This window comes from Pinus tabuliformis, chromosome 1_1, assembly GCF_031772625.1.
Source record: "Pinus tabuliformis cultivar Carrire ecotype Pingquan chromosome 1_1, CPIR1, whole genome shotgun sequence".
NCBI classification, from domain to species: Eukaryota; Viridiplantae; Streptophyta; class Pinopsida; order Pinales; family Pinaceae; genus Pinus; species Pinus tabuliformis.
The window spans coordinates 867,900,939-868,045,117 of record NC_142297.1 but is presented as its reverse complement, the minus strand read 5'-3'; the positions used below and the strand labels follow the sequence as shown (position 1 = coordinate 868,045,117).

Genomic DNA, 144,179 nt, shown 5'->3' with positions numbered 1-144,179 from the left:
TAGCTAAGATACTAGTACGTAGGCGCCGACCTACAATCTTCTCTCCTCCAGGTACCACGTTTCATACATTTTCATACTGGATACTCCTGAAGCACAACACATAATCTGAAAGGCCACGTTTCATCCAATTTTCATACTGGACCCATAAATATCATTGAAGCACATAATCAATCAATCTTTTGAATCACCCAATCACCAGATCAATACATATACAAGGATAATATGTGAGTTAGCAACCAGATCTAGTCCATCAGATCACATAAAGATAAGTCATTAAGAACTTGATCCATTCAACCATCAATACTGAAGCTAAACATAATCATGTTGTTATCAGAACTCAATACCAGTAACCAGGCATCAATTATGCACCCAGAACCCTGCAGAATAGTCAAAGGCAGTTAAAAAAAATTTCAAGCAGGGTCCACAACTTCACCAATAGACATCTGCGAGCATCCGTGCCTGTGCTGCTTTCTGATATGTGGGTATACGCACCTGCACAGTCTTCTTATCTGTGGGTATCCGCACCTGCGCACTCTTCTACTCTGCGGGTATCCGCACCTGCACCGTGTCACACCTGCGGTCCTGCGGCTACATCCGCACCTGCGCACTCTTCTGCTCTGCGGGTATCCGCACCTGCACCATGTCGCTCCTGCGGCTAGATCCTCACCTGAACACTCTTCTTCTCTACGGGTATCCGCACCTGCACTTCGTCGCACCTGCGGTCCTGCAGGTATAGATAGTTTTTCAGTCTTCAAACATACCCCAGACTATCAGATCTACAGATCTGATCATGTGCCATGGAGATCTCGACCCATTCAGATCTAGCTATCACTCACCAACCGATCACAAGTATTTCAGATCTAGCTCACCTTAATATATTCAACCCATGAGTGTACAGCCAAATGATCTCCTTTCCTTTTTATAGCCTTAGGCCTTTCACAATACCACGGACCAAAAACCATAACAATTCAATACCATGGACCCAATACTTGGGATCAACACTTTTGGATGCAATACCACGGACCAAAACCATAGGATCCCAAACTATCGGACTAATACCATGAACCAATCATGAAAGTGCGTGATCTTTTCTCTACATGAAAGAAACTTTTCTCTCCATGAAAGTGCGTGAAATTTTCTCTACATGAAAGAAAGTTTTCTCTGCATGAAAGTGCGTGAACTTTTCTCTACATGAAAGAAACTTTTCTCTGCATGAAAGTGCATGAACTTTTCACCATATGAAAGAAACTTTTCTCTGCATGAAAGTGCGTGAACTTGAAAATAACTTTGCTGCACTATAATTTATCATCTGTGTGATTTGCCATCAAGGACAACACTTGTCTCATAATGCCAACATCCATGATTTTATTATTATTGAGAATGTCAGGTCACACATTCAAATCCCAAGTACGAAGTCTGGAGCTATGTGAATTGAATTTTTTTTCGTTACACAAGTCTAAGGATTTATTTTGCCAAATACTATGTCAATTGTTTAGAGAGGATTTTTTTTTCAAAATTCAAAATTTTATAATTTTAAATTAATGTGTTAAGGATTTTTTAAAACGTTAAAGCATTTGCAGATATATGAGGCGGTGATATAGTTACTAGTTTCTCTTAAATTTCATGTTTGGTTTTTGATTAAATATTTATGATATTTAATAAGTCTTGCCATTACTTTGGGTTCGTAAGGGTCCATATCACACTAACCAAATATCAGTTAGAAGATGACATATTTAATTCCAAATAAAGGAATTTATACTTCCACTTTTGGCATGCACTATAGAAGTCGTCGTGACGAAGGCTACCATGTTATTAACCATTTCATTTCATTACAAAAAGGGACAATTGGCTCATGGGCCTTTCACATGTGGTATTTATTTTATACATAATTTAAAAACGAGTTTTTTCAAATAATTTCTAATTTTCTGTAATTGATTTTTTTTTAATTGAATGTTTAAAAATAAAAAATAAAAAATGTTAATATATAATATTTTTATTTAATGCAACGTTGTGTATTAATTTATTTACAATAAATATAAATTTATAAAGCATTCAATTAGATACGTAATAAATATAAATTTATAACCTATTCAATTAGATATTTGATAAATATAAATCTATAACATATTCAACTAAATAAGTTTATAATAACATGTTAAATATAAATCTATAACATGAATTTAAAGGTAGGAGGCGGTCACTCCTCCTTCCAGAATGCTCTTGCTAGTAGGTATGTTGTAATGGCTACAACCACCCTCCAAAATTTTTCCTTCGCTTCGTTTTGGAGCCTCCCTACCAACCTTTCACAACAACATGTCTTGCTTCATCAAGTACACAAGCTTCAGCAATTTTCTTGTAGAATGATAGCCTATCCATCATAACATGTTGCATTCCCCTCATAGTTTGTTCTTCCAGACTTGGTCCAGTTGCAAGCTAAGTAGCTCCCTCAAGAAATTGCACAATTCTGGAGGGAAACCAACCTTCCCTCCAGAAATTGCACAATTTTGTCTGGCAGCCTACTGGGCTCCAGAATTATGCAAATCTACCAGTCAAGCTTCAATGAGAAAATTGTGCAATTCTTCCCAGCAGGGCTTCTCAGCCTAGGAATTGTGCAATCCTGGGAAACAGTGAGCTTCTCTAACCAGAAATTGCGCAAATATCCTGGGCAGTCAGCGCAACTCCCTCCCAAAAATGCGCATTTTCTCACAGCAGTTGATCATACTCTTACATATGCAGTTGAGTTGACCGGTTCCCTTCGGGACCGAGCAAAATTGATTTGCATGCATGGGATTCTCCTCCCAAGGAAACACGCAAAAGCATCCCTTGATTCAAGGATCTATTTTTAGCAACTGCATGTTACATGGAAGGATCATCTCAAAAACCTCCCGCTAAGTGTCGCTTATCCTAGATTTGTGGCATGCGCGTCACAACCTTGATCTTATAAAAACTCATCAACTGGACATTGCAGAGCTCATTCCTCTAATCAACCTTGTAGCTCTGGCATCCCACGTTGCATCTAGGAGTAGTTGACACATTCAGATTAGTTGTTTTTGGGTAGGCTCGATGTTCATGACTTGCATTGTGTTTCTGTCGCTTTTTGTGTTTCTCTTTGTGTGTGTTGTATGCTTGATTTCAGCGAGTGCTTGTTGTCATTTACATTCATATTAGCATGTACTAGCACCATTTCATTTTTCGTTTGCATCTCACTGTTATCGCATGCGTGGAACTGTTTTGCATGGAGGGTCGTCGTTGCGGCGACACGCTTCACACACTTGCATGCTTTCCCATTTCTTGAATCTTGTACTTGTTGTTTGCGTGAATGATCATTCACTCTTGTTTGTAGTCATCTCCTCATGCATTCACACTTCTCATATTTATAGTTTCCCAACAGCTAGACTGCTTTGGCCCGGACCGTGCATTGCCTAGCTAGCTCTGCACATTTTCGAATGTGAAGGCTCTGCCTTCCCTCTAGAAATTGCGCAAATGTAGCCAGGCACTGCCCTACAGGCTTGCATTGCGTAATTCTTGGAGGCAATGTCTTGTTGGCCCCAGAAACTGCACAATGCATTCTGCTGGTTGCATATCACTGCTGACTGAAATTGGGCATTGCGCAATTTCAGTCCTTAGTAGGCTAAGCTGGAATGTGCATTACATAGTTCCAGAAGCCAATCAGCCTCCAAACAACCCGGACTATGCCTTACATAGTTTTGGCAATCAGTCTCCCGACCTCCCGGTGGAAATTGTGCAACCTTCATGATCAATCACATAGGTATGTTGCAAGTCAGTTCTCAAGTTCGTTTTGGTTTATGAATGATAGATTTCTTTCCATGAGTGTTTCCATGTCTCCAGGTATCACAGGTGTTCATCTGTCTCTCAGCAACATAGGTACAATGGATTCTAGGAGAGTAGTGTAGAAAACACCGTTCATAGCACAAGAGGAAGGCAACATCAACAGTAGCTGAAGGCAACATACCGGATGCAACGAACGCAAGAGGAAGGTTGTTGACAACACAAAGGCAGAAAAAAGTTGCAAGCTCAAGCAGATCCTCTTGTGATGAAAGGAACTTTGGAGACTTGGGCTATGAGGTGACAAAGCAACATGAAGATTGCGCGAAGGCAGAGAACGGAACAAAGAAGAAGTTGCATGTGTTGAAGCAACAACTCAAGAAAGAACAGGAGTTGCATAGATGAGAGAATGAGTTGCAACAGGAATAGGTATAGCAGGGGGTGCAACATGCACTCACGGATGAAACTATGCCCGTACAAGTTATAGATCCATCCTAAAAGCTGGCACAGAGCAAACAAGGTGAGCAGTGTTGTTGATCGCATGCAAGGGAATGTAGCAACATGCATGTCATTGTGCGCATGCATGCGATCCCACCCATTTGGTACACTCACCGAGGTGAAGACAAGAAGAAATTCCGACTAGAGCTAAACATGTACCTCAACAAGTTGATGTGCATGGCCACCAGCACATGCTTGGAGAGCAGCGTAGACACTATGCATCAACATGTTGTTAATCTGGTCACACTAGGATGACCATGCGCATGCTATCGGATGATTTGGATAGAGGAGCCATATTAGTGCACCTAGATGCAACGAAGGCAAGAGTTCGCTTCAGCAAGATGTCACCATTGAGCACGCAGACACCATCACAAGCAACCAAGCTTGGCATCAACTCATCACTTTCGACCATCACACACATGTCAAATATTTGGTCTCACCACAACGGTCTGAGTGTCAGTGATGTCTTGCATGGCTTCCTCAAGCCATTTTGTCTCACATAAGCACATGTGCATTGTATTGTAACGTCTTGTCAAGTGGAAGTTCTGATGGAGGAGCATTCAGCTCAACAATTTCATTGTATTCTAGTTAAATTATGGGGTCTTGTGTTTTAAGGGAGTTGGTTTCCAAAAGAATCAAATTAATGTAATTATTAAGGTTTTGAGTGATTTTAATGAGAGATATTTAGAATAGGGATTAACTAAGTATTGTGAGGCATATTTGTAAATGTTCTCAAATGTTGGAGAACATGAAAGAATTAGGATAGTTGAGAGATTGAGAGATTTTGAAATATTGTAAATCCTAGATTAGGTACTAGTTTCATGATTTTGTGGAACTAGAGAGGATTCTTAGGGATTAGTTGAGTCAAAAGTGGACATAGAGGAGTCAAAAGTGGACTTAGAGGAGTCAAAAGTGAACTAGAACCTTTTTTATAAATGTAAGCCTAAAAGGCATAGAGAGAGTTAGTTACTCAGAGTTAGTTCGGGGTTAGCTGTCTAGGAGTTAGAGAGTCAGTTAGTTAGTAGGGTTGATTGTAAGCCTACGGGCAGGAAAGGAAAAGGCCACTGATAGTGAAGATCATACCAGAAAGGAATCTTTTTGTAATTATTTGTCTATTAATACAGATAACTCGATTTCTGAGTTTATATGGTGTGAATGGAGTAATTGAATGAATTGTGTGTGGATTTTAGTAATTCTGCGTAACATAGGTTTGCAGGTGTGTGGAACCAGAGACGAAGTGCAAAGAGGAGAAAATCCTTAATGGTTACAGCGAATGTAGAGCTGTAAGGTTTCTTAAAACCTAAGGATTTACGAAGGAAGCGTAAAGGTGTGAAGAAATGAAGAACGGAGCTGAAGATCGAGATCAGAACAAGTGTAGACCAGAAGGTGAGAACAAATACATAGGAAGAAAGCCGAATGAATGGGCTATTACATAGTAGGAAACAATCTTTCTCTATTTCGCTATCTTTCGATATTTCGCTATCTTCTATTCCATGATCACTTCTATTCTATTCTATTGTTTTCTCTTCTCTTAACTACTTAGAGCCTCGCTCTATTTATATAATCCCATGGTCCGCGGACCATGGGTAGATCTCTAAAGCTGACATTACATTAAAAGATTGAGGGCGTACAACCCTATGACTCATTTACAAATTCGTGCTCCGCGCCCACAAAATGCAGTATTTATATCATATTTACACTTTTTAGCCAAAATCTGGGCTTTAAGCCCCAAAAATCTCCTTGGGTGATCCAGCGCCCAATAGGCCCCCAACACAAACATCGTGACTCACCCTCGAGTCACTCTGTCAATGCAGAGATCTTCACGCAAAGACCTCCCAACTCTGTCAGGACTATTGCAAGATTAGCAGTGCACTGAGTAGCTGTCTGCTGCACTCCCTAGACGCGTTATTCAAAGACCGTTGTAGCTAAACTACTTCCCTAAACCTGTTTATAGTCCCACGCCTCCTTTCAGCTGCCTGGAGCACTAAGATTGTGCTTCTGTCGGCTAGTCAGATAACTGGACCACCAGTGTATGGCTTCAACCGAATGCCATTCACTTTTCTTAGGAAAGGTTCTCCATTTAACTTTACCAACTGCACTGTGCCTCCGTCTGTGACCTCCTTAATAACATACAGTCCTAGCCAATGCATTTTGAGCTTTTCTAGGAATTTATCAAACTTACTATTATACAGTAACACCAAATCGTTCACCTTGAAGGTGTGCAACTTAATATGTCGATCATGTCAAGCCTTTTCGTGTTTCTTTTGTACCTGTTGGTGAAAGCCAGCCAAAAATTGTTCTTCCTCAAGTTGATCCAACTACGCGAGCCTCTCCTCTAGGGCTCCACGGTCCGTCATACCTGTGAGCGCTGCTATGCGTAGACTAGGCACGATGTATTCCATTGGCATTATAGCTTCCACACCATAGACAAGCCTAAAAGGCGTTTGTCTTGTCAGCTTCTTGCATGTCGTCCGATAAGCCCATAATACCGCAGGTACGCGCAGGTCCCAATCACTTCATTGCACGTTGCATACTTTGGTCACCGTAGTCTCCAGTACTTTGTTAAATGCTTCTACTATCCCGTTAGCATGTGGGTCATACAGTGTGCTTTTTTGATGATGCACCTGAAATTCTTCCGTCAATGCGTTGATCATCTCATTCAGGAAATGCGAACCATGATCGCTCATCAAGATCTTCGGACATCTGAATCTTGTCAAGATGTGTTCAAATAGAAACTTTTCGGTCGTCGCGGCCGTGCAATATTTTACCAGTTGTGCTTCTACCCAACAAGTCAGGTTTTAGCCTCCTATACCAATAGGTTTCATTTTTCATGATTGGCAGGGGAAATTCCAAATATGTTCTACTTTGATGATGCAAAGATCCCATATTTCTGTGGAAGAACATGTCTGTACATAGTTTGGATAGTGTCCTACTTCTGTATGGGTGATCCAACAGCCTAATCTGGATCATGCCATGTTTAAATTGATGTTGTAGAATAGAGAAAGAGAATCTGTCCAAACTGTCTAATCTTGGCAGATTAGTAGATTAGGTAGAGAATGAAGGTTCCCAACTGCTTAATCTGGGACCTTGGAAGTGATAAGGGTAGTTGTAGATAGAAACTCAAAAGGAAAAGAAAAGAAAAAGAAAAAGAGCAATTGAGGGTTTGCAAGTCTAAGTGCACCCTCCCTGAAGTAACAAAAAATGCTAGGTACTAAGCTGGGTAGGTAGCCAGAAGTTGCAGAAGCCTGATTCTATTCAGTTTTGGCCTTGATCAAGAAGGCACATATTAGCACTTGCAGAGGTATCCATGCAGCAGTTTGATGATAAAATATGGAAGCATGTCTAACTTCCCCTGTTTTCCCCAGAGATTCTCTTTCTAACATCCCCTTGAGGACTTTAGGATCTCCCTAAATAGTCCTCCTTGCATTTCTCCTTTGAAAAATTCATGACAAATTGTGACCTTCTTCTCTAAAAAGAAGCCACATTTCTTGTGTAAAATCATTCCTCACCCTCATCTGCTTCTAAATCTAAGTTTACTCCTTAAACTTAGCTCTCTGTTTCTCTTCCACATCTCAAAATTCATATTAACTTCTAAACTTACTATATAGCTCCCTAAGTTCTCCCATTCCCTATTATTATAGCATTATTGTGCAAAAAAATCCCAGAAATATATATATTTCCCCCCCTTGGGCAATCTAGCCATATATCCCAAAGTTTGGAAATGTGAGAAAGTCGGAGTCCCATGGAATATCTGTTCATACTTTATTTTTGGGAATTAAATCAACACCTGGTTGATTGAATAACCCTAAGCGCACCTTATAAATGGATATATTGTTTACCATTTATCCCCGAAAACCTCAAAAAACCCACAATTTCATTTATCCAAAGTTTTTTCCCGGCGCAATTTTCCAGAAATAATAATTGTTTATTAGACGGGCTCCACCGTATCGCTCTGCCATCTCCTCGCCCGTCATCCGTCGGATCTGGGCCCTCCCATCTGACGGTCCTCGGCGATTTCGGACCACCCCCGATCACCGTCCTTTAGCGCCCGAAAAGTGTCGGAGGATGACGTAGGGCCTGTGGTGCGTGTCAATTTCTCGTTGTATCGGGCGGCCTCCGACACAAACCGGGCCCGTACCAAAAGCGGTCCAATAATACCGCTTACCGCTCTCCCTTTCCGCTCCACACCATTGCCGCATCAGCATTACGTCAGCTTCCATTCCGCCATTGTTCCAACCTGTCCGCCACATCGCTCGTCCACGTCAACCCAATCACCAGTTGACACGTCATCCCGCCGTACTCGACCCCACCAATGACGTCATGCTGACGTCATCCATAAAAAAGGCGCCAAAAACCAATTTTTCCATATTATCGCGCAAAAGTCATGGTTTTTTGTATTTTTCATATATTTGAGCACTGTGTAACTTGCATGCATTTACGTCGTTCTTCCGCCAACCTCAAGAAATTCATCCCCGAGCTGCTGCCGCCGAGGATTCGCACTTATCAGCAACCCCCAAGCCGCGGAAAAATAAGGTATTTACCATTACCTCTGCGCACATGATTTTCAATCACCTACTATTAAAAGCTCAAATAACCACCAGATTCCCCTGCAACTGTAAATGTAAACCAAGGTCATTCAAAGGGCAATTCCTGGTCCTCAATCCATCCAATTCCTGCACTCATTGTTGTCTCGCTAAACTCAGACTCCATAGCGAGCGTTTCTCGCCTTGCTGAAGAACCACAGCTACACAATTTTACCTCTCTGAGCAGCATTTTACCTATGTTTCACCCATATTAGCCCTTTTCTCTCTGCAAATTACCTTAGCCATTGAAATTCACTGCTCTGTGTTACCTTTATTCAAAAGTCAAGTACAATTCAACTCCAAGTAACAACTAAGCCATGGAGACCCCTGTAGCCTTGAACATTACTCCCCTGAGTGCCCCACAGAGGAACCTGGACTGGCTGGCCCTTGCTGACAGGGATCATCAAATTAAAGAGACAGTTGAGATAACTACCAAATATCACATACACACTGTTTGTGAGCTGAGGGATAAATACATGAGTGGTGCTGATGACATAGGTATCTGGGAGTCTAATTTGCCATTTATTACCTGCCTCAAGTCAATGTGTTCCCAGACCTCATCCATCAGTGTTGTGAACACTATGAACCTTCTCAAAGAGCAGTCTTGAGTTCATCTGGGAATATTTTATTCCACATCACTCCACAATCCATAAATCAGATGTTGAACTTTAAACCAACCAAACCTCTGGTCCCCCTTTCTATGAATTTTCTGCTCCAAGAAGCTGCCAAGTTGCCCAGCTCAGAGGTCACAAAGATTGGCCAGTTGTTCATGAAGCCAGAATATCAGCCCCGACAACCTTCTCCTTATCTACATGTCTGGTTCAATGATACAGGGAGACTGCTAGTGGACATGATATCCTGCATTTTGGGATTCAATACCAGTGTGTTTGTAGATGATACAACCTTGGTGATGTTATCCATGTTCACTCCAGGGCAGCCTCCTGCCCCCTAGTATGATTATGCCACATTCATTGCTGACAAGATTCATGAGCAATTCATGAATTTGGAGAGGGAAAGGGTATTCAAGTACACCTCCTATATATATCACTTAATGTTATACTTTCAGCCTGATAGTTTCCCTGTCTCCTTGAGAAAGTTGGATGCAAAAGGAAACAGGAGGTCAGTGGTATTTTGGTCATCATTTTGTCACCATATCTCTTGCTCCCCATACAGCTATTGTGAGTTCATTGATCTGTTCATCTATCCGGCATTGTCTCTGCTATAGAGTTCTCCTCCTCCTAGACTCATCGATGATATGCAGAAGATCCTCCAGCTTTCAAAGAATTATAGCATTGGAGATTGGTACTTCTACCAAGACCACACAGTAATTAGAATATATGGCTGTGAGCTAGCCCCTTACAGACTGCCAAAGTATGTCCCCATGAGACTTTTTGCATTAGAGTATTTCCGGCAATTTGGAAATGCAGACATGATTCACTTTCATAGCAGAAATAAGAAAGCACAGCTCAAAATCAAACACCAACTAGGCCCATTCATTTTCAACAAAAGAGAAGAAGCATGGCAAGAAGCAGATAAAATTCTAAAGAGCTTCCAGCTGCAAACAAGCTTCCTTTGGTCACCCTATGACCCCAATCATTTTATAAGTCTTAGAAGAGTCAGATACAGACTTGCCAGCTATGACCATGTCAGAATCCCACACATTGAAAAATATGCAAATCAGTTAGAATGGAAGGAGGGCACCCTAGTGGAAGCATGTTCTAGGGAAGAAATGGCACAAAAAGAAATGAAGCAGTTAGAAAAATCAGTTGACTTAGAATTTTTTGGACAAGTTTGCTCCCCAGTACTCAAGCATCTTGGAGTAACTTCTTCCTCTTCTACTACTCCCCAGCAATCTGCCCAAGCCTCTACTCAAGCAGCAACTACAGCTAAAGGAAAAGAGATGCAACAAGAGGAGCCACTCTCTAACATAGAGCAGCAAGCAGAATGGCAAGAAGAGATGGCTGAGGCACCTTCAAATACAGAGCAGCAAACTCAGGAAAAAGTCCCTCCTAGGCAGGAGGTAACAGTGGAAACCTCGGTGCTACAAACTCCAGCTAATGAGGAAAGAACAAGGAAGAGAGATAGGCAGGAGGAAACTCCTCTCACCACTTCAACAGATCAACAAGGTGAGAAAAGACAAAGGCTGAATCCCTTTTCTGAGGAGGAGATGCCTGAAAGGCCCACTGGTACCATGCTCCCTCCCAACATTGAAACATCAGCCAGTTCCTTTCAGCAGGAACAAGAAATACAGCATGGAGGAGAAGTTAGTTCATCAGGGCAGCAGACAAGGTCTGAGTCTAGCATCAAGAAGCAGTTTATAGAGATAAAAGCAAGAAATGAGCCAATTAGAATCCAACTCTATAACCAGCTGCTCAAGATGGCGCCAACCAATCAAGAAAGGCTTATGTCGGCCTATGATATTCAAGAGGGAAGAATGACTCTTAGTCATTTTAGGCCTACCATGCTGCAGCCTCAGTCAGCTGCCGACTATATTAGGACCAACCTAGAGGTCTTTGCCAAGGACATCCATCCTATGGATCAGATAGAACTGCACAAACAAACAGGGGAGATGGTTTATGCCACATTGGCTGATAAGACTCTATTGGCACATAGGTTTAAAAACTCCCTGAATAACACTACTGCTCAATTGGAGCTAGAGAAAGCTTCCTCTCAAGCCAAGGATAACAGAATCAAGTCCTTGGAAGAAATCATCATAGAACTGGGCCATGATCCAAATGACCCTAAGGGAGTGCAAGCATTAATGAAGAAGAAAGATGAGGACATAGCAGCTTTGAAGAAGCTGGTTAAGCTACCACCAACCCTTCACCCTCAGACTGAAGATGTTGCCCAGCAAAGAAAAGATCAAGATGTGACGGCTATGCTGGTGGCTTTGCACAAAAGGCTAGTGGAAACAGAGGGTGCCTTGGAGGTGGCCCTAAAGCAAAAGGAAGGAGAACAGGTGTCTGAGCCACCTCAGCATGTTATAAATCTTGAGGATACTCCTCAAGTAATAATTCCTCCCCCAGAAAGGACATCAGAAGCAGGCCCTTCAGCACCAGCACCAGATGTGGCAGCACCAGAGCAGGCACCCAGCCTTGACATGCAGAATATGAGGAAGGAACTGGAGGCTCTTGAGGCACAGATGGCAGAACTAAAGGTAGCAAAAGAAAAATTGGCTACACTAGAAGAGAAATATGATAAATCAAAGCAGAATGTGGTTGAGAGGACAAGAGAAATAAGAACCCTGGAAAAGAAGATAAAGGAGCTGGAAAATGAATTAACCATGAACAAAACTATAGCTGATGTAAAGAAAATTCTATGGGCTAAAATTGGCCAATCTATTACAGACCAATGTAGTCCATTGAAACAGTTCATGAACAAATGAATCTTCTGGGCAGAGCTCAAGATGAAAATCAAAGAGCCAAGGCATCTTTAGGGAGCATGCCTGAAATAGCCAACAGAATGATAAATGTCCTTAACAATCGGACTGGCCTTCAGCTAGCAGGAATGGGCATTAGAGACAGGACTGATACTATTATGCTGATAAAAAGGGTGCTTACCCTGAGAATTTATGTCCAGTCATTGGAGAGAAAGTGTCAGGAAATACAAGCAGAAGTGAATGAATTTATTGCAAAAATCACAGTTCTACATAACAGGGGCCTCCCCAGTTTGGTGACCAGTGCAGGAAGATTGTTATCACATGAACATTATGCCAAAAGGGTCAACAGCTTTGCAACAAATCAAATAACAGCATCTGCAAGCGCTCCAGAGGAAGCAGGGCCCCCATCTGGGCAGGATCTTTACGATAAGCTGGAAAATCTATTTTTTATTGAGCATGAGATCAGGCACCTTTTTGCAGTTACTCACAATTATTACAAATACACTGAAGCTGATGAAATTCTAATCAAATGCAGAGGCACAAATTTCCCACTGAAGAATGGTGGAGGAGTATGATAGAAACTTTACTGTGATAAATTAATTTTGGCCTAAAGTCAGCATTTCCAAATGACTCATGTATCAAATCTACTTAAAGCAACAGCGGAAGACAGCTAGATAAAAAAGGCAGTGTCTAGGTACAGCTGGATAATGCAATTAATGTGTCCAACGCAACAACATCATGACAAGGCAGCATAAATGCAAGAATTCTCAAAATCAATGCAAAGGTGCTCAGCCGTCCCAGGACGCTCCAAAAGTCAAAGATCTCTAACAGGAATGACTAGCTGTAATCAATCTTCTTTAATAGCAATAACTATTGTATCCACTATTTTTTAGAGTTGGTAGAGAAAGTTATGAATTAATGACTCATTTTCAGATATTTTGTAAAGACAATTTTGTATATATACGCCCCGCTTAGCTTATTTGGGGGTTGTTGTTTATTTGTTCTGAAGAACTCGACTGTATATTCTGAGAAGTATAATACAAGAAGTTGCTGGTTTCCTCAACTTGGCTATGCTTGGACGTGTTGTGATGGGATTGTTGGTTGTTGCAGAACTCTCGTGTTTTCTGATGATACAATAAGTGTTTTCCTAACTGTCTCTATGTTTTATATGTTTACATAACTCATCTATGATGTATGTTTTCTTAGTAGGAAGGAAAATGAATAGTTCAGGATTTGTCCAGTAAGACACCCTAAACTCAATCATTCCTGCTAACTATGTTTTTTTCAAGATTAGCTGTAAATGTGGAATTCTTAAATGCTCCTGTTTACTCTAATTTTATGGTAAATTCTATTCGAGAATTCTCTTTTGCTCTTGAATAAGATTTAGCCTTTTATGTTCTGTATCACCAAGAAAGAAATCTTTGTTGCCTTTCATGGTGTGATTCTATACTATTTCTTCTCAAATCAAAGGTTTGTATCATGGATACCTATCTGGCTCTGCAGTAACACTCTTTTTATCACAGACACTAAGTAATAATCAGTCATGGACTCCATTTTCCCAATGGAATAAACCCTCTTTGATCATTGCAAACCCTTCTTCAGACAACAGATGACAACCAAAATTCAAACAAAACCTTATACTTCATAACTAGCCTAAAATCCTAAAAACAAAGCTAAATCAAAAGAGAGAGCCCTCTCTGATTGCAAGTAGGCTAGAACCTGTAATCCAAAGTTGGTTTGTGGTTACCTCGGCCGTATTCCCTTGGGAGTCCAAGGGAACAACCTGAGTGTTAACATCAGGTACTCTGTTACAGTGATAATATATCTCGCACCCCTCTTTCCTTGAGGTTTGATTGGTCCTACAAAGTCAATTGCCCACTTTTCAAAGGGTTACAACGTCATTTGCAGATTCAAAGGCATCTCGTCCCTCCATGATGGTTTACCTGTTCTTTGACATACATCACAAGCCTTTCAATGTGCTTTTGAATCCTGATGAAGGGTCGGCCACCACAACCCTGCGCGGAGAATATTCTGTGTGGTCGCTCTCCTTGCATAATGTCCTCTCGCAGTGCCCCCATGAGCGTCCACGAGGAGGTTTCTTCGTTCAAACTCAGGTACATACCTTTGCAGTATCTCATCATTCCCCATCTTATATAAGTGCCCCGCAATGACAGATAAATCTGTCGCATGCACCACTATTTCCTTCTTCTGCTGGACAGAGTATCCTTTCAACGCAGTTCTAGTCGTGAGAAAGTGAATTATATCTTCAAAATGTTCATATGCTATGTGCACAGCAAAGAGCTGCATGTCAGGTAATCCTTCCTCCAGACTCATAGTTTCATCGCTTGTCTCAATGCGCGATAGGTGATCTGGTCCCGCGTTCAATCGTCCAGGTTTCACAATAACTTCAAAGTCATATTCTTGGAACAATGATAGCCATATGCATATGCACCTCCCCATCATAGGCTTATTGACCAAGTACTTCAGCGGGAAATGATCTGTATACATATTAAAGTGACCTCCTAGCAAGTAGTGTCGATACTTCTGGAGTGCATAGACAATCTATGACTCAAAAAAGTGATAGGGTGATCCAGGCCCTCTCCACCATCCTGTGATCCTGTGTTAGTATCGCTCCCAGCGCTATACACGATGCATCAACATGGACATGAAACTCTTTGTTCCAATTTGGGAAGACAAGAATCGGTGCAATGACCATCTTTTCCTTCAATATATCCAGGTTTTTCTTGCAGTCATCATTCCAGCAGAATGTAACATCCTTCTTCAACAATTTCTCCATCGGCGTGGTGATTTGGGCATAACTTTTGATAAACTTTCTGTAGTACCCTGTATGTCCCAGAGTAGAGCGCAGCTATTGCACACTTCATGGCGCTTCCAAATTCAAAATCACCGTAATCTTCGCGGGATCTACCATTAGTCCCTATCTGCAAACCACATGTCCCAATAGGTTCCCAAAAGGAACAAGAAACACACACTTCTTGAGGTTAAGCGCGATTTGGTATCTTCGGCAGGTATCCAGCATCAAACATAAGCTCGCTACATGGCGCTTAACCAACACCAATATAGTCCAATCATCAAAATAAACCTCCAAGAAATTATGAATATATTCCTTGAATGCTGCAACAATCACACGCGAAAAGATGGTCGGCACGTTCTTCAACACAAACAGCATGACAGTGTATTGAAAGCAACCCCACTCAGTCACGAAGGTTTTCTTGCTCCTATCCTCAGACGCGATTTTGATTCGGTGGTACCCTGAGAACCCATCAATGAAAGAATATGCTTCCTACCCACCGACATTGTCCAACACCTCATTTATGAATGGAGTTGGGAATGGATCATGCACACAAGCATCATTAAATTTTTTGAGATCCACGCATATTCTTATCTCGTCCTTCTACTTCTTTTCCTACACCACCATTGGACTTACCCAATTGGATTCTTCCACCGGCTCAATGATTCTTGCTACGAGCATTTTGTCTAGTTCTACGTGGACCTTCTCCTTGTATTTTGGATTTAAGCAGTAAGGCCTCTGCTTAACTAGCTTCGCGTCGGGCTTTAACATGATCTTCATCATTCCTAAATCCCTGATGATTCCCTTTAACTCCGTAAACTTCATTAGGAATAAGTCCTAGTACTCACAGAGTAACTCAGCGACCTTATCCACCATCGCGTCGTCCCAGTAGTCGCCGAGATTTGTAAACTTAGGTTCGGCCTCCGTACCAATGTTCACCTGCTTCGTTTTTACCGGCGTGGTTATGTCAGGGTTCACAATCTGTGGTCCTTGAACCTCGCAATGGCCTTCTGTTTCTGGAATGTTAATATTCCTCGGATCCTCATTCTCCTCTTTAGCAATTACATTATAACATCCTAGTGCGCAACTCAGCTGAGTAGCCCATTCAAGTTGACTCAGGTCTAAAGGCTCCTGCAATATCCTAAATATGGCTGCTCTTATCACTTTTAATGCTTCATCAATATTGTCCCCCCATCCATCCTCAAAACTGAAGGTCATCATGAACCCTTCGCGCAGGATATCCCATTCACCTGTCCCATGGCAGAGCTCCGTCTCTATATACCAACTCATGGGTATAACATCTAGGGTATGACAGAACAGGTGCACCCACTCAAGTTATGGTTTTTCTCCATAGACCTTCGTCCACTTGGCTAGGTGTGCGCGCGGATCATCCTGTCCATCATACTTTTCAGTTAGTCGCATCTTAGGCTTCCCAAACTGTTTGCGCATCATTCTCCTGCATTTGCACCAGTCCTCAAAGCTCCCTTTGTGCATACCCAACCATCTCGCAGGCGTAGTGCGCAGTACCTAGTCCAAGGCCTGGAAGCGTTGCTTTTCTTGCACTTTTCTTTCAAATATATCCAAGAAGGTATTTACCTCACTTAACCCATCATAAGTAGGCAGGTCCCTTACTTCTGTCAATACACAGCATAGCGACCTTGTCATCATATTAAAATTAAGTGTAGTCACCTCATGTAACCGGTTCTGCCATCGCTCCATCTCCTCATCCAAATATGAAGTACAGGAGCTCTCGTGCTCCCATGTAAGCCATCCATCCGTAGTGGGATTCACCAAGTCCTAGTTTCACACTGTTATCTTATAGATGTAGTCCAAATCATCATGGCTTTCATAGTCACGCATTGGCTCTGTATAGTGTGATCCTTTAGCAGGGTCCAGAGGTATAACTACATGTAGTGACTTCTTCTCAAAAATCATCTTGTGCTTCTTTAGATTAATCACCCCATTCATGTCAGTGGCCCAATCAATTCCTAAGAGCGTGGGATAGGGATTATTGTCATCAACAATCTCTATCACTTTAAAGTCTGCTAGCGAACTCGCTCCCTCAATATCCACAGTGAGTCCCTGCAATTGACCCATAGGTATTATCTTCTACTAGTTCGCCATTCACAGCTGAATAGGAGACCATTGTAGCATAGGTCTCCCCATTCGCTCCCATGTCTGCTTCGGCAGAACATTCGCATCCAACCCTAAATCTAGTATTACTTGGTCCATTTCATATTCTCCAATTTGCGTGGTCAACCTCATTTCTCTTCTCGTCCTTGTATTATGCTTTCCAATCTTCCAGACTACACGTGGTTCTCCTGGCGCGATCCCAGCACATCTGTTAATGAGTTCATGTAATACTTTTATAGCTTTACTGTCACGTAATAACTTCATGCATGTTTCCAAGAACGTCGTGATCATAGATGGGTCCATCTCTAGCTCTGGTTTATCCTTGCTTCCTGAAGTGGAGGCTTTAGCGAAGCTCTTCTTAGCTTCCATGAAGGTTTCCCGAGTGCGCTCCAAATCAAACTTCGCTTCTTTCGCCGAAGCTTTGCAAACCCAAGTACTATCTTCTAGTTGTTTGCCTTTATCATCTCCCATCGCAATTCCACTTCGGAGCACAATGTTCACATTTGGATCTTCCTCGCACAACTCAAACCTCATCATTTACAGGTTTTGAGTAGGGGGAGGCAGTAGCACTCCTTTGTCACATATCCTAGCTATCAGCATAGGACAATATTCCGTCTCATGATCAAACAAGGTGCAATATAAACATGACGGTCGTGTCAGATTCGTACAATCACGGGCATAATATCCTGGCCCTCTGCAATTGTAGAAAATCAACTGACCACGACCTCTTCTAGGTCCTCCTCCACCTCACCCTCGTTCGCGCCACTCCTACATTCTGGTCTAGGGGCCGTGATTCGGCCTGAACTCTGTAGGTGGGAGTTTTATCCATCATCAACTCATAGCTCCTACAAGTGCGCTCATCATATCCCACTAACCTACAAAAGTTACAGAACAATTGCTACAAATTTTGTGTATACATTTATAACAAATGACAGTTGTCTATAGCGTGTTTTCCACCTATTTGAAAATCGCACACCACAAAGCAGGCGCTGCACTAGGTCCTACTTGCACTTATAGTCTTAGCCACATTGGTCCTCCTCCTGGAAGGTAATTTGTGAAAACTGGGCAGTGGTCCTTATCATGACCCTGACCCTTGCATTTTACGCACCACACCTCTTTGCACACTTCTGATCGAGTTGTCCTGTCATGTTTCAGACTCTGCATCTCAAGGCATAAGTTTGTCAACTACGTGTGGATTTGCTAAACTCCCAAGTTAGGATCCTACATCGGGGTCTCATGCAGCCTCATCATGATCTCTAAGGCCTCTGCCTGAGTTGTTAACTTCTGCTGCGATAGCACACTCCTTAAATGTGGCATTAATGATGCTACAAACCATTCGCGATGTTTTCTATCCATCATATCCATATTACCTTCACGAATCATACACTTCAACCTCTGATCCAACTCCCAAGGAGTCTCACCTGGTAGCATCATGATTTCTTTGAATCCAATGATCAACTGTGCTTCAAACTTCAGCCTGTTAAATTCTCTGTTTAGCGCTACTTGGATATCCACGATTCCTGCATTTGGATTATCATTGGAGTGCTTAATATACCAGGTCAGTGCGTTGTCCTGCATGGTGCTAACCAGTGTCACTTTCTTTATATTGTCATCTGTAACTCCCTGCGCTTCCCATACGGCTCTTACCACGAACCAAAATTGGTCTGGATCCTCATTTCCCAATCCCTTGAACACAGACAACTTTATCGTTCTTGCTATATTGACGGGTGAAGATGGAGGTGAAGGCGGTGATGTTGGTGGTGGTGTAGGTGGGGGTGGTATTCACATAATTCTTTGCCTTATTAGATGGATCGCACTTCGTGGTGAGACCTTCGTGAGTTCTTCCTCATCCCCTCACGGAGGTGAAATCAAGGGGCTAGTTTCTGGTCACTTATTTCCTTCATTCCTATACATTTTTCCACTTCGCGTAGCCTCGAACATCAAGGTAATTGCATAACCCTCTTTTCACACAATAACATTTTAATCCAAGTATTCAGGGACTTTACGTACTTACCTCGCAGTCCCTTGAGAAAGCATCACTCTGCCTCGCTGTAGCTCACTGAAGTGTCAACCGCGAACTCAGTAATGAATCCTCCTATAATTTGATTGAGCGAGTGATCAACGCCGCACACAATCGTATCCTCTGATGCTTCCAACCTTCGCACTAACTTTGGGGTCCACACAATAGGATTATCGAGTTTCCACCTTCCTTGGTTATCTGCTAGCTTCATGATCCACTCGTACAGCTCAGTAGGAAAAGATGCGAAGAATATTTCATGGATCTCTATGTACAAGTAGCAGTCTAACCACTCTTCTTTTATCAGTCATGGGTTCCGGTTCTCTTAAGCCGCGAACTCGTAAATCCTCCTGTCCAACCAACCTTCAATTTCCTTCTTAGTTGGATTCCAATGATACGACATCAAACATCTCTATGCAGATTCCAATCCTGGAAACATAACCATTTGTTGGCTTGAAGGGGCTTGACCCAGGTTCAGAGTTAATTAGTCAAACAAATTCCTACACTTCTAGCCCTTTTGGCATCAGCCCGTGGTGCACGGACTAAAGTCTCACCCGAAGCAGTATGGGGGGATGTTGGAACCAAGTTTCCACACCCTGGAGATGTCTGAGGGGTTGATTTAGTCTAACTGTGCCTGCCTTCGTGCAGGTCACTTCGCGCACTATCTTAACCTACGAGACCTTCGCGATCTGTTAGGATCACCTTTTGCGTAGCCCTAACCAGGGGCTAAGATGATTTCGCACTGTTAGGGCAGTGATCTGTGCTATTTCCCCAAGTTACACCGCGTATCTTAATTATATTATTACAATTGTCAGTTAATTTCACGTAAACAGATACCTTATCTCACCTTTACTTAATCAACATAGTTATATATGTTCGCGCACCATATAGACAACAGAAATGCAATTTATACCCAATATATTCGATACAAGAAATAGGAAATAAATACACCGAATTTTTGTAAAACTTCTCTTTATTAATGCTTCAACAGTTATAGACTCGACTCACCCTACGCACTCAGCTGCAGGGGTCCGCGCACTCAGCTGTGGACTACTAGGCCTCTATGCACTTAGTTGCAAAGCCTTCTCCTACTCTACAACCCAAAGACTTGACTCTACACTTATATCTTCCACTATCTTCTATTCCATGATCACTTAAATTCTATTCTATTGTCTTCTCTTCTCTCAACTACTTAGAGCCTTGCTCTATTTATACAATCCCATGGTCCGCAGACCATGGGTAGATCTCTAAAGCCGACATTACATTACAAAATTGAGGGTGGACAACCCTGTGACTCATTTACAACTTCACACTCCGCGCCCACAAAATGCAGAGTCTTTATATCGGATTTACACTTTTTAGCCAAAATCTGGGCTTTAAGCCCCCAAAACTTTCCTTGGGGGATCCTGCGCCCAACACAAGGTAACTACTTCTGATACCTTTACTAGTAGGCCTGGGGCATAATTACCCTAGACTATTTTCGAAAGGCCCTTGATTTTTACTTCCTTGTATTTTGGTGTCTAGTCCTAATCACTCGGAGCGGAAATACTTGAAAGTTGTTTGATTGCTTGTACCTTTAGGGACTTTTTAGAGAGTGCTCTTTGCTCCTAGTTGGCCTAGCTTTACAATTTTTTGAGTCTTTAAGTATATCTCTTTAAAATAATTCAAAGTGGTTAATCAACAACTTGTCGGTCCAGGAGACTTCATGGGCTATCACCCATGAGTCCTGAGCCTTCTCCTTAAAGGCGTAGGAGAAATCCTACTAGTGGTTTTCAACTGGTGGCAACAGGCACATCAAAGATTGATCCTCTGGTTGGAGTTATTAATCCACAAGATAGACTTGGTACAAGTAGAGAGTTAGAGAGGAACACTCCAATTCTTTCTCAAGTCCTCTTCACTTCGAAAGACAATATTGAGGTTGAAGAGCTTTCTGAGTCTATTGCGGCTCCTAATTCTCCTCTTCCTCTTGATTATCCAGACGTTTTATTATACGTCAGGACTCCAACCAATAGGCCTTCAAGCCCAAGTCTATATCGATCTTTTCCTTCAATGACCATTGTTGGAAGCATGGCATCCACAATAAGTGCTACGAGTATGAAAACTCTTATATTCGTACAAGGAGGAACTATTTCCATACCTTCTATTACTTGTAGCACTACTATATTTGGTTCTACTTCCATTCCATCTTCGAGTGGAAGTTCTCAAGCTGTTGCCTCTGGCATTAGCTTTTTCCCTTTTGGAATAGAGACTAGCACAATTCCTTTGGTTCCTTTAAGTATTCAATCAGTTGCCTCCACATCCATGGCAAGTGGATCAACTTCTTTTCAGGGTTTCCCGTTTAGGGGTGGTCATATACCACATTCCAATCCAACTTTGGGATCGATGCCTTTTTCCTCTACGGGTCAAAGTTATAATCCATTTCAAAGTTGGACAACCCCTCCGGTTAGTGGGTTAGGAGCCGGGAATCATTTTTATTTTGGTCAACAAGGGAATATGTCGTATTTTTATTTCAGTTCTTTCTAGAACTTTTCTCTATATGCTAATGCATGGAACCCTTATCAAGGGCTCTCTACTCCTTTTAACACTTCTCTAGGGGCAAACTTTAACAGTTACGGAGGTTTTTTGATAGGATTTGGTCAAAATCTAGGTTTTTCTAGACCACAAGGGGCTCCTTATGGTTCAGTTGGGTCTACAAGTTAGTTCAGGTAACCTGGTGCCTTCACAAATATATGCCATTCTTTTCAGAATGTTGGGAGTTTCGCCCACACCGGCTGGAATCTTCAGGGTCCGCCATAACTCCATTTTTGGCAATGTTCAACTTGTCAGATCTCTCTAAATTGAGTAATGATTCGATTAGGTATAACCCAGTTTGGCCTCCAGTCCCAACCAGACTTCCCTCAGATATACCAAAATTCAAGGGGAAGACCGGTGAAGATCTAGGTGACCACGTAACCACTTTCCACTTATGGTGTTCGTCCAACTCCCTGATAGACAATTCAATCAGGTTGAGATTATTTCAACATACCCTAACTGGAAATGCGGCTAAGTGGTACATAGAATTTCCAGGGGGCACCTTCACTTCTTTTGTCAATTTGGTCACTATCTTTTTTAACCATTTTCAATTGCCTATCCGATATGATGTTGGAACTGAGCTTCTGGCTAATTTCCAACAAGATCAGGCAATTCACATTTTGGAACATATCCAGGAATGGAGCAGAAGGAAGAGTCTCATTAAAGCTGATATTCCACAAGAATTCCTTCTTGAATGGTTTCTTAAATCATTACAGCCTGAGATCTCTAAGGACGTGTCCCTCTCCGGTGTTTTCACCAAAGAGCAAGCTATTTTCAGAGCCCAACAGTTGGAACTTATATATTATCAATCTAGGGTTCTTCAAAAAATTCTACCTGGTGCTCCTAGATCCAAGGTGGATATATCCAAACCGAAGCTGGGTCCCCATGCCGACGGGCTATTCGGATCAATTGATGCCAACACGGCTAACTTGTTGAGTCAATTGCAGTAGTTGTCTTTACAAGTTGCTTCTTCTATGCATGCATCATCGTCTGTATCTACACCTTCCCAACTGAAATCTATAAACGCCATCCAAACTTCTACTCCCAAAGGAAACCAACAATCTGATGGGAAGAAGAAAGGATGAGGTAGGAAAAAGGGCTAGGATGGAAAGGGGGCTAGGGGGTAGGAAAGAGTCCAAGAAAATGGCAAAATTTCCATGCAAGTTATGCAATGGGGATCATTTGACTCATATCTGCCCTAGGATCCAACACGCTCAACACTTGTTAGTTCAGTAGGGGTCCTCTAGCTCCCAGACTGTCCTCACTAACCCTTTTCCCCAAGGGCAGCAATTACTTGCTGACGCAAAATCTAATGTTGTTACCCCCACAGGTAGCAACCAGGAAGGGGATAATTCGTCAAGTGTCTCATGATGAGCTCGCATATCGATGTCGCTACGCGATCGCATGATTACAGTGAATCAGAATCATCTAAGACTAATTTTGTTGCTGATGCCTCAGAGCTACTCCATATTGATAGGCCCTCTGTTGAGTCTATACCTACGATGAAAAAAGGCTTCGCAAATCGCTTGACCTTTAACCCTAATGCTAGGGCAGCCCAGAACTACTCGATTGTAGAAGATCTGGCTCAGAGTCCTTGTGTTATGTCAGTGTTAGAGGTACTCTAGTCATGCCCTGCTCAGAGGAGTGCATTACTCTCGGCAATCGGAGCAGTAGATCTAAAAAATTCTCTTATGCTCACTTTTGATATGTCAAACGTCAAAAAGAGACTCCCCCATCATATGGCTTTCCAAATAAAGTCTACATATCGAAAGACCAACATCTTTTGAACTGTTATCGATGAGGGACCTTCCACATGTGTGATGTCCATGTCATGTTGGAAGGCCATTGGATGGCCTCAAGGATTTCCTTTGCCGACTCTATTGACGACATTTGATGGACATTCTCATAGGCCACACGGGATTATTCCAACCTTTCCCATCTATGTTAGGGGAAAGGTGGTAAATATTGAGGTAGAAATAGTCGATGCAAATATGGATTACAACCTCCTCTTAGGCAGAAATTGGATTTACGAGATGGATGCTATAGTTTCATCATTATTTCGCATCCTTTGTTTTCCTCATGAGGGGGGATTGTAAAAGTTGATCAGATGGACTATTCTCCGGGTGACTCCCATGCATCTTTTGATTCTACTGTTCCATTAGTGGACAATCCCAGGCAACCTGTTGAGAATTTAGGATTTGGGATGTACTCTTATTTAATGGGTATTTTTTTATCTTCCTTCTCCTCTAGCTAGAATAAATGTTATTTCATCCTCCAAGGGGCCTTCTTGAAGAGAGTTCTTTCAAACTCATTATTTTTAGGACCCTTAGCCTTTACCTTCGTCTAACACCACATTAGATGGAGGTCAAGTAGGTGGAATGGCATGTCCTATGTCTACAGAAGAGCTTATCAAACTATTGTTAACTTTGTAGACTCCCATCCTACTCCTTTCTTGCCAGAGGAGTTAGATGGAGATGTGGCTCTGGTCTGGACCCTTTATTCAACTTTGGCTCAGGATTTCTTAGATACAATCTTACCATCTGAGGCAGCAATCCTAGAAAAAATGATAAGTGTTGATAGATCATGTGATGATCTACGTCATCGTTCATATTTCCTCCCTCATTTGCGAGAAATTGAGTCAATTTTTTCCAGTCCTTCTACTAGTGATGTTCATACAATTTTAAACCCTTTGGCCCCAGCACAGTTTTTTGCCGAAGGTAACACATCTATTATCTCACAAACTGTATCGGTGAACATCTCTAGGAATCCTGACATAATTGAAAATGTCTTCATCGGAGCTTACTATTCCCCTGAAGAAATTCAAATTTATACCGATCTCTTCAAAGAGTTTCGTGATGTGTTCACTTGGTCTTATGAGGAAATGCCTGTAATAGATCCATCTATTGTACAACATGAGATCAAGACATATGAAAATGCTAAACCTATTCATCAAAAACTTCGACCGGTTAACCCTAGAAAAGCAGCAGCTATCAAAGCTGAAGTCGAAAAGTTGCTAAAGGTAGGTTTCATATACCTCGTTCCTCTAACTAAGTAGGTCTCTAATCCAGTCCCCGTAGACAAAAAGCAAGGAACGATTCGAGTATGTATTGACTTTAGGGACCTAAATAAGGCTTGTCCAAAAGACAATTACCCCATGCCTTTTATTGTCAAATTATTGATGAATGTGCGGGTAATAAAAATTTTTCGTTCATGGATGGATTCTCTGGTTACAATCAAATTACTATCCATCCAAAAGATTAGCACAAGATAGCCTTTATTTGTCCTTGGGGTACGTTTGCGTAAAAAAATATGCCTTTTGGCCTAAAAAATGTTGGAGCCACTTTTCAGCGAGCCATGTCTTATGATTTTCACGACATCAAGCATGTTATCAAAGCATATCTGGATGATCTAGCTGCTCGTTCTTGAAAGAGAATTTATCATCCTAAGCACCTTCAGTTTATCTTTGAGCAATGTCATTTTTATAAAATCCGGTTGAATCTAAAGAGACAGAGGCTTCTTCTTCATCACAGGCAAAGGAAGTTCTAACAGACAATAATCTGGAAGAAATTTGGGAACAGTTTGCCAAACAATCTGACACTAAAAATATGCGAACTCTTAAAAACACATAGAAGACCTTGTTTAATGTTGAGGATTCAAAGGAAACTATGAACACTGATGATTTGGAGATCATCCCAATATTTCCAGCCTCTAAGGCCATTCTGAAAATAGAGGAGATTCATCCTCTTGATGTATTCTAAACTCTGAAGTTGTTATGCAACCAATTTGTGTGCCATAGTACCAATCTTTTACAACACCTTGTACATACCATAATACTTTGGTGATAATTTATTATCCTTATTAGCTTGCTTGAGGGACATTTGTTTGTATGGTTGTAGCCGTAGAAATACCCAGTCACCAAACTTCTTTCGTTGCGATGTTGATCTTCCTATTGTTTCATTCTATTCTGTGCTAAAGCGAGGTTATCCTTTAAGAGTTAGAGAACTCGTTGTTGATGCTCGATGTGATCTTCCATTGCTTGAACCTTATTGTAGATTGGTTCAATAGAGCGAAATTGTACAAAGTTACACGTGTCACTGTTTCGACCTTTAGACTTGAAATGGATACACCGAAAACTAAAATCCGTCCTCTTTCTGTACCTTTTTACGAAATTTCAATCTAATGCTCAGAGAGAAAGTTATGAAAATTTTCCCTAGGTCACATGTTTGAGATTTAATTTGGGAGTCTGCAAAAACCCTAACTTCCTTGGATCATATCTCTGAAAAATATAGCGAGACAAGATTTGAAATTCATACCCGAGGTTCCTCAAGATTTTGGCTCAAATGGGTTTTAATTTTAGCTTCTGAAACGTCATAGAAAAAAAACTTATAGCGAAAATTCCACGATGACCTATTTGAAGCAACGAAACCCTAAAATCCAAACCTCTGATACCAATTGCTATGGAACCAGTTCACAAAATAGAAGAAAAGATAGAGCAACGACTTCAAATCAGCCTCTTCGAGGGGGAAACCTCATTTATATTACACAAATGAACAATTCTTCGATGATACAAATGACAAGACCTCATTTCTATATATAGGAACATAAGGGATCACAATATAGTCAAAGCCGACAAAACAATAATAATGTAAGGGCACAACCATAACAATAGTGGACTTATATAGGGAACAATAATAACAATATGGGGACAACATGGGCACAACAATAATAATAAGGGGCTACAATGACAATAATAATAAGGGAATACACTAGTATTATAAGGGCGCAACAGAAGCATAAGGCAGTGGTCAGCAAACAAAAGAAATGGAGAAGAAATGAACAAAGCTAGATTTTGGTCCCTGGCAATGCCTCCTTTAAAGTACGATGGAAAGACACCTAAGTCACTCCGGCTGAAGACCTAGGAAGACTATCACAGTATGTAGGAGCTTATGCTAGTGCAACAATTGATAAGGCCTCAGAAGTGCAACAGCTCCTCAAGGAGAAGCATGAGAAAATAAGGCAGCTTGAACAGAGTTTGGAAAGTGAAAAGTAGGGAGTCACTCAGCAATGGCAAGCTCAACTTGCACAATTGCAAACCAATTTTTATGACCTGGAGATTCATTATGAATTTGACATGAAGAGTCGAGATTTCCAAGTATAGGAGTTGCAACACAGAATTGAGCAACTAAAGGTCAATCCAAAAGTAGCATAGTTCAAGAAAGAAACAACAGAGCTAAACAACCTACTTTCTCAAGAGTAGGTTGTATTTTGTCAAAAGTTGGCCATTATCCAAGACCTATGTCAATCGGCTGATTCACTTATAGATTAATTGTCTGATTTGAGAACATATTACAGAGAAGTAGAGGAAAATATTTCCAAATTCATCGATTGGAAGGACAACTCTGAGGATCGATCGGCCAATCTCCCAAAAATAGAAGAATCTCGTAAAGACATTGTCTTTTAGGAATGGGAGATTAAGCTTAAACATGCAGATATGGTGATCTATAGTTCCAGGGACATATCAAATAACATCATCGAATCAATGGGATGGCTCTGCAAGAACTGTCGCAACCCTAAGCTCTGAACTTACCTGCTCCTCCCAGCCGCCGCCGGTCCTCCCTAGAGCGTCCTCTCATGGATTCGTCCGCAGGAGGGGCGGGCTCCTCCCCCCCTCCTTTCAAAGACTCTGCCCCTGTCACAGACAGACCTGCAAATCCTCTGACCTCCACTGAAGATGTACCAGACACAGATCAAGTCACTAGACAGAAGAACGATGACGGAGCTACTACGGTAGTCCGTGACGTAGAAGACAAAGGAGCAGGGGATAATCGCGAGCCATCCACGCCGCTGCAGAAAGCTTCCTCCGCCACTTGTATCCCCAAAGCTACAGAGCGAATAAAAGTAGATCTTCCCAGCCACCGCATCAATAGCGAGATCCAGTACATGCAGGATCATGCGCTCATAGGCAAGTTCCTGGGCTTTTGGCCTACTGAAAAAGCACTGCAGGGATGGATAGCCTCAAAATGGAAGCCTAAAGGACAAGTGACTTTACAGTTAGGACCCAAAGGCTTCTTTACAGCCATATTCCACTGCTTAGAAGACAAATCTCGCATTTTCGAGGGCGGACCGTATTTTTTCAACTCATCGGGCCTCTTCTTAAGGGATTGGAAACCTAGGTTCAATCCAGACAAGGAGGACTTCAGCTGGGCACCAGTCTGGGTGCGAATGTACTCTCTACCTGCGGAGTATTGGAGAGAAGAAACGTTAGCAGATATCGGTAACAAACTAGGGAAATTCATCAAAGTTGCGGAGGAAACCAAAACTCGCAGATACACCTCCTATGCTAGGATATGTGTCCACATGCACCTGACCAAAGCTCTTGCAGACTCGGTAAGTCTCTACCATGATGACTTTGAATGGATCCAACCTTTAGATTATGAGCATATTCCTTTTCGTTGTCGAAAATGCCATGAACATGGCCACCTCTTTCGCGATTGTCCCATGAACTCTCAGAATAAACCCCAAGATAAGGAGGCTAATAAAGACTCAGAGGGTTTCACCAAGGTCCCGAATCGACGACGCCATGCAAAGAAAAATCAGGCCGCCCCTGAGAACCCCCTTAAATCTGATTCTCAGAACAGATTCATATTGCTCTCCTCTCCAGATCTGCCAGCCTCTCTGAGCTCTGCGCCCAAGGATTCTCCCTCCCTCCCCTCTTCTTCGTCTGCTCCCTCTGCCCCCATTTCTTCCCCATTGCCCTTTCCTACAAAAATCATTTCCAGCCCTCTTTCAGATAAAAGTCCTGCTCAACTTGTAAGCTCTTTCCCTTCCTCCTCTGAACATCCTGATCCAGAGTATTTCCTGCAACCCTCAGCAATGGAGCTAGACGCAGCTCTAGCCCTTAGTCTACAGGATTCAGTAGCAGAGGACGATCAAAGTTTACCCACTATTATGGAAGAAGATCCAGAGAAGGTCAGCCTAGATGGTCTTGACATCCTCAAATTAGAAACAGCCTGCAAACAAAAAGAATTCAACTCAATACCTCCATGGCAAATCGATAGGCTTGAAGGAGTTTTAACCAAAGCACAGCGTAATGTTCATCTGGGCATACAAGCAGGAAGTCCATGGGATGGAAAAAAGATTCTCAAAGACACCAAGAAAAGAGGGCGCAAAACTGATCTACAAAGGACAATCATAGTTGGAGAACTACTCATGGAATCGGGCAGATTCCCTAAGTTGACAAAGTTCTACAAACCTAAACCCCATGGTTCCTCATGAAGCTCATATCTTGGAATGTAAGAGGACTCAATAGCCCCTCAAAACATAGAATGTTAAAAAATTTGATACAGCAAGAAAAACCTTCCTTAGTTTTTCTTCAAGAAACAAAAAGCAACAATAATGCTATGGAAAAAATTCGCAATAAAGTATGGGCAGGCAGCTGCTCTGTATCAGTAGACGCATCTGGAGCCTCCGGCGGATTGTCCATCCTTTGGAACCCACAAGTTCTTACTCTGAGTGACTTTCATGCTACTCATCACCTCATTCAAGCTTCATTTCATCTTATAGGAACCAACATTCATGGGCACCTCACAAATGTCTATTTCCCGCAGAACATTCAGCAAAAAATTGATCTTCTGGACACACTTACCATCCTCAATGCCAACAGACAGTGCCCCCTTTGGATCAGTGGTGGGGATTTCAACATTATAAAGACATTGGAGGAGAAGCAGGGAGGCAGAATAAGGCTTGAAAATGATAGCTGCGGATTCAGAGAATTCATTCAAAATAACCAACTCATGGACATTCAAACCTCTAATGGAGTCTTTACATGGACTAACAAGCGCAAAGGCACCCACCATATCGCCTCCAGATTGGATCGGTTTCTTATCTCAGATAACGCCATACACCTGGGAGGGGACTTTCACGCCTCCATATTACCTCAAGGCGGATCAGATCACTGGCCAATTATGTTGCAATGGGCGAGGCCAGGCAACAGAAGCAATCGTCCTTTCAGATATGAAGCCTTCTGGCTCTCTCATCCCAACTTCAAAACTGTAGTAAATAAAGCATGGCACTCATTCAATCCACCTCCAGGAGCTAAAATGTTCCAATTCCAATGGAAATTAAAAAACTTAAAGCAAGTTCTCAAAGTTTGGAACCGCACTCAGTTTGGTAACATATTTGAGAACCGCAAAAGACTGGAACAGCAAATGATGGTACTTCAGCAAACTCTCATCCGGGAAGGCCGAACGGAGGAACAAGCGCAACAAGAGCAGACTCTCTGGAATCAGATCGAAGCCCGCCAGAAGCAAGAGGAAATCCTTTGGAGACAAAAGTCCAGAATCCACTGGCTCAAAGAGGGGGAAAAAACACAAAATTCTTCCACAGAACCACAATCCAAAGAAGAATGAATAATAACATATCATTCATAAATAATCAACAAGGGGATAGGCTGGAAAAGCATGAAGATATGGAGAAAGAATTCAAAGATTACTTTCAGGAAATTCTCAGGGAACCTCATGGCAACAGAGATCAAGCCATTAGGAAAATCACTCAGCACATTCCCAAAATCATCACGGAGGATCACAACAGCAAACTGCTCCAGCCCATATCTATTCAGGAGGTAGAAGAAGCGTTAGGTCAGCTCAAGGACGGCAAAGCTCCAGGCCCGGATGGATTCACTGCCAACTTCTTTCATGAGTTTTGGGAACTTATCAAAACGGAGGTATGGGAATTAGTCGAAGAGTCAAGAACCATGCACTGGCTTCTTCCCTCCCTCAATACTACTTTCATAGCCCTAGTTCCCAAAGGCGATGAACCAAATAAGCCGGATAAATATAGACCGATAGCACTATGCAATGTCATTTACAAGCTCATATCTAAAGTTCTGGAAAACAGGCTCAAACCTCTACTTCCTCTTCTCATCTCTCCGGAGCAGACGGGCTATGTAGAAGGGCGGCAGATCATGGACGGCATCATACTCTCAAATGAAGTTATCCACTCTCTCAAGATTCTGAAAAAACCAGGTATGATTCTTAAGCTAGATCTCTCCAAAGCGTTTGATAAACTTAGCTGGAATTACATTACTCAGATGCTATTAGCTTTTGGCTTCCACCCCACCTGGACCAGATGGATTTCCAGCCTCATCTCCTCTCCTAGCTTCTCTGTTTTGCTCAATGGCGCCCCCTCCACGCCTTTTCGACCCTCCCGTGGAATTCGACAAGGGGATCCCCTCTCTCCCTTTCTTTTTGTCCTTATGGCAGAAGGTTTAAGTCGTCTCCTCTCCTCAGCCATCTCTTCCCATGCTCTTAAAGGTATCTCGCTCCACGGCCTCAACCCTCTGTCCCATCAGCAGTTTGTCGACGATACCATGTTATTTGGTCATCCCTCCTCTCAAGAAGCCAAAGTCTTTAAATCTCTGCTCTCTCTCTTTTCGGAAGCCTCTGGCACCTCCATCAATGCTTCAAAGTCTCAACTCTTCTTTTTCAACACCCCGGTCTCCACTCAAAGGAATATTGCTCGCATTCTGGGGTTTACCATTGCCTCGCTTCCCTCTAAATATCTGGGAGCCCCCTTGATAGACTCCGCCATCAATCACACTTCTTGGAGAACTCTGCTTGATAAGTTGGAATCAAGACTATCATCCTGGACTTTCCGCTCCCTCAATATAGCCGGTCGACTCATTCTGATCAAATCAATCCTCCAGGCTATGCCTCTGTATCTTTTCTCCATTCTTGCAGCTCCAAAATGGGCACTCAAAGCAATACGCAATCTTCAGCGAAATTTTCTGTGGGGCTCCTCTGCGCTTAATCGGAAATGGGCTCTTGTCAACTGGAAAGAAGTTTGCAGCACAAAAACAGAAGGCGGGCTTGGTCTTAGGGATCCCCTGCAAAGTAACAACACTATGGGGGCGCGTATCTGGTGGAACTGGATCTCCAAGCCTCACACTCCCTGGGCAAGGCTTTGGCAAGCCAAATACGCTCCAGGCAGTCAATGGAAGGATCTCATTAGAATCAGCACAACCACTCAAGGCTCACTGATATGGAATGCCGCAAAACTTCATAGCACCTTCATTCAAGAACACAGTTTTTGGGAAATCCATTCGGGCACTACAGCGAGGTTCTGGGAGGACTCATGGCAACAACTTCCAAAACTAGCCACCCTTTTCTACAAGCCACTTTGGCAGGCATATTCGCAACACGCCGATCGAATCCTAGTACAGCAATTCTGGCAGCCTCATACAAGCCATGACTTCAGAATCTGGAAACCAGGCATCACTTGGCAACCTGATTGGCAAGGGGAAACATATACAGATATAGAACAGGAACTAAATCACAGGAAAATCAAATGCTCACACCTAGAGGATAAACTGAGATGGGGTCACACGCCTAAAGGTATGTTCACAACCAAGGAAGCTCACCAGCTTCGCTACTCCGCCTCCCAAACAGATAAAGATCCACTCTGGGATAGGGTTTGGCAACCAGGCATATGGCCTAAGATCTCCATTTTTCTCTGGCTGCTAAGCAAAAGACGCATACTCACCTGGGACAACCTGCAAAAAAGAGGATTCATTGGTCCATCTCGTTGCCCCAACTGCAATATACACCCTGAATCCATCAGGCATCTAATGGAGACATGTCCGCTTGCAACCCAACTATGGGAACGAATTGACCACTGTAACAGGAGATCAGAACATCGACAGGGAGACATCACAGAAACCATTCGCACATGGACAAAGCATCCCTTCAAAAGCCCATTATTGAACACACTGTGGAATCTAACACCGGGCTTCCTCTACTGGATCCTCTGGAAGGAAAGAAACAACCGTATCTTCAATAATAGCAGCAGGACAATTGATGCCTTATGGCTCCTCTTGAAACAAAATCTTCAAGAAACTTTAGCAATTCGTAGCTGGCATGATACGGACATACCAGACACTCCTCAGGAAAGTCTTATCCTGAAAGCCTGGAATCTGGACTTATCCTTTCTTGCCCAGATCAAAGCCCATCCCGTATCTAGTTCTTCCTCGCCCCTCAATTGGTCCCCTCCTGCTTTCAACTCCTTCAAATTAAACTTTGATGGGGCTGCCAAGGGCAATCCCGGACCCACAGGATATGGTGGAATCTTCAGGAACCATCTAGGCGCCGCTCTATTCATCTATCACGGTTCGATCGGCAAAGATACCAATAACGCGGCTGAGATGGAAGGTCTCTGGCAAGGGATCTGTATTGCAGAACAAAAAAACTACTACCCCTTAGAAGTAGAAGGAGACTCTCTTATTCTAATCAATGCAGCGACCAGAATCCAAGCGGGCACCTCTGCAGCTAAGATAGCTACTAGTTGGAGATTACTTAGCAGACTGGAACAACTGGAGGAAAGGCTGAGACATCCACAAAGCATAACCTTCAAGCATGTAAGACGGACAGCCAATCAAGTTGCGGACAGGCTAGCCAATCAAGGCGTAAACCAGCAACTTCCCCAATTTTCAGGTACCCTCGATGAAACAGATGATCAACAGCTTAATCAGGATTGCACTTCCTTGGTGCATCAAGATCACTCACCCCCGGATGCGGGTGATTAAATGTTCGAAGGACATTCGGGCGGTGTTTCATGTGGGCATCTGTCAGCTCGCATACGCCACGAGTAAGTTCACTTGGGAAGGGGAACGGGCCTGCATAACCACATTAATGCGGCCATTATGGTGTTCATCTGTCGTCATTATCGCCGCGTCTTGCTGCTCCTTAAATGCTCATCGCATTCCAGCTCCAATGCATTCCGCCGTCGAGGTTTCACCTGCAGTTCTGGGCGTTTCTCTGCATCCCGTTGCAGGGGTTCACAGCACTGTTAGTGTGCAGAGATTGTATGGTTATTGGGAGGTTCTGCAATTACCCAGCGCACAGCAAGCCAACATGCGGCGCGAAAGAGTCAGGCTACTGAGCAGAAGGGGGGGCTCTGGTGGTCGAGCTGTCTCGCAGCGCTCCTCCGACACTCTGGAACCTGAACGGCGAAGTCCTCCGTCAATGAGGAGTGGCAGAGGAAGGGGTCGCGGTAGATCAGGAGAGGTGGTAAGTGAGCTTGCCGCTCACCAGACAGCGCGGTATCGCTTCCCTTGCTCGTTCGACAACGCCATTTTTATTATTTCTGTCTCTATTGAAAAGCTTGAAGACAACAGCAATTTGGGAGCGGCCCAAGCTGTTGAACCTGAGGAGTAGAGAATTGCAAACCCGGAGGAGTGCCTGCACTCAGTCTCGGAGGATGCTTCGTCACCAATTCTGGCAAACCCCGCTGGCCCAGGTGTGTCCGTGCGTGGCGATCCCACCGGCTCGGTTGCTCCTCATTCGGACTCGGAGGACCTTCTTCGGTACGGGTGTCTGGTTGTTGAGGAGCCCTATACCACAGATGATGACTAGCCTAGCTTATTCTGGTTTTGTTGCTATGTTTTGGCTCCGGTTATTGCAAGTTAATGTGTCGTTTCTACATATATCAGCTGTTTCTGTATGTCTCTGGGCAGGGTCTGTCCATGTTTCTGTCAGTCTCAGGGTGTTGTCTGTCAAAATGTACTGGTCTGGTCACTATGGAAAACTGTAATGTGTCGGAGAACTGCACTAATCTTATGTGTTTTTGTAAAATGCCATCGTCAGGCTGAACTCTCAAGGCCACTGCCTCACTGTAACTTTTTGTATCCATAATAGAATTAGTCTTATTGAGAAAAAAAAAAAACATCATCGAATCAATCAGCGATAACCTATTGCTCGAACTGCCCTGAAGATACCTTGTCCGATGTAAAATTGTTAACAAAGTCTTGCGCAGAATCATCAAAGAAAAAGGTTGAGGGAATAAAGGCACTATCAAAGATTGACTTGGAATGCCATTGGCATTTCCTAGTCAAACCTCATAGTCAATGGTTGATGCTCAGGTGTCTTGCAAATACCACTAGTCATCTTCTTACAACACTCAACAATGCATTATTCACTGCTTGGATGTGCATTGATCCTCATCATCCACCTCAATTGAAGACAATGACAAACATATGCGAGCTTCGATAGCGAATATCAAAGCAGTCCTCTTTCGAGTCATGATCGAAGTTGAACAACAAGAAGTTATTATTATCTTGTATTTTATTTTAAGTGTGGTTTATTTAAACCACCCAATATTTTGTTGAGTTTTTCTATATTTGAGTTTTGATTTCAAACTATAAATCCCCTTCAATGTTATGAAGAAGGGGTTCTAAAATTTTGCAAGAAATTTTTTGGTTTGCACTACTGTAGCTGAAAAGAAGTCTTAATAGAAAGAAAAACCACCTTGATTTTACTTATGAGCAGAGTTAATGTGTATCGGGTATTATTATCTATATACTAATGTTATGTTTGTGAGTTGAATTATAATTTCTTTTCAAGTTTGTCATATATGTTATTGAATACGATTAAACAATGATCACTATTGATGTGTTTTAATCGAAATCTTCTAAGTGTATAGGCAAACAACAATATCTTATATGTGCAGTGAATTATATCAACTAATTTAATTAAATTAGTTATCATTACTTGTTTTATATTCATGAATGATTTGATGATCTACATTGTCATATTATGAGTGAAATCTTTAAGTCATATATATAGAAGATATATTATCTCGGGATCGAGTAAGGTCTTTAATTATATTCATTTATGTTTTACATACATCCATCAACCTTCACATCTATATCTCTTTTATCTGCTTTCATATATATGTTTAAGGGAAACTGGTCCCACCAACCCAATTAGAGTCACCATCTCAAACGGAAAAGGAGCTGCTCCAAGTTCCCGACTGGGTGGTTTTCCCTTATTTTTAGGCCGAGATTTTTAAGCCTTCAAAAGTGCCTCTGATTGAAGCTAACTCGAATGGTTATGTAATGGACCGAGGAACTATTATGTCCAATAATTTAAGTATCCAAGTCCTAGACTATAGGAAGAAGCATAGTTTTTCTGAAGATATTGTTCCCCCATTCTACATGAGTGCCTACGTTATGGAATGTATTTGTTTCACTTCATATTTCTCATCCATGGGATGGAAATGGATTAGTCAAGACCCTTTGCCTATTCACATTTACCATACTATCCTCTGGGAGTCAAAATACCAACCCCATTTTTACAAGATTATCCATAGTGTCGTGCTTCCTATCCACCAATTTGTCTTCAATGAGAAGTGCCCTAGAATCTTTGTTGAAGGCAACAATGACATGCTATCAATTGGAAGATGGTTTGGAGATGAATCATTTACCTATATTCGATTTTTTGGCAGCCTTGCAGACCCTCATGTGTTGCCCCCGTATGTCTTCGATAAGCTCCTAACCCGGGAAATAGCCTATCAAACTATGGGAAATGGATTGTCTAAGGTCATGAGAGAAAGTTTAAAAAAATGTGTCTTAGTTTCCCATTTCATTGTGGAGTCTACTCCTTAGAAAATTTCAAACATGCTACTAAGGATATGGAGGAAATCCAGCTAATGAAATTTCCAACCATTCCAAATCGGCAATATGATCCCAATGATACTGCCAAAAATATTACAACACAGGCAAAGATCAGGCAGTTTACAAACGAGCCTGATAAATTTGACGATTTCTTTAAATCAACCTCAGATTATGCACAAGTTGAAAAAGAAGCAGCAACATGACTCAGTCCTGAGTAATTAGTGCAGTTTCATCAATACAAGGTTAAAAGTATTTCCCACTTGCCCAGTTAATTATTAAAACTAAATCAACAAAGCACGATAGAAGAGAAAAAAATGAGCATAGCTCAAAGTCAAGATGTAGCTCATGTAACTCAAACATCGGCAACTTCTCAATCAAAGACAGAGAAGGTTACAACAAAAGAAAATCTGGATGTGATTTGGGATCAATTTCTTAAAGAAACTAGCCCTAAAAACTACAAACTCCCTCCCAAACAAAGATCACTCAAACTAGTGTAATTACTAAGAAGACCTCGTTCACTGTTGAGGCTTCTAAAGAAATTATGGACACTGATGATGTGGACATGATACCAGTTTTTCCGACCTCTGAGGTCGTTCTCAAGATTGAGGAGATTCCTCCTCTGGATGTATTTATAATCCCAAACACAAAGCAATAATCAGCAGATAGAGAAAGAGGAGAAGGACTGAACAAAGGCAGGCTTTGGTCCTTCGAAATACCTCCTTTCAAGTATTGTGGAAAGATTCCCAAACCACCTCAGGTGAAGATCTTAAGAGACTATCAGAATATGTAGGAGCCTATGCTAATGCAACAATTGACAAAGCCATAGAAGTGCAACAACTCCTAAGGGAGAAAAATGATAGAAGAATGCATCTTGAACAAAATTTAGAAAATGAAAAGAAAGGAATCATTCACCGTGTTGATCTAGATTGTCATTGACGTCAATATGGCAACATTCTAGAATATTAAATAATGATATGAAGCCAAGGAGGAAAGCCATCAGGGAATCCATTGGAAGTCAAGAACAGGAGTCATCAAATAAGAGTTATCGGAAGAGCTATCAGGGCCGCAATGCTCCTCCGATATCATTGTTTTATTCCTTTCGACTCTTACTCTTGGCTTGGCTTTCCTGTGGCTTCCCGTTCCTATGATTTCCGATAGTTACTCTTTGATGGCTTACCCTAAAGAAATATCGCATCCATCATATCGCAAGTTTTAAAGCCTTGTCACATTGAAACCTCCGATTGCGATTTGAGTTGTGGACCCGATTGCTCCATTATAACACGCCCTATTGTAATATTGCATCCATTGTATCAGAGATTTCATATCGCAAGTCTTAAAAGGATTTCACTTTAAAACCATCGATTTTTGCACCATTATAACATTACTTAATATAATATTGCATCTGCGGTATCATAAGTCTCAAAGGAATGACATGGTAAAACCTATTACTGCGATAAAGTTGTGGACCCAAATGATTTTTCAAAAAACTGTTTATTTAATATTGCATCCACTTCGTCGGAAGTAGGGGCATCGACAATGTTATATCAGAACACAGAGCATGTGCACAACTTGTAAAACCTCTGATTTTCATGAAAGTTGTGATTGCAGGATTAAAGGAATGACGTGGCATATGGGACCTCCAATATGGGTATAGCCTCTCGTATGATGTGAATTCCATAAATAATGAGTTTACATTATACTTGATGAATATTAACAAAAGGCCCCTCCGATATAGTTTCTTAATATGCGACCTCATAAGTCGACCTCTCCTCCCAATGAATGTGTCTTTTGGTTATTGGTGAGACACATATAAATACAAGTTAAAGCGCTTCACCTCAAGTAGCTAAATCAGGCATCTATCATAGAGAAGGTGAGACAGTTCACAACTCGTGAACTCGAAGAAACAAAGGAAACCGAAGTTCGAGCAGGAAGCTGAAGGTCCAGCAAAAGGTGAAGGTCGAGCGAAGAAGGACACTGAAGACCGAGCGGGAAAACCAAATCTTTTGACTAGGTTAATCTTGGAAGGCTCGAACCTGAAATGAATATGTAGTGCAGACTGCAACCTGTTACAATGACTACAAAGGACAGGGCTTAGTGAAGAAGACCTTGGGAGCAGTGTAATACAACCAAACATTTCTTGACAAAGTAAAAATATAGGGTTAGAGCCCCTGGGGTTGGTGCCTCAAAATTGAAAGGATTGGTGTTCTTGGAGTTGGTGCTCCTAAATTCAAGGTTGGTGCCTTGATAAGATAGGGTCAAAGCCCTAGAGGTTGGAGCCTCATCAATGTCCAAGTTGGTGCTTGGAAAAATTCATTAAATATTGTATTCAATTCTTTTCTATATATAATAAAATCATTTCTTTGTTTAAAATTGTAAAAAATCTAAACGAGTAATAATAAAAATTGAAAATAAATATTGATTCACCCCCCTCTCAGTGTTTCCAACAATTGGTTTTAGAGTCGGCTTCTTCAGAATCAGCCTAATAACTGGAAGAAGGATTCTTAGTTACAATGAAGAATCAATAAATGGCAGGAAGGCTTCCCTTGTTCGATGGTACAAATTTTGGTTTTTGGAAAAAGAGAATGTCTTACTACTTAATGTCCCTTGGACCTGAAGTTTGGAACTTTGTTTTGAATGGGTACAATTCCCCTCCCACTCCTCCTATTGATCAAGATGAAAGGAAAGCGTACGTTGCAAATGCCAAAGCTCTAAATTCCATTACCAGTGGAATTACTGATTCTGAATTTACGAAAGTCTTGAATTGTGACTCAGCCAAAGAAGTATAGGATAAGTTGGTTAGCTTATATGATGGGGACTCTAAAGTTAAGAAGGCAAAGCTTCAAACTCATAGGAGGTAGTTCAAAAGTCCGAAAATGGATGATAAAGAAGATATTGCATCATACTTCCTCTGAGTAGTTGAATTAGTCAACTCTCTTAAAGGATTGGAAGAAAAGATTGAAGAAAGCATTGTTGTTCAAAAAGTCTTAAGATCTCTCCCAGACAGATTTGACTCCAAAGTAAGTGCTATAGAAGAAATGAAGGACCTAGACACTCTCAAGATGGATGAACTTCATGGAATCCTCATTGTCTATGAGATGAGAAAAGGAATCCCAAGTTCCAAAGATGCAACATTCAAGGCCTCAAAATCAAAAAAGGGGAAAGCATGGAATACCAACAATGATGACTCTGATGTTGAATCTGAATTGGTGCAATTTATATGAGGACTAAAGAAAGGATCCAAGCTAAAAGGTAAGCACCCTCTTATTTGTTTCGAATGTGGAAGAATAGGTCATTATAATGCAAAATGTCCTCATAAGCATGACATTGATGATGAGGAAGATTCAAAAAGGAGGATATACAAAAAGAAAGGATTTACTATGAATAATTTCCTCTCTAAACAAGATGAATCTCATGAGGATGAATATGTGGTCATCAAAAAGAAATCATCCAAATATACCTTTCATCACAAAGGAAGTAATGATGAATTAGATGAAGAAATGACTATGCTGGAAGCAAAGAAGTACTATTTATGGCATTCACTGAAGATGATGAACCAAGACAGGAAAACGAAGTAGATACAAATGAATTACTAATAAGTGCCATTGAAGAAAATGAGAAGTTACGAAAGAAGGTCATCTCTCTTAAAATAGAAAAATAGGAAGCTAAAAGAAGGGAGGACATCATGAACAATCAACTAAAAGAAAAGGAAGTAATATGTGAAAGACGTGAAGCTGAAATACTATCTCTCGAGAAATAATTGGAGCAAATCAAAAGAAGTTGGCAAATTTCTCAAACACTATTACATTCTCAACACTCAGAAATCTCAAATTGACAAGTCCGGGATTGGTTTAAAGGAGAATCATCAAGTACTAAGGATAATGCAAGAAGCTATGCCGACATACTTTCCAGCAATTCAAAAGAAGAAAAATCATCTCATCAAAGGTCCATCTCAAATCCAAAAAATGAAGAAATATTAACTCCAAGAAAGAAGGTTGATTAAAATCATGGTTATTACAACAGGTACCAAACTATCTTTTTTGGGCATTGTTATTATTGTAAAATTTTTGGTCATCAAGCTAAACATTGCATGCCTCGTAAGAATGAAGCACCAAGATTGAAGGATCAAACAAACAAACCATGTGGTCTCAAAGGGCAAGGACAAATCAAGATCCTCAACTCTTTTGATCCTTTGGCCAAATTTGATCCAATTTGCTCATTATGTAATGATAACGGACATAGTGAACATAATTACCCCCTCAAAAGAAGAAAAGTAAAAGATGAAAATCCCAATACAAAAAAATGTGGTCTAGCTCTATGTTCTCACAATGATGAAAATATTTTGTTTGTGGATAGTGGGTGCTCCAGACATATGACAGGTGGAAAAAGGAAGTTTGTCTCATTGAACAAAAAGGAAGGAAATGTATCCTTTCGGAGTGGATATGCCAAAATTGTTGGAAAATGGACTGCTACCCTTATTAATGGAAAAGGAAAGGCTCAAAATGCTTTGCTGGTAGATGGGCTCAAACACAATCTCTTGAGTGTTAGCCAGATCTGTGATCAAGGACATAATGTTGTCTTCAACACTAAAATTTCTGACATAAGGAACTCTTCCTCAGGATAACTTGTGGCAAAAGGAGTTAAAACATCAGATAATGTCTACATTCTAAACAAAATTCAAGAAGATAAATGTTATCTAAGTCAAACAGATGAAAGTTGGTTGTGGCATAAACGACCGGGGCATACAAGTTATGATAACTTGATCAATATCAACAAAATCAATGCAGTAAGTGACATTCCAAATATGTTCAAACCATAACAAGCTATATGTGGCCCATGTCAACATGGAAAACACACTAGAACCAACCACAAGACTAAGGAGTTTTCCACATCAAAACCTCTGGAGATCATTCATGTAGATCTATGTGGGCTAACCAGAACTCCAACACTCAAAGGAGAAAGGTAATTTGCTTTATTCATTGATGACTATATTAGACTAATGTGGGTATATTTCATAAAATATAAATATGAAGCATTTGAATGTTTTAAGAATCTTAAAGCTCTTGTAGAAAATGAAAAGGATTCCAAAATTAAATGTCTTAGAATGGATAAGGGGGGAGAATTCACATCAAAAGAAATTGATGAATTATGTAACGAACATGGAATCAAAAGAGAATTCTATGTTGCTAGAACACCTAAGCAAAATGGGTTTGTTGAAAGGAGAAACTGAACTGTTCAAGAAATGGTAGGAACTATATTACTAGCAGCTGACTTGCAGCCAAAATTTTGGAGGGAAGTAGTCGGGACAATAGTTTATACCCTGAATCGAATTCAACTAAGACCACATAATGAGAAGACTCCTTATGAATTATGGAAAGGAAGCCCTGCTTCAGGATTTTTAGAAGCAAATGCTTCATAAAGATCAATGAGGACTCACCAAGAAAATTTGATTCTCGGGTTGACGAAGGAATATTTCTTGGATATTATACCAGAAGCAAAGCTTACTAGTGCTACAATAATTGACTAGGGAAAATAGTGGAAAGTATTGATATGAAGATTGATGAAGGTACTCCAGTAAAGAAAATTGAAGATCATAAAGTTGACCCTTTCATTGAAGAAAGCGAAGAAGAACCTGGAAAGAAGGAAAAAGATCAAGAAAAACAAAAGGAAAAAAACCATCTCAAACTCCTTCAAAAGTGAAATTCCTCCAAAAACATCACTTGGAAGAGAAAATTATTGGCAATGTAGATGAAGGGATACAAACCGGAAAAGGATTACAAGTACACCAAAGAAAAATGATGTTGCTCTCTTATCTATGATAGAACCAGAAACTTTTACTCAATCAAGTAAGGATCCTCATTGCGTGGAAGCCATGGAAGAAGAAATGTCTCAAATCGAGAAAAATGAGACGTGGGAGCTGGTACCTCATCCAGAGATAAAAATATAATTGGAGCTAAGTGGTGTTCAAAAACAAAATGAATGAAAATGGACAAATCATCAAAAATAAGGCAAGGTTTGTTTGTAAGGGTTATTCACAAATTGAAGGAATTGATTTTGAAGAAACCTTTGCACTAATAGCTCGCATGGAAGCTATAAGGATGTTCATGGCATTTGCTTGCTAAAAAAGATTCAAAGTCTATCAAATGGACGTAAAATAAGCTTTTCTGAATAGGGAACTCAAGGAAGAAGTCTACATGGAGCAACCAGAAGGTTTTGATCTAGCAAAAGGAAAACATGTTGTATGTAAATTGCAAAAGGCATTATACGGGTTGAAACAAGCTCCCAGAGCATGGTACGTAAGATTGGATCACTATCTACAACAATAAAAATTCAAAAAGGGGGTGGCAGGAAGTAAACTCTACTTGAATATGGATAAGGATAAATTACTAATCACTCTTGTCTATGTTGATGATCTGATTTTCGCTAGCAATAATGATGAAATGAGGCATGAGTTTGCTCAAAATACGTCAAAAGAATTCGAAATGTTGATGATTGGTGAGCTATCCTTCTCCCTTGGACTGCAACTATCACAAACCATAATAGGTATGTTCATTTCTCAAACAAAATATCTTAAATACATGCTTAAAAGATATGAAATGGAAGAATGTGCACCTGTGAGCATACCGATGACCACAAGCTGCAAATTAAGCAAACATGATGAATCCCCCCCAGTAGATGCAACTCTTTACAGGTCAATAATTGGAGCTCTCTTATACTTAATTGCTACAAGACCCGACATTATGCAAGCACTAGGAATGGTAGGAAGATTTCAATCAAATCCTAAGCAATCCCATTTGTTGGCTATGAAAAGAATTCTCATATACTTCAAAGGAACTCCTGACTTTGGTCTTTCGTATCCCAAAATCACAAATCTTACAGTGACAACTTATACCGATGATGATTGGGCTAGAAGCGTGGATGATCTTAAAAGCACCAATGGAAATGAATTTTTTATGGGAGATTACCTGGTATCTTGGCTCAACAAAAAACAATCATTTATAACTCTCTCTATAATTGAAGCTGAATATATAGTTGCAACTGATCGTTGTACACAAATACTATGGATGAAGGAGGCTTTGAAGGATGTCAACATAGAAACTAAACAACGAATCACCATCTATTGTGACAACACAAGTGCTATCAGTCTCAGTAAAAATCCAATGATGCACTCAAAGACCAGACATATACCAATCAAATATCATTTTCTACATGAACAAGTGGCTGAACAAAACATCAAGTTGGAATATTTCAATACTAAGGAACATATTGCAAATATTTTCACCAAACCTCTTCCTCGAGAAGCATTTGAACATCTTCGTCAAAAGATGGGGGTTATTGCTCTAACATCACACTAAATCGATTCTTAAGATGTTGCATGACAGGGGGAGCAGTTCAACAGGGCGAGTCCTTGTGCACCCATTTTCCATTGATGTCAAATGGGGAGAGAAGAAGAATATTGCCATCAATGACAAAGGGGCAGATTATTGATCTAGATTGTCATTGATGTCAATATGGAAATATTCTGGAATATTAAATAATGATGTGAAGCCAAGGAGGAAAGCCATGAGGGAATCCATTGGAAGTCAAGAATAGGAGCCATCAAAGCAGAGCTATCGGAAAAGATATCGGAAGCCATCAAAGAGAAGCGATCGGAAATCACAGGAACGAGAAGCCACAGGAAAGGCAAGCCAAGAGTAAGAGTTGAAAGGAAGAAAACATAGATATCGGAGAGCATTGCGGACCCGATCGCTCAAATACAACACACCTCAATAAAATATCACATCCGCTGCGTCACAAGTATTGAAGTCTTGTTACACTGAAATCCCCAATTGCAATATGAGTTGCGGACCCAATGGTCCCATTACAACACGCCCTAAAGAAATATCACATCTTCCATATCACAAGTTTTTAGAGCCTTGTCACGTTGAAACCTCCAATTGGGATTTGAGTTGCAAACCTAATTTCTCCATTATAACACGCCTTATTGTAATATCGCATCCACTGTATCAGAACTTTCATATCGCAAGCCTTAAAGGGATGTCATGTTAAAACTGTCGATTGCGATATGTATTGCGGACCCAACTGCACCATTATAACATGACTTAATATAATATCGCATCTGCAATATCGCAAGTCTCAAAGGAATGACATGGTAAAACCTTTGATTGCGATAAAGTTGTGGACCCGACTGATTTATTAAAAAATAGTTTATTGAATATTGCATCCGTTCCGTCAGAAGTAGGGGCATCGACAATGTTATATCGAAAGACAGAGCATGTGCACAACTTGTAAAACCTTTGATTTTCATGAAAGTTGCGATTGTGGGAATAAAGGAATGACATGGCATATGGGACCTCCAATATGGGTATATTCTCTCTTATGATGTGAATTCCATAAATAACGAGTTTATGTTATAATTGATGAATATTAACAAAAGGCCCCTCCAATATATTTTCTTAATATGCTACCTCATAAGTCGGCCTCTCCTCCTAATGAACGTGTCTTTTGGTTATTGTTGAGACACGTATAAATACAAGTTAAAATGCTTGACTTCAAGTAGCTGAATCGGGTATCTATCATAGAGAAGGTGAGATAGTTCACAACTCGTGAACTTGAAGAAACAGAGGAAGCCAAAGGTCTAATGGGAAAGAAGGAAGTTGAAGGTCCACCAGAAGGCAAAGATCCAGCGAAGAAGGAAGTCGAAGATTGAGCGGGAAAACCAAATCTTTTGACTAGGTTAATTTTGGAAGGCTCAGACTTGAAGTGAATCTATAGTGCAGACCATGACCTGTTACACAAACTACAAAGGATAGGGCTTAGTGAAGAAGACCTTGGGAGAAGTGTAATACAATCAAACATTTCTTGGCAAAGTAAAAATATAGGGTCAGAGCCCTGGGGTTGGTGCCTCGAAATTGAAAGGATTGGTGTCCTTGGAGTGGGTGCTCCTAAATTCAAGGTTGGTGCCTTGATAAGATAGGGTGGAAGCCCTAGAGGTTGGAGCCTCATCAAAGTCCAAGTTGGTACTTGGAAAAATTCATCATATATTGTATTCAATTCTTTTCTATATATAATAAAATCATTTCTTTGTTTAAAATTGTAAAGAATCTAGACTAGTAATAATAATAATTGAAAAGAAATACTGATTCACCCCCCTCTCAGTATTTCAAACACACCAATGGCAAGTTCAACTTGCACAACTGAAAAAACCATTTTCGATGGCATGAAGATTCAATACGAATCTGACATAAATAGTCAAGAAGCCCATATACGGGGGCTAGAGCGCAAAATTGAGCAACGGAAGGTTAATCCTGAGATGACAGAATTCATGAAAGAAGTAGGGGCGCTAAATCTACTCGCTCATTAGCAGGTTCTATTTTGCCAAAAGTTGGCCATTATCGAAGGCATGTGCCAATTGAACCAAGAAGTGTACTTAACTTGGTGTGGGGCCCTCCACCCTTGCCTTGCACACTTGAAGAAATCTCGGCTACAGCAACTTTAGTAAATCAACCAAGCATGAACAACAAGTTGGAATGAAACAAGTTCTTCAAATTAGCGCCCAACTCAAATTATACAACAGTTACATACCAATTCCATTACAAAAGCCATCAAAGTCTTGGCTTTAAATAGAGGTTTAATGAAAAAAACTGATCTATATTATCTCTAACACTCATATCTAGTAATATCCACCTCTCTAAGTCAAACTCATTCAATTCATCCCAAGAAATATGGTCAATCCCATAAAATCTCAAAACTGCCCTATTTCCTAGGGATTTTCTGGTGACTAGTCATGTTTGACCAGCCTTGACCGGGCCTAATAAAGCTTGTTCTGGCCGCACCAAGTGGAGTTAGCTTAGTCCTAGTTCCCAAGCTGTCCATCCATGCATCAAAATCGAGCCAAAGTGTCCTGCAAACATGTCATCCACATACCTATTACGAGAATTTCTGATTCAGTCCAAAATTGCACTTGAAACTCAATTTTCATAAAAACTTCTAGAAATTGCAAAATTAAAATTAAACACCTGAATATGCATAAAATACATCAAAATGAGATGGATGTGATGGAAAATGGATGGAAAATATAAGGATTAAGTAGGTTTCCCTAAGCAAAAATAGACCAAAACTGAGGGCCAACATCTCCCCCTTGCTGATCTTCAAGCATGTCCTCATGCTTGTCTTTGTCTCATTGATCTTCTGCCTCTGTATGCTGACCTCCCTTGCTGTTCTACCGATGGCTCTGTCCCTTGAAGATGAAGATTTCTCTTGAGCTACCTGTAAAAGGATATCTATGCTTTCATGTACTTCTTCTCTTTTCTTATGGATGACTTTCTTTACCAATATATCATTCTAGATGAGCAGCTTCAGACGACAAATAAAACTTGAATTTTGCAATACATTCTGACACAGGATTCATGTCCCTCTCAAATCAACAATTTTACTCAAATGATCCAATATCTAGTTGCCCTTACATCTCCCTAAGTGAAGCAAATTTTTTTTATGTCTAGGCCTTCACTTTCGATTTAGCCACTGTTTTACCCATGCAATATGCAAAATATGGGTCAAAAGAACCATAAAAATATCTCATATAGAAATGAATTTGAGAAAATTGTTCGCATGGAGTCTAATTGGGCTCATTCTGAAGAAAACCCATGTTTTCGTTTTTCAAATTTCATTTTCATTTGCCCAAAAAAACAACGAAAATAGTAGCTTCTCAAAATTGAAATGTATTCCTGAGATTGAATGTTTATTCAATTTGAAATCAATTTTTCGTCAAATGTTTCTCCATCATCCTGCTTACCTCTTTTCTAATGCCCTTGACAAAGAGATGAGACCAATCCTCCAAAAATGTGAAGTTACTGCTTCCGCAAACACAAAGCTTTGATATAAAAAGATTATAAAAACATAATAAACATGTTTTTATTAATCAATTTCTTATATTCTATCCTCTGTTTCATCAATTTTTTTTTTAAAAACTCCTTTGTCTCTGTTTTTGCAGTATCTCTGCTCTTTTCATGCAAACAAAATATCCATCTTTATACACACTTTTGTAAGAAAGAAATTGAACTCTGTTTTGGAAAAGAAACAAAAAAAACGAAATCATATCATAATTCCTCCTTTCGATTTTCGTTTTTCTTAAGATTGTTGAATTGAAGCCATTGTATGTGCACTCGTACCTTATAATCAACGAATTTCTTTTGTCATTGTGAACCCTGTACACTGTTTTCATTGATTATTTCCATTTTGAAATCAAACTGAAATTCCTGTCATACTGTTTGATAAATTGTAGTTGTAAACTTGGCTGCTATACGTTTTACAAAACTACACAAAGCTCCTTATTTCATGCAATCAAAATATATGAACAGACTCTGTTTTAAATTCCCGTGGAAGATTTTTCATGCACCACTGAGTTCATTTCATTTTTTTTAATCTCCAGCTATGTCACCGTTTATTGATTGTGCAATTAAGCCCACTGCATGTGCATTTAAGCTCACTGTATAAACACTTCTTTTTATTAGCAGACTTGGCGATTTCATGGAATATCGAAATCGATTTACCAGATTGTTGTTGAAGTGTCGTGATCCCCTTGATTCGTGGCCCAATTAGCTGCATTTCATATCATTTCTCCCTATTAAACACGCTTATTTGTTGACTGGTGGCATAAAGGAATTTTAAATAAATGACAGACAATTCTGAACAAAGACTTCGGCAATCATGATCCCGACTTTACCTCTGCGATCTTCTTCAAAATAGAAGGAAATCAAATCTAGTCTTATCTGATTTGTTTCCACGAGATTTTGGGCAACCAACGGCGCTATTTACCCACTTATCTCTGCATAGACTCAGCTATTTTTACTTACCTCCTCTGTCAAAACGTTTTTAATGCTTTTAATCCTCTGGCTGCTATTCTCCTGAGCTTTCAAGGGCTGTGATGGAAAAAATTCATGATTCTGAGCTGCAACAATGGTAGAGCTCTTCTTTGCTGAACGTACAGGGCTCATTTCAAAACGTTTTTACCATTGACTGTAGCTGTACAGGGTTTCCGCTGTTGTTTTTTTTTTAAAACGTTTGACTGTTTTCTTATTACCTTTGTTGTGCTCTGACTGGAATGCAACGTGGTTTTTTTCTCTGTGTTTTTTTTTTAAACGTTTTGACCCATTTCCATTGCTTGATCATACTTTTTTTTAAAACGTTTTCATGGTTCTGCAGCACAGATTTCTTTGTTCTGCGTCATTCGTGGTTGCATCCTTCCTGTGGCCACGTTACATAATAGCTGAGAGAGTGTGTTCAGCAACGCACAAAGCTTTTGACCAAAACGTTTTACTTCTCTGTTAATACGCACAAAGTTTTTCTGCTTGTGCAAAACGTTTTGACCATTCACTGTTTGGTTTTTGTCCGCTGACCGGAATGCTGTGCACATATCATTAAGCTTTGTTGCATAGCAAATCACCCTACCTTTGACTGTTTGTTTTTGTTTTGATTTCCACGTTGTTGCATGAATCATGGTACATTTGGCATTACCTACGACGTTTTGAATTCATCATTTAAGTTTGAATTGTATTTCCATAAGTCTGCTATGATAATAACCTTACCCCATCATATTACTATATACTTGCCCCCAAATCGTTTTTGCCATTATAACTCTCACCATCGTATCATATTACCATTTCAATAATATTACTTTTCACGAATTATTTTGTATGTTTTCTCATAATGCGCACATCCCATATGTTTGGTAATATATCTCTTTAATTTTAAAATGACCATTTTGGTCATATTTAAAATTATTTCCCATAATACTAATGTTTTATTTGTGGTGCAGGTTTCAATTTATTAAATCCTCACTTTGATTCTTTTTGCTTAGAGGAAAAAATACTTAGGGTTATGGTTTTTGAAATGAATATGGAAATTATGAAGGGAATGTAGAATTATAAGGGTTATGGAATGAAAAATATGTACATATGTACATTGGATTAGGTGTAGAATATAGGATAATGGGCATAAAAGAATGGATATAGGATGAAGGTAAATGTAAAGAATATAAAATATGCATTCAGGTATTAACTCAATTTTAACAAAGTCTAAAAATTTCTACAAAAATTTGAATTTACAAGAGCAAGAGAACTTACTATACTTGTACTTCCCTGTAGTATTGGATGAATGTTGTTGTTCTTTAACAATATTGGATGAAGTTGTCGTGATCAAATAGCATAGATAGATAGAAACATAGAGCTTATTTATGCTTCATGTTCTAGCATCCTTCATTGATTCTGGTCCATTGCTTGTTGATGTCGTTCAGGTCCCTCTGCAATTGATTCTTAATAACTCAGGTCCCTTCTGTCATGTACATTTTTATGCAATATATACATGTTTTTGCTAACATTTCAGGTCCCTCTGCAATTGATTTCAAAAATATTTCAGGTCCCAACTGCCAACAATACAAGTTTCGTCGTCAATGCAGTTGCATAACTAAGTTTCTTTTTGTGAACCTTCCCCCTTTGCTGATGGGAAGACTTGTCCTCAAGTCTTGTTTATTTTGGAGGATGATTCCTGCAAACTTACACTGAAGAAATGGTAAAACAAAATAGAGAAATCATATTGGCCAAGCAAGTTGGTTTTCCAATATGAATTCGAGTTTGTATTGTGCCACTTCCGTGGATTTTCACAACCAAACTCCTTTATTATTTTTTATCTTTTTCTATATATTTTTTCATTTTCTGAATGGAGGTGGGGTGTAATGGAGTAGGGAAGTATGAAAGCTTATGAAAATAGGTTATATTGAAGTCATGATGTAGTAGTAAGGCTGGACTTCAACATGCTTGGTCATGGAGCTTAACATACAATATGGATGATGAATAATATGAATTCAAATCTTGAACAATGATGATGATCAAATCATGAACAATATGAATTCAATATGAAAGGCTTCTTTGAAGATTGATGTGACTTGACATGGTACTGAACTTGACTGTTTCTTATGATGATTATCTTCATGTATTTTTGTCTTTGATCTCGATCATGTTGTAGAGTTTGTTGGTGTTGTTGGTCAACATCTAAGAGCGAGCTTCAAGAATTTGAGTTTCATTGAATGAACTCAAAATCAGGTGTATCTTCACTTTTCTTTGACTTGAACATTTGTATTCATATTCTGAAATATGAATTTGATTTGGAAAATTACTTCATCCATGGAGTTCACTCTTTCATTCTTCCTATGACTTGCAAAAACATAGCACTTGCCTGCAATACAACATTAGATGATGGAGGAAGAGAGGTGTACAGTCCCTCTTCTTCCAATAAACATGTAAATCATTACAAGCATTGCTTAGAAAACAAGTACAAAGATGATAGACAAACATAATGCATTTATTTACCCCTTTGAGGAATGGTGGCCAGCCTAGACCTCCTAGCGGTATTTTGTTTACAAAATATTTGTTTTATATCGAATTAGAGTGATTCCAAAGCCAAGTTTAAGTGAATTCATATGGCTACCTCTAGTATAAACAGGTTTTCAAAATGGTTTGAAATGATATAGTAAAAATTATAAGGAGTGCCATGTTTGATAGAGCTTCTTGTTAATTTTTAACTAGGCCAACAGTAACTATTTGAAGCGTAACTTCTTTGATAAAGATCAGATCAATGTGATTCAACTTGGATATTAAAGTAGATTCATTTTTGTATTTCCAGTAGAAACAGGTTTTAAAAATTCTTAGGCTTGTTGTTACAAAATTGGTGATGAACAGACCTAGGAGGTAGAGTTTTACTATATTGTTTTGAAGACATGCAGTCACTAAATGTGGGATAACTTTTTCATTTCACCTCCAAATGGGATGATTCAAATTGTGTCTTAAACTAGACTTGAATATATATCTCCCATATAAACAAGGTTTGAAAAGAAGATGATTTTGTATGTCAAATACGCCAATGAACAGTCAAGCCCTAGAATTGTCACCTTGCAAATTTTCGACAAGCAGTTAGTATTTCAAGATTAACTTTTTCATATGATACCTGATTGAAGTGATTCAAATTGATTTGGAAACTAGATTCCAAGGGCTATCTTTCCTATGAATTTCAGATAAAAAAATTTCCATTGGACACTTCAAATATAGGTTGTACTAACTCTGTCCTTAACATGTCACTTGAGACCTAGTTTTGATTTGATCACATTTTTATTTGTGATATAAATTGAGAACTCCAAAATGGATTCCAAAACTAGATTTCAAGAGATATGTAAAAAAACATCATTTCGTAATGATCCTATATGGTTACCCAAAATAGGCTTGTTCTTACTGCATTTTTCCATGTAGTCCTTTCAAATGAATATTGAACAATGATTTGAAGAAATTGTTTAAAACAAATTTATTATGGAAGTCTTATTGCGAATTTATTCTACTTGTTTATTTATTCTATTCTATCCTATTCTATTTTAGAAAAATAATCCATTCTCTCAAGTATAAGAGAATTTCCAGTGCATCCATTTTCGTAACAAGATCATGAGTAAACTCACATCCAAATTTAAAAAATATACTTTAATGAATTTTTGGACATGAAAATTTATTTGATCATAAAGATATGATGAAAAAGAATGTTGAAGAATGGAGTAGTGTTGTAACCTATTATTTAACATCATTTTTTAGATTTTGTCGTTGAAAATGGATTTTGTAGGTTTTTTTTATATTATTATTATTTTTTTATTTTATTTTTTTTTTGGCGGTTTTATGTCGTTGTAGTATAGTGGTGAGTATTCCCGCCTGTCACGCGGGTGACCCGGGTTCGATCCCCGACAACGGCGCCAAAATGTTGGGCTAATTTATTGACTAAATTAACACAAGTATTTAATTATCAATCCGGGTTTTGTTTTGGAAACCTAATTTTAGGATCTCTATTTCTAGGCATAAATAAACATAACTAAGAGAAATGTATACTAGCTAAAAAAAATAGTGTTTTTGTTTATCTTCTATTTGACTATGCTGATAATTACCTCCCCGGCAATGGCGCCAAAATGTTGAGCTAATTTATTGACTAAATTAACACAAGTATTTAATTATCAATCCGGGTTTGTAAAACTTGGAGGCAAATCCACTGTATATGGACATCAGATATAATCAAGTTTAGAAGATAAAATTTGAAGATTTAAAGAAATACATATTACAAATATAAACCTATTTTAACAATTTCTAATTCACTTATGTAATATATGAGGGAAGAGGTTCCTAACTTAGGAGAACCAGGTTGTCCTTCCCTACAATACTACTTTCATGAAGATAAATCTAAGAGCACTAATTAACAATGGTTTATGATGCAGAAGATGTAAAAGAAGAGGCTCCTAACTAAGGAGGTCCAGATTGTCCTCCTTCACAATCCTACTATATCACAATCACCATTGCTTCAAACCAGAAATGAATAAATAACTTTAAATAACAAAAGGAGAATGAAAATCAGTTTTAGTTCAAGATCAAATACAGGGGGAATTTAACTTAAATTCCTGTGTGTTCCTTCATATGTAGATTAGAATTAAACCAATATTCATTCAACAATCATCACACATCTAAATACATTAGAAACAAAAACTAGTCTATGAAAACTATGAAAATTGAACCAAGAAGTGTACTTAGATTGGTTTGGGGGCCCTCCACCCTTGCCTTGCACACTTGAAGAAATATCAGCTACAACAACTTTAGTAAATCAACCAAGCATGAACAACAAATTGGAATGAAACAAGTTCTTCAAATTAGCTCCCAACTCAAATTATACAACAGTTACATACCAATTCCATTACAAAAGCCATCAAAGTCTTGGCTTTAAATAGAGGTTTAATGAAACACACTGATCTATATTATCTCTAACACTCATATCTACTCATATCCACCTATCTAAGTCGAACTCATCCAATTCATCCCAAGAAATATGGTCAATCCCATAAAATCTCAAAACTGCCCTATTTCCTAGGGATTTTCTGGTGACTAGTCATGTTTGACCAGCCTTGACCGGGCCTAATAAAGCTTGTTCTGGCCGAACCAAGTGGAGTTAGCTTAGTCCTAGTTCCCAAGTTGTTCATCCATGCATCAAATTTGAGCCCAAATGTCCTGCAAACATTTCATCCATATAGCTATTACGGGAATTTCTGATTCAGTCCAAAATTGCACTTAAAACTCAATTTTCATAAAAACTTCTAAAAATTGCAAAATTAAAATTAAACACCTAAATATGCATAAAATACATCAAAATGAGATGGATGTGATAGAAAATGGGTGGAAAATATAAGGATTAAGTAGGTTTCCCTAAGCAAAAATAGACCAAAACTGAGGGCCAACAACAAAAAGGGGAATATTTGGGAAATAATGTAGCTTAAATTAGAATTAGAATTAGAATTGTACAAATCTACAGATATTTTTATTGTTGTTGATAATTAGCATTCAGAAAGGATGGTGATGATAATTAACTTCGTTTTATAACTTTATCAAATTGTAAATCAGACGCAATATTATTTTGAATGAAATGCATACCCATATTTGGTATGTGTATTGGAGTTCTAAACAAATCAAAGGTCTTTTGATATCGCACATCACAGATCTAAACAAATCAAAGATCAGGGGTAACACTATATTGACGATCAAAGGTTTAGAGGGGTGGTACATTACCAAAACGTTGATATGCAATTGCTCTGATATGGTTTCATTATATAAGATGTGCATTATATATTTTTTGTGAACTTTGATTGAGGAGTTTTCAAAGTAAAAGTTAAATACTACGACAGTGTGTTATTACTCAAAGGGCGCATTTAACATTGGTTCAATATAAAAGGGTTAAAGTTGGACAACAATATAAGTCCTGGACTCGGGGGCTATTTGTTTCATTTATTCTAATTAATGAATAATACAAAGAAACTTTAAAAATAAGATTAAGTCAAATTAAAATATAAAACAAGACAACATAAGGAAAAAACGAATAACAAACGATTTAAAAGGCAGTTACAAATACATAGCGATCCCCATTATTACTATGATGACAATACAATCAAAATGGGGGTGTTGTATTTTTCACCACAATAGTTTGGAAAGTTTGTTCTTAGTAGCTTTTGAGTCCTTTTGTTGTTTGGGAAAATGGATTCCAAATTTTGTGGCAAGTTACTTCTTGGACAATTGAAAAGAGATTTGCCAGTAAGTGACAACGGATTTGCTTTTTGTTTCTTCCTGTCAAGCATTTTGAAAGTATTTTATTTGAAGTATAGTTGTAAAACCATGCTCATATCAATCAGCGAAATGTGAACTTGTAAAGTTTGTTCTGTTGTTGCAAAACACAAAGGCACACAAAAAATTTTTAGAAAGGGGATTTTTTGGGAATTTTAACCTATTTTTGCAGCAACTATTTGTAAAATAAAGCAACTATTGTGAAATTGAATCAAAAGTATGCTCACTCAAACGAAATCAGAAGGGGCTAAATGGAGCAATGAGACTATAGGTGGTTGTAAAGACTTTGATGCTAGCATGGATTCCTCTTGTTGCCAATGTTTGATGTAAACATTACCTTGCATGTGGGAGTAGGGATTGAAGGAAAATGGTGGAGAGATGCGGAGATCAGAGAAGGTGCGAACTCTAGAGATGGCAGTGAATGTTAAGCCTTGTCAGTTTGTGTTGCCAATGTCCACTGTCGCCTTTGGTAATGTCATCCCTTGCAATTTATGTATTGTCAAACACCATGCCATTCGAAGCGGAAGTTGTTTGCGAGAGCCTCGTGTTATTGGGGGAATTTGAACATAAGATGGGTTCAAGGCATCCCATGACGAGGCTTTGTATTGGAAACTGTCAACAACAACAAATGATGGTAATTGAGGGGGTTTTGATCCAGGTGCATAGAAAATGGAAACTACCTTTCCAAGGGCTCCGTTTACAAGACCTGCTTCAACTTACAAGTTACATGTGAGGAAAACATGTTGTTCATTGCAAATAACAACTTTTACATCCAATTGTTCACCATCTCTATGTGTACCAGTAGGATGGTGTTTCCTTTTCTTTATGTAGCATCATGCAATTGACATGTTCAAATTTTTGAGCATTTGTTTGTTATTCATTGTGACAACTAGGTTGGTTGGATATAGGTGGATTGCATTGTCGAATTCTTGTTTCTCATCGTTTGACAAAAAGGAATTTGTCCTTGACATGAGAAGGTTCCAGTCTTTGATTGTTGGTGTTGCATTTATGAGATTCATGAGCAATTGGCGGAATGCAATTTGAAGAGGGTCGGTCCCCTGTTGATGAAAGATGGTAGATAATGTGACAATCGTGTCAAAGGTGCGCCAAGGGGCATTGCCACGCAATGTCCCGACATACATCAGGATGTCCTTCACAAGAGGTAGTTAGCCAAGATCACCAACAAGTATGATAGACCGATTGCCAAAAGGGACATTCTGATAGGAAGGAAATACCTCCCTTAAACGATCGTCTATGCGTGAAAGAAGTTTAGGCCCAATAAAGCTCATTTCATCAATTAAAATGTATTTGACGTGACAAAGTTTTTCTTGGAGATGCAAAAGTGGTTGGCCCTCAAGAGGATGCATTGACACTAAAGGAATGCGAAGGGAAGAATGGATTGTAAGTGCCTTTCTGTTAAATGTTGCAACACCAGTTGGAGCAAGTAGGAGCAATGGACTTGAATTGGGAGAAGATTCAATAAGAAATGTATTTCTTAGACAATCAATTAAATGAGAATTCCCTGTGCCAACAGTACCTTGGATCAACATTCTAAGTGGAGGAATGGAGGAATTGGTCCTAAAGTGGGTAAGGACAATGGTGAAAGCAACTTGTTGGGTGGGTGATAGTGAGGTGAGCAAGCGGGGAACTGGAGTGGGGCTAGAATGGATTTGGGTGGATGAGCGACTAAAGTCTATAAAACGTATGGTTGTCTCTTGCAAAGGGAGAGATATGGTAGTATGGGCCCAATTGTGGTTAGAGTCAAAATCACGATGTCCAACCATGTCAAGGTAATCAATTTGCATGTTGTTTCCAGGGTGTAGCTAAGAAAAAGGTATTGCCATTCATTAATGTCTACGGATTCATGGGAGTTGAGCACATCATTAGTGGAGGTGTCACCAAAGCTAGTGGAAGGGGGGGTTTCAAGGGCTTTCAAGGGCTCAATGAACATGCCATGGAATATACACATATCTTTTTTGTTCCCAATGTGAAATGATCGCTGCATCAGTGGAGCCAATATCTGATGGGAGTGTGTGGAAAGGAAGTATAGAAAGTGTTTACTCCAGAAGAAATAAGCATAGGATGCATCATTGGTATAACTCTGATATAACTCTAGCGGATTCGCTATTCCATTAAATTATTTTTGATTACTATATCGGGTCCGGAACCAAAATCAACAATCGAAGGATTAAGCCATATCGACGATTCAACATTTGTGGCATTTCAAAAATTTTGACATGATAGTGGATGCGATATTTTTATTGACTTGTGTGTAGTTAGAGGTCCATATCACATATCGACAATCGACGAATTAGAGGGGTGTTTCAAATTTTGCGATATTACGACGTGCCTTTTCTCTCTCTTCCAAATGGATGTGTGGTGCAATATCACTGGTTCCGATAAGGGACGCGTGGTGGACAGAGATTGGTTATGATAAAGCCGCATGGCATATGACATCAACATGGCATGGCAGGACGGTGGACACGTGGCAAGCAATTTCAACATTTTCAAGGCCCCAAGGGGGGCAAAATAGGGTAACACGTGTCACCAATTACAAGGTGCCATGTGGCAGTGAATGTCATAATAGATTGGAGATCGACGTTAAGAGGTTGAGGCATGTTGTTGCATTAAAGTAAAATCTTGGATTGAGATCCTCCAATTAAGGGGCTTTGATATGGGGGTTGGCCCACAGTCACAAAGAAGGAAAGACGTGAGGCTGAGAACCAAGGGAGATTAGTCGATCGCATATCAGTGTTTTGCAACATGTGCCATTTCAAAAGTTCAGATAGAGGGGCTCCAATATTGGGTTGGCGCGCGGTTATTAAGACTCAAAGAGCCTTGGGCTTAAATCATTTAACAAAGGAACACAACACCTGTTGTGATATGCGATATTGTCAAAGCATATTGGTGGTTGGAGGTCCATAACACAGTTCAGAGTTTAGATATTTCGTTATTATTATATAGGACCTATTTTATATGTAACGGAAATTTCTAAAAGAATTCTTACGATGTTATAACTCTGATATAACTCTAGTGGATTCGCTATTCCATCAAATTATTTTTTATTACTATATCAGCTCCAGAACCAAATAAGCAATTAGAGGATTAAGCCATATCGATGATTTAACATATGTGGCATTTCAAAAATTCGACATGATAGTGGATGCGATATTCTAATTGCCCTGCGTGTAGTCAGAGGTCCATATCGAATATCAGCAATTGGAGAATCAGAGGGGTGACAACTTTCAAATTTTGCGATATTGCGAAGTTGCGATATAAAAGTATCGAGAATGTTAAACCACTGGGAAACAATGAAACAAAAAAAACGAAGGATTTTCATTGCAAAACTAGACATGGACGTGCCTTTTCTCTCTCTTCCAAATGAATGTGTGGTGCAATATGATTGGTTTTGATAAGGGACGCGTGGTGGACAAAGATTGGTTTCAATAAAGCCACATGGCATATGACATCGACATGGTGTGGCAGGACGATGGACACGTGGCAGGCAGTTTCGACATTTTCAAGGCCCCAAGGGGGGCAAAACAGGGTGACACGTGTCACCAACTACAAGGTGCCACGTGGCCTTGAATGACATAATAGACTTGAGATCGACTTTCGGAGGTTGAGGCATGCTATTGCATCAAAGTAAAATCTTGGATTGAAATCCTCCAATATGGGGGCTGGCCCACGGTCACAAAGAAGGAAAGACAGGAGGTTGAGAACCAACAATGATCGCAATCGTCGATCGCATATCCACGTTTTGCAACATGTGCCATTTCAAAAGTTCAAATAGAGGGGCTCCGATATTGGGCTGACGCGCAGTTATTAAGACTAAAAGAACCTTGGGCTTAAATCATTTACCAAAGGAAAATAACGCCCGTTGCGATATTTTCAAAGCTACTAGTGTTAAAGTGGCAGGGAGGGCTGATTACAGGTTAACAAAGAAATTATTGGCAAAACCAAAGAAGGACGAGGTATTTTCTCTCTCCTCAGAGGGACATGTGGCAGATAAAGGTTGGTTCCGATAAAGGACAAGTGTTGAAAAGCGATAAGCTACATGGCATAGGGTGAACTTCCTGCAAAACCATTAAAAGAAGGTTTAATTATTATAGCAGCGGCCCCATATGGAAGTGACAAGTGGCAAGGGCCATGTGGTATGGAGAGAAATGCGGCAAGGGCCAAGCACCAAAGAGCTCATCCTATTAGAGATCGACAATCAAAACCCGCGAACATCACACCATTGAAATGGTATATTCCTTGAACGCTGACAAATCTGTTAAAATGTCGTGACGAAGAACCTCACCATAAAAATCCTATCGGCTTAATCACATTTTATGATATAAAATTTTAAAATGATAAAAAACATTATTAAAGATCATTTTATGATAAGAAAATATATTTTTTTTCTCAATCAGTCTACTCCTATTATTTATACAAAAAATGTTACAGCAAGGCAGCTGCCTTGAAAAGTCTTGCCATGAAGTTGGCATTTTACAAAAATATGCTTGACCTCAGTACACAGAAGACCTACAACAGTGTTTTTGACTCCCATAAAACTCAAAATTGAACCACAGCTATCCATCGCTAAACATAAACGAAACATTAACTGATAGAGACCTGAAACATGCATTAACATCGCGACTCAAAAAATAAGGCGAGCTCCTACTTCAGAAACTGCAACGAATGGAGGCACGGGCTGGATCAATCGTCCTCTGAGGTGTATGGCTCCTCAACGACCCTACACCCGAATTGAAGTGAGTCCTCAGAGTCGGATTGATGGACCTCTGAGCCTGTAGGCTCTCCTCTTGTTGGCGCGCTTGGACCTGCGTTGGCTTCAGAATTCACCATAGAAATACCTCCCATGACCTGGCGTTGGTTATCTATCGAATTTGCCGTTCTCTGATCTGCAAGAACCCCAGGATGGGCCGCTGCCGAACCCCGGGCATTCTCACATTTTTCAATTGTAACTGAAACTATGAAGGATGAGTTTTCTAAAGAACACGAGATGCGGTAACGGACAGTGGGATGAGCATTATGCTCACATTCATCATTCCTGACTCGCCCTCGACCCCTGCCCCTGCCACTTCTGGTGGCTGGATGATTGCTACGACTAGATTCCAACGCATCCGAGGAAGGGTCCAAGATGGGGGTGGACTGCTGATGGGTGGTGCGACCACGGGAACCGCCTCGCCTACTCCCCATTCTGGGTCTTTCACGCGGCATGATAACATGCAGAGGCTTGTCCGAGGAGCGGATACACAGTGAGGAATGACAAAGAAGCCAGTGCCCAGAGAGAAGCGAAACGGAACCCCGACGAGTCTGTAAGTACCTGGAACCAGAGCCAAGCGAATAGAGAATGCTCTTGAGCCGAGTGAGGGAATGACGAGCAGAAGCTCACTAACAGAGTGGCTCAGGGAAACACTCAGAGCAGCAACCCATAAGGCAACAGTGGTCTGCGACGAAGCCGCGGGAATGACAAACATATTGAGAGCCATAGCGCAGATAACCAGGAGACTGTAGGACGAAGTTAATGCGGCCATAAATATACTTGTGCGAGACCAGCTCGCCCACCCAAAACTGTAACCCATGGCGCACTTGGGCTGACACCTGCCCATTCGATGCGCCTCCAACATACCATGTGACCTGTCAAACACCCGCATCCGGGATATGATAAGAAAATCTTGAAAAGTAGCAACATGTTTTATTTTATTATGTCGGCCATAGTTGGTATTATACATTTGGTTTTAGGTTGACCACTTATTATTTTAGTTAAAGAGGTTAAATAATTTTCAATTTTATAAAAACTTTAGATATTATTTTTTAATTTATTACAAAAAAAATTATTAACATTTATTTGTAATGTTATTGTCTGTGATTTTGAAGATCTTATTGAACCATGCCTCGTGACTTGTGATATGATAGTAACACTTGAATTTTAATACTAATCTAATCATATCAATTTTTCTCTCTTAGATAATTGTGCAATCTCTTGTCATTCAACCCTGTCATAACAAAATATACGTAATATATTACGAACTTCTCATATTCAACGGAAAGAAAGAATGCTTCTTGTTTACCCAGGCTATTGGGTTATCAAAAAGTTCACATTATCTCATTAAATTTTGTGACATTATATGAAATGAAATGATATTTTAACATCCACGAGACTAAAAATAGTCTATGGGACCATCGGTTCCCTCTTTATCGCCTTTTGCAATTCAATCTTTTTCTTATTCAAATTGATGATGAACTGGCCCAACCTTCCAACAATCCCCTCGCTGAAAAGACAATGCCAAGAAACCAATGCTAACATATTCCCATAACTTTCTCTGATGTCTTTGAATGCATCACATTCCAAAATGAAATGCTTTTCCTATTCCACTGCCCTAGACATTCAAAATGTACACACTTGTTCTTCCCAAGCTTCTTTAGGCCTTTTCCACCGTTCTGTTTAACACCGAAGTTGATGCGAGTTGGTCCTTAATTGAGCAATAAGAACCTTTGCTCTCCACGAAATGTTAGCTCCAATGTACTTTTTTTTGTTGGAGATCACACGTAGGGTTGAATTCCTCAATGTAGTACTTCTTCTTTCTACCTAACTCTTTCCCCATACCCATTTACGAAACTTCTCCATAACAAAATCCTTTAGCTCCTTGCTATTTGTGAGATAGACATTGAGGTAGATATTATTTTTTGCATCCATGCATAGTTTTGTCTCATCCATGTTTTCTTTCTTTCATTCATGCCTTCGTTGAAGATAACATTACGTCATCTACCTAATAACATTTTCTCAATTCTTTTAGATATCTTATGAGTCGCACCATAGCAATTGTTTCAATGGGAGTTGCTCCTGTTTCACTCAACATTATCTCATAACGTACCGAACTTTTTATTTTGAACTTGTTCATGATCAAACATTTTTGGATTTTCTCAATTTGTTTCCGTTTTGAGACGGGGGTGCTGCTAGCCCACAATTCACACCCATATAGTATCACTGGACAAACTAGGAGTCCAAAAAGCACTTTAATCATTTTCCAATCCCATAACTCTACCTCTCTACATCTGTTTTGAAGAGTATATAATGACTTCCACCCTCCTAAAATTCTCTTCTTTTTGTAGTCCTCCTAATTAAGTTTGTTGTTGAAATCCATCCCAAGGTACTTATACTCATTTATTTCTTCAAGAATGTTGCCTTCAAAGAAGAACGCATGCTGCCTTTGCTTCCTTTTATTAGAGAAAATCATTATTTTGGTCTTGCTAGTATTGACTTGCATCCCCACTACTCTACAAAAATGCTCAAGGGCATATAGGTGCATTTGCAATCCATGAGCCAAATTAGAAATCAATAAAAGATCATTAGCATATAAAAGAAGCTTTATCACAAACTCCCCCAACCAAACACCATCTCCACCTTGCAAATTTACCCACTCTTCCAGTTTATCAATATATAAACAACAAAGATTAGGGGATAGAGGGCAACCTTGCTTGACTCCAAAGTCACTTCTAAAGCTTTCTAAAATTCCCACTGAGGTTCTAATTTCGACTTTCACTTCATCATAGAGTTTATGGACAACAACTCTATAATGCAAAGGAATTTCAAGTTCTTCCATTCTACACCTCAACTTATCTCCAGGGACTGTGTCAAATGTCTTTCTAAATTCAACAAAGCAACATAATACTTCTTCTTTGCTCCCCCAAACCTTTTCAATAATGTGTCTCAATGTGATACCATGATCCATTGTAGAATGCTTCAGCCTAAAACCCACTTGTCCTTTTGCCCTCTTTTCTTTTACTTTTGCCCACTTACTGATTCTATTTTCTATCATGCTACCAAAAAGCTTTGAAAACAAAGGATTAATCATAATGGTTCTATAATTGGAAGGATTATTAATGTCTCCACTTTTAAAAAGGGGAATTGCTAGGCTAGTTATCCAATTTCTTGGGAATCCTTGTTGAATGATGTTGAATATTTCCATGATGTGCGATGAAAAGTTGTTCATTCCCCATATTAGATACTATGCTTGAAGTTCAACCAAGTCCTTTGCCTTTCCTGTTTTTAGCTTCTTAATTCCAATCTCCACCTCCTGCAACGTGAAGAGCTTTGTAGTTGTGTCGATCCTAGGGGGAGGCTCAGCCTCTGATTCTTTCTCATAGAGTTATCTTGCTTATTCAAACCATTGATTGGTTGTAATATTATTTTTGATTTGCTTCAATCTTCCTTGGTTGAAGTTCCTGCCAGAAAAGCTCTCGGTTATTCTTTCCTAGATATATTAACTCTTCTTGCCTTGTTTGCATGAACTCATCTTTTTTCCTTTTTAGTATCTGCTTATATAACTCTACATTCATTATATCATCATCATTATTTACCATTATATGTGTGACTTGTTCAACTTTTGTTTGTTTGTTTTGTTTTAACAATGTAGTCAAATTATTGTTTTCTATCTAATGGTCACGTACGATTTTTGGTTTTGGGCGACTTTGTTAGATGTAAAGTTAGGTCATTATTTGCGTTCATATTTGTTACTATGAAATTTTAACATATTTCACTCCATAATTTAGAAACTTCCCTATTTGTAAAGAAAGTTGTTTAGAATATTTGTTACTGGCATTTTAATTTTGGATGTTTTAGGATAAATTGACTTTAGTTATTTTAAATTAAAAACATTATTAATATAAAAAATAAAATTTAATATTCAAATCTTCTTTTTCAATCCAACAAAAATCTCATATATATATATATATATATATATATATATATATATATATATATATATAGTCTTTACATGACCATTATTATTTTTTAATCATTCATTGATTCAAATTTATTAGAATTTGTTTAACTCTAAAGCTTTGATGATAAATTGCCTTTTCACATTTTAAATTTAGAAAAAAAAACATTAAATAAGGATTATTTTTGTGAAAGATATAATTCGATAGCCAAATTACTTTTATTGTAGTAATTTTCTTTTCAAATGCCGTAAAAAATTCCACCATCATAAAAGTTAACACAAATTTAACAAGGCCGCATAGCTAGCGTTCCATGCCACTTAGTTCAATTATTGAATTTTGAAATATTCCACAGGACAAATCCTAGCGAGAGTCTCCAAGCACGGTTCAAGATCGTGTTCTGGTATGGTTTCTTCCTCCAATTCTCTATTGTTGTTTCATGTTGTTTGGATTCCTGTCATTAATTTCAAAAAGTTGATGATGTTGTTTCCACAGGTTATCGCTGAAATTGCAAGCATTGGTAAGGTGCTCCATTGTTTTTTCCTATTCTCGGCAGAGGACACATATCGAAAGGCCTTGCATTCCTTTTTTTTGCAGTTGATCCCATGTTAATACTCGCCCATGACTCAGGATCCAGAGGAAGAAGGCTATCTTCGGCCATGTTTTTACTTTCCATATGCTTTCCCATTTATTTATTTCTGGATGTCTATTGTGTTTTGCTTTTAATTGGTAGTCTTTTCCTATTGTAAACATTCCTTTGATTTTGTGGCCCTATCTTAGGATGTCCGATTCTTCTTTTATCGCTATTTTCCTGGTTGCCATTTCCTTGTCATTAAGCTTCCATTGGGGTGTTTCTAGCGCTTTTGGCCAATCAGGTTGTTGTTTCCACTTTCTCCAGTATCCTTCTGGTTCCAAGCACCAGAAGTTTTGTACTGTGTTTCCCCCATGGAGATTGGTGAATTGGTGGATTTCTGTGAGCTGCGGCTGATTGTTGAGTTTTCCCCTCTGTTGCCACACTTATTCCCAGAAGTTGGCTTTGTCCCCTCCTTTGATTTCCCAAATGCTATGGTTGCTGATCAGATCCCTGTTGGCACTGGCTAGATTCCAAATTGCAGAGCCTTTCTTATCGTTTTGGCTTCTCAGCTTTCCTTCGAGGAACCTGGGCATATCATACTTTCTCTCCCATAGTTTTTTCCAAAGATCTCCCCCTCCCTGTATCCATCTCCACCACAACTTTGCTCCCATTACCTGATTCAGAATGTAGGGGTCACGGAGTCCAAGGCCTCGTTCTTTTAGGGGTCTGCTGAGCCAGCTCCAAGATAGGAGCGCCCATTTGTTTACCGTGCTAGGTCCTTGCCATAAGAATTTTTTGAACATGTCTACCATTTTCTGGCAGACTGTTTTAGGGGTCGCTTGGCTAGTTAGTTGGTATATCGAGATGGACTCAACATTTTCCGTTGGATCTTTCCCATCAAGGTTTTCCAATTGGCCACTCTATTATGTAGGTCGTTTAGTTGGATACCTAGATATTTCGTGGGTAAATTCCCTATTCTGAATCACAAGGATCTTGCTAGGAAAGCTTGGGAGGGTGCTGGGGTGTTTAAGAAATAGATATTCGACTTCTCCTTGTTTATCTCAGTGCCAGAGGCACTTGTGAACTCTGTGAGGGTTTCCATTGTTTTCCTGGCTTCCTTGAGCGATGCCTGTCCGTATAGCATTACATCATCTACAAATTGCTGGTGGGTTAGTGGAAGGTCACTCCCCCAGAGTCTTAGGCCTATATATTGTTTGCTGCAGACTTTTGCTTTTATGTATCTTCCTAGACCTTCTGCTACTAGGATAAACAAGAAGGGCGATAACAGGTCACCTTGCATGAGCCCTTTAGTAGCATTGAAGGCCTCTGTAGGGGATCTGTTAAGCAAAATTGACAAAACTGGAATGGTAACCATTGACATTACCCAGCTTATCCATCTTTCATCGAAGCTAAATGCCTTCAATATTTTTTGGAGATACTCCCAGTTCAATCTATCATAGGCTTTGGCCAAATCTAATTTTACCAACATTCCTTTGGTTTTTGGTTTTTTTAAGGAGTGGATAGCTTCTTGTGCCACCACTATAACATCTGCTATTTGTCTGCCTTTGACAAACCCTATCTGCTCTTAAGATATCAAGCCAGGTAGTATGGGTTTCAGTCGGTTAACCATTATTGTAGCCAAGATTTTGTATATGACATTGTAGAGAGCTATTCGTCAGAACCCTTGTGGTTCTTCCGAGTGCTCTGTCATCGAGATTAGGGCTAGGAATGTTGAATTCAGGTTCGGGTGCATTCTTTTGGTGCATCTGGACTCCTCCACTAGTTTTACTAAGTCTTCACTCATGAAAGCCCAAGTCGCTTGGAAGAATTCGATAGTAAATCCATCAAGCCTAGGTCGCTTGGAAGAATTTCGCAGTAAATCCATCAGGCCCTGGTGCTTTATTCATCACCATATTTTTAATTACCTCTTCCACCTTTGCTTTAGTTATTTCTCTTAGTAGAGCCAGGTTTTGATCTCTACTTGCCAATTTAGGGATATGTTGACTAATTTTGTTAATGTTATCCTCCCTTCTAATCTTTGGTTCTATCATAAGCCCTTTGAAATGTTGAACCAGCAGGTTCTCCATTTCTTCCTTTTGTGTGAGTCGATTGCCTTGCTGGTCCATTAGGGAGAAGATTTTGTTCTGCGGTCTGTGTTGTGCCATTGCTTTATGGAAAAACTTCGTATTTCTTTCTCCTTCTTTTAACCATTGGATTCTTGATTTTTGTTTCCAAAAGATTTCCTCCTGCTGTCTCCTTTCCTCCAATTTATTTATCAGCAGCCCCTCCTCTTCTACAAGCTCTTCACTTCTTCCCTCCTCGATTATTTGTTGGTGTATGTGCTTCATCTTTATCTGAAGTATCTCAAGTTCCTTCTATGTGTTCCCAAATTCTTCTTTGTTCCATTTCTTTATCCTCCCTTTTAGGTCTTTTAGTCTGAGTTGAAAGTTGTGCATTTGGTTTCTTCTTCATATCGCTTTCTCAGTCCCTTTCCACCATTTCTTCATTTTATCTATAAAGGTGGTTTCTCTTAGCCAGAATGCCTCGAACCTAAAGAGTTTGTTCTGATTCTTTTGGTTCATTGCGATTTCGAGTTTAATAGGCCAGCGATCTGACCTTAAACATGGAAGGCTTGTTGCTTCATAGAATATATCTTTGCCAATGAAGTGTTCTGTTGCTAAGAATCTATCTAGCCTAGAGGCTGTCTATTTGCTCCCTCCCCTTCTATTGTTCCACGTGTATTTTCCATTTATGGTTAGTATGTCTACCAATTTTAGTTATTCTTGAAGATCCCTAAACCTCTCCAACTCGAGCGCTTCTCTTTGCAAACCTCCTTTTTCCTCCTGCATTGATATTATCAAATTGAAGTCCCCTGCTATCAGCCAAAGTTTCTCCTCATGGAGTTTTCCTAGTTGTTGTATTTGATGGAGGAAGTTTCCCTTTTCCACTGGAATATGAGGACCATAAACTGCAGAGACTAGAAACCATTCTCTGTTTCCAATTAGCTAAAATCGCCCCGTGAGATTCATTTCATGCCCACCTAGTAATCTATTGTGATCTCTGTTGGGTTCCACAGTTTTTCTATGCCTCCCGCACTACCTTTCGCATCTCTAGTCATGCATTCGTACTTTGGTTTTATTTTATTTAGGATTTCCTCCATTCTCCCTCCTGTGATTTTTGTTTCTTGTAGCAGCATGAGTTGAGGTTTTTCTTTTCTTAGCCTATCCGTTAAGTGTCTATGTTTGCCTTTACTATTAAGGCCTCTTATATTCTAGGATGTGATTATCATTGGGTTACTTGGTTAATTTGGTGGAATACCGCCGATAGTGGTACTACCCTCCCTGTATTCACCAACATTTCTCCCATAATATGTATAGATTCCTGTAGGTTTCTTCGGCATCTTTTCTTTCTGTCTTTCGTTTTATTAGGGTAGTCTTGGGTGCTGTCATATTGCATCCCCAGTTTTTCTGCCATCTCCACCTTCCCCTGCCCTTGTTTAACTTGATACTGCTAGAATATTTCTCTGTATGGTCGTTTTTGGTCTTCTGGAATGAATCGCTCTTCTAGATGTCTCCATTCATTCGGTGGTTTCCTCAGCACCTCTTCTTCCATGCTTAGTTCTTCTCCCCTACTTGTATCTATTTCCATTGTAGTGTTATCCATCTTCTCTCTGTCTTCCTTCTCCTCCTTCTCTGTCAGCTCGATTTGGGCTTTCCTCTTAGATTTTTGTTTGCCTTGGCTCCAGCTTCTTTTCTTTCCTTTTTACCCCTGAAAGTCCATTGTTTGGACCTCGTTGTTTTCTTCTTCTTCTTTTTGTAGTACTTCAAAGTTGTTTGTTCTGTTGGTTGGGCTTGTTGTTCTTCCCCACCCCCGTTGGTATTCTCTCTTGCTTGTCTTCTTTTGCTTTTTACTTCTTGAAACTCGTCCTTGTCTTCTTGCTTTTTCCTTTGATGTTTATGCATGTTCTCTTCCTCTTCTATATTCAGTGGGCACTCCTTAAATAGATGACCATACTCATGACATCTTCTACATCTGAACAAGATGTGTTTGTAGTCTAGGGTTTGTTGTCAGACCTCTTCATGATATTCTAGTTCTACTGTGTCTGGGATGGGGTCAACTATATTCATGTAAACACATATTCTAACATATGAGGTGTATCTTCCTTTTTTTGTTGTTTCTGCTATTTTGACAAATCTGCCTATCGTGTTCCCTATGCCCTCTAGAATCTTTGGGTCCCAAAAGTCCATTGGGAGGCCAAATAACCTAACCCACATCAGGGCTACCAAAAAACTGTCCTTGTCTGGGTCATAGCATTTTCACAGAGTCTCATAAAAAATCCAGCATTATAATGAAAGTAGGGACCATTTTCAAATACTTTTTCTTTGTCTTGCAGGTTCGAGAATATTACTGTGAAAAAGTCTCTTGCTCCCAACTTTAGCTCGATGTGGCCTTGGGGTTGCCATTTTTGCTGAATCTATTTGGTGAGGTCCTTTTCTGTCGGCTATATTCAAATAAACTTGCATATAAACGCATGGTCTTTCATATAACTTTTGTATCGCTCCAGTTTGTTCATCAGTATGATGAATCTTGGTTTCTCCGTCACACATGGTAAACATTTACCTCTGCTACTTGCCTGCCATCTCGCTCCGAGGACCGGTCCTGACTTTCTTGTTTCTCCCGCCTGCTATTGGTTACTAGTATTTTGGCATGATTCCCCTGCTGCCACATCTCGATAGGAGGGGATCTCTCCCCCCCCTCCTCCTCTGTCATTCCGCTCTGAATCCTAGTGTTTGGGTCTGCAGTTTTTTGGGAGCAAAATACCGCTTAGCTCATGGCCGCCTGGCCATTAGGGTTGCAGCGCTGTGTTTCCCATATCTTTAACCAATTCCCTCAAATTCACAATTCTTCAAATTTAATATTATATTAATTTTAAATTATTAAAAAATTTATAACATTATCTTATATAATATTACATTAAATATTTAATATTATATTAATTCAAAATTATTAAAAAATTTATAACATTATCTTATATAATATTACATTGAATATTATGTAATTTATTTTTGACATTGACATAATATTATAATACATGTTTAATATAATATAAAATGGGTGCTTATAATATTAGATTAAATAGTTGTTAAATTTTAAGAGGGAAAAAATAAATTGAAAACACATTACATTAATATTAATCATTTAAAATGGAAAATACATGGAACAATTCGACTCTATATTTAAATCAACCAAAAACAAATGTTGAGGTATCTTCATATCTCAATTGTGTACATCCACTAAATCTCTTTTTGGACGTCATTTCAATCCTCACAGAACCCGCATTTCTCATTTCTAACAGCGTTATGATTAAAATACAATTATTAAATTGTAAATTATAATTTTGAATTACTAATAAAATTGATATTCTCAATTGTGTACATCAATTAAATCTCTTTTTGGACGTCATTTCAATCCTCACAGAACTTGCATTTCTCATTTCTCACGGCGTTATGATTAAAATACAATTATTAAATTGTAAATTATAATTTTGAATTACTAATAAATTTGATATTTTCCAATAATTGATTAAATGGTTTAATATTAATATCTTGTCAAATTTCCCATTAAAACAATTGAGTTTCCTTTATGATATTTCCGAGGAGAAAAAAAACATAAATTTGTAGAATGTCAGAATCTGAAATATAGATCATACATTGCAAGAGTAATGAGTCAATGTTAACCTCCAATAAGCAGAAACCCACATCTGGGTTCATGAATAATGAGTCAATGTTAACCTCCAATAGGCAGAAACCCACATCTGGGTTCATGAATACAATAGCCTTTGACAACATAAAAACATAGTTAAATTTCTTATTGTTCTTTATGAGTACGTTAATGTTTAATGGATTGTTTCAAGCCTCTTTGATGCAAATGTCGGCCTCTTAACAGAGTTCATAATTCCTAATCTTCTTGCAACCCAATCGGGCTTTTCTTTCGGGCGGGGAATAGGGAATTTCCAATTATATTGGCATCATGTCGTCGATCTGATGGCTGAAATAGCTCTGCACAACATCTCAACCATGTCAGAGATCGACAACATGTATTGTTTCTCCAAGGTACATACCCCACCCGTGTGTTCACAAAGTATGACCTCCCATTGGACTATTCTTATCTTGGGTAGCTAATCCTCAAAGAATATCGGTCCATGACTACTCTTGCCTTGAATGCCCTACCACATTCTCAAAGAGTATCGAATGTCAGATGGTTACCCAATCCCCCATTCTTTCTTCCCAAGTGAAGACAAGAATGTTGTGTCTATCTCTCCCTCTCAATTAGGGAGGAAAAATCCACCAAATCAAGCTTGTTTCTTAAGTATACAAGTTTTTTGTTTGGAAGTGATTTCGTCAATATGTCAGCTACCTGCTCATCAATGGACATATACCGTAGTTGCAACACACCCTTTTGTACTAGCTTCCGAATATAGTGATACTTGTGTTGATATGCTTTGTCTTCCCATGAAACACTGGGTCCTCAGAGAAATTAATACAACTAGTGTTATCACAAAGTATCACTGTAGGGTTCATCGATCCTTCAAACAAGTTGGATAGCAGCGTCCTTAACCATACTACTTCCCTGCTTACTTCACATGCTGCAACATATTGAGCGTTAGCACTACTCAAAGCAACGGTGTCTAGATTTCTGCTCATCCATGAGACCATTGAGAATCCTAAACTAAAACATCCTCCCGTAGTGCTTCCTCCATCTTGTGCACTGCCTTCCTAGTCAGGATCTGTATAACCAATTAATTGAACATCATTCCTTCTATCATATTTCAAGCAGTAGTTGATGGTTCCTTGCAGATATCTCATAATATGTTTTGTTGTTATCTAATGATCATGCTCCACTTGGAATTGATTGAGTACATTTACTACAAAACATATGTTTGGTCGAGTATTCACCAAATACATCAATGAGCCAATCAGTGGTCCATGTCTGGAAGAATCCACAGGGGTTGATTTGGAAATCCTTGGTCTTTTCAAGTTTGTGATCATCGGAGTGGTCATAGGTTTACAATCCATCATGTCGAACTTCTCTAGTGTCTTCAGTATTAATTTCCTTGACCTAAATAGACTTCATTCAGTTTCTGCCAGGCTTCTAGTCCCAAATAGTAATGCATCAGCCCAAGGTCCTTCATGTCAAACTTTGTTGCCAGTGGCTTCTTACATTCTTCAATTCGACCTTCTACACCTTTCAAGAGAAAATCATCTACATACAAAAGAATAATTACAGGTTCATTGTTTACAACCTTAATATAGAGGTTCGAGTCAGAGGAATTTTTTGTGAAGCCTAATCTCTGTAGGTACACATCCATTTTGCAAACATATGTCTTCCTATCTTTGATTTCAAATTCCAAGGGTTATTCTATATAGACTTTTTCATCTATAGTGCTATTAAAAAACGTAGTCTTGACATGAGAAATGAAGTAGACCAACGGGTTGATAATCTTTTCAATCAAGGAAGTTGTTGAAAGAAGCCTAATGACCTAAAGATAAAATGAGGTATATATTCTTGTATTTAATATTATAAAGTCATGTCATATGGTTGCAGGTAACATGGATCACTACTTCTATCTTGAGGTATGATCAAGGGAAAAAGGATCTCCTCCTCTGAAAGGATGCATGAAAGCATAAGTCACACTAGATGAAATCAACATAATATGTCATCATATGAAGTATGAGGTGGTTGACTACTATTAAGGAGCTTTGATTGGAAGCTCTCGGGAATGGAATGTGTAAGAGGAAGAGATCGTGAAATCTGCAACCATGATAAAGGCGATCAACATCCAAAAGACCAAGAAAATTTGACTAGAAAATCTCCCAAAAAGATATGAACACTATGATGAGAGTTTGAAAAAGACCAAGACCCTTTACAATGGATATCTTTAGGAGATGTGTCAACATGTATACATAATGTTGATACCTACAGGAAGATGTCATGATCAAGAGCCATCTCCTAAGGTACTATCCAATTTAGTGTTATGTTTTGATTTCTTGAATAATATCTGGATGAGTTCATGTAGGGCTACTAGAACAAGAGTTGTAAGCGCAAGTAAACCTAGCATTAATGTGGTGAATAGAAATTCCTGAAAGAAGCATGATGTGAGAGAAGTAGCCATATTAAAAAGGTTCCATATATGTACCAAGAAGGCCACTTTCCATGAAAAAGGAATGACATGACGAACCAAGGAGGAAAGTGATCGATGGCTAATCCCCTACAAGGAAGAAGTTCAACTGAATTTCATGACATCAAAGAAAGAAATTGATCAAGTAACTGAAGGACCCACGAAGAAGAAGTTGTTGATGAAAAGGGGAGTCCCTAGTTAAGAGGGAGCTCTGAAAAGTCCCTAATTAAGAGGGAGCTTGGGCAAGTTCCTGGTCAGAAGGATCTTGGGTACATTTCTTTACAATAATAGGTATATATTCCCTAGTTGAGAGGGAGAGATAGACACAACATTCTTGTCTTCACTTGGGAAGAAAGAATGGAGGATTGGGTAATCATATGGCATCCTATGCTCATTAAGGATGTGTAGGGCATCCAAGATAAGAGTAGGCAAGAGGACCGATATTCTTTGAGGGATGGGAACCCAAGACAAGAATAGTCCTAGAAGGTCATACTCAGTGAACGGGTGAATATGTACCTTGAGAGACAATGATGAAGGTGTCTATAGTCATTGGTCTCGCCAACATTATGTTTTGATCTTATGAGAGATAGAGTTGTCATTCAAGGCCTTGGTTGTGGAAACAACGTTGGTTACTATGATGCTATACAAATGTGATTACCAATCCAATTCTTCTTATGACAAATTCTTCAGATTGAGAATGACCAAGTACCATTATGAATACCTCCCTAGTTAAGAGGGAGTGTTGAATAAAGTGTAACTAGGTTCGGTCTTCATAATGACATGTAATTACGACTGATGTAAATAATGTAATAAAGATAACAAAATTATTATTGTAAACTTGCTTCATGGATTTCATGAACAAGTGATTTTAGAATAATAAGATTTGTCATTTAGAGTCTAAAATTATTGTCATGTATGAAGAGCTCTTCCTGAGCCTATGTTTAATGTATACAAGTCTATAGAAATGTCTAGAAACCCTCCAAAGACTAGCACAATCCCTTTTGAAGAAGTCGGCCTCCAAACAATAACAAAGGAAGTCTTGTCGACTCACTTATGGAGACACACTTGTTCAACATGACATGTCGGCTCAAGTGTAGAGGCAAACCACTATTTATATGCGGCTAGGATCACCATAGAAGGCAGAGAATTCGAGTAAGCATCCCTGTGTTTTTCGGATGGGTACCACAGAAATGAAGTCTTAGCCTCCTCACAGTCTCGGCCTACCAACACAGTGATCACAAAGCCAGCCTCAGATACCACAGAAAAGGGCTCAGACCTATCTCCTTTCAGTCTCGACATATTTGTAATGTGTAGGATCTCAACGATCCCACGGTAACACACTTTGTCTCGACATACATTCTAAATGCAGTCATAATCTCGGCATAGATGTAATCATGGTCTCTATATATATACAATCATGGTCTCGATATATATACAATCATGGTCTCAGCCTCCTCACAGTCTCGGCCTACCAATACAGTGATCACAGAGGCAGCGTCAAATACCACAGAAAAGGGCTCGAACCTGTCTCCTTACAGTCTCGACATATTTGTAATGAGGAGGATCTCACTGATCCCATAGTAACACACTCTGTCTCGGCATACATTCTAAATGCAGTCATAATTTTGGCATAGATGTAATCATGGTCTCAGTATAGATACAAACATGATCTTGATGGAGACATAGTTACAAGGTCATGAATCTCGATGAATCTAGGTGCAGCGCTCATATATATACATACATATCTCAATATAGAAATATCGTTGTTACAGTGAAGATCTCGATGAAGGTGCAACAATAATGATCTCAGTGGTGCAGTAGTGGTGGCCTCGATGTTGCAACAATGATGATGATCTCAGCAATGACGGAAAAGAGAACTGGTGTCTTGGTCTTGGAGTGGCTAAATAGGTCAAGGGTCATGGTCTTGGTTTACATAAATTTGATCTCTATAAAAAGAATTTGAGCGGGTTTTCCTCTCAAAGAGTGAAAGGTTTTGGCCATAGGAGAAAGCCAACATCTTGTGTTCTTGTTTCTTTTGTTTTGGTAACTATTTGATGAAGTAAGAAAACACACTCTATTGGTAACAAGAGAAGGTTGTGTTAATAAGAAAAAAGTAAAAAGTACCTCACAAATAGTTATCATCGCGAGAAAAACCATACTACCCTCATTGCCCTATATTCTTCAACACAACTCCCATATGTTTTATGTAGGGTGTAACCCATAGGAAGGTCCTACCTCATCAAGCTCCAACCTGATGTTTATCAATCCACTACTTGAAAGGAGACTACCATCCCTTGATGCAAACAAGAAATAATAATGTGTTGGTTTACCTGGTCATAAATTCTACATATACCATCCTTTTTCTTTGTATCTTCTTCCCTTCAAATCTACTTCACATCAATTTCATATGTGCCAGGTAACTAATGCGTAATAGCTCAGTCAACTCTCTCACGTTCTCCCATTCTCTAAACTCTTCAATGCCTTCCAAAATCACATCTTTTATAAAGATAATTTGTTGGTTGTTTGTATCCCACATAAGAATATGAAGTGAATAGGCTTAACTCTTTACCTTCCACTCATTCATTTCCAAACTCTTCATACCTTGAATATTATAACACAAAAATAAATAATCCGTCCAATATTAATTTCAGCCACATGTAATCATTAAACGCATCAACCTAATGCCAACATCAAATACCAATATTTATCATTAAAGCATCACAACAATCTTTGCAACATCTTTGCCTTTGCCTTGGAGTCTTGCCCTTGCATCACAACAATTCAATTCAATCAACAATTTCACATCACAACAAATTCTTCAATATAGCAATCTCTGCAACATTATCCAAGCATATCACAACTCCTTTGTGTTGCTCCCTTGCTTGTTGCTCTTGTGTTGCTGGTCCTTTGTTTGTTGATCCTTGTGCTTGTTGCTCCTTTGCTCGTTACTTTGCAGCTATAACAACATATGTCTTCCTCTGCTTCTTTGCCTTGATAGTAATGCTTGTTGTTGCTCCTTCATTGATCCTTGCTGCTACTCCTTTGCCTCTGTTGCGCCTTTTCCATCAATGACAACAATGCCAACATTTGGGACCTTGAACAAGTGATTTAATGCATGCATTGACATTTGAGGGATTGGGTGAATGTTCCTAGAGGCACCTCTTAGATTGAAAGACCTTGAAACTGCATCTCTTGTGGAAAATTTGAATTATAAATCTCTAATTACCTAGTTGTTGCCCTTCAAGTAGAATATCCATGTCTTCTAGGAGAAGTCATCGACAAAGATTATGTAATATAGATAGCCACCCAAAGATTTTATCGGCATGGGACCACATAGATCAAAATGAATGAGTTGTATAATATCATTGGTCCTACTTTTGCTAGAGGAGAGTAAATAGAAAGAGCAGAAATCAAAATATATTCAAATTGAGTAGTAGTTGCATTATTTCCATACCTTGAAGTTCTTGATCTCTTTTGAAGACGATAACCTTCTTCACGATCATTGGGATCATCTCTTCTTTTATCATCTATTTTTTTTCTATCATTAAACTTCTTGTTGTTGAAGCCACAATTGTTGTTGTAGTTGGAGCATCTTTCCTTTCAGGACAGTCTTGGGCATAGTAACCATGCTTGTGACAATTGTAGCATTCAATTTTCCTTAATCTTCTATTGGAGTCCTTTGATTAAGGGACAAGCTTTCGTGAACAAGATGGGCTTCCTCTTCCTTAACTTTTCTTGTCCTGTGCAGTGAATGCAAAGGGCTCTCCTTCCTCATGCTTATGAATTCTCCCTTTAGATATCATCATGGTTGCCTCTCGAGTGCACTTACCAACAAACTCATCAAATGTCAAGAACTTATCATTGTTGCTTATAGTAGTAATGAAAGTTTACCAAATAGGAAGATGGCTTGGAAGAGTAACGTGCACTATCTCTCTATCAGATATGGGTTCTCTAGCAGTCTGCAGTTGATCCCTAAGTTGGGATATCCTCATGACATATGATTGCATAGTTCCCCACTTATTCATCTGAATGTCCTTGAGTTGATTCTTCGAGGAAAGAATGCAATTCAAACTATTGACCTCATACATCCCAACCAACATGTCATAGATATCCTTGGACTTCTTCAACTTAGCAATGTTAGTAAGCAAATGATCTTTCAAAGAATCTATAATAATTTTATTTGCTTTGATCTCACCTTTCTTGAACTCAGCCTTGACAACAGCAAAAGCATTCTTTAGAGGCTCAGGTACCTTTCCTTCCACACATTAAAACATCATTTTCACCCAAGGTTACTTCCAACCTGATCTTCCAAACGACAAAGTTTGATGAGTCATTCAAGTTCTTTGAATCCTTGAAGTATGAGGTAAACATCTTGACCAAGTCAAATAGGCTCCTTCAACTTATTTCAAAGATGATTGCTTCAAAGGTCACTATGTTTGTCTCTTCTCTCCTTGGGTCTGCCTTCACCTCACCTTTGATACCATGTTAATTTTCCACTGTTCTATGCTAGCACAATCATTTAACCCAATTATCTTTCAATTAGCATTCACTTTTCAAATAAATTTAATCTTTCAATGACAATAAACAATTGTAGATAGAGCAGTAAATCCAATGCACAATAGAAGACAACCAAGAGCAATAACAAGACACACGAGATTTGGTCAAAGACCAGGGAAAAACCCACAACAGGGAAAATCCTTTCAAATTCTTCTATTAGATTGTCATCAAATGTTCATAAAAAAATAGTCAAAGTCAACTTTTTGACTATCCAAGAATCCACTAACCAATATCCATGAGATGAGCCCAAAAGTCAAAATCTAGTCAACCTAGACACTCTAGAAATAGTGTTGATAATGTCACCCTTAATTCCCGTAAAAGGTCCCTCATCCCCTTTAGCCTCCTCCTCATGGGACTCCTCCCCCTCTGAACTGTTAGGCTCACCGCTAGGTGTTGGCATTATATCCTCTTCATCATCGTTGCCTGACAACACCTCAATTTTCTTCCTTCTTAGCTCACTCCAAGTTTCATCATTCAACCTATCCTTCCTAGTCCATTCTCTCTAAAATGGCTTCTTATCTCTATTTTTCTAACGAATGAGTGGTTTAGATGGAAATTTAGCTTTAGCTATTGCATCCTGGTGATGGCATCTTATAGAGTGGTGGGTTTGTAGGCCTTGACCCAACCCAAGGTTGCGGGGAATGTCCCAAGGTAACCAATTCGCGGTGCCACCATTCATGCGCTTGTGCTTCCAAATGCAAGGTGGTGAATTTGATAACCTCTACTACCAACATTGGGTTAAGTTGGGCATAGGTATCTAACTTTTGTACTGATCACCTTGCGAAACACATGGATGATCAATGGACAATTTCTAAACCTTACGTAGTAAGTCATAGTTCTGTTGTGTGCCCATAGGCCTATTTTGTACTTAACATTACTGAACTCAATAAAGGTCATGGTTGCTCGAACATCCTCTGCTAGTGATGCATACTCCCTGAAATATTCTGAAAAAGCTTTGTTTTGTTTTGCAAGTCATTGGTTTACTACTCCCTAACCATCTAGAAACTAGGATAGTAGAGGTCTATGGTTCTTCCTACCGATTGCCACTATGTTAGTTGGTGCAGAAATGTCAAAGGGGACAGGATTATGATCGTTGCTTCCTCCTGCAAAACTCTTACTACCTTCATTAGATCGATTAGTAGCATTGTTGCCTGCATTGTTCAAATTTGGCGCAACATGGGAAAAAAATTGGGCCACCTATTGCTACCTTCATGTCAACAGTTGAGCTATCTATTGTTGTCATTGTGCCATCTGTCGGGCTATCAATTGTTGTCCTCTTGCTAACTCCCTTAAGATGTCAAAAGGGTTAGTTTCTAGTGGTTTCTCTTCCATGTTTGCCATGACTCAGTTGTGTGTACCCTTCTTTTTCCTAATTGTAACGTTTTCCCTATCTTCCAGAAGCATCCTAAGTTTATATGCTCATAAGCTGGCAGAATGCACAGCTCTAATACCACTATGGTATCCCTCTCAAACAGATTATTGTTGGGATGAAATTATGGGTTAGGGTTACAGTAATATAATGCTTCTTCAGTCTATAAAATAATGATGATCTTTTATTGATTGCATAAGAAGTATAAACAAGAATTCAAACAACAGTTAATTCCACCAAGAAACACTACGAAGTACGTCCAATTCATCAACAAATAACAAACTTGCAAATTCCACAGTTTCCCAACAAGGATATCAACATCAATGTAGGGTCTAGTCTTACAAAGATGTAGCTATCCCCCTATTGCCACAAAGCCGCACCAGAAGACCTTGCTTGCTATCCTACAATGTCAATCTACCCCTGTTATCTCAATCGACACTGTAAATTCACCTGTAGTTTCTTGTTTTCAGCCAGCCGCAATCTTAGACCCTTAAATTTAGCCCCCTTAGTCATTGGGCATCTCAGATTTGCCCTATGCCCCCTCGTTGTAGGTTAAACCAGACTCAAGCAACCAGCGGCTCTTTGCTACTTAACCCGCAACCTTCCTTCCAGCCCTCGTGGACTCAAAACATTAGGCTCCACACTTTGTTGGCCTCGGGAAGTTGGTCTTACACTAATCGCTGCACACAAAGAGTTGGCTCCAACTTTGTTGTAGGTTAATGCCCAGCCATAGGAAACCTACTACCTTTGCTAACCACAAACAATAACTCGCTACTCATAGTTTTACCATCACTACCACAGAAACTAGGTCTTATCCCTCACTGCTACAAAATTAAGATATCAGTCCGTACTTGCCTCAGAAAGATAGTTTACTGCCACAGATAGATGATCATCCAGCCAGAATTCAATCTTGTAGCAAGATGACATAGAGGGATTGGCTAAGGTGGAATCTTTCACCACCGAAACCAAAAGAAAAAAGGGGTCTTAAACCCTCCATGAATCTCAGCTCAAAATCAGAAAGGTTACAAAACCATGATGATCACAATGAATATCCTCTCTCCTTTTCATATATCCATTTGTGTTTTTACCCTCCCAATTTTGATTTTGAGTGGCTAACAAGTTTCCCTACATTTGCCCCACATTAACTATCATTATCCAATGTTACCCAAGTAACATCAAATAATAGTCCCCCTTTACGAATGACTATAGCCTACGGAGTTAAATAGGCTATTGTGTCCTCCCTTAGGCAATTAATTTGAAGAGGACACTACAAATTCCGTACACATGGCAATACCAATTGACCATGTATTTGTGTGTGTTTGAAATGGCCTATCCAAACCACAGAAGAAGCTGACATTTACAAATTTTCTATTTTATGAGATAATGCTTTACCGTGCAACTTTGCTGTACCTCCTTGTTGGCTTACCATCCTGGTATGCGCATGCATGCTTTGTCCTTGGTTTTCTGATCTCCATTATGTTAAAGCTCTGGAAGTGTATGAAATTGACATACATCCATTTGTATGTAATAAATCTGCCCTTACAACTCAGAAGACAATGGGTACGGTTTTGCTCCTGCAACTCAGAAAATGATGGGTATGGTTCTGCTCTTGCAACTCAGAAGATGATGGGTATGGTTCTGCTCTTGTGTAGATCCCTTGAGAAAGCAACTGTGTTAACTGGATTTGGAGTAGCCTGTCAAAAAACAGGTGAGAATTATTTGCCATGAGCTTATGGAGTTTTGAAAATGGTGACTCATACGCATTGCCATTGAAAATATCTGGAATATGCATGCACTTTGCAAGTGTAGTATTTAATTTTGTCAGATCTAGTGATGGGGGAATCAATGGTGGCTTGGTAGAAGGGTTTCTCTAGCTAACAGTGGTTCGTCTCTCTTCATATTTTACAGAGACTCTTGAAGAACTACAAGGCGTAAATGAACAGAATTATCCAACCAGGAAACCATCTCACCAATATTGAAATGATGTTCGCGTCTTGCTGCATGGATTATTAGATTCAATGGTCTTACCTTAGCTCTACCCCAGTAAAACGAGAACACTAAAACACATAAGATTATCAATTCAACATAATTTTCTTTTGTACAAAGTACCAATTGCAAGGTATTGTATGCTGGCCAAAATATATATAAAAGCAGAATCAATTGCAAGGTATTGTATGCTTGCCAAAATATATAAAAGCAGGATCAATTGCAAGGTCCCACATACATGTCAAAATATATACAAAGACAGACTCTGCTTATAATACAAAACAATCCTAAAAGCTGCTCGTAAGAAATGCAATGATAATAGGTGCACTTCAAGGTGACTAACCTAGATATTTCCAACATACTGTATAAAAACATCATTTCATTTGGTAAACTGAAGCAATTTGGAAACGGCCTATTCAGAGGATTATTGTCAAGTGACATGACAATCCACACAATAACAGATGACTGCCACTGCAGTATCATATTCAAGACTAAAGTCTGTATCTGTTCTACATAACCCTAGGTGGAAGACTTATGAGTCCACTAAAAATACTTTAAACGCACTATGACAATGCTCCAATATTTTTCAACCATAAAATATGACTAATTTCACAACACAAAACATGGAGACATTCTATATTCACCATGCGTATTTGCTATACCTTTTCAGAGGGTTATATGAAGGAATATACAGAACTGTACTGTGCTTACACATTGACTAATCATTCAACTGTTCAACGTGCTCAAATGTTGATCCTCTCAACATTCATCCCTCACAAATTTTTCACAACAAAAGGATTATCATAAGCTCTTAAGAGTTGGCCTTTATGTGAAATCTTGAGAGCTTAGAAATATCCTATTGTTGCCAGAAATTGTCAGAATAAATATTACAGGGTCAGTCCCTGAGAGCATTGGGCAGCTGAATGTATCGGTTAACATGTTGGTAGAATTTTATTTTTGAATCTGGAAACATATCTCGATTCTCAACCAATCTCATCTGATTCCCGTACAGAACTTAACTCTGCTTACATGTTAACTATCATTCAACTGTTCAATATACTAAATGGCAATCCTGTAACATTCACTCCTCACACATATCTGACAACAAAAGGGTTATCATAAGCTCTTAGTACTAGCTCTTACAACATCTTAAGAGATTACAATAACACCCCTGTTACAAGAAATTGTCAGAAGAAATCTTACAAGACCGTTACCTAAGAACATTGGACAGTTGAATGCATTAGTTAACATGTTTGGAGAATTCTTACTTCAAATCTGGATCCATCATATGATTCCTGTATGTGGTCAAAATTGTCTTGAAGGTACCTACATCATTCAACACACAAAGCTATTCAGCACAATCGTTAACAGAAAAGAACATACTTACTGATATTCTGTTCTTACTAAAGGGAAGTCTGGACTGAAATGGATAGTTTGAGAAGGATAAAGGACCGTGGACAAGGAGGATATGCTGAAGAGTGCTTTAAAAAGTGGTAGCAAAACTCAGATCTCTAAGACCTCAAAGGCCTTCCTCTAATAGTATCATGGTCAATCTTCTCAAACTTCAAAGCTTTTTCATCAACGCCTAAACAGAAAAAGTTGATTCGTGCTCCTATGGACAAATCTGGAACATGGGGATTACTTTGATGGAGCTAGTCAAGGTACCCCCCAAAAAAGGGAAGCCAGAGGTGTGCTCTATCTCAATAACTCTCACTGTATCAGATTTAAAATAGATTTAGGTGAGGATCAAATAACTAAACCGAGCTTACTGCCCTAACAATACTCTTAAAACTAGCAGCCCACAGTGGCATTTCAAAAATACAAGTGTTTGGTGACTCATTGTTGTTAGATAGTGTACCCCAGATCATCTTCTACTAGGTTGGAGCATGCATGGCAGATCTGGGCACCTTCTATGCAGCAGCATTACACAAATCCATGCAGCATTAAATTTCAAACAGCATAATGATCTGTTGGTGAGAATGCAGCAATAAATAGACAGTAAGGGCACATCACAAATTTTAGTATTCCAGCAATAAGGGCACATGCACGCATGTATGCACCAGCCATAAATAGAATAGGATAAGTTTATCATTAGACTTGAGGTCAAAGATAAAGTGCTAAAGTTAGATGAGGCAGTTCTGTTTTATTTTTCACAGTCTTTCTGAATTCATTTTTTATCAGTTAGATAGGGCACAGATCCAGAGATCTAACCAATATATCTGTTTTATAAACCCTAGGTGTCACTTATAAGAGAGAGTGGAGTATGGATCTGTAATAGGGTTAGTTTCAGTTCTTACACAAAATCCTTTCTAGCAAATTTTCTAGCAGATTTTATTCAGCAGTATTGGAATAGCAGTAAAAGGGGCTTTTGACATTGATCTATGTGTTCCAATGTATGTATTCCAACTGTGTTTCAAGATTATAGTTAGATTCAGATTGCAGTTTTGATTAGCCTTTAAATTTAGACAGTGTTAGTTTCCATTAGAAGAAGAATCTGTTTACAATGTGTTAGACAAATTCATAACGGTATCAGAGAGGTTTGTTGAAACATTCTAAAAATCCTTGAATGGATAGTAGGTCCGCTACCTATGAAAGGTAGCAGTCACAAGGCTCCAGGGGTCAGATGCTGTGATCCATGCTTGAGAAAAGCACAGTGAAGTTTCAGGTTGTCGGGTTCTTTGTTAGGCCACTGATCTGTTTTAACTTTTGTTTAGGCTATATTCCAATGCAGCAGTATGGCTACTGTCAATCTCAAATACAAGGACAGATTGGAAGGTCCCTCTTAACTTCATCCCAGGGAAGTCTCAGATAACCAGCCTAGATCCATCTTACCTCCAGATCTACCAACAAATTGGAGGGATCAAATCTCTTTTCACTCTAAAAGAGGTTTTCACATCAAAGAGATTTAATCCCTCTCGACACTCGACAGATCTGGAGTTGAGATGGATCTAGGCTGGTAGAAATTATTCTTACATAAGAATACCATTGGCAAAACCATGGGTTCTCAAAACCTGGAGCCCAAAAACCACCAACAATAAATTGACTATTTTACCTCAATTTTATTTTAATTATTAATTTTATTTTTTATTTTATTTCATTTCTAGTTTATGCAATTTGACCAAGTCAAAATGTTTACATAACAGGACACGACATTACAACATCTCTTCGATACCAGGCAGGGGAGCGCCTCTAGGCACAAAGATATTGTTGGAGTAGGATTTGTCTAACTTCTTTGAGAAACTAGTTGTAGAGCCTGCCAAGCAGCCAAACCTGTGTAATTGGTAAATCATAAAAAGAAGATGGCCAAGGTCAAGTGAGTCATACTTGAACCTATGAAGGATCATTAGATCCTTCAGATCACCAAAAAGACCACAATAAAGTACATGTTTGATGCTCTAGTCACTCTATCATAGTGAGAACATCAAACAGAAGAGATTGTTAAGAAATAAGCTTAATCCCTGCAAATGAGCAAAAGGATATCGTAGTTTCCTACTTAATGAAGATTATTGATCTCCATGATCAGCTTGCAGCAATTGAGAGGAGGTGAAGGGTGAAGAGCTAGTACCCATTGCATTAAATCGGTCCTGTTCTTTTTGAAAATTTTTTGGCTATGACATCCGCGCCAAAAATTTAAAAAACATCCCATTTTTAGGAGGCTATGGAATGACTTCAACTAGAAGGAGACTATTGCAGGTATTGAGGAGGATCGGAATGTTAGCCTCATTAGCAAGAGGAAGAAGGGCAACAAGAAAAGAGAAACTAAGAAGGGTTAAAAAGGGAAGCCAGAGGAGCCAGGTTCTTGTAACCAGGGAAAGAAGGACTTGAGCCACATCAAGTGCTTCAAGTGTCAAAAGTTTGGGCACTTTGCTTCCAATGTCGTCAAAAGAAGGGGAAGGGCAAGCAACAGCGGCAGAAACAACTTGCAAGGAGTACAAAAGCATCAAGTGGATGAGCTTTCATCCAATCTCGAGAAACACTTCTCAATGGTCTCATGCCTGTCATCTGACATCATGTCTGACGTCGACTAGTATGTGGACAGTGGGATCCATCAAGTGATATCCTTAAGCTTACTAAGTTACTGATGTTTTGTATGTACCTAGCTTAACTAAAAATCGATTTCCAATTTCAGTGATGATAGATCCTACATATATGGCTAACTTTGAAGATCAACAAGTCCTCATCCTAAATTGCAAGGGATTCCTATAAGAACTTTAGGGTATGATAGTGACAACTTTTGTGAGCTTCGACAAAAGAGATTAGGTCACTTGCACTAGTGAATGTTGCCAATCTTGAAGAACATGGTGTGGGGATTGCCAATCTTCAAGGCTGAGAAGAAAGGAGTGTGCAAGGGTTGTGCGCTTGGCAAGTATGCGAAGGATGTTTAGTGAACATTGGTCAAGAGGGGTTTCGGACCTAATCAACTCAAATGTATGTGGGCCCATCTCTTCAACTTCCTTATCAAGTAACATATATAGCACTTGCTTTTACTTTAGACCTTACTTCATGTGAACAAACGACTTTACTAATTAGAGAGATATACGTGTGATTAAACTCCATAAAAGCCAATCAAGCTGAGTAAGAAACACCAGTATTACGTGCTTTACATGAAGTTCATACTAATCATAGCTCTTTACCTCTTTCAACTAGTAATAAGAGCATACATACTAGTGATTGTTATGGAAACATAGACCTGTAGTAAGCTTGTTAGATTAGTGAACAAATCACCATTACCTTGACTCTTAAGCATACCATATTTATGTAATGAATAGAGTTGCAATATCATAACTCATATGATGAAGCTTAGAGTCATTCAATAATAAGAAGCTTACTATGAGTACCATCTTATTCAACAGCTTGATAGCTTAAGTAGTGTTATCACATTAATGAAACAAAGTGTATATTCACGCTTATATAATAATAAAAAACCAACTGTTATAATGAGGCAATATGTCCTATAGATCAATGGGTTTGGTTACGTTTACATTATACTTATAACTTGATGATTACGATCATATCTATATAACCAATGCACTGAGCTTGTTAAGCTATACTGATTCCAGATTACATGATGGATCTGACTTATATTAATATCGATACGTGCTTAGTCTCCATAACTATGAATACTGAGCTAAACCATGCTTAGATTAGCTAATGAGCATACTGTACACCATTGAATGAATACCATGTATCTGCTTTAACTTACACAATTGTTATCATTAGAGTAACACTGTGGATAATGAGTACAGAATCGCCCTAATTACATCATATTGAATGGGATTACAATAAACAGGAAAGAGTAACTCATAGGGATAAAGCATACAATGACATCTATGTGGTTATTACGTCTATGGTATAATCAATAACCCCTATGAATCAAGATAAGGTAACATTGTAACTCTATATCATAGCTTATCATAAGAATGAATCAATGGGATTACATCCTTACTAATAAGCTCATGTATTGGTATAAGGAAACAAGGTGATACTAGTCTGATCTCTAGCTTTGAGTCCAGCTTGTATTGATAGTTACTCTCTATTAATGAACAGGGAGAATACGTAACACTATCATCATAGTATAATCATTGACAACCTTATGTAGTAGGCAGTGTTGTAGCTATCCCTTTGCTCGTATTGCTTACTCGTACGGTCTATCACATCATGCTACTAGAACTAAGGCCTATGTATAATATAGCTGTAATCATTATGGAAACATGATTAGTAAGGTTTATGTATAATATAGATTGAATCATTATGGAAACATTATAAGTAGGGTGTATTCTATATGCCTAGTGTGTTCACATAGATTACATAGATTCACTGGTGAGCATGGGGAACAAAGGCAAGCAAGTGTAAGCTCATGTAGCACAAACAACAACTTACTTAGATCAAATACGGTATGTCTAGTTAAGATAGATTGAACCCTAATCTAATGATGACTATAGCAGCAACTATACCAGATAAAGCTTATACAGGTAATGCACTCAGTAAGTACGTATCATCCCTAAGTAATAGTAATGAATGATGTTGAGATAATAGCATACACGGAATCATGGACTAGTATTGAATCTTAGATACGAGTGAGATAAAGCTTATATTGGTACTGCTTAAGCTCCATATTACATAATGCCAATATGGTGGTGAAACATGACTCTACATGATCTAATTCCATGTGTTGATTTTGATTCCAACTTTCTAACAAGTTGATATAGCAGTGATATCCGCTTTCATGTCAGGAGCATGATTAGGGCATACAGCTAACCAATATTCAGAGTAATACCTCTTGTTCATTGATACTAGTATAACCATTGATATGATGTTAACTATGATCATAAGGGTAATCAATCACATAATAGACTGGATTACTAGATCATGTTATAAGGTTTATGTATGATATACGACCCGTGTAACAGTCAAACGTTTCATATGCTTTGAGTGGTATCTATCGATCAAACATACTGTACTCATAGTAACAAGCACGACAAGGATGATCTTATCACAAAGGCTAGTTATTCCATATGCCTTATATACTCTATAACGAGCTATTACCATTCCATTAAGCTAGGATATGATTCAAGGGGATTATTTGACCTATGCTATTAATCATATAAGGCTAGTGACAATAAGGGTTACAAATATGAGAGTGTTCAAACTAAGCTTCATGCTTACTAATGGAACTAATACTAAGTGATGTGGTATGTGCTTTATCCTTTCTAACACAAGTTTAACAAGAGATCAATAAGCTTGATACGGTTCATAATAATAGTATATTCCATAATCTCTATTCCATGAATATGATGGGCTATGATATACCAAGAGCTTACACTTCCACTGCTTAGCTAGGGACCAATAATGATGGTGGTTAGACTAATGTAAGGATCAGCTTACAATAGGTATTGAATCTGAATGCAATGGGTAAACATGACCGTATTTAACCTAATGAAGTATGAATACTAGATTATCGTGATTACACCTGGTAGCAATATGTGATTTACGTATGACATATGTTATGGAAATGAAAGCATCATGATAGCTACTATCTCAATAAACATAGTCAAAGCATAAACATAGAACACATAAGCAATATTGATCAAGCTTTAATGGTATTGATACTAGTATGATTAATCGAATACGTATAAGTAACATGTGATCACAAGTTAGCAGTGAAAACGAATGGTAATGACAGAACAAGACATGATAGTATGATAACCATTGAAACAAGCATTGAATATGGAAAGAGTTGTATTCAAGCTGTTATACATTTCATAGTGGTTGAATCACAGTAAGTAACCTGAATATTGAATATGATACGAGCCTTTCCATTACACTACCTCTTCATAACTTATAAAAAGAACGTGATATGAGCTTAATCAAGCAGTGATCTTAACCTTTGCTTAGACTGGTACTAGTTAAGTTGTGCTATATCCTTATATCACCCTTACAGTTAATATGAAACACTGATATATAATACTTACCATAATAGCATGATCATTAGGGTAATACTTAGGCTAGTATGATCACTCTACTAATTCAAGCTAACCTCATGATATAAGCTTATAGAAGTAATGGAAACACTACTAGCACTAATCACTCAACTAGTACGAGCTTCATGTAGGATAACGTGATAGTTCTTAGTAATACTCTACTCCATATCACTTTCCCTATAATAAGTAATGGTAATAGAAGCCTCTTTTCCATATGGGAATACTGTACTTGTAATCATAGACATAGTGTGGATTCTGGAATAGTGCAACATAACCATATTGGGTATTGTATGATTACCGTATTTCCATAACAATGGGAATAAAGGGAACATAAACATGACACATTAGGGGAATAAGCATAAGATCAACCTTAGTCATAGCTTCATATGATATAGTAAGGTTACTCTCATTGTATGTAAATAATAAAACTATTGCTATAATAAAACATATGACAAAGCTTAAGACTAGTAATCAACATATACGAATAATGCTTAAGTGATCCCCTAATCAAATAAAGCTTATTACTAATATTGCACTAGTAATCAACATATACGGACTATGCTTAAGTTATCACACTATGCTTACACGTTATCACTATTACTAATACCGTACCTTTCAGAATTTCCATAATGTCATTCGAGCTCTATTCCCATTGATTGAATAGGATAAGGTAGAAGCTATTACACATATCATATGACCAGCTTAGACATGATCTTTGTACCATCATGAGGTAAATAACACCATATCTATGTAGAATGACTCATACTTACTAAGCTTATAGTAATAACAAGAAAGCACAGTAGTTGAGCTTATACAGTATAATGGAGATCATACTAATAACATGGTACAAGTGTGACATTAAAGTCATTACACATATCACACCCTATTTCATCAATATAAATGTAATACTACTAATGAAGCAAGAGGTTACTTGATACAGGTAAGTAATAGTGACCATTAAGCCTAATACAGCTAATAACATGCTCTCCTATCAAACCTCTTATGACAGTAAAGAAATGGTATTCAAACTAGTTCTCAAAGCTTAACAAGACTAATAGAGTATGTAGTATTACTAATAGTACGTATTCAATATCAGTACTAAAACAGTGTATGAACTCAGCATAACCTGTATCGTAATATGAGTAGTATAAGCATGTTTAATGTGCTTTACACCTTATATGGGGTTTTGGTTATCACTATCATTACATAATCAATGATAAGCATTAAGTACCAGTAATCACTCTTAACCTGTATTACACTGTAACCTGGAATCTGTAATGGATATGGTATTAGTTCTAAGTATCATGCTTGAATACAGTACATACCCATGTTATTCTGTTACATCATGTTACCTTTATCATTATACGGTATTTGATCTCCTTGTTCAATCAAGCATATTCAATACACAGCCTAGTTAAACCCATTGAATATGGATAAGAAAGTATAGCCTTAGTACAAGCAATAGTGATACATATGGAATTGAACCATAATACTACTAATAAGAAAACATATGTAAGCTATCAATTAGGTCAAATCAATGCACATAACGAGTTAACTGATTACGATTACATCAAGTATAGGTATGTACATAATACATATGGGATTAGCTCCAAGTTAAGTAAGCTGACAAAGCCTTTGAATAGCTAGCCTGAACACTATAGCATAGTTAACCACAGCTTATGGGTTAAACAATGGGAATCACACTATTGATAAGGTAAACACAGGTAATCAGGATTGAATACACGTATGTTGATAGGATAAGGATATAAGTAATAAGTTGAATACCAATATACAACCTGCTTTATATCTGTAATATGATACAAGCTTTTATAGGAGTAGTGACATGTGAATAGAGCACGTATACGATAAGAGCTTACCCATTGCCTGATTCTAACATTGATACGAGTAGTACTAATATGACATCACGTATCTTATGTACCTCAGCTGTTCCCATTACTGAGCAGTGATACACGATAATGGTTGATAAGTTGTACTAGCTATTATGGAAATGTTATGTGTAAAGCTATGCATGTATACTGGTTAGATTCAAGCTATGTGTACAGCTAAGCATGTATTTGTGTAAAGCTAGGTATGTATATTGGGCTTCATCTCAAGGATTACGCAGACCCAGCTGGCAGCTTGTCTTCAGCTGGGAATTTGCGCAGAGCATAAGAGGTAACCAGAGCCACTCAGCCCAAGAATTGCGCAAAAGCATTCCCTCAGCTGGCAAGTTGCCCGGTTCCCTACAGAAGAACTGCGCAATCTACCCATGCATGCATGGCAACCTTTCCCGAAAAGGCAAAAAGCGAAAAAGCATCCCTAAAAAATAGGGATCAATTTTTAGCACTAGGAGTCACATTCAAGTTAATTTTTGAAACTTCCTGCCACTTGTCATTTTTTCCTAGATTTTTGGCATGCGCGTCATAAACCCTAAATCGACCAAATCTATTTAAACGACGCCCAAAGCTCATTTTACACATTTAATCTTAGAGCTCTAGCATTCCCAAGGAATCTAGGAACCTTTGGCACAATCGGCACAACTTTTTCGAGTAAGTTTTGTTTTTAAGCCTGTTGTTGTTTTTTCTATCGCTTTTATTTCCTTGGCTTGTGCGAGTGTTGTTTTGCATGTTTTATTGAACGAACGCTGGCGTTTTAATTTGTTTTAACTTGTAGAAGTGTTGTTTCAAGTTTCACATTATCTTTCTTAAGCGTCGCATGCATAACATTGTTTTTGCACTAACAGTCGTCGTTGCGGCGACCCTCTCCACCAGCTTCGTTGTTCGTCCGTTTGACTGATTCCTGCATTGGTTTTGATTGCATGCATGATCATTCACTCCTATCTACACCATCCTTCGCTCATGCATTTAGATATACTCGTTTTCAAGTTGCCCTTGGGCAGATCTGGGTTGCCTTGGCTCAGATCTTGCTTTGCCCGACATGCACTACGCATTCTTGGAACTCAAGGCTCTGCCTTGGCCCCTAGGAATTGCACAAAGGATGCCTGTCACTGGCCTCCAACTATGCTTTTCACGATTCTGGGAGACAGTGCCCAGTCTTGCCCACTAGGATTGCGCAATGTGCAGTCCCAGCAAGCAGTTAAGCCAGATTGGAACTGTGCATTGCCAGTTCCAGTCAGCAGCAAGTCTCACTGGCACCTGAGACTGCGCAATGCGCATTTCTAGCTGCCAGTCTCCAACCTCTTAGAGTGACTACTATGCAATCTTGCCCAGCAGTCACCCAGTTTGTTGCATGACTGATCCTTGAAGTGCCTTGTGTTTTTAACTGACATTTGCTTGTCGTGAGTGTCTGCTTTGAAGCCATGGATGCAATAGTCCGCTTCGACAAAGATGTCATCAAATAGTACGGGGACACAATAGCGCAATACCAAGCTTGGTATTAGTTCGTCACCAAAGACCATCGCGAGGAGGTTACTAAGTTGGTCTTTTTACAAGACCCTGAGTGATGTTGTTTGTCTTGTCAAGCTGACAAAAGCCTATTTTTGTCCCACATGGGTATATATGGAAATTGTATTATTGTAAATATGTTGTAAGTGAAATTCCAAGTGTCATTATTGGAAAGTGAACAACCACTATTATAATGTGAAGAGTCATGAGGGTAGTCCAAGAGTTAAAGGAGAATGTGGGTCACCCCACCTTTTGCTAGTTCAGCAGAGAGAGATAGTACATTTACAATGAAGTCAACACATTGACTTATCTAGATGAGAGTATAGATCATCTCTAAGAAGATGATACATGAAATCAGTTGAAGACATGCTGCTTCAACTGATTCTCCAAGGTGACTCCTTCACCTATCATCGTGTTGCATCTCGTCATCATTTTGCACTTCACCGTACTGCACCATGCTGCACCCATCATCACAATGCTGGACCTTATGACTGTTGCACCTAATGTTGTATTATTGTCCCATGTGTCAACAATTGAACCATGTTGTCCATGTTAGCTGTCCCATTGCTTGTTTGTTGTCCCTTGCATGCTTATTGTACCATTGCATGCTTGGCGTACTTGCTGCTAAGTACCATACAGTTAGTTGTCCCAATGTTAGTTTGTTGTCCCGTGCACGCTGTTGTACCTTTGTGCCACTGCTACACAATGTCATGGTTGTCCCGTTGTGCTTTGCTATACCATAACAACACCATGAATTTGTTGCACTAAATACTAGTTGTCCCATGTTGTACCATTGTACCATTGTTGTCCCGTTGTGCACTATATGCCATTGACCATTGTTGTCCCATTGTTGTACCATATGCTGCACCATACTGCACCAAGTTGCCTTTGCTGTCCAATTGCTTATCATTGCAGCACCATGTAGCATTGTTGTCCGGATATTACACCATACTTCTTGTTGTCCATACTACTGCACCATTGTTGCACCATACATCTTGCTGTCATATACAATGTTGTCTATAATGTTACAGCATTCATCATAAGACTTGGATCTATCATTCATGACTGTGATTCAATCCAAACGACAAATAGAGCATCCTTATTTAGAACAGCATTAAGGATCGCTGAAGGTGTGGCTTCTTTATCTCAGCATTTACATGTGAGAGCATTCCTTCCATGACAACAATGGTATTCCTTTCATGACTGCGTATAGGATAAGGGCTTTTCCTTTCATGACAGCAAGGGCATTCCATGTGTAGAACACTTCTTCTAGGAAAGCTTTTAGGTGCCATCTCCATTAGGCAGCGTAGCAACTAGGTTTAGGCCATCTCTTCTCCTTAGACCTGCGACTCGGGTTTCTGCCTTCATTTCCATGGCTGCATATTTTACTTCTTCATAGGGCAGCGTTAGGGCTTCTCTATAGGGTAGCGTTAGGGCTTCTCCATAGGGCAGCGTTAGGGCTTGTTGTTAGGCCTCCTTCACCGTGCTAGAACTCCTTGTCCTCCTGCGTCTAAGGCTTCTTCAATAGGGCAGCATAGACCCTAAGGCACTCCCTCTAGATTAGGGCAGCATTATCCCTTAGGATCTCTCCTCCTACTAAAACCCAAAGACAAGTAGAGAGGAAGAGATCCCAAGTGTGTTGAAATGACTTGAAGGCCACATCTATTTATACTAAAACGTTGAGCACAAGTGAGGTTTATTTGGTTGTTGGCTGACCTTGATGAATTGTCCCATAACACAAATAAATTCATATCTCCATGAATACTTATCGGAATCAGATGATCTTTAGATCAATCCTACACCTCTCGATGAGAGGGATCCAAGAAAAATATCAACTACCATCTAAGTCACAGGATTCATCCTAAACCCCCTACGAATCCCGAATCCAGCGAATCCGACACGATTCGATCCGAATTCGTGTCCAAATCATATGACACGTCGTGTCCTTTTCCGACACGTCGAATCCGAGGTCGTGTCACAATTTTCAAAAGCGTGTCGCGATTTTGGGAAACGTGTCTTGTTCATGGTAATGTTAAATTCTTAAAGTAAAAGTGACATTCTCCTTAATCTTAATTTTCATCCTTTTACTTAAATTTTTAACATTACCATGAAATGACTTAGGATGTTTGAGAGTGGTTCCGGCCTCATCGGATTTCATATGAAGAAAGTAGAATTTTAGATTTCATTCAAAATCCAACAGACTTATCAGTTTTTTAGGATTTTAGGATTGGGGGATTGCAATGTTTCCATTGAATATTGTCATGTATTAGGGTATGGAACTCGTATTTAATCAAGAGCACCAATCCCTCTATGTACCTTGATGTTAGTGACATTGGTTGTCGAACTCCTTTATCATGACCCTCCTAAAAATGTAAGCATCACTCAAACAAAATCTTGACTTGACATATTATGCTTGTTCTATCTTATGTTAATGCTTAAAGGGTGATATTAATGACAAAGATCCCTATACAGATACAGAGGTAATGACAAAGATACCTCTGGATATTAATGCTTAGAGGGTGATATTAATGACAAAGATCCTGAATTTCCAACAAGACTAAAAAATTAGACATTTCTCGTGGTGGCAAGAGGGCCAAGCATAAGAAATAGATAATAGATTGACATGTATTTGAATTTTGTATGTACTATGCATGCTAATAGCTATAGATGAGATCTATGTTTGAAATCAATAAATTTGTATCATTAATTAAAATTTGTGTAAGAAATATGATAATATCTAATTTTTAATATATATATATATATATATATTTTTAATAAAATAATATATAACGTGTCCTGTTTCGGGGGGTCAGCGTGTCCGAATCCGACACCACGAATCTCGAATCCTACGTGTCCCGAATCCCGTGTCAGGTGACTTAGACTACCATTAATAAGATGACCCACATGGAGTTTGGCCCTAGTTGCCAATTTTAACAATCCCTCTCAACTAGGGAGAACTCCATCCGCTGATCCATATGTCCAATTGTACTATCTCTGCCATCAGTGCCTTGCACTGCTCTGCTTTGCTGAACCATGAAGAAGAAGAATTGATTGAGAATGTCTCATACCATTCTCTACTGACCCGAAGTCAGTTCCATATGAAGAGAGTGTGTCATATCACTCTTACTGACCCGAAGTCAGTTTTATTGATCCTAGATCAATATCGCAAGAGAGTGTCTCAAACCACTCATATTGATCCCAGATCAGTTTCATTGATCCCAGCTCAATGGAGGTCATCCTAACATAGGGAGTACGACAGATAAAACGATGCGTCCATCGATAGTACTACTATGGTCCCTAACCCCATTTCCCTACTCATTGATCAAATGAGAGGTACTTCCCATGAGTCCCAAAATGCATGGGTAGGATGCCTCGACAGGAGAACTAATCATCCTGTCTCACAGGAGAACTAATCATCATGTCCCACAAGAGAACGAATCATCATTTCCCAAAGTCACCACGGGGTATCACAGGGGAAGGCTAAGCCATTCACCCTATACACAGCGCACCATTAGTAGAGGGTGAGTCGCCCTATGGTCGTGTGTTGCTCCAATAAGTACCCCAAGCCCCCTCAAGAGCTCCCAGAGCTCAATGCATGCAACATGCAAGACCCTTATAAGAAAGTCTCTCAACGACTCCAAGTCGTTTAGGAAGTCACAAATTTGACCTTTCCCCGGCGCTTTAACAAAATGCCTGCGACATGTACATTAGTCTCAATGCGATGGAGCCTCCTTGCTCATCGACATACCATATCCCAGATAAGGTAGTCTCTGATGTCTATCTGTTGGAGCAATCATCGAATACGGAATTTCTCAACAATCGAATCCCCCCTGGTTGTCACAGAGAATCACAGTGGTATTCATCATGTGTACAAACAACTCATTGAAGAGCTTCCACAACCAGGCAACTGTACCAAGATCATACTCGTAGCTATGTATTCGGTCTCGGCGGTGCTTATAGCAACCGACTTCTGCTTCCTGCTCATCCATGATATCAAAGCAGAATCCAAAGACAACCAACACTGAGAAGTGCTCTAGTGATCCTCCACACTGCCCGCCCAGTGAGCATTCGAATAATCATGCAGCTTCATATTTCCGGTAGTGTATCTCAATCCATGAGAGATTGTGCCTCGAAGATATCTCGAAGATTCTTGGCACCAATCGAGTGAGGCTCAACCAAATATGAGCTCACCATGCTAACTGCAAAATATATATCTGGACGAAAGTTCACCAAGAACATCGATGCAAATGAGTTTATGAAACTTAGAGGCATTTCCCAAATCTGGTCCGTCATCACCACCATATAACATCTGAAAGTTAAGATCCTCGAGGTAGTCACTGGCTTGCAGTTTACCATTCCACATCCGGAATCCAACTCCCTCTTACTTGTGCAAGTTAGAGGGTCTGCACCTGTCAGAAATAGGTCATCGTCAGAAGGTGTCGGTATGAGAGGTCTATCATCCACAACCTTTAAACAATGGTTTGGATTGGCTTCACTCTCAGTGAATCTCAGCTTCATCTGACAGATATCAATCCTCTCATATCAAACCTAGGGTGGTTAGCTTCAAGCCATAGAGGGCTTTCTTCCACCTGCATACATGAGATTCCTAATGAATCTCAAACCCCACAGGTTGTTCCAAACCTATGGACCTGCTACATGAGGGGAATGGTCCCCTTGTGAGATTTTCCTTCGGTACATCTCAAACATGTACCTTCATGCTCATTTTGAATTCAGGCATCCCTATCATCATCTAACTCACAGACCTCCAGTGCTATGTGTCAACCGACATGGTCCCCAATGGACTTTCTACAATTTGATACAAATTGCCAACCTTGAACCCATGAGTAAAAGCATCTATGAAAATTCTAGTTTCAAACACATACCTTTCCATCGATGAATGCCACCCTGAAACCTTACTTCCATTGCCGAAAGGGACACCAGGTTCTTCTTGCGATCAGTTACATAGAAGAGATTTTGTAAATGAATCAAGTTACCCTCATTCAATTGAGGAGTAAAATCCTACACCCTTTTCGGAATAGGTGGCATCGGCTCCAAGTATAATCCCACAATAGTTTCCATCTCTACCAAATTCGAGAGAGCACCCTTCTATCCGATGAGGTGCCTTGAAGCACTACAATCAATAAGCCAAATTCCCAAAGAATCTAAAGGATAGGGCCAATACAAGATAACGCTTCTTTATCTTATCAGAAACAACATTTGATTCTTCATACCTGGGGTTCCTTGCTTTCATTGAAGAGTCGGTTGTATCCTTAATGACCTGCATTATGTATCATTCCTCTGATCATTCAAGATGTCCCTAAAATCATTGTTATCGTCATCAAGTGATGTGTCCCTGCCAGTCGAACACTCCTTCGCATAATGGCCAAACTGCCTTTCCTTCCATCCTTAGATCCGGACTTCCCATAGAAGTGGTCTTCAGGTAGGCCATCAGAAACTTCCGCTGCGCCATTCTGATAATTTTCTTTGCTTCGACTTCGCCCTTGGTGAATTAGAAGAGGGATGAGGATCTTTTTGTCCTTTCCCAATTGTCTTTGGTGATTGCTCTTTCACTCTTGCTTGGGCTTTGTCTTTTCCTCATCTCTGATACCATGTTAAGTTTAGGTATGTTCTATGCTAGAGCAATTTATTTCAATTTTCACAGTTAGCTCAATATCTTTTCCAGATTAGTAATCACATCAGCATTAAAGTAAACATGCCCTAAACATTTCCGAAGACCACTTATTTACATCATTACATGGAAATTAATTAAAATGTCTCATTTTGCGGGAATATTTAATTATTAAAAAATCCTACTTAATCCTAGTCAAATTCCGCGAATTTCAGAGATGACCTAGCATGGTAATATACATTAAGTCTAGACACTAAGATGCATTAGGGGCTCAACCTTCAAGTCGTCACCCCAGCGTTTGGGTAATGCAGTGAGTGAAACTATTTGCTGCTAAAAAGCAGGAATAATTAACAAAGTAAAAAAAACACTCCAAGGTGTACTCACTTGTTGGTAGAGTCCCAATACCTTAGACCTGTTACATGGCTTTATTCATCATGCTAGTGACATTTATACAATATCCTCGTATGGTTGCAGAATCTGAGGACTGAAGAAGAATCTAGAGTTGAAAACTCTAGTAATATGATGATCTCTGATTTTACAAGCAACCTTTGGTACATCATTGAGCATGGAGTCGTCAAAAAATCTTCAGGTGCCACTCGGGTGAGCAACAGATCTCATTGCAGTGGTGCTCCTAATGAGTTTTCCTTCAACTCTTTCAAAACATCCCTACCTTTAATGTCCAGCACGATTGGATCATACTTACAATTGCATGTAGTGTGTTGTTGCTAAGCTTGCTTCGTATATTTCTGCGCAAACTCAAGGGTTGAATTTGGCACCATGCAATTGGTTGAAGAAGATAGTGGTTTCAATGGGAAAATCCTCCGCATTATTATTTACCAAAAATGTTTGATGAATCATTGATTATAGGACCTTTCATTTCTGAACTAGTAATAGAGATATTTGGTTTGCCCTCAAAATGATAAAGTTGTGACCCAGATCACCAACATTTACAAAAACAACCTAAAACTATGCAACAGAGTTTCAAACCTGCATTCTAGCCCATAGTGTCCACATCAATTAAAATAAATTTTATTAGTTTCCGGCGACACAATTACATAATGATGAATGTTGTGAGGGTTACGAATATGATTTGATCACCCCATAATAATGTTATATAATAGCAACAGTTAAGTTGTGAGCATTGTTTCAAACATTAAGCCTAGTATCAAATGATCGTCATGAGAGGTTGAGCTCAAGGATGATCAACAATACCTGTGAAAATCTTTTTAGGTTCAAAAATGTTGTTTCATATCTAAAGATCAATAATAATTTCGGATTGATAAGATACACACTCATTACTTCCGTGCTTGCATCCAACAAGGTGATACCACCCATTAGACCTGCAAACCAATCAAGTTTATTTTGGCATGTTTGGGTGTCGATTAAAACTACTTGTATTTTCCAATTAATTTTGATTGAGTAATTTTGTATTAGAACAGATCCTAGGGATGGGGTACCTTATTTTGATAGTCTTCTTGTTCAATGCTCAGTAGTCAATACACATCCTCCATGTGCCATCCTTTTTCTTCACCAAAACTATTAATGAGGCAAATGGATTCAAACTATGTCTGATGTGGCCCATGGTAGCAGTTCTATGATGGCCTTTTCTATCTCATCATTGAATTTCTTCAGATGCCTATAAGGTGTTGTTATCATTAACTTGGCCCCCTTTAGCATTATGGTGTGCTCAAAAACCCTATCAGGAGGTCTCCATGGGGGAATCTCTCCAACAACCTAATCATGCTTATTTAGAAATAACTGAATATTAACTTGATATTGTTGGTTGCTATTTGACGACTTCTAACTCGTAATCAAACTTTTCGCTGCACAAGCCACATCACATGCCTAAGTAGAGCCTCCATTATCTTAGATTATACAGTTCGAGGACTGCCATTGGACATATCTCTCAACACTACCCTGCTACAATTTGATGCCCTGAATTCCATTTACATTACCTGGTAGTTCATTAAGAACTTTCCCAACAAGTATAATTGTTATAGCCCCAATACTACATTGGTGTTCGCAAGATCTACATAGATGTCATTGATGATTGTGTAATTGCCCATTGTCACACTCAAGCGAGGAATCCTTTGTAAGCATGTCATGTTGTACCCATCAACCACTACAACACTAAAGCCCTCAAACACTTATGTGGGAATACCTCTGTTTGCCACTAAAGTTGCATCAATGAAATTGTGTGTTGCCCTGCCATCGACCGAAGTTGTGATTCATTGTCCTTGTATGACCCCCTGATCCTGAAAGTGTAATACTTAGAGACTCTAGAAATAGTGTTGATAGTGCCAACCCTAATTCTCGTACAAGGTCTCTCATACCCTTTAACCTCTGAACTATTAGGCTCACCGCTGGGTGTTGGCATTATATCCTCTTCGTCATCATTGTCTAAGATCACCTCAATATTGTGGACCTTCCCCTTGCCCAAGCAATTAGGTCCCCATGGCTCCTTGCAAGTGACGCAAAGTTTCTTCCTTCTCATCTCACTCCAAGTTTCATCATCCAACCTATCCTTCCTAGTTCATTCTCTCTGAAACAGCTTCTTTCTCTATTTTCTAACGAATGAGTGGTTTGGATGGAAATTTAGCTTTAGGTATTGCATCTTCCATTATGTGCATCCTGGTGATGGCATCTTATAGAGTGGTGGGTTTGCAGTCTTGACCCAACCGAGGGTTGCGGTGGAATGTCCCAAGGTAACCAATTTGTGGTGCCACCATTCATGCGTAACACGTTTGTGCTTCCAAATGCAAGTTGGCGAATTTGATAGCCTCTACTATCAACATTGGGTTAAGTTGGATGTAGGTATCTAACTTTTGTACTAAACACCTTGCGAAACACTTGGATGACCCGTCAATAATTTTTAAACCTTACATAGTAGGTCATAGTTCGGTTTTGTACCCCTAGTCCTATTTTTGTACTTAACATTACCAAACTCAATAAAGGTCATGGTTGCTCGAACATTCTCTGCTAATGACGCATACTCCCTGAAATATTATGAAAAAGCTTTATTTTGTTCTACAAGTCCTTGGTTTACGGCTCCCAAACCATCTAGAAACTAGGGTAGTAGAGGTATAGGGTTCTTTTTACCGATTGTCACTATGTTAGTTGGTGTAGAGATGTTAAAGGGGGCAGGATTGTTGCTTCCTTCTGCAAAACTGCTACTACCTTCATTAGATCTATTACCAGCATTGTTGCCTGCATTATTCAAATTTGCCGAAACATGGGAAAAAAATTGGGCTATCTATTGCTACCTTCACGTCAACAGTTGAGTTATCTGTTGTTGACCTTGTGCCATCTATCAAGCTATCTATTGTTGCCCTCTTGCTAACTAACTCCCCTAAGATGTCAAAAGGGTTAGTTTCTAGTGGTTTCTCTTCCCTGTCTGCCATGACTCAATTCTGTGGCTGTAACGTTTTCCCCATCTTCCAGAAGCATCCAGAGTTCATATGCTCATAAGCTGGCAGGATGCACAGCTCTAATACCACTACGGTATCCCTCTCAAAGAGATTATCGTTGGGATTTAATTATGCGTTAGGGTTACAGTAATATAATGCTTCTTCAGTCTATAAGAGTATAAACAAGAACTCAAACAACAGTTAATTCCACCAGCAAACACTACGAAGTAGGTCCAATTCATCAACAAATAACAAACTTGCAAATTCCACAATTTCCCAACAAGGATATCAACATCAATGTAGTGTCTAGTCTTACAAAAATGTAGCTATCCCCCTATTGCCACAAAATCACACCAGCAGACCTTGCTTGCTATACTATGATGTTAATCTACCCCTGCTATCTCAATCGACACCGTAAATTAACCTGTAGATTCTTGTTCTCAGGCAACCGCAATCTTAGACTCTTAAATTTAGCCTCCTTAGCCATTGGGTGTATCAGATTTGCCCTATGCCCATTCGTTGTAGGTTGAACCAGTCTCAAGCAACCCGCTGCTCTTTGCTAGCTAACCCACAACCTTCCTTCCAGCCCTCGCGGCCTCAAAACATTCGGCTCCACACTTCGTTGGCCTTGGGAAGTTGGTCTTACACTAATCGCTGCACACAAAGGTTTGGTTCCAACTTTGTTGTAGGTTAATGCCCATCAACAAGAAACCTGCAACCTTCGCTAACCACGGATAATAACTCGCTACTCATCGTTCTACCATCACTACCACTGAAACTAGGTCTTATCCCTCACTGCTACAAAATTAAGATATCAGTCCATACTTGCCTTAGAAAGATAGTTTACTGCCACAGATAGATTATCATCCAGCCAGAATTCAATCTTGTAGCGAGATGACATAGAGGGATTGTCCAAGGTGGAACCTTTCACCACTGAAACCAAAAGAAAAAAGGGGTCTTAAACCATCCAAGAACTTCAGCTCAAAATCAGAAAGGTTACAAAACCATGATGATCACAATGAATATCCTCTCCTTTTCATATAACCCTTTGGTTTTTCCCTCCTAATTTTAATTTTGAGTGGCTAACAAGTTTCCCCACATTTGCCCCGAATTAATTATCATTACCCAATGTTACCCAAGTAACATCAAATAATAGTCCCCCAACTATCATTGTCCTCTCTCCTTTTCATATACCCCTTTGTGGTTTTTTTCCCTCCTAATTTTAATTTTAAGTGGCTAAAAAGTTTCCCTACATTTGCCCCAAATTGACTATCATTATCCAATATTACCCAAGTAACATCAAATAATAGTCCCCCTTTACGAATGACTCTAGCCTACGAGGTTAAATAGGCTATTGTGTCCTCCCTCAGGCAATTAATTTGAAGAGGACACTACAAATTCTGTACAGATGGCAATACCAATTGAGCATGTATGTGTGTGTTTGTGTGTGTTTGAAATAGCCTATCCAAACCACAGAAGAAGCTGACATTTACAAATTTTCTATTTTATGATTTAATGCTTTACTGTGCAACTTTGCTGTACCTCCTTGTTGGCTTACCATCCTGGTCTGTGCATGCATGCTTTGTCCTTGGTTTTCTGATCTCCATTATGTTAAAGCTCTGGAAGTGTATGAACTTGACATACATCCATTTGTATGTAATAAATCTGCTCTTACAACTCAGAAGACAACGGGTATGGTTTTGCTCCTGCAACTCAGAAAATGATGGGTATGGTTCTGCTCTTGCACCTCAGATGATGATGGGTATGGTTCTGCTCTTGTGTAGATCCATTGAGAAAGCAACTGTGTTAACTGGATTTGGAGTAGCCTGTCAAAAAACAGGTGAGAATTATTTGCCATGAGCTTATGGAGTTTTGAAAATGGTGATTCATACGCATTGCCATTGAAAATATCTGGAATATACATGTACTTTGCAAGTGTAGTATTTAATTTTGTCAGGCCTAGTGATGGGGGAATCAATGGTGGCTTAGTAGAAGGGTTTCTCTAGCTAACATTAGCGCATTCTCTTCATATTTTGCACAGACTATTGAAGAACTACAAGGTGTAAATGAACCGAATTATCCCACCAGGAAACCATCTCGCCAATATTGAAATGATGTCCGCATCTTGCTGCATGGATTATTAGATTCAATGGTCTTACCTTAGCTCTACCCCAGTAAAACAATAACACTAAAACACATCAGATTATCAATTCAACCTTCCCTTTCCAGCTTTATACACCCCCCCCAATTTCCTTTTGTACAAAATACCAATTGCAAGGTATCGTATTCTGGCCAAAATATATAAAAAAGCAGGATCAATTGCAAGGTATTGTATGATTGCCAAAATATATAAAACCAGGATCATTTGCCAGGTACCACATACATGTCAAGATAGATACAAAGACAGACTCTGCTTACAATACAAAACAATCCTAAAAGCCGCTGGTAAGAAATGCAATGATAATAGGTGCACTTGAAGGTGTCTAACCTAGATATTCCCAAGATACTGCATAAAAAGATCATTTCATTTGGTAAACTGAAGCAATTTGCAAACAGCCTGTTCAGATGATTATTGTCAAGTAACATGACAATCCACACAATAACAGATGACTGCGACTTCAGTATCATTTTCAAGACTAAAGTCTGTATCTATTTTACATAAACCTAGGTGGAAGACTTATGAGTCCACTAAAATAATTTAAACGCACTATGACAATGCTCACCAATACTTCAACCATAAAATATGACTAATTTCACAAAGCAAAACATGGAGACATTCTATATTCACCATGCGTGTTTGCTATACCTTTTCAGAGGGTTACATAAAGGAATATACTGAACTGTACTGTGCTTACACATTGACTAATCATTCAACTGTTCAATGCGCTCAAGTATTGATCCTGTTAGCGTTCACTCCTCACAAATTTCTCACAACAAAAGGATTATCATAAGCTCTTAAGAGTTGGACTTTATGTGAAATCTTGAGAGCTTAGAAATATTCTATTGTTTCCAGAAATTGTCAGAATAAATATTACAGGATCAGTACCTGAGAGCATTGGAGAGCTGAATGAATCAGTTAACATGTTTGTAGAATTTTACTATTGAATCTGGACCCATATCTCCATTCTCAACCCATCTCATCTGATTCCCATACAGAACTGAACTCTGCTGACATGTTAACTATCATTCAACTGTTCAATATACTAAATGTCAACCCTGTAACATTCACTCCTCACACATTTCTGACAACAAAAGGGTCATCATAAGCTCTTAGGACTAGCTCTTACAACATCTTAAGAGATTACAATAATACTCTTGTTACCAGAAATTGTCAGAAGAAATCTTACAAGACCGCTACCTAAGAACATTGGACAGTTGACTGCATTAGTTAACATGTTTGGAGAATTCTATCTTCAAATCGAGATCCATCTCATGTGATTCCCGTATGTGGTATAAATTGTCCTGAAGGTACCTGCATCATTCGACACAAAGCTATTCAGCACAATCGTTAACAAAAAACATCACAACTGCACAATATGATTGGTGCATCAAAATTGGCATTCACATGTCTAAGGTCTTTTTGGCATATCTGGTGTGGGTATAAAAGGTTTCCATTAAATCTCGTAAGCCTTTTTAACTATTATAAATAAACCACTAAAGTAAAAAAACAAATCAGTTATAAGAACTGAAAAGAAAGCTTGAAAAAAGATTAACATTTTCTAAAAGGCAAACACTAGAACACACTTCAAAATACTTTTCCTAAAATACTTCTTCCACCTGGGATCAAATTTGAAGGGCATGGTCATATTTCAATATGAAGTCATACTATATTTTCAACCCTTCTATGTTGACAAGTTAAAACTAATGTTCCACCAAGACTCCGGGATAGGGAGATGCATGTTTGGGGTGATGCACAGGGGGGGCGTGTGGGAGTACCCTCAAATTTTAGGGAAAATTAGGGGGGCAGGGGGATATGGGGGTATATAATTTTTTTAATATATATATTTTCAATAATGAAAGCATAAATACATTGATCCGTACATGATTGAATTAAATAATGAAATACCCTGATCCATACTCATCATTCATACTAATACATACATCATTCATTCATACACCATGAGATTCAATAATGAACTAGATTGATCCATATTCATCATTCATTATTCAACATTCTAGAATCTAAATTGATATAAAAATTAAATTCATCATTCATCATTCTAGATTCTAAATTGATTTAAAATTTAAATTCATGATTCTAGAATCTAATTAGTACTAAGCAAAATAGACTATAGTAGATACTTAAGCCTAAAGATTGGAATAGTAAATTGATATAATCAAACTCAAAAAAAGTAAAGAGTGAGAGTCAAAGAATCAGTCTAAGGTCATCCATATCTAAAGTCAAGACTCGAAAGTTAAAACTGACAATTAAAAATGGCCAATGAGCATTGAAGGAGTGCCATGGAGGAGGAGGTGCAACAGTTAACTGGTAAGTCAAATAGTGCTGCGCAGTAAGCTGAGTAGACATAAGCTTGGTAACTCGAATGAGTGAGTTAGAGATTGCAAATTAGTTTAGGTTTTGATATTTGTTATGTGTTGTTCTTTTTAGTTTTAATTTTTTTATGGTTTTTTTATAATTTTTTTTAATTTCTATATTACAACAGTTACTAGAAAAAAACTAAGCAGAACACGGCCCCCCTCAAAAGGGGTGCTTCTGGGCTTGGTGCTCTTGATTAAATGCTAGTTCCAAACCCTTATATATAATAGAGCCCAATGGAAACATCGCAATTCGCTCATTCCTGAAATCCTAAAAATTGTTATGTCTGATGCATTTTGAGTGGAATCTGAAATTTACTTTCTCCATATGAAATAAAATGAGGTCAAAACCACTCTCAAACATCCTAAGTCAATTAATAGGGCCCTAGGGTTGAATGTTGAGCTTTCCCACTCATAAATTATTGTTTCAAGCAAAATTAAGGGGGAGCGCCTAGCCCTTTTTTAGAGGAGCTGCCCACAAGCACCCCTTTTGGGAAACACATCCCCACAGTAGGGAAATGTTTCCCCCTGCGTCTCCCTGTGTCTCCCTAAAAGGGGGCGTGGGGAAACGTGTCCCTGAGCATCTTCCCATCCTAGGTGTGTGGGAAGCGTGGGTACGTGCACCCCACCATAGGGGACACATCCTCATGGAACACTGGTTAAAATAAACTATTGTTTTCTTTCAAAAGCAAAAAATGGATCAAAATTTTAACTATTTCGTATTTTATGTTTAGCACAATTGCAAGTCGTGTGGTAGTACTAAAATAGGATAGATAAACAGCAGTGTTTTTTATAATCACTACAGAGTCGAATTCCTATCAATCTTATGCTGAAATGATGTAGCTTAAAGTATCTAAATGCAGTACCAAAGTAAAATTGATACCAATAACCAAACAAGGCAGTGACTGCACAAACAATGTTTGTTGTAGCATCAAACTACAGAACTATATTATCTAAATTTTTTCCTGGTAGCACTCTCATTTCCGTAAAATGTTTTTAATTCCAATGAACAAAGACTTGCCTGACTCGATAACGAAATTATGTTCCTTTGACATCAAGGATTTAGAAAAGAATTTAGAAAGAACCAATCATAGTAGAAGGAAAGAACCAATCATAGAAGGATCATTACAGGATCTAAATACTAAAAAATAGTCACCATAAAAGAACACTAAACATTAAAAGCACAAGCCTAGTACTCTATGAGTCTATCCCCCATCTGCTTATACTAGATATAAACAACACGTTTGTAGAAAGTTAGAAAAATACATTGTACAATCAGGTTGAACTCAATACAGATTCGTACAGATTCAATTGGACCTACAACACATTCCAGCCACAAAGCCGGAAAGAGCACAATAAAAATAAAAGCAAACATTGAATCTTATCATTGTTGTGGATTTTGTCCTTAGAATGACATGAGACATTCCAAATATGATGCCCAATCTGATATGTTGGCTCTTCTAGCATGGATGCAAAGAGAAAGCAATTACAGTACTTGATCTGTTTTTTATAATATAAGACTATATTTTGCTAAGAAAACAAAGGTATACAAAAAAGCCCACATGCATTACATATCGAATATCATTCCTTCAGGAAAGCCCTAAAAGCCAAGTGTGTGTGGAGACTAATATCAAAAGAGGACCTCTGGAATCAGATTCACATTCAGAGATATATTGAGCCCAATTCAGCAGAAGACTGGATTGGAAACCCAAACAAGTCAATCAACAATGCATCCATATTATTGAAAGTACTGACTATAACATTCCCTTTAATAGAAAAATTGCTGGCATCGAAGGTTCGCAATGAGGCTAAGGCGAAGATCAGTATAGACCCATGGATAAGCAGTGGAGCTGAGTACAAGCTGCCAGAAGCAGTGATAAACTCTCTTCAATCTAGACCAGGTAGCTGGACCAGGAAACTCCTCCATTTGCCAGCAGGATTGGAATAGCGCTGAACAGAGAGACGACTCAAAGGCCAAGCAAATATTCAATCGAAAGGATTTATAAACAAATCAAAAGTGTGCCATGCCTATATAAAAGACTCTGATGATGAACATGTCTGGTCTAAAATCCAGCCTTGGGGATTTACACTCCAAAGTTAGGATAAGAATCGTGTACCCTGGACAGACCAGAATGCACACTCTCATGGTGGAAGCGCATCTGGATAAGAACCTTTCAAAAGTTCATTATTTACATGCAGTTGGCAATCTTAAATAGAGCACCCACATAGGAAGTTCTTAAGAGAAGAAATGGATCAAGTCCAAGCAAATGTATCATGTGTAAAAGAGTTGAAAAGAACATAGACCACTTACTGATATTCTGTCCTTACTAAAGGGAATCTGGATGGTTTGACAAGGATAAAGGACTGTGGACAAGGAGGTTATGCTGAAGAGTGCTCTAAAAAATGGTAGCAAAACTCAGTCCTCAAAGGCCTTCCTCTAATAGTATCATGGGGAATCTAGAAAGATAGAAATGTTGAAATCTTTGAAGACAGGTATATAACGCTTTCAATGTGCCTTCTAAGGTCAGTCAATCTTCTCAAACTTCAAAGCTTTTTCATCAACCCCTACACAGAAAAAGTTGATTCATGCTCCTATGAACAAATCTGGAACATGGGGATTACATTGATGGAGCTAGTCAATGTACCCCCCAAAAAAGGGAAGCCATACGTGTTCTCTATCTCAATAACTCTCACTGTATCAGATTTAAAATAGATTCAGGTGAGAATCAAATAACTACACCGAGCTTATTTCCCTAACAATACTCTAAAAACTAGCAGCCCACAGTGGCATTTAAAAAAATACCAGTGTTTGTTGGCTCATTGTTGTTAGATAGTGTACCCCAGATCATCTTCTACTAGGTTGGAGCACACATGGCAGATCTGGGCACCTTCTATTACAGCAGCATTACACAAATCCATGCAGCATTAAATTCCAAACAGCATAATGATCTGTTGGTGAGAATGCAGCAATAAATAGACAGTAGGAGCACATCACAAATTTTACTATTCCAGCAATAAGGGCACACGCATGCATGTATGCACCAGCCATAAATAGAATAAGATAATTTTATCATTATACTTCAGGTTAAAGATAAAGTGCTAAAGTTAGATGAGTCAGTTCCGTTTTTTCTTTCACAGTCTTTCTGAATTCATTTTTTATCAGTTAGATAGAGCACAGATCCAGAGATCTAAGTAATATATCTATTTTTATAAACCCTAGGTGTCACTTATAAGAGAGAGTGAGAGTATGGATCTGTAATAGGGTTTGTTTCAGTTCTTACACAAAATCCTTTCTAGCAGATTTTTATTCAGCAGTATTGGAATAGCAGTAACAGGGGTTTTTGACATTGATCTGTGTGTTCCAATGTATGTATTCCAACTGTGTTTCTAGATTTTAGTGAGATTCAGATTGCAGTTTTGATTAGCCTTTAAATTTAGACAGTGTTAGTTTCCACTAGAAGAAGAATCTGTTTACAATGCGTTAGACAAAAATTCATAATGGTATCAGAGAAAGGTTTGTTGAAACATTCTAAAAATCCTTGAATAGATAGTAGGACTGCTACCTATGAAAGGGAGCTGTCACGAGGCTCCAGGGATCGGATGCTGTGATCCATGCTTGAGAAAAGCACAGTGAAGTTTCAGGTTGTCGGGTTCTTTGTTAGGCTGCTGATCTGTTTTAACTTTCGTTTAGGCGATATTCCAATGCAGTATTATGGCTACAGTCAATCTCAAATACATGGACAGATTGGAAGGTCCCTCTTAACTTCATCCCGGGGAAGTCTCAGGTAACCAGCCTACATCCATCTTAACTCCAGATCTTCCAAGCATTTGGCGGGATCAAATTTCTTTTCACTCTAAAAGAGGTTTGCACCTCAATAGATTTGATCCCTCTCGACACTCGATAGATCTGGAGTTAAGATGGATCTAGAGTGAGAGAAATTATTCTTACATAAGAATACCATTGGCAAAACCATGGGTTGTCAAAACCACCAACAATAAATTGACTATTTTACCTCAATTTTATTTTAATTATTAGTTTTATTTTTTATTTTATTTCATTTCTATTTTATGCAATTTGACCGAGTCAAAATGTTTACATAACAAGACACTACATTACAACATCTCTTCCATACCAGGCTGAGAGCGCCTCTAGGCACAAAGATATTGTTGGAGTACGATTGTCTAACTTCTTTGAGAAACTGGTTGTAGAGCCTCCCAAACCTGTGTAATTGGTAAATCATAAAAAGAAGATGGCCAAGGTCAAGTGAGTCATACTTGAATCTATGAAGGATCATTAGATCCCTCACATCACCAAAAAGACCACAATAAAGTACATGTTTGATGCTCTAGTCACTCTATCAGAGTGAGAACAACAAACAGAAGACATTGCTAAGAAATAAGCTGAATCCCTGCAAATGAGTAAAAGGATATTGTAGTTGCCTACTTAATGAAGATTATTGATCTCCATGATCAGCTTGCAGCAATTGAGAGGAGGTGAAGGGTGAAAAGCTAGTACTCATTGCATTAAATAGGTCCTGTTCTTTTTGGAAACTTTTTGGCTATGACATCTAGGCAAAAAAAAGTTAAAACTTCCCATTTTGAAGAGGCTATGGAATGACTTCAACTAGCAGGAGCAGAATGTTGTCCTCATTAGTAAGACGCAGAAGGGCAACAAGAAAAGAGGAACTAAGAAGAGTTAAAAAGGGAAGAAAGAGAAGCCAGGTTCTTGTAACCAGGGAAAGAAGGACTTGAGCCACATCAAGTGCTTCAAGTGTCAAATGTTTGGGCACTTTGCTTCCAATGTCATCAAAAGAAGGGAAAGGGAAAGCAACTTATAAAGAGTACAAAAGCATCAGCTCAAGTGGATGAGCTTTCATCCAATCTCGAGATAAACTTCTCAATGGTCTCATGCCTGTCATCTGACATCATGTCTGATGTGGACTGGTATGTGGACAGTGGACCCTGCAAACATACAACCTCTAACAAGAGTACCTTTAGTAGAACTTGGTGATGATGCCACATAACCAGTTGCAAGAGTGGGATCCATCAAGTGATATCCTTAAGCTTACTAAGTTATTGATGTTTTGTATGTACCTAGCTTAACTAAAAATCTCTTTCCAATTTCAGTGATGATAGATCCTACATATATAGCTAACTTTGAAGATCAACAAGTCCTCATCCTAAATTGCAAGGGAATCCTATAAGAACTTTAGGGTATGATAGTGACAACATGTGTGAGCTTTGACAAAAGAGACTAGGTCACTTGCACTAGTGAATGTTGCCAATCTTGAAAAACATGGTGTGGGGATTGCCAATCTTCAAGGCTGAGAAGAAAGGAGTGTGCAAAGGTTGTGCACTTGGCCAGCATGTAAAGGATGTTTTCCTGGCAGTAAACATAGGTCAAGAGGGGTTTCTGACCTAATCAACTCAAATGTATGTGGGCCCATCTCTTCAACTTCCTTATCAAGTAACATTTACTATGAATATTTTATTGATGATTCTTCTAGGAAGTCCTAGACTTACTTCACAAAAACCAAAGGAGTTTGATACCTTTTGCATGAAATCAAGAATCAAGAAAATGTTGATAGTTCCCTACAACCCTCAGTAGTTTGGGGTTGCAAAGGGGAGGAACAGATCTATCATAAAACAGTCAAATCCTTGATTCATGATCTAGTTCTGCTCATGTGTCTCTGTGTATAAACATGTCTCATCATTGTCTATATTTTGAATAGGTATCCTCACAGAATTTTGAAGGATAAGACATCAATGGAGGAATTCAGAAGCCTTAAGTAACACATCTTTGAGTTTTTCAGTTGTCCTATCTACATTCATATTCCAGATGAGAAAAGGACCAAGTTGGAACCTTCTAGTTTGAAGGACATCTTTGTAGGTTAGAGTGAAACCTCAAAAGCTTATAGAATATACATTCCATCTCAACATAAAGTAGATGTGAGCAGAGATACCAAGTTTGAAGAAAATGCATGGTCCTCTAAGTCTCAAGAACCTCCAATAGTGACCATGGAGGCAGAAGAGCTTGGTATCCCAAAAACAGATATGCAGAAATCAAAAAGATCATGAAAAGCAGATTTAGATCAGCAAGCTTTTGGAGGTGCAAGGGGTGCCTCTTTACCTTCAAGTTCAGCTAGAAAGCCTAGATGGCTAATCTAGACATTACAAGAGGCAACAGAGTAAGCTGGTGCTCCAACTACTTCCCTTCAAGTAAGCCACCCTCCTAAAAAGTTCCCTAGTTATGTTGCACTGATATTTTTCATTATTGAAACAAAACCTTCTAGTAACGGCAGTAAGGAAGCAAGTACTGCAAAATGCCATGATGGAGGAATACATCTCCTCCTAAAGAATGATGGGTAGGAGATAGTGCCTAGACTAGTGGAGAAGTCAGTATTTGACTCTAGTTTTTCTTACAACAATCATGCATGGTTAAGCATGCAGCAGATAGCAGCATAGAAAACTGCAAAGCTCGGTTTGTGGCTGGACGGTTCTCCCATTAAAAAGGAGTTGACTATGAGGAGACTTTTGCTCTTGTTACTAAATATACCTCTATCAGATTTACTATGTCTTTCACAACAATCTTCCATTGGATTTTATATCAAATTTATGTAAAGACAACATTTCTTAATAGGTCGATTAAGGAGTTATATGAATAAACCAACCAAGAGGCTTTTAGGTGAATAGGCTTGAGACCAATGTTTACAAGTTGAAGAAGGCCCTTTATGAGTTGAAACAGGCACCATTTGCATGGCACTCCAAGATCGATGAGTAACTTTCAGATTTGGGTTTCACTAAGACAGATGCAGATTCTAATTTTTACAATTTGGTAGATCATTCTAATCTGCTTGTTTTAGTCCCATATGTAGACAATCTTACACTCACAGGAAGTTAAAAGGAATCCACAAAATGGTGCAGGGAAAAATTGGCAAGAGAATTTGTCATGACTTGAAGCACTACTTGCTGGCTCTAGGGGTGTAGCAAAGTGCAGGTGAAGTGTTCCTTGGACAGAATAAGTATGTAATTGAAATTCTTAGAAGATTTCAAATGATGGACTGCAAACCCATGGCTACTCCCGTGTATGCAATTGAAATTCTGATGAGATTTCAAATGATGTACTGCAAACCCATGGCTATTCCCCTGTGGTAGTAAATCCGTTGTACTTTGTTGATTCTAATTCAGATTTGATGAACATCTGTATACAGGGAATTGATAGGTTTCCTCATGTACTTAGTTAACACAAGGCCTAACATTTGTTTTGCAGTCAACACTTTCTGTACAAGGTGCAGCCTAGGCAAGTTCATCAAGTTGCCACAAAACACAAGCTCTAATACTTGGAAGGGGGCAGTGCATTTTGCACTGAGATATGTTAGTGATGCAGCTTTTTATTCAATGATAATGGAATAGCATTAACAGGGGCTCTCGACAGTGATCTACATGTTCTGTGCATGTTTTCTAACTGTGTCCGTTTATAGGCTCAAACGACATTCAGATTACAGTTTCGATTAGCCTTTAAATTCAGACTGTGCTAATTTCCTGTAGGAGAAGAATCTGTTAAACAAGTGTTACTAAATTTCATCAGTTGTTAGTAATTAATTGGATGAATGGCAGTAGTAGAAGATGAAATCAAACGTTCTGTCCGTTTTTATTTCAGAGTGCTTTGAACATGTCTACAAAGAATTAAATGTTGAAGCAGACACCTTGAGGAAGGAAGGACTGCAGTTGGCTGAGGGTTCAAGGTTATGGAGTGAAATCAAGGATTGTCATAACTTACAGGAACATATTTCTCCATCCTCGAATGGGGACTTTTATGACAGTCAGTATTCTGAAGATGATCCAAGTGCCTCAAAAGAAGATTTCTAAATTTTAGAGAAGTTACAGGACCCTTCAATCAATATCAATGCCTTCTTCAGGCTTAGCAAAGAATGTATATTTTCGTTCTGATATTTCTCGAAGCTTCAAGCATTTACAGAATGTATCTCTTTATACTCGGATGAAATAAAAGATTAGAAAAATTGAGGGAAAATATATCAATATCAATCGATATGTAAGCCAATAAATGCACCAAAAAAAACACAGATTGAAAAAATATGCCTGCTGTGAGTCTGTGAAAGCAAATATAAGCAGCACCTCTTCTGGAAAATGTGAAGCGGAAATACAAAACAAAAAAGACATCGTTATAAGAGAATATGGGTTGAGAGAGACAAAATAAATCAAGGCTTAGACTCACCTCTATCCGATTGCATATGAGGATCTGAACCAGCCGCATCGGATTATCCACAAATGCGCCTTTGTCCGTGCACCGATCAAGTCAATCCGCCGCCTGGAAAGAAAAATAGCGCAATGCAAATATTTGCAAATGCCCTCCTGAAAACCCTCGGAGAAGGATATATCTGCGGACCTGAAACCCTACATCCGATATAACAACCCATTTTAAGATATAATGTTTTAAAAAGTTAAGAGCATTGTCGCCGATCGTATATAAAACTAGCATTTGCACAAACCGGTGCAACGTCATAGAAGTAGTGAGATATGGAAGTAAGTAAAAGTAATATTTTAGTAAAATGTTACATATGTGTTGTTGAATTAATAATTTTATTATATGGTTAATAATAGAATGAATTTATAATTTTATTATATAGTTAATAATAGAATTAATAGAGAAGGCTATCATTCCAAAAAAAAAAATAGAGGAAATATTAGTTTTAAGATTTAAAAAAATTAATTAAAAAGAGAGATAAATTTTAGGTTTAATTTTAAAGCCTCAATGTGAAAGGATTATATCAGAACATCCTAAAAAGTCTTTTAAGAAAAATGGCGATTAAAACCTTTTCCAAATAAATTTTAAAGGTTTAAAGCCTAAATATAATAAAAGCCGGCATATATATGTAAATAGTAATAAAGAGATCGACCCCATAAAACTGCCACGTTGCATATTGGGATCTCGCGAGTGGCGTTTTTGTTTTATTGTCCATGACCAGACTTCCGAAGCCTCTAACTTGCGACTTTATTTACACCATATCCATTCAATTTAATTATTTACACCATAACCATTGCAACTTTTAATGTCCATGACCAGACACACGGCTTTAAAACCTGTGATATGAAGGGTGTGACGTGGCAACTGTGATATTATATTAAGGTGTGCTATGATGGAGCAGTCGGGTCTGCAACACGTATTGCAATCGGAGGTTTCAAAGTGACAAGGCTTCAAAAGTTGAGATATGGCGGATGCGATATTAATGGCCAAATGTGGAGAATTAATGGTTTTCAATAGAATAAACGCATTCATTATTACTAACGGTTTACTGAGATTTCGCTCATAAAAGTCTTGGATTATTATGTAATCGGTTATTTGCTAAGTTATTCGCTCTGAATGTTAGTTACTCTCACCCTTGTGTTTCTCTTGACAGGTCAATCCCAACAAGCATAATTCAACAAAAATGTCTCAGTCGACCAAACCCAGGAAGAAACCTGTTGTTCAACAACAATCAGTTGCTCTTCCCCCTGAGTTTACAAAATTGCCTGCATTATTTACCGATACCACATGCACCTCAAACACCGTAACATCTACCTGGGAGGCTACATATCAACTTTTCGAAGATGAAGAGTCGAGAGTCATAGAAAGAGTAGTCATAGCCGAAGATTCATACCCGGTTTCTGATACTACATATAGTGATCTGGCCAATTCATTCCTCCACAGAATTGTTGCTCAGCTGAACATCCTTCCTTACATGGATATGATCAGATGTGTTGTTGACCATCTAAACATAGCTGACAGAAACTTTATGACTAAAAGGAACACAGTCATCGGCTCTTTCACCAGCAAAGATTCGACTCAGATGTACCAATTGTCGGCACCTCAGAAGAAATATGATAATGACTTCATTGAGAAATTCATGAAGGAAAATCGGGATCAATCTGAAGTCATCAAAGGATGGAGAAGAGATGCCAGCAAGCACAAGCGAGAAAATAAGGGTATGCATTCTATAGCTTCTCTTGTCGGTCCATATTTTTATGTTTCCACCATGATATGTAGATTATTTGGTTATGTCAATACCCAAAAGTTTTCAGACCAGTGGGTACCCTTGATTGATGCAGCTATGTTATGGACTGGGGGACTGTTCTATCTAATAATTTAAGTATCCAAATCCTAGATTATAGGAAGAAATGTAGTTTTTTTTCTAGAAAGCATTGTTCCCCCATTTTACATGAGTGCCTATGTAATGGATGTTATTTGCTTTACTTTTGATTTCCCATCCATGGGATGTAAATGGACCATACAGGACCCATGTCTATCCACGTTTATTATAGTATTCTCTGGGAGTCAAAATATCAACCCCATTTCTACAAAATTTGTCATGGAGTTGTGCTTCCAATCCACCAGTTTGTCTTTAATGAAAAATGCCCTAGAATCTCACCTAAAGCCAACAACCACCTCTTATCAGTTGGCAGATGGTTTGGAGAAGAGTCCTTTATCTATGTTCAGGTTTTTGGCAGCCTTGCACAGCCACATGTGTTACCCCTATATATTCCTGACAAGCTCCTCGCCCGGGAAATAGCCTATCAGACTATAGGAAATGGCCTATCTAAGGTCATGAAAGATAACAAAAATATAATGTGCCATGTCTTTCCCTTTCGTTGTGGTGCCTATTCCCTTGAGAATTTCAAGCATGTTGTTAAGGAAATGGAGGAAATACAGCTTATGAACTTTCCAACCATTCTGAATTGGTAGTTCGACCCATTGATACTGCCAAGAATGTTAACACTCGGGCAAAACTAAAGTAGTTCGCAAATGAGCCTGATAAGTTTGATGACCTATTTGAGTCGACTTCCGACTATGCAAAGGTTGAGAGAGACGCATCAGCGCGGTTCAGCCCCAAAGAATTAGTTTAATTCAATCAATACGGGACTAAAAGGATCTCCCACTTGCCCACAAAGTTAGTAAAACTCAATCAGCAGAGCACAGAGTATGACAAAGGAGTAGGCACATCACAGGTCTCAGATGTAGCTCATACTAAAGAGACAGAGGCTTCTTCTTCATCACAGGCAGAGAAAGTTCTAACAGACAATAATCTGGAATAAATTTGGGAACAGTTTGCCAAACAATATGACACCAAAAATATGCAAACTCCTAAAAACACATAGAAGACCTTGTTTAATGTTGAGGCTTCAAAGGAAACTATGGACACTGATGATTTGGAGATCATCCCAATATTTCCGACCTCTAAGGTCGTTCTGAAAATAGAGGAGATTCCTCCTCTTGATGTATTCTAAAGTCTGAAGTTGTTATGCAACCAATTTGTATGCCATACTACCAATCTTTTGCAACACCTTGTACATACCATAATACTTTGGTGATAATTTATTATTCTTCTTAGCTTGCTTGAGGGACATTTGTTTGTATGGTTGTAGCTGTAGAAATACCCAGTCACCAAAACTTCTTTCGTTGCGATGTTGATCTGCCTATTATTTCATTCTATTATGTGCTAAAGTGAGGTTATCCTTTAAGACTTGGAGAACTTGTTGTTGATGCTCGATGTGATCTTCCACTGCTTGAACCTTATTATAGATTGGTTCAGTAGAGTGAACTTGTACAAAGTGACACGTGTCACTGTTTCGACCTTCAGACTTGAAACCGATACACAGAAAACTACAATCTGTCCTCTTTCTGTACCTTTTTACGAAATTTCAATCTGATGCTCAGAGAGAAGGTTATGACAATTTTCCCTAGGTCACATGTTTGAGATATAATTCGGGAGCCTGCAAAAACCCTAACTTCCTTGGATCATATCTCTGAAAATATAGCGAGACAAGATTTGAAATTCATACCCAAGGTTCCTCAAGATTTTGGCTCAAATGGGTCTTAATTTTACCTTCTGAAACGTCATAGAAAAAAACTTATAGCGAAAATTCCATGATGGATTGTTTGAAGCAACGAAACCCTAAAAGCCAAACCTCTGATACCAACTGCTATGGAACCAGCTCACAAAATAGAAAAAAATATAGAGCAACGACTTCAAATCAACCTCTTCGAGGGGGAAACCTCATTTACATTACACAAATGAACAATTCTTGGATGATACAAATGACAAGACCCCATTTCTATATATAGGAGTCTAAGGGATCACAATATAGTCAAAGCCCACAAAACAATAATAATGTAAGGGCACAACCATAACAATAGTGGGCTTATATGGGGCACAATAATAACAATATGGGGACAACATGGGCACAACAATAATAATAAGGGGCTACAATGACAATAATAATAAGGGAATACACTAGTATTATAGGGGCCCAATAGAAGCATAAGGCAGTGGTCAGCAAACAAAGGAAATGGAGAAGAAATGAACAAAGCCAGATTTTGGTCCCTGGCAATGCCTCCTTTCAAGTACGATGGAAAGACACCTAAGTCACCCCGACTGAAGACCTAGGAAGACTATCACAGTATGCAGGAGCTTATGCTAGTGCAACAATTGATAAGGCCTCAGAAGTGCAACAACTCCTCAGGGAGAAGCATGAGAAAATAAGGCAGCGTGAACAGAGTTTGGAAAGTGAAAAGTAGGGAGTCACTCAGCAATGGCAAGCTCAACTTGCACAATTGCAAACCAGTTTTTATGACCTGGAGATTCATTATGAATTTGACATGAAGATTCGGGATTCCCAAGTATAGGAGTTGCAACACAGAATTGAGCAACTAAAGGTCAATCCAGAAGTAGCAGAGTTCAAGAAAGAAGCAGCAGAGCTAAACAACCTACTTTCTCAACAGCAGGTTGTATTTTGTCAAAAGTTGGCCATTATCCAAGACCTATGTCAATCGACTGATTCACTTATAGATCAATTGTCTGATTTGAGAACATATTACAGAGAAGTAGAGGAAAATATTTCCAATTTCATCGATTGGAAGGACAACTCTGAGGATCGATCGGCCAATCTCCCAAAAATAGAAGAATCTCATAAAGACATTGTGTTTCAGGAATGGGAGATTAAGCTTAAACATGTAGAGATGGTGATCTATAGTGTCAAGGACATATCAAATAACATCATCGAATCAATCAGCGATAACCTATTGCAGGCTAATCTCATTTCAGACTGCCCTGAAGATACCTTGTCCGATGTAAAATTGCTAACAAAGTCTTGGGAAGAATCATCAAAGAAAAAGGTTGAGGGAATAAAGGCACTATCAAAGATTGACTTGGAATGCCATTGGCATTTCCTAGTCAAACCTCATAGTCAATGGTTGATGCTCAGGTGTCTTGCAAATACCCCTAGTCATCTTCTTACAACACTCAACAATGCATTATTCATTGCTTGGATGCACATTGATCCTCATCATCCACCTCAATTGAAGCCAATGACAGACATATGCGAGCTTCGATAGCGAATATCAAAGTAGTCTTCTTTCGAGTCATGATCAAAGTTGTTACAACAACAAGTTATTATTATCTTGTATTTTATTTTAAGTGTGGTTTGTTTAAACCACCCAACATTTTGTGGAATTTTTCTATATTTGAGTTTTGATTTTAAACTATAAATCCCCTTCAATGTTATGAAGAAGGGGTTCTAACGTTTTGCAAGAAATTTTTTGGTTTGCACTACTATAGCTGAAAAGAAGTCTTAATAGAAAGAAAAACCACTTTGATTTTACTTATGAGCAGAGTTAATATGTATCCGGTATTATTATCTATATATTAATGTTACGTTTGTGAGTTGAATTATAATTTCTTTTCAAGTTTGTCATATATGTTATTGCATACGATTAAACAATTATCACTATTGATGTGTTTTAATCGAAATCTTCTAAGTGTATAGGCAAACAACGATATCTTATATGTGTAGTGAATTATATCAGCCTTCACACCTATATCTCTTTTATCCGCTTTCATATATATGTTTAAGGGAAACTAGTCCCACCAACCCAGTCAGAGCCACCATCTCAAACGGAAAAGGAGCTGCTCTAAGTTCCCAACCGGGTGGTTTTCCCTGATTTTTAGGCCGAGGTTTTTGAGCCTTCAAAAGTACCTGTTAGCTCTATTGTATGACGATGATTTTCTAGAGTCATAGATGATCTTGGTCCACTTGGTTCCGCTAAAAAGAAGCTCACAACGGTCATCTTCTCCTTCCCTTGCACCACTCATTCTCCCTTCATCAGTCCCAAAAACGATTAATTCCTTTATCAGGTTCGGGTTTAATCACTATCGCAAATCGCATCCATGTGTGTATCGAGGCCACGCCCCTTGGCTTCCGCCGATGCGATCTGATCGTGAATCGCATCTGTGTGTGTATAAATGTCGCGCCCCTCTGCTTCCGCCAATGCGGATATTGTGATGTGATCTGATCGCAATCTCACGTCGCCATACGTAAAGGCCCAAGATCCAAAAACCCGATTCGACGGCTCTCGTCATGCCTGATAAAGTGACTTGCCCGATCATCCCTCCGCAGTCCGATCAGCTCCGCCAAGATCCAATGGCCCACACTCATTCCACTCCCGTTTCTTCTGATATCCCTTGCCAAGCCATCTCCACTGTCTATCCTCCTGATCCAACGACCGACCCTTCTCCTTCCACCTACTCGTCCACCTACTGTGCAGTCCGCGTCTCTTAACTATTCTGTGCTCTCGAAGGACGAAGGTGACCAGTCTACCAGTACCAGGTGCATTTTCTCCTCAACAACCGTATTCAACAGACAGTATGGCCAAGAAGGAAAAGGACAAAGCACGAACAGACAAATGTATTTAACAGTTATGGGACTTCATCCCATATGACACTCCAGCCACCTGAGAGGACAGCAAAGCACCCGAGAAAATCAAATTCATCCACTACAACAAGCAATCGCACTCAAACTCCATCAGGCAGTTAAAGCGGTTGGTGGTTAATTATGACCCCTCCATATTTAGAATGGTCGAGTGCCTTTGTAATGAAACTCTATATATACCCAGAAACAAGATGTAATCAGGGTTGATGATTGATGTTTTGATGTAAGGTTCAACTTCTAGAGAGTGTGACTATTTTGATACTTGCAGCGTCTCGTCTTCATTTTTAGCTAATATAAGCTTCTTTTGCTGTTAATTGCTCACTTTTCATTCTCCTTCTGCTCTAAGTTGTGCCTGATATGTTGTATTTCTGAGCTCTTGATATTTAGCATTAGGGGAGTTGTCATCCTACTTCTGTGTTAAAGTCTTGTATGTATTAGTGAATGAGTTATTCAGGTTTCTTTTCACCTAATGCCAGAGAGCTGTCATCATGTCTGTGTGTTGGGGAATTAGATTTGAAGACTTCTTTACTGGTTGCACCCGGCCATCACATGGTCTTGTGCATCTATTGGTGTGGTCAGTATTCTCCATATTCACCCATTCCTTAAAGTGTGAGTAATTGGTGGTCTAAAGCCTTGTGGTCTGGGGGTGTTCATGCATGTTTGGAGTCAAGCAAAGTAGAAGTGGTTATCTGGCTTGAACAAGCATCATCTCTTCCATTCATCCATTTGCAACAATAAGTTGAATTTGTAATGTTCCCGAGCATCTCCGAGCTACAACCTAGGAGAGTTTCTTGGGGTGATAACATTAATTGGCGCCGTTGTCGGGGATCGGAGATTGAAGCTCAGCTTCCCTGGGAGAACGACACAGTTCCATGCTTTGATGATAGACAAAGTCTGGACACATTTATGGTTGTAATCATCTATCTGGCGACTCCACTAGAGAACCAACCTAGTGGTGACTTCACATTACAGTTCTGGCTCAGTTTGTGAGGCATACCCAGAGAAATCCTCAGAAATCACCAGCTGACCCAGTGCCTGACCCTGAGAAGATTGCTAAGCAAAGGAAAACATCACAGAAAGGAGCATCAGGATCAGGTAAGCCTAAGAAATCTTATGTATCTCTGCAAGAGAAGATTGTCGCTGAGAATATACGGTTTGAAGATATAGAGCCTAGCATTATTAGTGAAGAAATACCTTCAGAGATTCATAACGCTCCTTGTTCATTTAGTTCCCCTTTGGATTCTAGTCCAAACAAAGCCTCCCATACAGTCCATCATACTCCTTTGTCTCTGTCATCTATTTCGTTACTTCCTACCATTCAATCTGCCAGTATCCTTCAACCTATCCCAGTCATGGCAGGCCAGCAAGCACCCACAAAGATGGAAAGAATCATAGCTGCTAGGTATGGACCCCTGGTCTTGCCTGTCCCTTTGAATGCCATGCCTGCTGGAGAGTATCAGAAATATATGCCTAAATTCACTGGTACAGAGGGAGTAACGGCTGAAGAACACCTTGAGTCCTTTTATAGCTATGTTGATAATCTAGATATCAGTGAAGATGATGTGTGGATGAGGGTATTTGTCCAAAGCCTAGATGGAGAGGCTAGAAAATGGTTCAGAGAATTAACCCCTAGGTCTATAGCAGACATTGAGGCCTTAGATGATGTGTTCCTAAAGCATTGGGGGGATAAGAAAGACCTGCTCTATTATCATACTGAATTTGGGAACTTGCAGAGGGAAAATGGTGAGCTGCTGTCTGATTTCAATAAGAGATTTAACCGCATGTACAGCAGAATACCAGCTAAAGTGAAACCCACTCCTACTTCTGCTAAGCTTACTTATGCCAATGCCTTCGATTCTCGTTTCTGCTTACTATTGAGGGAGAGAAGATGTGCTTCGTTGGCTGATATGCAAGATGCAGCCCTAGAAGCAGAATCAAACATCATGGCTACAGAAAGGCTCGAAGGAAATACTGATAGGAGAAGACAGAGGGGTGAGCTCTCATCATCCTCAGATCCTAAGATCGATAAAATGGCCAGGATGATAGAGTCATTAGCCTTTGAAGTTTCCAAATTAAGGATTGAGCAGCATTCAGGGAAAGGACAAGCTCCTTATACCTTTGCTCTTCCAAATCCAAGTCCATATAGAGGAGAAAAGGAGCAGTTGCAGATTTTGCAAAGAAACAAAGATGTAAGCAAAGACCAAAGGGTGAAGACCCTTTTTCAAGATATAGTCATGGAAGAAGAGCAATTTGAAGAGGAGGATGAGGTCCATGGTATGGAAAACAAGGGTAGTGCCCCTTTCTTAACCAAAGCTGCCTATGAGACGTCATTGTCCAAAGGCCCTGCTCATAATTTTGTTGTCCCTGCAGAACAACAAGCTTATAAGCAGAAGCAACCAGCAGTAGATCCCATCATCCTCAAAGTTCCAGCCATAGAGGTAGGAGGCCTTGAAGGTTCCCCTTCTTCTTTAAGTTTTCAATCAGGAATTCAGAAGCCAAGAATATATATGCCTCTGATTGAACCAGTGAAGAATGAGCCCCTCAAGAAATCTACCCTTGAAGATCTTGAGCTTAAAGCCAACCCAGCTTCCCATGACTATGCAAATCTGCAAATTGACCAACCTGTTGTTATCCCCAACCCAGTGATTAAAAAGGCTGAATTCAGTTCCCCATCATGTTATGTTTCTTTGTCTGTTCAAGAGACAAGCCCTCATAATTGCCCCCTAGGCGTTGAGGCCAGCCATAACTCAATGTCCAAGGCTAGCACAGATAATCTCAGTCTTGATATCATGAAGCCTGCCCAGTTGGCCTCCACACAGCTTGAAAGGGCAGTTTGCCAGATCACAGAGGAAGAGGGTGCACAGATTTGGGACACCTCCTTAGATGGGACTAGTTATAAGCAAGCTATAGAAGCAGGTGAAATCTTTGTACCCCACACACGAGAATACATCAATTCACCATTTATATTAATTGTTCGGGCCGCAAAGGACATAGTCGAGTACGCAACAGCCCTTGTTATTCAACATGTGTACAAAATCTCCCACGAAGAACATCCAAGGATGACAGCATACAGAGAGGGGGTGAAATGTAAACCATCTCTGCCTGATAAGGTCAAATGCCCTAAACTTTTTGAGGTAGATGATCAAATCAACCCGATTTTGCAAATCTGTGACGAATTGGCTGACATGCATGTTGGCCTAGAGAAGGAGACCTTTCATAGAAAGGCAAAGGAGGTCAATCTTCAATATAATGACTGTTTTCTCCAAAGGGATGCACTGAAGGAAGCGCAGGGAGGTCTTGGTAAAATAAATGCTCTATGGACCGGATCATTCGTCATCGCCCAGGTCCAGGGAAACAATACCCTCAAGTTGCAGAGTTTGGAAGGAGAAACAATTTTGATGGCCCAGTAAATGGGCAGTTTTTGAAGATTTATGTTATTTAAGGTCTTCAGGCCTTAATGTTGTAAATATGTTGTTTATCAGTTTCAGTGTAAGCTTAATTAGACTCCATGCCCAATGGAACACTAGGAAATTTTGTTGATCTGGTTTTTGTAGGAAAGGCAACGGTCTGCGGTTCTTGAGACCTCACAGGGAGGATCTCATCCCCAGAAGGAGCCAATGTTAGCTCTGCTGTATGATGATGATTTTCTAGAGTTAGAGATGATCTTGGTCTGCTTGGTTCCGCTAAAAAGAAGCTCACAAAGGTCATCTTCTCCTTCCCTTGCACCGCTCATTCTCCCTTCATCAGTCCCAAAAACGATTAATTCCCTTACCAAGTTCGGGTTTAATCGCTATCGCAAATCGCATCCGTGTGTGTATCAAGGCCGCGCCCTTGGCTTCCGCCGATGCGATATTGCGATGCGATCTGATCGCAAATCGCATCCGTGTGTGTATAAAAGTCGCGCCCCTCTGCTTCCGCCGATGCGATATTGCGATGCGATCTGATCGCAATTACATGTCGCCATACGTAAAGGCCCAAGATCCAAAAACCCGATTTGACGACTCCCGTCGCGCCCGATAAAGCGACTCGCCCGATCATCCCTTCGCCGTCCGATCAGCTCCACCAAGATCCAATGGCCCACACTCATTCCGCTCCCACTTCTTCCGATATCCCTTGCCAAGCCATCTCCACCATCTATCCTCCTGATCCAACGACCGACCCTTCTCCTTCCTCTTACTCATCCACCTGTTGTGCAGTCCACGTCTCTTAACTGCTTCCGAAGGACGAAGGTGACCAGTCTACCAGTACCAGGTGCATTTCCTCCTCAACAACCGCATTCAACAGACAGTATGGCCAAGAAGGAAAAGGACAGAGCATGAACAGGCAAATGCATTTAACAGTTATGGGACTTCATCCCATACGACACTCCAGCCACCTGAGAGGACAGTAGAGCACCCGAGAAGATCAAATTCATCCACTACAGCAAGCAATCGCACTCAGACTCCATTAGGCAGTTAAAGCGGTTGGTGGTTAATTATGACCCCTCCATACTTAGAATGACCGAGTGCCTTTGTAATAAAACTCTATATATATCCAGAAACAAGATGTAATCAGGGTTGATGGTTGATGTTTCGATGTAAGGTTCAACTTCTGGAGACTGTGACTATTTTGATACTTGCAGCGTCTTGTCTTCATTTTTAGCTAATACAAGATTCTTTTGTTGTTAATTGCTCACTTTTCATTCTCCTTCTGCTCTAAGTTGTGCCTGATATGCTGTATTTCTGAGCTCTTGATATTTAGCATTAGGGGAGTTGTCATCCTACCTCTGTGTTAAAGTCTTGTATGTATCAGTGAATGAGTTATTCAGGTTTATTTTCACCTAATGCAGAGAGTTGTCATCATGTCTGTGTGTTGGGGAATTAGATTTGCAGACTTCTTTACTGGTTGCAGCCCGCCATCACATGGTCTTGTGCATCTGCTGGTGTGGTCAGTATTCTCCATATTCACCCATTCCTTAAAGTGTGAGTAATTGGTGGTCTAAAGCCTTGTGGTCTGGGGGTGTTCACGCATGTCTAGAGTCAAGCAAAGTAGAAGTGGTTATCTGGCTTGAACAAGCATCATCTCTTCCATTCATTCATTTGCAACAATAAGTTGAATTTTAATGTTCCCGAGCATCTCCGAGCTACAACCTAGGAGAGTTTCTTGGGGTGATAACAGTACCCTTGATTGAAGCTACCTCGAATGGTTATGTAATGGACCGGGGAACTATTCTGTCCAATAATTTAAGTATCCAAGTTCTAGAATATAGGAAGAAGCACAGTTTTTTTGAAGATATTGTTCCCCCATTCTACATGAATGCCTACATTATGGACTGTATTTGTTTCACTTCATATTTCCCATCCATGGGATGGAAATGGATTAGTCAAGACCCTTTGCCTATTCACATTTACCATAATATCCTATGGGAGTCAAAATACCAACCCCATTTTTACAAGATTATCCATGGTGTCGTGCATCCTATCCACCAATTTGTTTTCAATGAGAAGTGCCCTAGAATCTTTGTTGAAGGCAACAATGACCTGCTATCAGTTGGAAGATGGTTTGGAGATGAATCATTTACCTATATTCGAGTTTTTGGTAGCCTTGCAGACCCTCATGTGTTGCCCCCGTATGTCTTCGATAAGCTCCTAACCCGGGAAATAGCCTATCAGACTGTGGGAAATGGATTGTCTAAGGTCATGAGAGAAAGCAAAAAAAAATGCGTCCTAGTTTCCCCTTTCGTTGTGGAGCCTACTCCTTAGAAAATTTCAAACATGCTACTAAGGATATGGAGGAAATCCAGCTGATGAACTTTTCAACCATTCCAAATCAGCAGTATGATCCCAATGATACTGCCAAAAATATTACAACACAGGCAAAGATCAGGCAGTTTACAAACAAGCCTAATAAAGTTGACGATTTCTTTGAATTGGCCTCAGATTATGCACAAGTTGAAAAAGAAGTAGCAACACGACTCAGTCTTGAGTAATTAGTGCAATTTCATCAATACAAGGTTAAAAGTATTTCCCACTTGCCCAGTTTATTCTTGAAACTAAATCAACAAAGCACGGTAGAAGAGAAAAAAATGAGCATATCTCAGAGTCAATATGTAGCTCATGTAAATCAAACATCGACAGCTTCCCAATCAAAGACAAAGAAGGTTACAACAAAAGAAAATCTGGATGTGATTTGGGATCAATTTCTTAAAGAAACTGGCCCTAAAAACTACAAACTCTCTCGCAGACAAAGATCACTTAGATTGGTTTAATTACTGAGAAGACCTCGTTCACTGTTGAGGCTTCTAAAGAAATTATGGACACCGATGATGTGGACATGATACCGGTTTTTCCGATCTCTGAGGACGTTCTCAAGATTGAGGAGATTCCTCCTTTGGACGTATTTTATAATCACAAACACAGAGCAATAATCAGGAGATAGAGAAAGAGGAGAAGCACTGAACAAAGGTAGGCTTTGGTCCCTGGAAATACCTCCTTTCAAGTACTGTGGAAAGATGCCCAAACCATCTAAAGTGAAGATCTTGGGAGACTATCACAATATGCAGGAGCCTATGCTAGTGCAACAATTGACAAAGCCATAGAAGTGCAACAACTCCTAAGGGAGAAAGATGATAGAAGAAGGCATCTTGAACAAAATTTAGAAAATGAAAAGAAAGGAATCATTCACCATGTTGATCTAGATTGTCATTGATGTCAATATGACAATATTCTAGAATATTAAATAATGATATGAAGCCAAGGAGGAAAGCCATCAGGGAAGCCATTGGAAGTCAAGAACAGGAGCCACCAAAGAAGAGTTATTGGAAGAGCTATTAAGTTCGCAATGCTCCTCCGATATTGTTGTTTTCTTCCTTTCGACTCTTACTCTTGGCTTGGCTTTCCTGTGGCTTCTCGTTCCTGTGATTTCTGATGGTTACTCTTTGATGGCTTACCCTAAAGAAATATCGCATCCGCCATATCACAAGTTTTTAAAGCCATGTCACATTGAAACCTCCGATTGCGATTTGAGTTGCGGACCCGATTGCTCCATTATAACACACCCTATTGTAATATCGCATCCGTTGTATCAGAACTTTCATATCGCAAGTCTTAAAAGGATGTCACGTTAAAACCATCGATTATGATATGTATTGAGGACCCGCCTGCACCATTATAACATGACTTAATATAATATTGCATCCACGGGATCATAAGTCTCAAAGGAATGACATGGTAAAACCTCTGATTGTGATAAAGTTGTGGACCCGAATGATTTATCAAAAAACTATTTATTGAATATCGCATCCACTTCGTCGGAAGTAGGGGCATCGACAATGTTATATCAAAACACAGAGCATGTGCACAACTTGTAAAACCTCCGATTTTCATGAAAGTTGTGATTGCGGGATTAAAGGAATGACGTGGCATATGGGACCTCCAATATGGGTATAGCCTCTCGTATGATGTGAATTCCATAAATAATGAGTTTACATTATACTTTATGAATATTAACAAAAGGCCCCTCTGATATATTTTCTTAATATGCGACCTCATAAGTCAACCTCTCCTCCCAATGAATGTGTCTTTTAGTTATTGGTGAGACACGTATAAATACAAGTTAAAACGCTTCACTTCAAGTAGCTAAATTAGGCATCTATCATAGAGAAGGTGAGACAGTTCACAACTCGTGAACTCGAAGAAACAAAGGAAACCGAAGGTCGAGTAGGAAGTTAAAGGTCCAGCAAAAGGCGAAGGTCGAGCGAAGAAGGAAGCTGAAGACCGAGCGGGAAAACCAAATCTTTTGACTAGGTTAATCTTGGAAGGCTCGGACCTGAAATGAATATGTAGTGCAGACCATGACCTGTTACAAAGACTACAAAGGATAGGGCTTAGTGAAGAATACCTTGGGAGCAGTGTAATACAATCAAACATTTCTTGACAAAGTAAAAATATAAGGTTAGAGCCTTGGGGTTGGTGCCTCAAAATTGAAAGGATTGGTGTCCTTGGAGTTGGTGCTTCTAAATTCAAGGTTGGTGCCTTGATAAGATAGGGTCAAAGCCTTAGAGGTTGGAGCCTCATCAATGTCCAAGTTGGTGCTTGGAAAAATTCATTAGATATTGTATTCAATTCTTTTCTGTATATAATAAAATCATTTCTTTGTTTAAAATTGTAAAAAATCTAAACTGGTAATAATAACAATTGAAAAGAAATATTGATTCACCCCCCTCTCAGTGTTTCCAACAATTGGTTTCAGAGACAGCTTCTTCAGAATCATCCTAATAGCTGGAAGAAGGATTCTTAGTTACAATGAAGAATCAAGAAATGGTAGGAAGGCTTTCGTTGTTCAATGGTACAAATTTTGGTTTTTGGAAAAAGAGAATGTCTTACTACTTAATGTCGCTTGGACCTGAAGTTTGGAACTTTGTTTTGAATGGGTACAATTCCCCTCCCACTCCTCCTATTGATCAAGATGAAAGGAAAGCGTACATTGCAAATGCCAAAGCTCTAAATTCCATTACCAGTGGAATCACTGATTCTGAATCTACGAAAGTCTTGAATTGTGACTCGGCCAAAGAAGTATGGGATAAGCTGGTTAGCTTATATGATGGGGACTCCAAAGTTAAGAAGGCAAAGCTTCAAACTCATAGGAGGCATTTCGAAAGTCTGAAAATGGATGATGAATAAGATATTGCGTCATACTTCCTCTGAGTAGTTGAATTAGTCAACTCTCTTAAGGATTGGAAGAAAAGATTGAAGAAAGCACTGTTGTTCAAAAAGTGTTAAGATCTCTCCCAGACAAATTTGACTCCAAAGTAAGTGCTATAGAAGAAATGAAGGACCTAGGCACTCTCAAGATGGATGAACTTCATGGAATCCTCATTGCCTATGAGATGAGAAAAGGAATCCCAAGTTCCAAAGATGCAACATTCAAGGCCTCAAAATAAAAAAAGGGGAAAGGATGGAATACCAACAGTGATGACTCTGATGTTGAATTTGAATTGGCGCAATTTGTACGAAGACTAAAGAAAGGATCCAAGCTAAAAGGTAAGCACCCTCTTATTTGTTTCGAATGTGGAAGAATAGGTCATTATGCTGCAAAATGTCCTCATAAGCATGACAGTGATGATGAGGAAGATTCAAAAAGGAGGATATACAAAAAGAAAGGATTTACTAAGAAGAATTTCCTCTCTAAACAAGATGAATCTGATGAGGATGAATATGTGGTCATCAAAAAGAAATCATCCAAAGACACCTTTCATCACAAAGGAAGTAATAATGAATTAGATGAAGAAATGACTATGTTGGAAGCAAAGAAGTACTATTTATGGCATTCACTAAAGATGATGAACCAATACAGGAAAATGAAGTAGATACAAATGAATTACTAATAAGTGCCATTGAAGAAAATGAGAAGTTACGAAAGAAGGTCATCTCTCTTAAAACAGAAAAAGAGGAAGCTAAAAGAAGGGAGGACATCATGAACAATCAACTAAAAGAAAAGGAAGAAATATGTGAAAGATGTGAAGCTGAAATAGTATCTCTCAAGAAATAATTGGAACAAATCAAAAGAAGTTGGCAAATTTCTCAAACACTTGATCACATTCTTAACACTCAGAAATCTCAAATTGACAAGTCCAGGATTGGTTTTAAAGGAGAATCATCAAGTACTAAGGATAATGCAAGAAGCTATGTTGACATACTCTCCAACAATTCAAAAGAAGAAAAATCATCTCATCAAAGGCCCATCTCAAATCCAAAAATGAAGAAAGATCAACTCCAAGAAAGAAGGTTGATTAAAATCATGGTTATTACAACATGTACCAAAATATCTTTTTTGGGCATTGTTATTATTGTAAAAATTTTGGTCATCAAGCTAAACATTGCATGCCCCGTAAGAATGAAGCACCGAGATTGAAGGATCAAACAAACAAACCATGTGGTCTCAAAGGGCAAGGACAAATCAAGATCTTCAACTCTTTTGATCCTTTGGTCAAATTTGATCCAATTTGCTCATTATGTAATGATAACGGACATAGTGAACAGAATTACCCCCTTGAAAGAAGAGAAGCAAAAGATGAAAATTCTAATACAGATAAATGTGGTCTAGCTCTATGTTCTCACAGTGATGAAAATCTTTTGTTTGTGGATAGTGGGTGCTCCAGACATATGACAAGCGGAAAAAGGAAGTTTGTCTCATTGAACAAAAAGGAAGGAAATGTATCATTTCGGAGTGGATCTGCCAAAATTGTTGGAAAAGGAATTGTTACCCTTATTAATGGAAAAGGAAAGGCTCAAAATGCTTTGCTGATAGATGGGCTCAAACACAATCTCTTGAGAGTTAGACAGATCTGTGATTAAGGACATAATGTTGTCTTCAACACTAAAAATTGTGAAATAAGGAACTCTTCCTCAGGATAACTTGCGGCGAAAGGAGTTAGAACATCAGATAACATCTACATTCTGAACAAAATTCAAGAAGATAAATGTTATCTAAGTCAAACAGATGAAAGTTGGTTGTGGCATAAGCGACTAGGGCATACAAGTTCTGATAACTTGATCAATATCAGCAAAATCAATGCAGTAAGTGACATTCCAAATATGTTCAAACCATAACAAGCTGTATGTGGCCCATGTCAACATGGCAAACAAACTAGAACCAGCCACAAGACTAAGGAGTTCTCCACATCAAAACCTCTAGAGATCATTCCTGCAGATCTATGTGGGCCAACCAGAACTCCAGCACTGAAAGGAGAAAGGTAATTTGCTTTATTTGTTGATGACAATACTAGACTGATGTGGGTATATTTCATAAAATATAAATATGAAGCATTTGAATGTTTTAAGAATCTGAAAGCTCTTGTAGAAAATGAAAAGGATTCCAAAATTAAATGTCTTAGAACGAATAAGGGGGGAGAATTCACATCAAAAGAAATTGATGAATTATGTAACGAACATGGAATCAAAAGAGAATTCTCTGTTTCTAGAACACCTGAACAAAATGGGGTAGTTGAAAGGAGAAACCGAACTGTTCAAGAAATGGTAAGAACTATGTTACTAGCAGCTAACTTGCAGCCAAAATTTTGGAGGGAAGCAGTCGGGACAACAGTTTATACCTTGAATCGAACTCAACTAAGACCAAATAATGAGAAGACTCCTTATGAATTATGGAAAGGAAGACCTGCTTTAATAAAATACTTCAGGATTTTTGGAAGCAAATGCTTCATAAAGATCAATGATGACTCAACAAGAAAATTTGATTCTCGGGTTGACGAAGGAATATTTCTTGGATATTATACCAAAAGCAAAGCTTACTAGTGCTACAATAATCGACTACGGAAAATAATGGAAAGTATTGATGAAGGTATTCCAGTAAAGAAAATTGAAGATCATGAAGTTGACCCTTTCATTGAAGAAAGCAACGAAGAACTTGGAAAGGAGGAAAAAGATCAAGAAAAACAAAAGGAAAAAGAACCATCTCAAACTCCTTCAAAAGTGAAATTCCTCCAAAAACATCAACTGGAAGAGCAGATTATTGTTAATGTAGATGGAGGGATACAAACTCAAAGAAGGATGACAAGTACACCAAAGAAAAATGATATTGCTCTCTTATCTATGATAGAACCATAAACTTTTACTCAATCAAGTAAGGATCCTCATTGCGTGGAAGCCATGGAAGAAGAAATGTCTCAAATCGAGAAAAATGAGACATGGGAGCTGGTACCTCGTCCAACGGATAAAAATATAATTGGAGTTAAGTGGGTGTTCAAAAACAAAATGAATGAAGATGGACAAATCATTAGAAATAAGGCAAGGCTTGTTTGTAAGGGTTATTCACAAATTGAAGGAATTGACTTTGAAGAAACCTTTGCACTAGTAGCTCACATGGAAGCTATAAGGATGTTCATGGCATTTGCTTGTTCAAAAGGATTCAAAGTCTATCAAATGGACGTACAATCAGCGTTTCCAAATGGGGAACTCAAGGAAGAAATCTACATGGAGCAACCAAAAGGTCTGATCTAGCAAAAGGAAAAGACGTATGTAAATTGAAAAAGGCATTATACGGGTTGAAACAAGCTCCCAGAGCATGGTACGCAAGATTAGATCGCTATCTACAACAACAAAACTTCAAAAAGTGGGTGGCAGGAAGTAAACTCTACATGAATATGGATAAGGATAAATTACTAATCACTCTTGTATATGTTGATGATCTGATTTTCGCTAGCAATAATGATGAAATGAGGCATGAGTTTGCTCAAAATTTGTCAAAAGAATTCAAAATGTTGATGATTGGTGAGCTATCCTTCTTCCTTGGACTGCAAGTATCACAAACCACAATAGGTATGTTCATTTCTCAAACAAAATATCTTAAAGACATGCTTAAAAGATATGAAATGGAAGAATGTGCACCTGTGAGCACACCGATGACCACAAACTACAAATTAAGCAAAGATGATGAATCCCCCCCGTAGATGCAACTCTTTACAGGTCAATAATTGGAGCTCTCTTATACTTAACTGCTACAAACCCAACATTATGCAAGCAGTAGGAATGGTGGGAAGATTTCAATCAAATCCTAAGCAATCCCATTTGTTGGCTATGAAAAGAATTCTCATATACTTGAAAGGAACTCCTGACTTCTTTGGTATCCCAAAAGAAAAAATCTTATAGTGACAACTTATACCGATGATGATTGGGCTAGAAGCGTGGATGATCGTAAAAGCACCAGTGGAAATGAATTTTTTATGGGAGATTGTCTGGTATCTTGGCTCAACAAAAAACAATCATCTATATCTCTCTCTACAATTGAAGCTGAATATATAGTTGCAACTGACTGTTGTACACAAATACTATGGATGAAGGAGGCTTTGAAGGATGTCAACATAGAAACTAAACAACCAATCACCATCTATTGTGACAACACAAGTGCTATCAGTCTCAATAAAAATCCAATGATGCACTCAAAGACCAAACATATTCCAATCAAGTATCATTTTCTTCGTGAACAAGTCGCTGAACAAAACATCAAGTTGGAATATTTCAATACTAAGGAACATATTGCAAATATTTTCACCAAACCTCTTCCTCGAGAAGCATTTGAACATCTTCGTCAAAAGATGGGGGTTATTGCTCTAACATCACACTAAACCGATTCTTAAGATGCTGCATGACAGGGGGAGCAGTTCGACAGGGCGAGTCCCTGTGCACTCCTTTGCCATTGATGTCAAATGGGGAGAGGAGAAGAATATTGCCATCAATGACAAAGGGGCAGATTATTGATCTAGATTGTCATTGATGTCAATATGGAAATATTATGGAATATTAAATAATGATGTGAAGCCAAGGAGGGAAGCCATTAGGGAATCCATTGGAAGTGAAGAATAGGAGCCATTAAAGAAGTGCTATCAGAAGAGATATCGGAAGCCATCAAAGAGTAGCCATCGGAAATCACAGGAATGAGAAGCCACATGAAAGGCAAGCCAAGAGTAAGAGTCGAAAGGAAGAAAACATCGATATCAAAGGAGCATTACGAACCCGATCGCTCAAATACAATGCGCCTTAATAAAATATCGCATCTATTACGTCACAAGTATTGAAGCCTTGTTACACTGAAATCCCCGATTGTGATATGAGTTGCAGACCCAATGGTCCCATTAAAACACACCCTAAAGAAATATCGCATCCGCCATATCACAAGTTTTTAGAGCCTTGTCACGTTGAATCCTCCGATTACGATTTGAGTTGCGAACTTGATTGCTCCATTATAACATGCCCTATTGTAATATCGCATCCACTGTATCAGAACTTTCATATCGAAAGCCTTAAAGGGATGTCACGTTAAAATTGCCGATTGCGATATGTATTGCGGACCCAACTGCACCATTAAAACATGATTTAATATATTATCGCATCTGCAGTATCACAAGTTTCAAAGGAATGACATGGTAAAACCTATGATTGTGATAAAGTTGTGGACCCGATTGATTTATCAAAAAACAATTTATTGAATATCGCATCCGCTCCGTCGGAAGTAGGGGCATCGACAATGTTATATCGGAAGACAAAGCATGTGCATAACTTGCAAAACCTCCGATTTTATGAAAGTTGTGATTGCGGGAATAAAGGAATGACGTGGCATATGGGACCTCCAATATGGGTATATCCTCTCTTATGATGTGAATTTCGTAAATAATGAGTTTATGTTATAATTGATAAATATTAACAAAAGGCCCCTCCAATATATTTTCTTAATATGCGACCTCATAAGTCGGCCTCTCCTCCTAATGAACGTGTCTTTTGGTTATTGGTGAGACACGTATAAATACAAGTTAAAATGCTTCACTTCAAGTAGTTAAATCGGGCATCTATCATAGAGAAGGTGAGACACTCCACAACTCGTGAACTTGAAGAAACAGAGGAAGCCGAAGGTCCAGCAGAAGGCAAAGATCCAGGGAAGAAGGAAGTTGAAGACCGAGTAGGAAAACCAAATCTTTTGACTAGGTTAATCTTAGAAGGCTCGGACCTGAAGTGAATCCGTAGTGTAGACCGCGACCTGTTACACAGACTACAAAGGACAGGGCTTAGTGAAGAAGACCTTAGGAGCAGTGTAATACAATCAAACATTTCTTGACAAAGTAAAAATATAGGGTCGGAGCCCTTGGGGTTGGTGCCTCAAAATTGAAAGGATTGGTGTCCTTGGAGTGGGTGCTCCTAAATTCAAGGTTGGTGCCTTGATAAGATAGGGTGGAAGCCCTAGAGGTTGGAGCCTCATCAAAGTCCAAGTTGGTACTTAGAAAAATTCATCATATATTGTATTCAATTCTTTTCTATATATAACAAAATCATTTCTTTGTTTAAAATTATAAAGAAGCTAAACTGGTAATAATAACAATTGAAAAGAAACACTGATTCACCCCGCTCTCAGTGTTTCCAACACACTAATGGTAATAAAAAACACTACAACATTTATCTTTATCTTTATAAAGACTACATGGAACGCACTTTGAAAGAGGTATGATAAGCGCTTAAGAATCTGGGATTACTTAAAAGTGGTTTAAATGGGACGGCCCTTTGATCGAAGACCGCAACTTGGAAGTAGTGGACACGTATCCCTGTGAGTCCAAATCTTTTCAAATCACCCATTGAGATCATTCGTGCTTCAAGATCCACCACCTTATAATTAAAATTAAATTTAATAAATAAATAAAATGTTATTAAAATAAATAAAAACATTTACACATTAATTCAAAGATTAACCAAGAAAAGTTGAAATAAAAGAAATTGAATAATTTCTATTAACCATCTCTAGTCAATAAACCATCATCATCATAGTTAGAAAAACAAACACTAAATATGTTAATTCCAACCATCCTAGTGATTAGAAAAACAAACACCACATTATAATTAAATTTTAAAAATAAATAAATAAATAAAATGAATGTTATTAAAATAAATAAAAATATTTACACATTAATTCAAAGATTAATCAATAAAAGTTGAAATAAAAGAAATTAAATAATTTCTATTAACCATCTCCAATCAATAAACCATCATCATAAAACAAACACTAAATATGTTAATTCCAACCATCATAGTGATTAGAAAAACAAACACTACATTATAATTAAAGTTAAAAAAATAAATAAAAAACATCTACACATTATTTCAAAGATTAACTAAAAAGGTTGAAATAAAAGAAATTGAATAATTTCTATTAATTGTTAACTGTGTGTGCAGTGTCTCTATTTTTTTTGTAGGCAAGATTGCAATATCTCTTTTAAAAGAATATCAATATATATATATATATATAGATAACAAAATTATTATTATTGTTGTTGAGTAGGATTGGGTTCTCCACCAATCACATTATTGTTGTTGGGTAGGATTGGATTCTCCACCATGAACTGTTGAATTAACATGATTCTAAACCTTAATAGTAACTTGAATTTAATATTTTTACTTTGATTTAGTTACAATTAAACTAAGCGGGCATTAGCTACTATGTAGCCCTTGTTTTTTCTGTCAGTTTTAAAAAGATAAAAATACAATTTTAGGATAAAAACTATTAAAAACAACAATAAGCATTAACAAAGACCATTTTATTATAGGAAAATCTTAATTTTTGTTTTTTTTTTTAAAGCTCAATTGTAAAAATATAATAAGCATTATTAAAAACTATTTTATAACTAAAATTAAAAATCTTAAAATATATATATATATATATATATTATGTTTTTTACATTTTTCCTTATCAATTTTAAAAAATATAAAAATTGTTAGAGATTTCAAGAATAACACTATGTAATGTATGTGATCCGTCCAACGTTTCAGATGGGATCTCCATCCATCATCCAAAGAGAGCCTTGTGATGGATGATCCCATCCATTATCCAAAGAGAGCCTTGTGATGGATGGAGATCCTAATTGAAACATTGGACGGATCACATACATTACACAATTCTATTCCACAAATCTCTAACAATATGAAACACTATGAAGTTTCCAATCGCTCAAGATAAAAACTATTATGGAAGACTTTTTTTAATAATTTTTCATATCAGTTTTAAAAAAGATAAAAACATTATTAAAGAACATTTTATGGTAACAATTTTATATCAGTGTTAAAAAAGATAAAAGCATTATTAAAGAACATTTTATGGTAAAAATCTTAAAAGTTGCCACACTTTTTTTCATCAATTTTGTTTAGAAATAAATAGCAAATTTTTGAAATTTTAATTTTAATTATATAATTTACAAAAATCAAATATTTTCTTTTTAAAGACTTGCCTAGATTCATCTAACTCTCAATCTTCATCCATCATTGGAAAGAGAGCCTTGTGATGGATGAAGATCTCATTGAAATGTTGCACATATGAGAGCCTTGTGATGGATGAAGATCCCATTCGCCTAGATTCATCTAACTCTCAATCTTCATCCATCATTGGAAAGAGAGCCTTGTGATGGATGAAGATCCCATTCACAATGTTGCACTGATCACATACATTACACACTGTTATTTCGTAAATCTCTAACAATATGAAACACTGTGGAAGTCTCCAATCACTCGAGATAAAAACTATTATGAAAGACCTTTTTATGATTATTTCATATCAGTTTTAAAAAAAGATAAAAGCATTATTAAAGAACATTTTATGGTAAAAATATTAAAAACTACCACACTTTTTTTCCATCAATTTTGTTTAAAAATAAATAGCAAATTCTTGAAATTTGAAATTTTAATTATGTAATTTACAAAAATCAAATATTTTCTCAAGATAAAAACTATTATGGAAGCCCTTTTTCTAATATTTTTTCATATCAATTTTAAAAAAGATAAAAGCATTATTAAAGAACATTTTATGGTAAAAACCTTAAAAACTACCACACTTTTTTTCCATCAATTTTGTTTAAAAATAAATAGCAAATTCTTGAAATTTGAAATTTTAATTATGTAATTTACAAAAATCAAATATTCTTTTTAAAGACCTGCCAAGATTAATCTAACTCTAAATTTCATCTAACTCTAAATCTATCATGGGTCGAAAGGGATCAAATCATTTGAGGCACAAGCTTTCTTTTTGGAGGGTAGAATCTTCGAGGTGCAAAATTTCTTTTTGGAGTGTAGAATTTGAGGAAATGTTTGCACCTTGAGGGATTTGATGCCTTTCAACGCATGATAGATTCAGAGTTAGATGGGTCTAGGATGGTACCAGTTGAGGGCAACAATTTCACATTTTTTTATTATCATTATGATGTGTATGTTTGAGATAAACTTTAAAATTTACATTATGGATTCTTTGCTAGACATGATCATATCATTCTCTTCTTTAATTTAGTCTAATTGTTTGGCTTAAATGGCTTGTACGTGTTTGTATGTTTTGAGTGGTTTGTTTGTTTATGTGTTTGGATTTGGATGGTGATGTTTGTGAATGTTATAGTTGTTGTGTTATATTTCTATATGTGTATGTAATTGTCTATTAGTAATTAGTCGGTGATGAAGAAGGGAGACAATTTTGTCGATAGTTTGCACAAGGATTGATCCTGCACATCTATTTAATTTAATTTTATGTATCAGAATTGTAGACAATTAATTAATTCTTAATAAAGTCCTCCAGGTATTCCTAAATATATCTTGAAGAGTAGTTTTAATTTTAAATTTGCTCAGTTACTTCAGTTTGTTGAGATGATAAATATTGTTAATAACTTTAATGGTGAAAATGATGAAATAAAAAAATTGAAGCAAAGTGACAATGTTATAGTGTTGAATGACAAAAAATGTGAATAATAAGGATCTAGTCAATTACAAATAGTCTTCATTGTGATCAATCTCAAACTACTTTTTTCTACTATTATTTTTGTCACCCCTGTAAGTTTTGCCATCTTTTCACATTAATTATATGAAAAGGGAAGTTGAAATCGTAAACCATTCAAATTTTTAACTCAAGCTATTGTAGTAAACATCATATCTTCTCTCTCTTGCTCTCCAATATTAATAGATTGAATTACTATAACACAAAAACCAATGCACATTGTCAATCATTTTTTTGTGCTTGCACTAAAATTAATGCACATTATTAATCCAGTCACTTTAAAATTAATGTACCATCATACATCCAATTACATCAAATCAAAAATCAACATCTACACTGAAATCGATGCATCTAATGCAAGCAATCAAAGAGGATTAAAAAAACATTTACATTGAAATCAGTGCTTCTAATGCAAGCAATCAAATAGGATTAGAAAGCAACATCTACATTGAAATCAAAGCATTTAATGCAAGCAATCAAATAGGATTAGAAAACAACATCTACATTGAGATCAAAGCATCTAATGCAAGCAATCAAATAGGATTAGCAATCAACATCTACACCAAAATCAATGCATCTAGTGCAAGCAATCAAATATAATTAGAAATCAACATCTACATTGAAATCAATGCATCTAGTGCAAGCAATCAAATAGAATTAGAAATTAACATCTACATTGAAATTAAAGCATCTAATGCAAGCAATGAAATAGAATGCAAAAACATTTGCATTGAAATCAATGCATATAGTGCAAGCAACCAAATAAGATTAGAAATCACATCAACATTGAAATCAATGCATCTATTGCAAGCAATCAAATATAATTAGAAATCAACATCTACATTGAAATCAATGCATCTAGTGCAAACAATCAAATAGGATTAAAAATCACCATCTACACTGAAATCAATGCATTCCATGCAAGAAATTTTATTTCCTCTCTCCCTCCTCCATCTCTCCTTCTTTGTCTCTATATCTCACCCCCAAATATACCCACCCTATCCCCATCTCTCCCTTGTCACTCACACAAACTCTCTCTCTCTCTCTCTCTCTCCACTTTTCTATCTCTATGTCTTTCTTCTTCCCTCCGTCTCTCCCCTTACAACTCCTTCCAACCCCATCTAATTGTTCCTCCCCCTCTCCTCCTTTCTCTCCCTTCTTCTCCTCTCTCAAGTCCTCTCTCTCTCCCTTTCTCTCCCACCTGCCTCTGTCTCTCCCCCCATCACTCACATCCTCCCCCTGTCTCTCTCTCCCCAACTCTGTCATTATCTCCTACTCTTTGTCCTTCTCTCTCTCCATATGTAATTACTTTCAAATTAATGAACTTCATGCATCTAGTTACATCAAATCATAAGTCAATATCTACATTTAAATCAATGCATCTAGTGTAAGCAATAAAATTAGATTAGAAATTGACATTTACAATGAAATCAATGCACCTAGTGCAAGAAATCAAATAGAATTAGAAATCAACATCTACAATGAAATCAATGTATCTAGTGCAAACAATCAAATAAGGTTATAAATCAACTAGATTGAAAGAAATGCATCTTTCTCTCTCTCCCTCTCCTCCACTTTTCTCTCTCTTCCCTCCTCTCCTCTCTCTCTCTCTCCCTCCCTTGTCACTCAAACTCTCTCTCCATCTTCATCTCACTACGTCTTTGTTCTTCCCTCCCTTGTCACTCAAACTCTCTCTCCATCTTCATCTCGCTACGTCTTTGTTCTTCCCTCCCTCTCTCTCCCCTCCTATCCCTCTTCCTTCCTCTTTCTCTCTCTGCCCTCCTGTCCGTCTCCCACCTCTCCCCCTCTCTTTCTTTTATATTAAATATAATATTATAATATTTCAAATTTAACATTTTTTTTTGTAAACTTGGTGGTGCTTCCTCTATTAATATTAACTATTCAAAACTCAAAACTTCCATTTGTTCCAGGTGGCTTACCTGCCCGAAGGAAACCAGATAGCCACTATTTGCATTAAATCCTGTTCAAAATTTAAAAAGGTCTTTCTCTATCCATCTAGCAGCATTGTCTTTACTATCTATACTATTGTTCAAATTAAACAAGTAAAAGTTGTTCATCAAAATTTTATCAGAAATTTACTGGACCTCTGCTTCAATCCTCGTCCAAGGATATTACTGGGGTTGGTGTTTTGGCACTGGAGCCAAGCATCTCGCTCCTCTTCATATCTTGAAGTGTTTGCTCAATTCTTCCCAATGCCAAGTTGTTTTTGTAATTTTGTATCTGGACTGTTGCAATCTCCCAGAGGAGTTCTGCCCTGACAAAATCCTTTTCCTTGGTGTCCTCCTTTACCTCTGGTCCTCTGCTTGCTGCTTGTTCCCGATTTAGAGTCATGGCCCGTGCCACCACGTTCTTCATGACCCAACACTGTTGTATTGTCTGTCTGAAGAGGGAGTGTCGTCCTCGAGACTTCCCTAGGTCTGGAACCATACTCTCCCACTCCTCCATGGGGATGTCTTGGTTCCTTATGTTGTCGTTTAGTTCTCACTCCCATCCAAAAATTTGGGCTCTGATGTCTGGTGGGTTCTCTTCCATGTAGGCGTCAATGAGGGTTTTCATATGTTCACATCCTGACTTTCTCCCTTTCTTTCTTTGCTTTTTGTTTGAGCTGCTCGCCCCCTCTGCCATCTTTTTGTCTCTCTTGCCCTTCCTAGTTGCCATGTTGTCTGTGTGCCTGCTGCTCGCTGCTTCTTTTTGTTCGTTGTCCTCCTCACTGTGTTGGGCATGGTGTGAGGTGAGACCTATCACATAACCATTACAATCATCAGTTTGATAATAATAAATATCCAAACAATTTCCCCTTTACTTGTGTCCCTTGTGTTATCCCTTTCAGTGCCAGAACTTATGCTTTGCGAGATTTCTTTTAGAATTTCCCAATTCCTCTCATATTTATGGGTTCTTTCAATTCTTACTGCTCTTTTTGTTTTTCCCTCGCGGCAACATACGTTGCTCAAACAACACGACAGAGGCGTCTGCTTAGGCTCACCTCTAGGGTAGGTTGGTTTACTGTTTCTCGCATCGTAGGGAGTCTTGGTCATGGATATGTTTTCTAAGGATCTAGGTCTCAGAGTGCTGACCCTATTTTCTTCCGCCCCTAGAGATATTTTGGTTCCCTATTTCCCTCTTTTCTAGGTTCTACTTGCTCTCCGAGGTTTTTCCTTTTTTTTTTTCTTCTGGTTTAATCTCGGAGTTTCCAACGGGGGTCATTATGATCTCGCTCTTCCTTGTTTCGTTTTGAGAATTTGCTGTGGTGGAGACCTTTCCTTTCCTGGAATCTATTCCCTCCCTTTCTAGCTTACTCCCTAGGATTTTTGTTGCCCATTCTACAGTTTTCAGCCAACCAGGGTCCCAGGTATTCTTGGGTGCCTCCCTACCAGACTCATACCTTCTCTTGAACAAATTTCCTAAATTAACGCAGAAAGTCATCCTATGCCTTACGAAGCTAGGGCCAAAGGATTAACATACCGACTTGCAAGACAGGCTCTGCTTCCGTTCGCAGGTTGCAACGTCGTTCTTCGACGACCTTTCCTCTCTCCGGTTCTTGTCTCCTCCCTCTGCATGCGTCTGTCTAATGCATGTTTTCCCTTATGTTTTATTCCCCTCCCCTTCTTGTCTTTTCCTTTTGCGGCCACCTGTCTGTCATCATTCCCTTCACTAATCCCTACGTCGTCACCTTGGAATGGTGACCCTCTGTCCTGACTTCCACCTCCTCGCATTAACGCTCACTTACTCCTGGTTGCTCTTGCCGTATGATCACGTCCCTCGCCCTGCCACTTGCTGGCGTCCTTCTGCCCGCCCCCCTGCTAGCCCCCCTGCCATCCTCGTTGTCCTCCTTATCCGTCTCCACCCTCCTTCTCTCGGGGTCTGTTCCTTCCCTGCCCTGCCCTGCCCGTCCACTTCCCTTCGCCCCTATCTTCTCACTCCATTTCCCTCGCCTATCCTTTCGCACACTTAGACGCTTCCTCCCCCTTCCCAGTCCCATCTCCCCGGTCCCTCTTTGTCCCTTGTGTTACACCCCGATCGGGGGATCTCCTCCCCTTCCTTATCTTTTTCCAGGATTTTTACTAATTTTTCCATCTCCTCCATCTGATGTAGCTCTTCCTCGTTTATGTCTACAGTTCTTCCTACCTGGCTGCTTCCCCAATTTGCTAGGTTGTTAGCTGCCGCATTGCCTTTCCTTCGTACGTGTGTGGGGAGAATGTAGTCTATCTGTCTGGTTAGTTTGCCAATCTCTTGCACCAGCCATGCAGTTCTCTAACTTCGGCTGATCTTCTCCCACTAAGTTCCTTGTTGTAGTTTTTTTACTATTTCGATCGCCATTTTCGAATTGCCTTCAACCTGTAATTTTTTATATTTCTCTCTTATTGCAATTTCCAGTCCTTTCTTCAGGGCATGTAGCTCAGCTTCATTATTTGTCGTGTTGCCATAGTCCATCACATAGACTCTGAGTGTCCTCCCCCTGTCATCTCTAAATACTCCTCTTATCCCAGCCTTGCCAGGATTCCCTTTAGCAACGCCGTCGAAGTTTAGTTTGATGAAATCCTTCTGTGGTCTTCTGAATTGGTTTACTTCCTCCTCTTTGTTGGTTTGGTGCTTCGTAGAAGGCTTATGCAGCATGCTTGGTTTTAGGTTCAGGCGGGTCATTATCTTTGCTTCCTTTGGGTTAGTTTTCCAATCCTCCTTAAACCAATTCCCTGTAAGAATAGTCGCTCTGATGTTTTGGATTATCTGGTTCCATTTTTCTACTTTTGCTCTGCCTTTGTCCTTGAAGACCAGTCTATTTCATTCTTTCCATATATTCCATAGGACAAATCCTAGCGAGTCTCCAAGCACGGTTCAGGATCATGTTCTGGTACGACTTTTTCCTCCAATTCTCTATTGTTGTTTGCATGTTGTTTGGATTCTTGTCATTAATTTCAAAAAGTTGATGGTGTGGTTTCCACAGGTTATCGTTGAAATTGCAATCATTGGTAAGGTGCTCCATTGTTTCTTCCTATTCTCGACAGAGGACACATATCGAAGGGCCTTGCATTCCTTTTTTTTGCAGTTGGTCCCATGTTAATGCTCGCCCATGACTCAAGATCCAGACGAAGAAGGCTATCTTCGGCCATGTTTTTACTTTCCATATGCTTTCCCATTTATTTATTTCTGGATGTCTATTGTGCTCTGCTTTTAATTGGTAGTCTTCTCCTATTGTAAACATTCCTTTGATTTTGTGGCCCCATCTTAGGATGTCTGATCCTTCTTTTATCGCTATTTTCCTAGTTGCCATTTCCTTGTCATAAAGCTTCCATTGGGGTGTTTCTAGCGCTTCTGGCCAATCCGGTTGTTGTTTCCACTTTCTCCAGTATCCTTCTGGTTCCAAGCACCAGAAGTTTTGTATTGTGTTCCCCCCATGGAGATTGGTGAATTGGTGGATTTCTGCGAGCTACGGTTGATTGTTGAGTTTTCCCCTCTGTTTCCACGCCTTTTCCCAGAAGTTGGCTTTGTGCCCTCCTCTGATTTCCCAAAAGCTATGGTTGCTGTTTAGATCCCTGTTGGCACTGGCTAGATTCCAAATTGCAGAGCCTTTCTTATCGTTTTGGCTTTTCAACTTTTCTTCGAGGAACCTGGGCATATCATACTTTCTCTCCCATAGTTTTTTCCAAAGATCTCCCCCTCCTTGTATCCATCTCCACCACAACTTTGCTCGCATTGCCTGATTCAGAATGTAGGGGTCACGTAGTCCAAGGCCTCGTTCTTTTATGGGTCTGCTGAGCTAGCTCCAAGATAGGAGTGCCCATTTTTTTACCGTGTTGGGTCCTTACCATAAGACTTTTTGAACATGTCTACCATTTTCTTGCAGACTGTTTTAGGGGTCGCTTGGCTAGTTAGTTGGTATATCGGGATGGACTCAACATTTCTTGTTGGATCTTTCCCATCAAGGTTTTCCAATTGGCCACTCTGTTATGTTGGTCGTTTAGTTGGATACCTAGATATTTCGTGGGGAAATTCCCTATTTTGAATCCCATGGATCTTGCTAGGAAAGCTTGGGAGGGTGCTGGGGTGTTGAAGAAATAGATATCCGACTTCTCCTTGTGTATCTCAGTGCCAGAGGCACTTGTGAAGTCTGTGAGGATTTCCATTATTTTCATGGCTTCCTTGAGCGATGCCTATCATATAGCATTACGTCGTCTACAAATTGCTGGTGGGTTAGTGCAAGGTCATTCCCCCAGAGTCTTAGGCCCGTATATTGTTCGCTGCAGACTTTTGATTTTATGTATCTTCCTAGACCTTCTGCTACTAGGATAAACAAGAAGGGCGATAACGGGTCACCTTGCATGAGCCCTTTAGTAGCATTGAAGGCCTCTGTAGGGGATCTGTTAAGCAAAATTGACAAAACTGGAGTGGTTACCATTGACATTACCCAGCTTATCCATCTTTCATCGAAGTTGAATGCCTTCAGTATTTTTTGGAGATACTCCTAGTTCAATCTATCGTAGGCTTTGGCCAAATCTAATTTTACCAGCATTCCTTTGGTTTTTGATTTTTTAAGGAGTGGATTGCTTCTTGTGCCACCACTATGCCATCTGTTATTTGTCTGCCTTTGACAAACCCTGTTTGCTCTTGAGATATCAAGCTAGGTAGTATGGGTTTCAGTTGGTTAACCATTATTATAGCCAAGATTTTGTATATGACATCGCAGAGAGCTATTGGTCGGAACCCTTGTGGTTCTTCCGAGTGCTCTGTCTTCGAGATCAGGGCTAGGAATGTTGAATTCAGGGTCGGGTGCATTCTTTTGGTGCATATGGACTCCTCCACTAGTTTCACTAAGTCTTCACTCATGAAGGCCCAGGTCGCTTGGAAGAATTCTGCAGTAAATC

The 144,179-nt window shown here is 38.9% G+C and overlaps 1 long non-coding RNA gene across 3 annotated transcripts; it reads right to left on the bottom strand.

The window, feature by feature from the left end:
- Window positions 1–52,927: 52,927 nt before the first annotated feature.
- Window positions 52,928–112,727, bottom strand: LOC149217039 (uncharacterized). Of its 3 annotated transcripts, none has more exons than XR_016251188.1 (5): window positions 112,490–112,727; window positions 102,524–103,189; window positions 101,260–101,543; window positions 79,203–79,504; window positions 52,928–53,300 (listed from the first exon to the last, which is right to left on the bottom strand). It is a non-coding gene; the product is annotated as an uncharacterized LOC149217039 (long non-coding RNA). The 3 variants fall into 3 exon arrangements; XR_016251187.1 differs by having other exon boundaries at window positions 101,276–101,543; XR_016251189.1 differs by having other exon boundaries at window positions 101,276–101,543; window positions 102,764–103,189.
- Between the last annotated feature and the right edge of the window lie 31,452 nt (window positions 112,728–144,179).